Below are 144,179 nucleotides of genomic sequence, written 5' to 3' on the forward strand. Positions count from 1 at the left end.
GTTTATCACAGATCAAAGTTATCAAGAACATTTGTTTTGAAACTATTTTAAATTCTTATACAGTCACATAAAGTAAACACAGAAGTGTATGTGTATGGAGGAAATTATCTGTTGTTATACTTGCTTCTGCTTCTGATACAGCTCACACTACCCTGTATCCCTGAGCTGTGCAATCATCATCTACAAACTTCACTTGGTTCTTTTCAGGAACACAGTCTGCAGGTTTCCCAGCATAAACCTGCATGTTCCAATCATAACTGTTCCAAATTATATGATAGTCGTGATTTACCGGGTGTGAGTGTTTGCTGCTGAGAGTGTGGGAGAAGGGCACAGAGTGGAGGTGGTGCACCTCAACCATATGCTTTTGATAGCCATTAAATCTGAACATTATTTATTGAGATGGAGAAATTTATTTATTTATTTGACCCATCATGGCAGAACAGAATCCGAGTGGTGACAGGATTTAGGACAGGAGATGGGGAGGAGGTGGTCCATCACTGTTACTCAAATTTGTATAAGAGATGAGCTATATATTTAGAACTTGTCATAAAATACAGCTTCATAATTTTCCCACAATCATTTAAACCCAATAATAATTAATGCACAAACAGAGAAAAGCTACAAAGCAATATCAGGAAATCGGTTTTCTCCCTCTTCTTTTATTAAAATGATTACATTACTCATTAATTATTAATTATGGTAACTGTTAGTCCCAAAGCATATCCCCGAAAATGTTGGGCAGTTTGCATCTTTGAAATAAAAAATCTACTTGATTATATCTCAGCCAGTGGGAAAAAAAACAAACAAAACCTTGACTATGGATAGTAACGTTACTGTGGATGATAGTTATAACAAGGTGTAGTAGATTAATCTATCCCAGTTTAAACTAAATAAAGAAACAGAAACACAGAGGGAGCTGTAAATGAAACCAGAGCTTCATGGTTTAACGTCAACGATGCAGGAGCTCTTTATGTCTCTGAAGCTGCTGCAGTCGAAGTCAGCAACCACGGTCTTCAGTCCAGCTCTGTAGGGAGTCGTGGTAATCTTGAGCTTCAGTGTGGCCTTTGGCTCTACCTCACCCAGGTCACTGTAAATAGAAAAACATTATTATTTTTTATTTTACTTCAAGCCCTGTTTGGATGAGAACCTAGGCTAGTTAAGCCAACTTAGCTTGGGGGGGGAATAAAGGAAAACGGTTGCCTAGCTTTAGCTAAACTCTTTACAAAAGCAGTCTGTAAGCAGTAATTAGGATTAGCATACTGTTTCTTTTTATTTTTATCTTTATGCAAAATGGAATTGTGAGCTGGAACTATTTATTGGTGAACAACACTTGGTGGCACTACCAACAACATAGCACTGTAAGTTAGAAATGTTTCTTTTCTTTTGAAGACTGGAGAAAAAAAAGAAAATTTAGATTTGTTTGGAGCACTAAAATATGCAGCATGAATCAAAATCTGAAAGTCTTTTGTGGCCACTTCAATTCTTTGAAAAAACACAACTTTAATCAAAACAAAAGGCTACGTATACAAAAATGAGTAGTTAATGGATTATTTCTCTCGTTATTTCCTTTTTGAAGATTTTTAATTCTTTTTCTGTGGCAACATATCAGACACGTGGCAGACAAATGATGGCTTGAATTAAATAAGTTAAAGTTACAAGAAAATTTCCATGAATTTGTTTCATCTTTACACAAGCATCAATAGTTTATGGTTTAAAAGTGTTGTTTTAAAGATATTTTACATAATGAGGTTACTGCATTAACATCAATATTAAACCAAATGAAAATGAGTGAACTGGCAGAGTACAAGGAAAATAAAGAGTTTTTTTTAACCAGTATTATTGAACCGCTGAGATGATGAAATGAAATCTGACTAGAATCAATATTTGTTTTTGTAACTCTCACATAAAAAGCAAATTACTGTTTCACAAAAAGCATCTGGTTGAAGATGGGAAATATTATCATTAACTCCAGACAATCACATTGTTCCTTATACCCTGTGATTGTAATGAGTTAGATTGTATGTTAAGTCTCAGTACTGACCTTTGTATATAGTCTGATTTAAAAAGGCCACATCCAATGACTGTCAGGGAGCAGTTCCTCAGCCTCTCATTGAGCGGGTTTTTAAATTCCACCCCCAATGTCATTTCATGGTTCACATGGACTGGATACAAAACCTAAAAGAAGCACAGATATAGTACAGCATTAATGTGCAGCAAATTATAGAACAAAGTCCAGAATTTTCAGAATCTCATAGAACCTGTTCATCAACTGAGTTCAGGTGACGCTTTTTTGACTGTCAAATAACCAATCAGCAGTTATCGTTGTAAGGCCATGCCACACAGCCAGTCTACCGTATACCATGAACACATACTTTGTTACCAAGTAATGTCATTAGTTTGAATCTGCTTTCACTTCCTGTGTTATAAAATCACGCACTTCCTTATATTACACACAAAATTTGGATTTTAATGACCTTCATGGAGATGACTGGTTGCTCTAGGGTGATGTTGGTCTCAGTCTGGTAGTATTCATCACTGTCACTGGCCACTGCTGAAACCTTTATGCTGTCGTAGTTCACCATATATTTACTGTAATCTGCAAAGGGGATCTGGATAGGTATGGCCACATCTGTAGGACATACAGTGAGAGGCAGGAATGTGAGAACTGATCCAGAGATTCATGGTATCATCAGGAAACTTTAATTTCTTGTTTCTTTCTAATTTCTTTCATTTCTGAGACTTGGGGTGGAGTTTGAAGTAGCAGCCTCAAATCATAGAAATCTATATCATTTCTTTTTTTTCTTTTCAAATAAATTACAATGCTGACCAAAATTGTAAGATAAGAACTGCAGACCTTGTCCAGACAGAAGTGTCACGTGCTGCACTTTGTTCAGGATGTTGTCCGCTGGATTGCCGTTGTACCTCATGGCCTGAGCGTTGACACGGACAGACAACACCTTATTGGTGTGATCCTTACTGCTCAGCTTGAGCCTCAGTTTAATGTCCTGGCCATTTATCGCCTTGGTCTCCTGGTGTTGAAGTTACATTGAAAGTTATGTTGAAACCAAGCACACCAGTGTTTTTCTTGTGACATTACCAATAAGTTTGATGTGTCACATGACCCTCTTCCTATTGAAAAAAAACAAAAGTTGTATCCAAGATGGCCGACATCTAATTGGCCACCATGGTCACCACCCATCTTGAGGAGTTTGTCCCCTCACATATACTAATGTGCCACAAACAGGACTTTAATATCACCAACCATTCCCACGGTGTATCCATATAAATGGCCCACCCTGTACATCAGTGTGACAGGTTGAAGGACTACTGCATATAAAACTGTTCAGTTAATACTAATTCATATCAGTTCATATAAGGACAAATAATGTAAATATGGTAAGAAAATGGTTAAGAGGTTATTTTTTCATGTTATATTAATGCCTTTCATGTTACTTAAAAGAACTGCAATCTATACATCACTGATCGGCTAGTAAGCCTTTTCTTGGATCGATTTGTAGTGTCTCTATTCTCCACTAGGGGGCTTTCGCGCGTTCTCCTCACTGCAATAAACGACTGCACGAGAGACGCAAGTCATAATCACTCTCGTGATTCTTTCCCCCTGTTTTCAGGGGTGTAACATCAGCCGAGATTCCGCACAACACTCCCCTCCATTCACCTCGTGAATGTACACTCTCCGCTCTCTTCCCAGCGAATCCCAGATACTGTCTTAAAGTAGTGTAACAGTGCTCCAATATAATGTTGTACCTGGTGGGGCAGTCTATATGCTGTCTATATTTAGAAAGTTCATGGTTTAGATTTGCTCTGTTAGAATCCCCAAGGACAATTGTGAAGGAATCCAGGAATTTTCTTTCAAGGGTGGTAATCTGGTCAGCCAGTGCGTTGTTTGCCTGAGGAGGGATGCAAACTCCAACCAGCATGAAGGAACAAAACTCCTGCAGTGAATAAAATGGTTTGCAGTTGATGAAAAAAGTTTCCAGGTTTGAGCAGCAGTATTTCTGTAACACTGCGACATCAGTACACCAACCTTCGTTGATGTAGAAGCAGACTCCACCACCCTTTGTTTTCCCTGAGAGCTCCGCTTCACGGTCCACCCGATGAAGTTGTAAGCCCGGCAGATTTCGCTCTGTCCCCCAGGCAGCCTTGGGATATTCTGATCACTGCCTGGTCCATCTTATTGCAGTTTAAAGGCAACAACTCAAACATGCCAAGCCTGTATTAAAAACTGTGAAGAAGTGGACTAACGCAGCAAAGCAGGAACTGTAGGACTGTTTTGACTGCACTGATTGGACTGTTTTCGAAGCTGCATCTCAGCATCTGGATGAGCTGACGGACACTGTGACATCATACATCAGTTTTTGTGAAGATGTGTGTGTGTGTGTGTGTGTGTGTGTGTGTGTGTGTGTGTGTGTGTGTGTGTGTGTGTGTGTGCCAACTAAGACCTTTTGCACATACAACAATAAACCATGGTTCACTCCTAAACTCCAACATCTTCGTAAGGCCAAGAAGGACTCCTACAGAAGTGGTGACAGGGCCCTGTACAAGCAGGCCAGGAACACACTGACCAGGGAGATCAAAGCAGCCAAAAGGATCTACTCCCAGAAGCTGAAAGAATGGCTCTCAGCCAACAACCCTGCGTCAGTGTAGAGGGGCCTGCAGGAAATCACCGACTACAGACACTCCCCACCCCCTGTGGAAGCAAACAAAGACCTGGCAGATGGGCTGATGGCCATCCGTCGGCTCTTTGTTACTTCGGAAACATGGCTTGAACAATTTCTCTTCAATGACGTAATCCGATATCAACTGATCTCTTTACCTGTCGGCTTCCCGTGGCTGACATGCGACCGGCTATTGCAGATAATAATACAACAGCTTCTTGCTATTTTTTGCTTCTTTTTATCGCTGTGTAACCGATTTCAATTGAAAACCTGCGTGCGCTAGTACCTCTTCCCACGACTTCCCACAATCCTTTGCGGTTTTACCCCAGAATGACGTCACATTTCCAATCTCTATAGAGATTGAAAATGTGACGTCATTCAGGGGTAAAACCGCAAAGGATTGTGGGTACGAGTGGCACACAGGCCGTTTCAATCCTTTGATTTTTTTTTCTCCTCATACTTTTTGTTGCCTTTTCGTCAAGTCTGTCTTTGTACAGAACTGTTTTTGGGGCAAATAAAATGCAAGTAGGGATTAAAACCGCAGAATTAATGATTACCGGTGCTGGAAATACTAGCGTTTGATGCAGTGTTTTGATTTTATTGCCACTGGTACCTGCAATGCGCGACACTGTTTCAGACATTGACCCCCAAGTCCATGAAAGCCCCTGTACCAGACGGAGTTTCACCCTCCTTGCCTCAAACATCCTGCAACATCTCGACCGCCCAGGAACTTATGCCAGGGTCCTGTTTGTTTACTTTAGTTCGGCTTTTAATACCATTGTGCTTGAATTTCTCTCCTCCAAACTCTCCCAGCTCAGCATGTCACCAGCTACCTGTCAGTGGATCACCAGCTTCCTGACAGACAGGAAGCAGCAAGTGAGGCTGGGGGAGATCACCTCTGAAACGCGGTCCTCTCACCACTATTGCTCCTGCTGTACATCAATGACTGCGCCTCCAAGAACTCGGCTGTTAAACTCCTAAAATTTGCAGATGATATCACCGTCATTGGCCTCATTCAGGATGGTGATGAGTCTGCAGCTTTCCAGGCTTCTAGTTGCTATTCTTAGATAATTCTTAGATAATTTCCTTAAAGGCCCCATCCCATTTCACACTGTTTCAACTGTTTGTTTTTTTTTACTTGTCGTGCATTATGAATTTTGACCAAATCAACACATTCTTGTATTTATATCATGTTGTAATGATACAAAGTTTTCCCAGTCTTGTATTTTGAGTTTTACCTCTTTGATTTTCATCTCAACATACTGGGGTGCCTCTTCTATGTCACCTTGACCTTCTTTTGAGTTCATTCTGACTGCACGTTTGAAGATGGCTCTCTCCTCTGCGCTGCCTGTAGGGAAATATGGCATGTGCTGTGTGAAGCGGGCATGATTGGGGGACCCAAAATGCAGACTCTTGGAGGCAAAACTAAACTCAAAAAGCAGCTTTACTGATTAACTATAGAATGTACAAAACTGAACTGGGAGTTACTGGAAACTAGACAAGCAGGCAGAACACACAGCTGAAGAATGAGGGAGATCACCGACGGGGGGATGGAGGGATTTGGGACAGAGAGAAGACACATGGTGAACACGACTGAACACAATCCACCAATGAGACAGGTAAAGCACAGCTGAACATTGAACACACATGATAAGAGAGTGACAAACTGAAACAGGAAGTAGGAGAAACACACACTCTGAGATGCAGACAGATGAAACCCAGGAAACAGAGGGAGGAGAGAGAGGGGCAGAGAGCCAGGGACAAGAGACAGAGTGCCACACAGAGACATGCCACAGAAGAAGAGACTGACCTAACTGGGGAAACAGGGAAGGACAGAGAGACACAAGACAAAATGGCATATATATGCCATAGAAACAAGACAAAAACATGAACAGGATCAAATAAAAACCAAGAAAACCTAAACTAGAAATACTGATAAACTCAAGATCGTAAGCAAACTGAGCTAGGAAACATAAGAAACTTGTTTGTGTTGTCTGGGATCATTTGAACTGAAACTGCCTTTAGCAGTTCTACTAGAATGTTACCAAACAGTTATCCAAATAATAAAGCTATTGATGTCCAGTTGACACGAGCAATGCAAATGAGCATTGTATGTTTGTTTTACCTTCCCTGTGCTTGTAGCTGTCAGTGATATCAACCCTTTTCCAGGAGTCAACAGCCTTGGTAGAGATGCTCTGACCCACTGACATGGAGTCAGTGTACATTTTCTTCTTTGAACCGTTAGTACTGATCTGAGAAAAGTAACATCAAAACAGAAAATTGTCAATACTTTGTGCAGGACTGCATAATTTAATAAGCTAAAGCCACTGGTAAATCTGCACTTATGTTTGTCAGTCAGAATAACTTTTGTGTTGAAGTTATCGCCATTAAATTGTAGACGATGTAAGTGTGATCTCTGTTTGCATTTGGGATGTTGAATGAGTTTGAAGGGGTAGCCAAGAGAAATATAGAGTGAACATTGGGCTCCTTAATGGTCTTACATCTTGTCAATTAACAACAACATCCATCCATTTTCGCAGGGGGCAGCAACCTAACCCGCTGCTTAACACTTGGCTGCGAACCACTCCAGTGTGAGCTGGAGGCAACCACCTGATGAAGCCAACAGAACCACATCATCCTCAAAAAACAGAGATTAAATTTTGAGTCTGCCCAAGTGGAAGCCTTCTGCCACTTCGCTAAGCCTAGAAATTCTGTGCATAAAAATTATGAACAGAATTGGTGACAAAGGGCAACACTGGCTGTCCAACACCCAATGGGAACGAGACAGGGTAAAGAGCTGCTCTAGTGTTCCGTGACAGGGATGAACCTTGTGAGATGCTTTGGGTGGCGCTGTCACTTGGTGTTCGCGCTCTCTGCAGTAGAGTATTGTGTTGTGTTCAAACACACAGTGGTGTTTTTGTGTAGTTTATCTGCGTAGCAATTTAATCAAAGAAATCTTATTTCATAGTGCAATCTTCACATGCTTCATTCGAAGCAATTTAGAGTCCAAGTATTCACTCGCTGTGTCTTTAGGGTTTCACTTGCTTAGCTTGTAGCCGAGTCGCTAGCAGCATGGCCTCTTCACCTGTTCCTCCTGCACTTTCCTGCTCATTGTGTCAGATGTTTAGTTACTGCTTGGCAGTAATGATACTTGTAACAAATGTAGCCAATTTGCAGGTCTGGAGGCCAGGATCACTGAACACCACCAAGCTGTTCATGTGTCTACCTGCTTTTCCCGATTCAGCGACACACCCACGGGTGGTCAAACTCTGGTAATTGGTGATTCTGTTCTGAGGCATGAAGCTAGAGACACCGGCAACCATAGTCATTTTTCTTCCAGGTGCCAGAGCAGGAGACATTGGAGGAAATTTAAAACTGCTGGCTAAGAGTAAACGTAAATTCAGTAAAATTATAATTCACGTCGGCAGTAATGACACCCGGTTACGCCAATCAGAGGTCACTAAAACCAATATTGAACCAATATTGTAGTTTTCTCTGGTCCCCTCCCCAATCAGACCAGGAGTGACATATTTAGCCACATGTTCTCCTTAAATTGCTGGCTGTCTGAGTGGTGTCTCAGAAACGATGTGGGCTTCATAGATAATTGGCAAACCTTCCAGAGGAAACCTGGTCTTGTTAGGAGAGACGGCATCCATCCCACTTTGGATGGAGCAGCTCTCATTTCTAGAAATATGGACAAATTTATTAAACCCTTCAAAATATGACTATCCAGAGTTGGGACCAGGAAGCAGAGTTGCAGTCTTACACGCCTCTCTGCAGCTTCTCTCCTCCATCTCCATAGAGACTGTGTCAGCTCCCAAACAGACAAAAAACAAACTAAAAACCAGCAACAAACAACTTAAACATAAACAATTACAAAGAAAGAACAATACAGTATCCACATCTGAACCAAAGAGTAAAACTGTGAAATGTGGATTATTAAATATTAGGTCTCTCTCCTCCAAGTCTCTGTTAGTACATGACTTAATAATTGAACTGAATAAATGAATTGAATAAATGAATCAACACCCCGAGTCATTCTAACTTCCGGATATCTCAAAGAACAGGCCGAGGGGGCGGTGTGGCAGCAATTTTTCACACCAGCCTATTAATCAACGAAAAACCAAGACAGACTTTTAATTCATTTGAAAGCCTGATGCTTAACATTGTCCACCCCAGCTGTAAAACTCAGAAACCAGTCTTACTTGTTATCATCTATCGTCCACCTGGGCCTTACACAGAGTTTCTCTCTGATTTCTCAGAGTTTTTATCTAATTTAGTTCTCAGCTCAGATAAAATAATTATTGTGGGTGATTTTAACATCCATGTAGATGCTAAAAATGACAGCCTCAACATGGCATTTAATCTGTTATTAGACTCAATTGGTTTCTCTCAAAATGTAAAAGAACCCACCCACCACTTTAATCACATTCTAGATCTTGTTTTAACATATGGCATAAAAACTGAACATTTAACAGTGTTTCCTGAACACTGTTTAAATTTACAATAATTGATTACACAGCAGTGGGGAGTAGACTTCATCACAGTAGATGTCTTTCTGAAAGTGCTGTAACTAAACTTGCTGTATAAATTGAATTGAATTGAATGAAAAACATATTTTTCCTTCTGTATCCGAGATTCAACTAACGGACAGACACTCCTTTCCAGCACCTTGGCATAGACTTTCTAGCAGAGGCTGAGGAGTGTGATCCTTCTACAGTTGTAGCACACCCTCTGCTCCCCTTCTTGATGATGGGAACCACCACACCAGTCTGTTAATCCAGAAGTACTCTGATCTCTATTGTTGAGGCGTGTTGACCAAAACAGCCCTACAACATCCAGAACCTTCGGGAACTCAGGGTGAACCTCATCCACCCCAGGGACCCTGCCACCAGGTTGTTGTTTAACTGCCTCAGTGACCTTACTCCCGGTGATGAACAGGTCATTTCCATCATCCCCTGATTCTGCTTCCTCTGTGGAAGACGTGTCAATAACAATAACATATAATAGGGAAACTTGATAAAAATGGTAGGTACCAGATCTTTTAAGGTTAGGATTAAGGTTAAAACTGAGTTTAAAAGAGCTGAAAGAGTTAATTCTTCAGATAAAAGGTAGAAATACAGATTGTATAGACAGACTGTATAGTATACAGCTGGTTATTTTATAACACTGGTACAGACCATCCATTTGACAATGTCAGCGTTGACCTCAGCGTAGACAAATGGTACATCATACTTGACGTCTGTGTCACCACGTAGGATAGCGTTGACTGGGGCTGGACCACAGCAGAATACACCTGGAGCAGCAAAAGCAAAGCTGGACTTTTACAAATTTAACAAAAACTTTTTTAAAGAACCAACAAAATAATTGTTTGTACTTCTCATTGGAATCATTCATTTGTGCATCTGTCTCAGTGCATTCATTTCTAAATAAAAACTAAATAGTTTTTACCTTCACTTTTTTCCTGTGGAGTGGGATCCAAGACCTGCCAGCCATCATAGATACCACCTTTCATGAGGTCTGGTCGTTTCATCCATCCTTCCACCCACACATGGAAGTTCCTGCACAAGAAAGGTGAGCTTTCCAGTTTATATCTCTGAGGTTTTTAAATTGCATAATATAATAGCTCTGTCAGGCTATTGTTTGAGTCATGAGCAGATTGAAAGTTGGTGACGACACGGCATGGAATACCAAAGAATCGCATCACTGAAATCACAGACAACAAAATGATCAAGTCAAATGACGTCTCGGTCTTGCTTAAAGTTCATGGCAATACTCTGCCACACAAAAACAACACAGTAACCACAGTACCTGTACACATTACAGCAGCGAACACCCAGCACTGTCCGTACTTGACAGGATAGCAGCGGTTTTGAAACCAGCGCTGAAGGATGCTAACACTACTAGTCCAGCAGGTGGGGCTGCATCCATCATTATAGTTTCCATCCCAGCGTCCCACTAGTACACCTTCATCATCATTGGAATTGACCTGCAAATCAGACAAATGCTCCATTCTTGCTCATCCATTGGTTGCATAAGAGTAAATTTGGTTTATATTATTATTATTATTGTTACAACAGGTAGCATTAAAAACTTAACTTGTAAGTTTTTAAATGAAGTGTTAAATGTAAATTGTAATGCACGTGAATTTAGGTCCTACCATGGCACTGATCACACGGCTAACATAGACGGGGTTACAACGAGCAGAGGTGTCACCAGCTGGGTCTTTTCTGTGTTTGAGGTTGGCATCCAATATCTTGAGACAAATGTCAACCATTTCCTCCTCGAACTGGGTAAGAAGCACAAGTTAGAGCTACAATACCAATTGCAGGAAAGAATGTATTATTAATCTGGCTGTAAGCTTAGGGATCTTTGTCATGAATTTGTGACCAGTCAAAAGCTCAAAGGCCACTTTTGTCATGACACGGTGTATCAAATATTCTTCAAATTAAACAGCACACTTTAACGTTCTTAATTCTCTTGTAGAAAAATAAAAGTAATGTGGATTTCTAACAGAATATGCTACTGGTGCGTATTGCTGTATAATTACTATTTTGGACCAACATCAATAATTTTAACTTTTACATCGAAAATTATTGACAATTGCCTTCCAGTGACTGCATCATGGAAACATCAATATTGTTAGTCTGATAAAAGAAGTCACCTGTAATCAGCAGAAAAGTCACAACATCATGTTAGAGTCAAATTATTAAATGTTGTCATTGTGTTATTTAAATTTGTAAGTCTTAGTTCAAACTGTATGATCAAAGACATTCCTTTGTCTCTGACCACCTCTCCAGCCTGTTAAATGGTGGGTGAGGCTGTAGTGTTTTATTATAGGGACATCTATGTGAGGGTTTTGTTTTCTTGGTTAGTAAGCTTCCTGCTTTTATTACCCTTTTGATAAGCAGGAGGTCACACAAACGCACCCCCAAACACAAACACACACACTCACATGCATACACACACATACACACACGTGCTTACACGTGCACACACATAGTGCCTTATCTTTTAGAACCATAGGGGGCTTTTACAATGGGTGGTGCTTGTGTGTACTGTAACTGTTTTCAATGAAAGGCAGCAAGGAAGGCTGTTTATTTGATGCTGGCTAGGAGACAGGTGAGGAGCGTTTAGCTCCAAGAGCCTGGTTCCAACAGCCTCCCTTGCTAGCATGTAAAACCCGGTTCCGTCATTGTCTTGCTTTCTTCATGAGGAATAAGTCTCTAAACCAGCGGGGGCCTGTGGAAGCGCAGACCAGGTTTTTTAGTGTATTTATGTCATATTCAAATTCAAATCAAGTCTTAAAAAATCTAGCGTCAAATCATAACAAAAACTGTCTCAAAGCCCTTTAAATAGGAAGATAAAGAGCCTAAAATGATTTTAAAAAGTGAAAAAACACAAAACAATCAAATTCAATTATTCTACTGATTGTGGCGATTGTGGCTCAAGAGTTGGGAGTTCGCCTTGTAATCGGAAGGTTGCCGGTTTGAGCCCCGGCTTGGACAGTCTCGGTCGTTGTGTCCTTGGGCAAGACACTTCACCCGTAGCCTACTGGTGGTGGTCAGAGGGCCCGGTGGCGCCAGTGTCCGGCAGCCTCGCCTCTGTCAGTGCGCCCCAGGGTGGCTGTGGCTACAATGTAGCTTGCCATCACCAGTGTGTGAATGTGTGTGTGAATGGGTGGATGACTGGATATGTAAAGCGCTTTGGGGTCCTTAGGGACTAGTAAAGCACTATATAAATACAGGCCATTTACTTTCTTCTGGTTTTAATGATTTTGGTTTCTCTAAATAATTATCTGGTTATATTCTTATAACTTTATGTTGCTGAAAATTCACCCTAAGATCAGACCATCCAATACTCAGGATACCTGGAAAAATCCCAGAGGTATTCTACAGGCCTCAGTTAGCATGTTACATCTTGATGTTCTCTACAGTACAATTAGAAAAAGAGTGAACAAGTCTGAGCTGCCAGGAGAAAGCCTCTTTTCTCTCAAAACAACATCGCAGTGCAGCTCAACAAATCACAAGACTTCTGGAAGAAGAAGACAGATGATACCAAAGTGCAAATGTTTGGCCAGAACGATCTTTGGAGAAAAACCAAACAGAACATATTAGCACAAAAACCTCATATCAACTGTCAGTACAGTGGGTTAAGAAAGTCATAAAGCCATGCAGAAAACAAAACTCTGTGTATTGCTGTTAAAGTAGGTTCTAGAAGCTGTCAAATCATTGGATTTACTTAAGTTTTTCATTATGCTGTATACAGTCCTTTGAAGTTTTCACATGACTATGTGCTTCAGCTAATTTCCAAATATATTTTCAGCTTTCTTGCTTCACTCATATTACTAATTGTTACAGGTTTAGGGAAAGTACAAAACTGACAGATAATTGACTAGCTAATCTTCCTGTTTCTCATATAAATCACTTTGTTGTAACTAACATTCAATTTTGCGTAACCTTCAGAATACTGGCCAAATATGGCAGCATAAGCATGGCAGCACTCTGGTGCTGACCTGTCCAAAGATCCAGGGCTGTGAACCTATGTAGTGTGATGTTCCTGTGTAGACGGTTCCCTCTTCATTCATCACATATTCTTGTCTTTCTCTGTCATCGGGAAGATACACCCAGTCATCTGCAGACACATGCAAATATAATGCAAGCATCCTTAGCAAATTTATTAGCAGAATGACTCAGCTTTTATGGTAAGTTCATATATCAAAAACACAACAAAAACCTCTATCTATAGATAATAACTTCTATTAGTTACAGATTGTCTGTCTTTTTTCTTTTTCTTTTGTTTTACTTATCAGGACTAAAACTTTGCTTCTTACCAGAGCACCAGGGGTTGAAGAGCACCACCAAAGTTCCCAGATTTCTTGTTTCACCATGTGTCATTGCAGACAGGGAGTATTTCCCCACAGGAGCGTCAGTTGGTGGGGTCACAGAGAGAGCCACAATGCCCCTCTCCAGGACAGCACTCCTGTCAATCTCATACTTCCATATTGCCTTGGCATCACTGGTATATTTGGCAGACGGGTTACCAAACTGAGAACGTGTTCCATGTCTTTCTGATGGAGCAGAACCTGAAGTAAGGAAGAAGTGGGGAAGAGCACTTGTTACATTTCAGGGATCAATCAGTTTTATTTTGTTGTTTTCTTCAAAAAACTCTACTTAACCTCTTTACTTCCACCAGGTCACTGAGGACTATGATTAGGCAATGGTTGTTAACCAGAGCCTAACCATAATAGACTGCCAATAAGCTGGAGGACATCAACAGGTGATTTTGTAGAGTTACAAATGTGTTATGTTAATTGTTGAGTTCAAATATAATGTTATTTAACTCCTGTATGGACACTTTACCATATTAAGAACTTTTAAACATTATATTGTAAATAGTTATTTATCAGTGGACTATTTTAATGTTTTGAAGCATGTGATGTGATGACAAACAGCGTGGCAGAAAAATTGGCTTTTAAAACCAGTTCAAGTGGCTACCTGTCTCCACAGTGAGCAGGAGTGTGTCTCTGACACTGAAAGGCTGCACCATTTCCAGGGTCAGCAGGAAGGGCTGGCCACGCCTAACAATCAGCTGCTTTCTTGTAATTTCAATGGTGCGATGAGCAGTGTTGTTAGTCACGCAGTGAAAATTCACCTTGTTAATTCCTGCAACAAAAAACACAACATGAGTACAAATGTAATTATCTTAGAGAGCCACAAAAGCAACTATAAGTATGACATGAAAAGCCTTTGTTAACTGGCAAGCTTGAAATTTTACAGGAAGTTATAATTCAGAAATGGTAGTGATGACATTTGAGTCACAGGTTTCCTATCTTACTGTTTTTAACTCTTCTAGGATTCAAAAATATTCAAATTATCTCAAATATCTCAGTTTTGATCATAAATTCCTCTGCAATGACCTCTTTTTAAGTTGTTATTTACTTCCTGTTAGTGCCCCTTTCACATATTAAGGGCTTTTGAAAACTGTGAAAAAATGAAAGTTTATAAAAGAGTTAATAATTTTCAACTATTTTCAAACATCTGTGAGAACAAGATGTTTTTTTTTTTTTTAGAGAATCAATGATGAGCAATCAATATTCACTAATTACTAAATTCCACTTTTAAATCAACCCCGGTGAACTTTCATTTCTCCCGTCACCACCAACTGGTCGGAGCACATAGCTGTCCCTCCCTGATCCTGGTGCTACTGGTGGTTTGACCTTAAGTAGTTGGTGTACGGCTGGTTTGGTGATATGGTTGTTTGTTGTCTGGTATTCATTCACAGAATATCAAACTCATCTGGATTCTTGTCTGACTGCAAACTTTAACTATCGGGAAAAATCTCTGAAAAAGTGAAAATGAAGCAGACACCACACCTATGGCTTTAAGCCTGATGCCCTCCAGATAAACACCTGCTGATGAAAACCAAGCACAAAAGGCTTCAATCAATTTTTTTTTTATCAATGCATCTTTTTCTCTTGGTGGACTAATAATACAGTAGTACTGTGTGAAAGCATTGAGCTACCTGTAGTTTCTTTATGTTTAGCTAGGAAAAAGGGAAATATGTGCATTGAATTGTGTGCAAACGTACATGGAAATAGACGATATACTGCAAAAAGAGTTTGCACAACTCTAATGACCTTGAACATCAACACAGCCTGCAATCTTTTTTATAATGTCTCCAAATAGTGTTCAGGAATATCTCTTCGAGCTTCTTGAAAGACAAGCTCATTTTTGTATGCTGGCTGCCTTTTGTCCTGTTCTTTGTCATCACACTGCATTGGTAGTGCATTATGAATAATTGGGCCTCATTTGCTAACATTCTTACCCTGTGCAAAAAATGAAAATAAATATAAAAAATCCCAGCACACAAAAATACTATCAGATTTATGAAACATGCGTACCCATATATTTTGTTCTCAGCACAGTGCATATGTCAGTAAATTTAAATTGCTTGGAACCAATAGCTTTGTTACATATGTACACTGCCCCACCCCAATTTCTAAACTAAAAATAGGCCACGACATAAGAATACTGTCAGATTTATGAAATTTTTGTTTTCACCCTCGTGTGTATGTCAATAAATCAGAATTGTTTGGAACCAACAGCCTTGTTGAGATAAGATAAGAGATCATGGAATATGTTTCAATTGACAAATGTTTCATGGTCACAGCTGCAGTGATGCAGATGTGACCATGTGACCATGTGCTGGTCTGTTGTGGTGAAGAGAGAGCTCAGTGTAAAAGTAAAGCTGTTGATTTACTGGTCGATCTGACCAGTGGTCACCAGCTTTGCGTAGCGGCTGAAATAAGTCCTCCAAAGGGTGGCTGTGCTTTCTCTAAGTGATAATATTTTGTTTTCTTTATATGCTTTTTATTGTAATTCTGAGCATTTTATGGTTTATAGTGTTTTGGCAATAACAACAATAACTGTAGTTAATATTGTTATTATTATTAAAAATAGTAGTAGTACTTAATTTTAGAGACTCGTGTTTAAATTCCTGAGGCAGCCAGGCTGCCATTTGTTTGTTTTTCATAATTCCAAAAATGCTAACATCAGTGGCTAAAATGCAGCCTCAGACCATGACAGAACCCCCAAGATCTCTCCTCTGTACTGATGAACATTTTAACCAAAAATGTAAAATCTGGACTTTATGTCCACCTTTTATGTAATTTCAGACAAACTGTATCTGTTCTAAATGTACTGTCATTTATATATATTGATAATTCAAACATATAAATATATATTTTATACTCACTGTTCGCCATCGTCTCAGTTATTGGAGGAATCACAGCAGTTGCAGGTTTGGAAAGCAACAGCTCGGCTCTGAAAACAGAGTAGAGAATTCTGTAGCCTCCTGCCTTTTAAAGACCCAAAGATACAGACTCTGACCTACTTAATGAGAAAAAAATTCTTGCTGAAACAGGTTTTTGAAAAGACATCCTTCTTTCAAAAATGTGGTCCAACAATCTGTTTCAGAAGGAATGTTTTCTACAGTTTGTTGGGCAAGTTTTTTTCAAAGAGAGACATTTTCCACTTTCTTTGCTTCACCTGGAGGTGTTGTTTTTTATTTTGCACAGGGTAGGAACATTTCCATGCAAATGTTAGCAAATGAGGCCCAATTATTCCTAAAGAACAAGACAAAAGGCAGCCAGCATACAAAAAACTGCTTTGAAAACTAGACATTATAAGAAAAATTGCAGGCTGCGTTTGCACACAATTCAATGCACATATTTCCCTTTTTCCTAGCTAAACATAAAGAAACTACAGGTAGCTCAATGCTTTCACATAGTACTACTGTATTATTAGTCCACCAAGAGGAAAAAAAGATACATTGATTTAAAAAAAACTGAATTGAAGCCTTTTGTGCTTGGCTTTCATCAGCAGGTGTTTATCTGGAGGGCAAAAGCTTTAAAGCCATAGGTGTGGTGTCTGCTTCATTTTCACTTTTTCAGAGATTTTTCCCGATAGTTAAAGTTTGCAGTCATACAAGAATCCAGGTGAGTTTGATACTCTAAGAATGAATACTAGACGACAAACAACCATATCACCAAACCAGCTCAGCTAGTTCTACTTAAACAGAAAAACTTTAGTTTTAGTTATTAACAAACTGTCAGTGTGATGAGTTGAGAGTTAATACAAATCAATTGAATTCAATTTTTAAAAATTTTATTTCATTTTATTTCCATATTGCCAAAAATAACCTTTTAAGGCACTTTATACTTTACACGCTTTATATTGAAAGGTAAAGAGCCTATAAAACAGAGTGGAGAAAAAACAACAACAAGCAGACAACCCCCTATGAGCAAGCACTTGGTGACAGTAGTAAGTAGGTCAGATCCTGTAATTATATATTTTAAAAAGGCATATAAAGGAAAACAAAATACTATCACTTAGGGAAAGCACAGGGGACGTATCGACCAGTAAATCAACAGCTTTACTTTTACACTGAGCTCTGTCTTCACCACAACAGACCGGTGCGGCATCTGCATCACTGCAGCTGTGACCATGAAGCATTTGTCAATTGAAACATATTCCATGATCTCTTGTCTTATCTTGTCTCTCATTTCACCCCTTTCTTTGCTTCACCTGGAAATAAACGTGTCGGTATACAGAGAAATTGCTGTGGGGCAGTATACAGATTCAACAAGGCTGTTGGTTCCAAACAATTCTGATTTATTGACATACGCACGAGGGTGAAAACAAAAATTTCATAAATCTGACAGTATTTTTATGTCGTGGCCTATTTTTAGTTTTACTCCTTGCACAGGATAAGAACGTTCCCACGCAATTGTTACCAAATGTGGCCCAATTATTCCTAACACACTACCAATGCAGTGTGATGACAAAGAACAGGACAAAAGGCAAAAAAAGAGATTTGAATGTCTTTCAAGAAGCTTGAAGAGATATTCCTGAACGCTACTTGGAGACATTTATATTGCAGGCTGTGTTGATGTTCAAGAGCATTAGAGTTGTGCAAACTCTTTTTGCAGTATATCGTCTATTTCCATGTACGTTTGCACACAATTCAATGCACATATTTCCCTTTTTCCTAGCTAAACATAAAGAAACTACAGGTAGCTCAATGCTTTCACACAGTACTACTGTATTATTAGTCCACCAAGAGAAAAAGATGCATTGATAAAAAAAATTGATTGAAGCCTTTTGTGCTTGGCTTTCATCAGCAGGTGTTTATCTGGAGGGCATCAGGCTTAAAGCCATAGGTGTGGTGTCTGCTTCATTTTCACTTTTTCAGAGATTTTTCCCGATAGTTAAAGTTTGCAGTCATACAAGAATCCAGGTTAGTTTGATATTCTGAGAATGAATACCAGACGACAAACAACCATATCACCAAACCAGCTCAGCTAGTTCTACTTAAACAGACAAACTTTAGTTTTAATTGCTGTCCAACTGTCAATGAAATGAACTGAGAATTAATACAAATTAAGTACAACTGAATTTTATTAAATTTAACAATTTTTAGTTCAGTTTGTATCTATTTCTATATTGCCAATCATAACAACTGTCATCTTAAGGTCAAACCACCAGTAGAACCAGGATCGGGGAGGGGCAGCTATGTGCTCCGACCAGTTGGTGGTGACGGGAGAAATGAAAGTTCACCGGGGTTGATTTAAAAGTGGAATTTAGTAATTTGTGAATATTGATTGCTCAGCAGTGATTGACTTTCCAGACACCTCATTTACCGCTTAGTCTCACTTGCAAGTATGAGATTATCCTCATCTAGAAAGAAAATAAAGCAGAAGTTGCTTTAAGGTGGGTCTAACTTGTGAAGTCACCATGACCGTACACCGTTTTTAGGTCTTGCATTCATTATGATTCAAAAAGTAAGGCAATGACAGTCAAAATGCTCAGGGGCATAAAAGGGGTTAATGTGTGTTTGATAAGGGAGTGCTTTACACCACTATCACTTTCCCATGCTGTCAAACTCAGTACTGACATCATTACTCTAGTCCAGGGGTCAGCAACCTTTAACACCCAAAGAGCCACTTGGACCCGGTTTCCACGCAAAAGAAAACACTGGGAGCCGCAAATACTTTTTGACATTTAAAATGCAGATAACGCTGTATATATTGTTTTTTTTTACCTTTATGCTTTGTATGAACAACTAAAGTAAGTAAAGTTTATTTATTAAGCGCTTTTCACAGACAGGCAGTCACAAAGCGCTGTACACAAATATTAAAATAAACAATACAATCAATAGACATTATACACAATGTAAAAGATCAAATGTAAAGAATGTAAAGAATATAAAATACGTAGATCAACAAAAGGCTTGTTTGAACAGAAAAGTTTTTAACTGCTTTTTAAAAGAATCCACAGAGCAACTAAGGTGTGTTGCTTATGAAATCCATGAAGTGCTACAGAGAAAATTACATTTTATTTATGTAATTAACACATTTTGAACTCTTAAAGAAATATAACAAAAGGAAAGACACCCAGCTGAACTAAAACTATGCTGCTAAAAAAGAAAAATAGATATTTGCAAAATTCTGCCTAAATATGTATTTTACCTGATAAATGTGTGTGGCGGGGCGTGGTCTGCAGCACCGCTGCAGGGGATGCGGACGCACCTGAGCGGCACCTGCAATCACGCCTCACCGGCTTAACGTCTGTGCTATCTGTGCTGTTGTGTTGGTGTGTGTCGAGCTGTGAGCTGCAAAGCTACAGCCGGCTGTATGCGTACAGCAACCATGTGTGAAAAGTGGTCAATAAAGAGATGTATATTTTTATATTTCAATATCACAATAATCTAACAATTTAGAACTACACGTTAAAAAAGAACTAACATAAATAAAATACACTTCAGCTAAATACTTCTAATTTATTTTCCCAAACCACGCCGAGCCGCACTATAAGGACTAAAGAGCCGCAGGTTGCCGACCCCTGCTCTAGTCCAATCATCTTCTCGCCCATCTGCTTTGAGAATCAGCCTTCACTTTGCATGCTTTAAATATCAATGCTCTTTGTCATGCTCCCTTTCAGATTCTTATTCATGCAACCCACCTCTAATTATCAAATAGATTAATTAATTTCTCTACCTCAAGAAATCATGTTGAATACTGATGTCTATCAAAAGCATCTGATGTGCACCATCCAGATGCTTTGTACTTTTGACCTCCTATGGATGGAAAAGCCCCCCCAACAATACTTGCTTTTTAAAGATGTATGCTGCACAATCATTCCTCCCTGGAAAAATAACATTTCAAATAAACCTTTAGTATCCCCAAATTCAGGCCCTTGATAAGTGGATGTAAATGGGCTCACCTGTCTGGCCTCCACTCTGTGCCCTTCCCACACACAACAGTCTTTCACCTACAAATACTCATACCCAGTAAATCAAAAAAGTTGAAACATGGAAATAAACAAACACCTATACAAACACACAGCCACATTTAGCTCTACTTTAAAATCAACAGACAAAAATGAGCATTGCCACACCTCCACTGGATATCATTAGTCTCCTTTATGTTTCCCCCCAATGAACGACAGCTCTTCCTGATTTTTGTGAAGCTCTAATTTAAGCTGGTGTTTTCTTTTTAATACTTGAAATGACTGCTTAATTATTTACTGATTAATAGCTATCCAAAAATACAAGAATATGGACAAGCAAACAACAAAGCCTTTAATATTTTTTGTCATTTCTACATTCCTTTGTTCTATCATAAAGAAATTAAAATTATCCTTTTCATCGATCAAAGACATAACTTCTTAGCCAGGCCTCTTTCTATAAATCTCTACTTAAATAGAAGGTTTGCTAATTTAGGTTATAGATGTTCTGGTCAACAGGGTAAGTGCTGATGTAATAATGTTATCAGGCTCTCAAAGCTTTGCTGTTGCAGAATGGAAAGATTTATAAGCAGAGATAAAAATCGTTCAGTAGTGCTTAATAAAATCACATACAATGTGATTAATGACAACATTTTTATACCATGTAATTACTCAGGAACTATTAATGGTTCATGATATCATTAAGAAAATAAGTAAATAAGTGACTAACAACATATTTAGATGCAAATTTATACATATAATTCATTGAGATATGAGATAATTTAATGTGGGCATGTTGTTTAAGGTTTTATAAATTATATATATATATATATATATATATATATATATATATATATATATATATATTATATACACACACACACACACATAAAGGATTTTAAGATAATCTGAATGTTGGAAGCTACATCATGATGTCACCATTACCATCACTTTCAAGTCGTCTTTGTGTCATCTCTTCTCTGTAAAAACACAAAAGAATAGAAGGAATACAGCTTTTAAACGGCATCAGCACACTTTAAATACTTCCCTGGGTGAGGGCCAATAGTGTCCTTGAGAGTTCACTGTAGAGGCAGGGCCAGATGTATAAAGCATCTCTGCCCTCGTCAATATCTTGTTTTGTAGTTAGCGTTCATTAACTTGAAACAATGTTTTTGTTTGTTTGTTTTTATTTTTATGCTAAAATAATCTTATGTAGTTGTTACAACTAGTTTTTGTCATAGTTAAAATGAAGTTACCTAATGTAAATAAGTAGTTCTTTTAGATTTAATTACTTATGTAGTTCTAAATTACATTTCAGAGATTTCACAGAGTTTTTATGAAACTGAAAAACAGATGGAACGCTCTAGTCTATAACCTATTGCTGCCTCCCTGTGGAGACTCTTTAGGAGATTATTCTCTTTTTCAGAATTAATAAAATTGGTCTGTGGCTGCTGTACAAAAAGAAAAACTTTTATCAGTATAATAGTTCATATTAATATGATATGAACTATTGAAGTGATAGATGAAACCAGGTGTCATTGTAGGAGAAGCAAATGTGGTAACTGAAGAGACAGATGTTGACTTGAGTCAGCCTGTTGCAGAAAGAGAACCTGATGTTAAACTAATGGATAATAATAATGGATACTTTATTGATCCCCATGGGGAAATTACTTGGTGTGTGTGGGAGGTGTGGGAAAGGTGTGGGAAAGCCAGATGGTTATTAAATTTTGGGAAATTCATGTTTATATTAAGTTGCTATGTGTTTTTAGCACAATGACTGAATGTTTGTTAATCCAGCATTAATAAAATAACTAAATACAATACCTTTTGAGCACCAAGCTAGAAAAATACACCATTGCTAAAATTAATGGCTGATTTGATCTGCTTTTTTTGCTGAAAGGATATTTGAAGTTATTGTTGCTGACCATGTCCATGTCTTTATGAAGTGTATCCATCTTCTGATGGTTGCTCCCACACACATCATAAAGCTCAAATAATCTCAAACTGATTTCATGAACATGAAAATGAGTTCCCTGTACTCAAATTACCTCCATATTTAATGTCTTCTTCATCCAATACAGCACCTATGGGATGTGGTGAAACAGGAGATGTTTACACTCAGCCTTGGAGACAGGAGAAGAAGGTCGCCGAGAAGGGGCTTGGAGTAGAGCCACTACTCCTCCACATCAAAATGAGCCAGTTGAGGTGGTTCATCTGACCATGATCCCTCCTGGATGCCTCCAAGAGGAGGTATTTGGGACATGTTCTACTGCAGAGGTTATATTTTTCAGCTGGCTTTGTAGTCCCTCCAGAAGAGTTAGAGGTCGTCACCAGGGACAGGGTCTTGATGTCTGCTGAGACAGCTGTACCCAAGACCTGGACTTGGATAAGTGGAAGGAGACTATGGATGGATGGATGTTGGATGTAGGGGTGATCTACCCCAGCATTTAACATAATGCAAATGACTACAAATTAGAACAGGAGTGTCTTAATCATAACTATAGTCATAAGAAATTCGAATGGTATTTGTTAGGCTCACCAAGTTCTAAGGTAAAATATATTTTTTACACTGTCCCAACTCTCCAGTAGATTTGAAATATGTTATTGTCTTAGCTCTTGGAGCTGCATTAGAATGTGAGTGCGTGCAACTATGCTGGTCGTATCGGATTGTAGAGGTGTGTTTGTGTGTGTGCAGCCGTGCATAAACAGCTTGGCTAATACGGGAGCAGAGGCTAGACGTCATGGATCAGGAGTGAATCCACACACGGAAACACACAGAGAGGTGGATGCAGATCAGCTCAGCTGTAGACACGGAGGGAGCAGGTTTAAAAAAACTTATTTGTATCACAGTTATAGTACCTCTAATAAAAGGTATTGCAGAAGAAGTGGAAGTCACAAAACTGGTAGCAGTGTTATTAATAATAACAGTTTATGTTTTTAGCAGAAAGAGATCCCAGTGATTCCTAAGTAACTGAATTCAAGGTAAGACCATATTCATTCATTCAAATGATATTTTTCAGGGAAGATTGTATGCCTTTCTTAAAAGATCATTCGTGAAAGGCTATCAAGCATTATTTGTTTTACCTTAATCTTATTTTTAGTCTAACCTTAAATGAACATTTTCGAAAACCTTAACTGAAACTGAATCTAATCTTTCCTAACCTCAGGATGAACCTAAACTTTACCTAACCTTATCTGAACAATCCATACGCTTAATCAAACCTAAACATAATCTTTCCTAATGTTAAGCTGAACCTAATTTTGACCTGTCTTCATTTTAGGATTAATTGAACCTCATCCCAGCCTTCATGGCCTTGATTAAACCCAAGCTCTCTCTCTCCTGTGATAAGAATAAACCAATTTTAGATTTACCTTACTCTTACTAGATTTAATTTACTCTTAATTTAAATTAAGCCACATTTATGCATACCATTTATGCAAAGCTTTTATTGGAATTATTTAAAGACATAAAATCTTGACTTTCATCCAGGGTCCCAGTCCCCTGTAGGACTGTTACTTTGGGACTTTTGTTTTGCTTTGTTTTGGGCTTTTCATTTTCAGTAGCTGTTGTATTTAGCCTTGCTCCAACATGAGGTGCCAGTTGAGTGGTTTCCAGCCTGAGAGTTGGGCATACCAAAGAGTCATCATTCTTCTGAAGTGTTGTTCGCTCAAACCAATAAAAACTACACAACCTCAGATTTTGTTTCTTTTTACAAAGAAAATAACTGGAAATTGTTATCTTGTATCTCTCATAATTTTACAATTTTATACAAGGCTATAAAAGTTCTAACTAAGAAACCACTGTGATTTCATCATTGTTATATATTCTTTTTAAATATATGTATGAAAATCAGTGATCGTATGACAATCAGATTCCTGTTTCTAGCTGACAGGAGTGACACCTGGTGTGGTCTTCTATCGCTTTAGCCCATCTGCCTCATGGTTCAAAGTGTTGTGCATTCAGAGATGCTCTTCTGCATACCTTGGTTGTAGCAAGAGGTTGTTTTAGTTACTGCTGCCTTCCTATCAGCTCAAAACAGTCTAACCTCAACTAACCTTTGACATCAACAAGGTATTTTCACTCAGCGAACAGCCATCCAGTGGATATTTTCTCTTTGTCAGACCATTCTCTGTAAACACTGAAGATTGTTGTGTGGTAAAATCCCAGATCAGCCTATCTGGCACCAACAAGTATGGCACGTAAAAAAAGTGGAGTTCAAATAAGTACAAGAAGATTTAAATACTTTAAATCTGCCACTGATAATGTACAATGTTTATTACAGGTACACTTAGTCGAATTGAAATAAAAAAAACAAAACACTTAAACTGTGCTTTGATTTCATTTATTGTAAATTTTATTAAAAAAATTCCCCTTTGATTATCATCTTCTTTTTCCTTTACTATTTCTTTCCTTCTCCTCACTCGACAGTAAGGTGATCTGTCTCAGCCACAGTAAAGGTCAAAGGTCAGGTTAGGGGAGTTTGTAACAACAAGAAGTGTGTGTGTAGCCAATAAATATTTAATAGAGACAAATAAGCTGTCTTGGAGGATGGATATATCACTGTGTGTGTGTGTGTGTGTGTGTGTGTGTGTGTGTGTGTGTGTGTGTGTGTGTGTGTGTGTGTGTGTGTGTGTGTGTGTGTGTGTGTGTGAGTAAATGATTAGGATCATTTATTGAAGAAACTGATTTATTATTGATAAGATTATGAAAGCCATTAATAACAGCAAATTGCATTATTGATTAGAGCCAATAATGCAGCTGCTGAGGTTCTGAAGCTCTTTCCAAAACAAACACATGCAGTCGTTTCTCCATTGATTCAGAAGACATTACAACTGTCTGAAAATTAACAATAGGTTGCTAAATGTTTTTTACCTGAATGGCTTCATATTGTGAGGTTATTATCTTACACTCAATTAGCTTATCTTATTTATTAGTCCTTTATTTATCCAGGTAAAACATCTCATTGAGATTAAAAATCTCATTTCCAAGAGAGACCTGGCATCATGGCAACAAAAGTCAAAATACACATACCACATAAGTATATAACATTTAAAACAAATACAATATCCCATACCAACATGTGTAAAATATACAATAACAGATCAAATTAAGAGTGACATTAAAAACAATCACACTGAGTAAAAGAGTTATTCTCTCGTTCCTTTAAGACAGACTTAAACTCTTCCAAACCAATTCTGATAATTTCAGTTCCTTCTGCAGATTATTCCAGGAAGCAGGGGCAGCGTATTTAAAAGCATTTTTCCCCAATTCTGCTCTGAGTTTTGGGACAATCAGTTGTATGATATTGTGAGAACGAAGGCTGTATTGGTTGTGGTTTTTACACATAAATAAGATGGAACCAGCCCAAGGAGAGATTTATAGATAAAGATCAACCAATGGGAGAGTCTGCGAATATGCAAAGAACAATGATGTACACGATTTCCACAGCCAGTAATAAAACGTAAAGCACAATGGTACACAGTATCCAATCTCTTTAGGTAGTGGGCAGGTGCATTCATAAAAAGCAGGTCACCATAATCCAATAAAGGTAAAAAAGTTGCATGAATCAAATGTTTTCTCACTTGGAGGGAGAAACAGGATTGATTTCTAAAAAAGTAACCTAGTTTTAACTTCGACACAAGCCTTTGAATGTGAGTTTTAAATGACAAATTCTGAGCTATAATGATCCCTAGATACTTGTAAGATGTGACCATTTCAATTTCAGTTCCTTGAATTGTTTTAATCTTAGGAGACGTAGCTAACAACTCTTTGCCATTTGAGAATAACATGAACTTGGATTTCTCTGGATTTAACACCAACTTAAGTTGGAATCCACACACACGCTTCCTCTTCAACGTTAGTTGAACGTTCTTCAACAGAATTCAACGTTAGTTCCACAACAAAATACATACAAGGGATTCTTTTGATAATGCCGAGAGCACAAACTCAGGAGGTTCAACATTCCAGTGGTGAGCTGCTCTGTGCCACTGCCTTAAATAGCAGCTGGGGAAATCAGCCAGAGCAACAGCAGGTGGAGACAATCACACAGGTGCGTGGGCCAAGAACGAGAGCCCGTAACGAGCTCCACCCAGGCAGAGAGGAGGAGGAGAGACAAAGAAAACAAAAACAAAAAAGAACAACAACAAAACCTGTAGCCAGCGTGAGCCAACCAGAGAGACACGGGGACCGTGACACTCAGCCTATATCTAAACCAACTAAGCCTTCGCTTAGGTTCATCTTAAGTTTTCGCTTGACCCAAAATTAGCCTGTATTTATCCTAACCTTAAACATTATCCTAACTTCCCCTAACTTTAATCTAGTCAAGGATTAATCCTTCAATGATTAACATTAATCTAACATACCCCATTAGATTTCCCCCCATTTTCTGATTTCTTGATATAAATCTGCACCAAAACTTAAACTCCTCTAAGCTTGATACTACTGTACTCTTGTCCACCAGATGTCATGGCGATCATCCTTTCGCTGCTCAAAGTTTCGTCACATTTTTGGAAAGTCTGCCACCAAGGAGCACAGCTACGACGGGGTGCCAATCACACGTAGTGTCCACGACAACCACTACTGCTCAGCCAATCCCTGCTTCATCGCTGTGGTGACTGAGTGCGCGGGAGGCGGGTCCTTTTTAGTCCTGCCCATCCATCATGTACATAGGCCTTTTTAATTTAATTTCCTCTGAATTAACATAATAAAGGATAAAAAAAATGGGGAAACCTAAAGTTTTAAAATAGTTTCATGTTCTCTCTCTCAGACAGGCAGAGTAGACCCTCAGCATCCGAGGGTTTGTGGCCACAGCGGCAGAGTCCTGGACGTCAAGTGGAATCCATTCGATGATTACTGCATCGCCTCATGCTCAGAGGACTGCACTGTATGGCAGTTAGTTAACGACTAACTAGGATTAACTTTGGAATTAGGTTTAGGATAAGGATGGGGTTAAATTATTGGGAATTATATAGCGTTTAGTCTACAGCACATACACTTTGGTCCTGTGCATGTATTCAGGTGAAGATCTGGGATATCCCAGTCTGTGGAGTCCAACAGAACCTCACCAAGGCCAGGAAAACCCTGATTGGCCACTCCAGAAGAGTGGGGCTAATTGAGTGGCATCCAACTGCTGAGAACCTTCTGCTAAGTGCTGCCTATGACTACAAGGTCAGTGCCAATCATATAACATTCTGGCTTAAATGAGTACCGTATTTTTGTTAAAAGAAACCGTCTTTGCTTTTGTGTTGTATTCAACTTCCTTCAATATATCTTATGAACATAATGCACAGAAATCTTAGAGAAAAAGCCAATGGTTGGCATAAGACGTTTTCTATAATAGACACCTTACAGGATTGAACCAGTAAAGAAAGTATCAACACAAGAGAACCAAATGTTAAAGAGCTACACTCTACAATCAGTAATTCCAGTGCATTTAGGCTTCAAAACAGACGTGAATTTGTCTCACTTACTGCTCCAGGTCCTTCTCTGGGATGTATCCCAGGCTGGTGCAGTTATCAGGTATCCAGTTCGGGTGGTGCTGATGCCCATCCACCACCGCTACCCATCTGAGGCACTGCTGCTTTCAGTCAGCTTCAACAGTGATGGCAGCAGGCTGGCAGTCACATCCAAAGACAGACACGTTCGAGTCCTGGACCCTCGGACAGGAAAGATTTTACAGGTATGATTATTGTATCTGAATGCGAGTCCTGACAGAAAATTGCCAGGAAGGTAACTGATACTTCTGCAGGTATCAAGCAGTAACTCACACAAGGCCAACAAAGTTTTATACATCGGGGGGTTGAAGTTGCTTCTGTCCACTGGCAGCTCATCTTGGAACCACCGGCAGATCGTCCTGTGGGACCCTGTAAGATAGTTTTTTTCCTTTCAACTGTAATCTGAAACTTAATCTAAGCTGTGCTTGTTCTTAAACCTGAATCCAATTACCAGCATTTTCTAGGAGTAAGAATACTTGGGTCGTAAGACATGATTAAAAAAGAGATTGCTGAAAATGAGGCACATAGACAAAAACAAATAAATATATAATAAACATATAAAATTAAACAGCTGATAATAAAAACTGCTTTCTTGTGAAATGATTTAAGAGAATCTCACTGGAGAATTAATTATATAACTGTATATCTCAATTGAGCAACTTTTGCATATTTTAACTTGATTTTTTTTTCCCTTTACAATTTGCTCTACATTCATTCCCATATGTGTTTTCATGCAGGATGACTTATCTGAACCCTTATATGAAGAAGATCTGGATGGGTCAGCTGGAGTACTCTTCCCGTTTTATGACCCAGACACACACATGTTGTATCTGGCTGGAAAGGTCAAAAAACATAAACTGCTTGTGGCAAAATGTGCCGTTAAATTTGAGTAACCATCATCAAGGAGGTTTAGCACCACTGTATATGTTGTATTTATGCTTGTAGGGTGATGGAAACATCCGGTACTATGAGCTAAGTGCTGAAAAACCTTACATCAGCTACCTGACTGAGTACAGGTCCCTGCTGCCACAAAAAGGACTTGGTGAGACCAACACACACACACAAGTGTGTTAGCTAGTAAATGACATAATTTATACAGCTGCCAGTCCAGCTTTGTTCCAGCTCTCACCTACAGTCATGAAATCTGGGTAATGACCAAAAGAGGAAAGTCATAAAATGCCGTCCTACAGAGGAAAGTCATAAAATGTCACAAAATAAAAGAGTAGGTCGACTCTCCCTAAGAGCTAAGGTGAGGAGCTCAAACATAAAGAGTAGAACAGCTGCTCCTCCATGTTGAACTCTGGGCATGCCCAACTGGGTGGAGACCCCGGAGTAAGACCTGCTCATCAGGTAGAACCAGAACAAGATGGGGCCAGCGACCCCACTCAGATAAGTGGAAGAAAATCAGCGAATCGATAGATATTCCTCCTTTTCCAACTTATCATGAAGTCATGCAAATTCTGGCTTCATACTATGACAATTGGGAATCAGGTGAGCCTGGTATCAAAATGTAGGTAAATAAGAGAGTTTTGAGTTTCCATGACTTCTTCTGACCAGACATCTAATCACATGGTGACATGACCCTTTGGATTTTTACCCAAAATGCTGTTTGAGTCAAACTTGGGTAAATCATCAAAGCAGATCAAACATGCTTGTCTCTTTTACTCTCTCACAAACATTAAATTGGTTCCATGTTGTTATTATAACTATCAGATATTCAAGGATATTGGTTCTTTGATTGGATATGAAAAAAATCATAGAGCATTGTGATCCTCTTGAAGTGAATGTAACAGTGATTTGGTTGCAGTTTTTAACAAACCTAAAACTTTGTATCCAACTCATCATCTATACCTATACTCATTTCAAGGTACCGACACAATTTTAAGAAAGCTTGTCTAAGTTCATTCACAGGCACTTTGATGCTGATCTAACAAACTTGACTTAAATGTCGACTTTGATGGATAATTTCCTTCACTGTTTCAATGCTACATCCTGCGGTCATGTTAACAGATGGAAGACACCAAGAACCAAGCTTCTGCCCCAACAACTCAACAAATGTTGGTCAATCGTCGTCTTTTCATGCCTGTTGGTCATCCTACATTTCTGAAACTGTCTTATGTCTGGTTGCAAGACTGTTAAGGCATTCTATACAGGACCAGTCTTCTGCCTGAAAAACCCATGCCTTGCTCCACCACCCTCTCACCAACCTTTAAATATTGATGTTGTCGTTTTTTAAAGTCTAGACTTTCATGTTGTAATAATAGAAAAAGGCAAAGAGTTTAGTGTCACTTTTAGAATATCCACAATACTTTATGACACAGGACTAAAATGTGTTTTGACGTCTGACTCACTCCAGGGGTGATGCCAAAGCGTGGCCTAGATGTGACCGCCTGTGAGATTTTCCGGTTTTATCGCCTGATTGCCATCAAAGACCTGGTGGAACCACTGTCCATGATCATACCACGCAAAGAGGTTGGGATGATGTACTTATCTTGAGTATAATCAGAGTACAAGAAGTATTGGTCCAGTTTTTTTCTTGTTCCTTCCAGTCAGGAATTTTTCAAGAGGATCTGTACCCAATGACAGCTGGAAACCAGGCAGCCATGACCGCTCAGGAGTGGCTGTTGGGGGTCAACAGAGGTCTGTAACCTAGCTGGGCCATCAGGTACACTAAAGATATTTACTCTCTATAGATCATTCAGTTTATCACTGATCTCTTACATTTCCTCACCAGGCCCAGTGCTGATGTCCCTGAAGCCAGACCCTCGAGTACCCAACCCTTACCCAGAAACCCCAGCTGAGAAGGGGCTGGTGAGGCAGCTTAGCTCCCTCAGGTTTCAGAGCAGCCCGGCTGCAGTGACAGAGATAGGCCAAGACTTTATAGAGGAGGTAAAGTGTGATCTGGTTATTTTACCTGACATTGCAGGGTAAAATATACCAATCTGGGGTGCCTTTTCTTGATTTTAAAGTGGTACACAGTTGTGTGAAAAAGTGCTTGGTCCCTATCTTGTTTCCTGTTTTTTAGTATGTTTTTTCACACTTAAATTTGTAACAGTAAAAGGCTGTAAAAATATCTGTAAAGATCACCAGTTATTGTAAATACTTGATTGGTGTTGTTGCTGCTAAGTATGGCCCAACAGGTTATTAGGTTTAGGGGGCAATCACCTTTTCACACAGGGCCATGTAGGTTTGGATTTTTTCCCTTTAATAATAAACACCTTCATATAGAAACGGCATTTTGTGTTTACTTGTGTTATGTTTGCCTAATATTTAAATTTGTTTGATGATCTGAAACATTTAAATGTGACAAACCTACAAAAAACAGGAAACTGGGAAAGAGGGGAAATGCTTTTTCATGCCACCGTACTCTTTTTAGAAACTTCTGTTTCCTTTAGACAAACTAGGAAATATGTTTTGCTACAGTAACCGTCACATCCTTCGAAACTGACCTGAGACCTGAGCCTTTTTTGGAGAGTAGTTCTCTGATACTTTTGTTGCTGTTCTCTGTTGAGGTTTTTCTGGAGGAGCAGCTGTCCTATCAGGATGCCAAATATCCCAAAGATCTGAGCGATCTGTCGGGGTGGCAGCCAGACGAGACCCAGGTCCCACTGTGGACATACTGCTGCACCCCGCACTGCTGCGAGCCTGCTGAGAGACCGCCACCAATGACCGAGTGTGAGGTTGGATAAATAATAAAACACTTCAGAAGAGTGTCTCCTTCTCTTGCACACAAACTCAGTCCTAGTTTTTTCTGTTTCAGCTACTCCAGGCATTTTACAAGCAGCAGGATGAGATCAGAGGCATGAAGGAGGAGCTCCATCAGAAAGACGTGAGTTCACAAACAGTACGTTATCAGAATTTCTTGTCAGATACTTTTTTATATTTTTGTGTTTTTACGTTCTGCAGATGAAAATTGCTCAGCTGGAGCAGGATATCAAAAACACCAGAAAGAACATGAGAGCGACCTTCTGATTCAGACCCTGCTGTGTAGGAGGGGCTTACAGAGACAGCGTGACCCACAGACAGCGGAGTTATCCTCCACAGACTGGACTTTGTAGTTGAAGCCACAACTCTTGTTTTCCTAAAATTCCTGAAAATGGTTTATTTGGGAGCAGAGACTATTTTCCTTCATACTTCACAAACTACCTGAAACACAATGGTCACCATCGAATATAAGAAACCCTGCGTCTGGGATGATGGGATGCAAAAATGCTAATTTCTTAAAACTCTTGAATTAAAGCTGTCCAAATACTTATGGAGCTAAGTGTAATTATGACCACATGCAAGGTGCAGTGATGTCAGGCAGCAGACACACACCACCTGCTCTAGTGACTTTTACTGGTGCAAGCAGGTTGGAAACAATGGAAGGGGCAGAAGGACACAGATCTTCTTGTTAGCAGTTTGCAAACTAATTTCAAGGGTAAGATACATGACCTTGCTGTTTTGGTAGGCCAAAAGAGCTAAAATGCATAAATCGCAAAACTCATGAAAAACACAGTGTGAGTGTGCAAAAAATGTTGAATGAAGTTTGGAACTGGACTGCATGAAAATGTTTGATGTAGTCACCCAGGGTTTCTGGACTCTTTGAAGCCTCAGTCCTGTGGTTTCATTGAATACTCATTAAAATGAATGTAAGACCAATAAAATATGAGTGTTTCCCTCAACAAAACTGAAGCACTATTTGTTTTGGGTGGTCTGCAACACACATAGAGCCATATCATTAGTCAGGTAATTACATTATGTAATATTATGTTCCAGATCAGCACACACACAGCTCCCGTGTGCCGGAAATTTAGCTATGAAGACCAAAAATGTGTTTCGCACCAGGCTGTAAATGTTCTTGTTTCTGCTTTAAAGTTTGTGATGAGTGACTCACTCCAGTGGCCATTAGAGGAACTGCAGTTTTCTGACTTAATCGTGTTTCATATTTAAAGTTGATTGATCTGTGACGTCACATCAGCTTGCGGAAATAAATGTTTTAAAATCCAGCACAGACCTGACACAGAACGTCAAAGATGAGAAAAGGCTGAGGGACAAAAATCAGAACTGGACTGAACAATCAGTGAAAACAGATCTGATGGAGTCATGAATCTGATCTATAGAAGAACATGGGGCGGCTCTGTTATGGTTTTGCTCTGCATTTCAGCCTGTGGGGTTCTTGTCACAGAACCATTTGGTCCACTGTGTATATGTCCGCACAACTGCAATTGTGCTAAAAAATTGGCCAAAAAATTCAGTCAGCTACATCAGTGTCTACTGTTTACTATCATAGCCAAGTGGCTAACAAACATAAACAGAAGTTTTCACTATCCGTACTAATTAATGTTATCTTGTTGTATCAGGTCAGTGCTATCCTCTATACTGTTGCATGCTGGCAGCAGGTTGAGGGTCACAGATGCCAACAGACTAAACTGACCCACAAGGCCAGTAATGTTGTGGGGATGGAGCTGGACTCCGTTAGGGTGGTGTCTGAGAGGCAGATGTTGTCCAAGATAAGGACAATTATGGATAATACCTCCCACCCACTCCATGACATGCTGGCTAGTCACAGGAGCACGTTCAGTGAGACTGAGATTCCCAACAAGCACCTAACCTCTGTTAATCCTTGATATGTATAATTGAGTGATCTGTATATATTAGTGCGGGTTGGTTATTAGATGCTGCTCCAACCAGCCAGTGAATAACCCGCTGCCCCGCCCTCTCCTCCCTGTGCCCCAAGCAGCAGGTGCACCTCGCATACAGAGGGCGCCCTTCCAGTAAGTGGCCGATAGAAAATAGAGCGGTGTCTATGCCATTCCCAATATGCGCTCATGATGTCGGGGCAGCATGAGAACGAGCAACTTTTTTTGCCGATGCCCGTGATGCCGCCCTGGGCAACTGCCCATGTCACCCATGTCAAAAACCGCTACTGACTGTGAGCAGCGCTGGCTTTAAAAGACTAAACGAGACGGGGGGAGACGAGGACACAAGAGAGCCAGGAGCAAAATGTTAAGATTTTATTTACAAAGTCCTTTTTGTATGTATTTTTTGTTTGCTTTCATTTAACTTACAGAAAGTAAAACACAAAAAAACCAAATCAAAAAGAAAACAACCTCGACTAGTCAGTGTAAGCTTGAAGGAACATCTGGAGCTCTCTACTGAGGAGACAGAAACTAAAGGAGGCAGAAAGAGGGAGAGGGGGGAGGAAAGAGGCAGAGCGTTTCCCCAGACAACCATACAAAAATTAAACAAAAACAAATTCCTCTGAAAAAATATTTCTTTTAAAAAGCTCTGTTGGCAAAAAAAGACAACACGGTTTGCCCTGAGCAGGTTTGGCCTTGGCAACAGGAAGAGGGAGGAGGGTGGGTAGCTTTTGTTTTTTTAAGATTGGCTTTAACACAATGATGTCATCAGAGCGACGAGCTACATCACAGACCGATGACATCAGGGGAAGAATAAGGAAATGGAGTTGGGTTCAGATTTCATTAATTCATTTATTAACTCCTCATGTTTTTATTGTCTTGTAAAAAAATAAAAGAAACCACGCCCACATACAATGGAAAAAAAAGTTAAGGAGAGACATTTATTCTCAGGAGGAAGAGGAAAACTGACGTAAAGTCTGCAACGTTTTGTTTTTTTGAGCTTTTCCAGACTGGTGATGCATTTACTGCCCACAAACAAGAGTTGGAATTTAGAGTTCAGATGGTTTCTTTCCTGTTAGCACAAGTTTAGGTTGTTTCCCCCCCCCATTTTAAATGTAAACTGTGATGAAACAAACAAATAAAAAACTGTCTAGCTGTATATTCTGATGGAAGATTTGCAGGTTTCCAAAGAAGGCGAAACATCCTCTGGTTCCAGCTTCTAAAAATGTGAGAATCTCTCTGCAGCTTCTTATTTTAATAGCTAAACAAACTCTTTTATACAGTTGATGGTGGGACGAGAAAACAGATACTTTTCTGTTAAAGTGTTTTCTTCTTTCCTGAGTTCACAAAAAATAAACGTGCTGCCATTAAACCAAAAGAATAACACTGCGGCAAAAACAGAGGACTAAATGGAGGCTGTAAGTTGTTGATGACAATGGGAAAAAAAATTTGGCTCAACTTGTGGAAATGAAAGTATTTAAAAAAAAAAATAAAAAAATAATTAATGAGGCGTTTTAGACAATAACGGATGTCAATTTGGCAGGCGACAAGCGAGGAGACCAGAGTCAGAAATGGGACGTGGCCCAGAGTGAAAGTGGGAGGAGGCAGAGGGGGAAGAATTGGCAGCAGGGATGAGACATTTAGACTGAGTGGATAAGAGGTCAGCAGGGTTTGCGGGGGTCAGGGAGGGGTCTCTGCAGGCCCTCATTCATCATCGTCATCATCATCCTCGTCCTCGGGGTCCCTCTTCCTCTTTTCTCCTTTGGCTGGAGACGAGTCCTCATCTGCAGGAAGAACAATGGGAGTCTTTTATTTGGCTGATTAGTTACTACTTGGCTACACCTGACTGAACCAACTCAACAGACACCATCAGATATAAATGAGTGTTCGAGTGTTCCTCAAAACAAAGAGAAGTAATAGTGAGGAAAAATACAGGTTTACTCACCATCCTCCTCCTCATCTTCATCATCGTCTTCTTCCTCGCTGTCCACATCTCCGTTCACCTCTCCATCCTGCAGGGACAAAGACTGCTGATGCAAACTCACAGTGCCTCTTCCGAATCAGTCGGAAAGTCCGAGTTCCCAGTTGGAAATGTGTTGTGGAACGCTCCCTCAATTCGGGATTACCCCGCTCGGAAAGTCAGAGCAGACTAATGTACCACAAGCTACAATCAAAGTTTTACTACTGTTTACTGAACGTAAACTGTGAACATTTAAACTGTGCTGCAAAAGCTGTGTATTTTTGACCGACTCAGCCACGCACAGAACACTGACCAGCCTCTACTCATGAACATGAGAAAAAGCATGATGATGTTTTACTAGTGACGCCTGAATGGTTTTACTTTGCTAAGAACCAAACAAATCCTGCCTTTCGTTGCTTTTACTGGAACCACCTATAGTGGTGTGGGGTTGTTATAGCAAACTGTGCTTGGCATACAGCTTTTCGTCAGACTTTGTGTACGTGTTTTCTCGCCGTATTGTTTTTAAGTGTAGCCAGTTTCCTTTCTTGTTATCAAACATGACGATTTTTAATTTTCGTGAACAAGAATTAAGGAGACCCTCTCCTGACTCATCAAGGGCACCACAAGCTTCCCTGTTCCTTTCCAAGCAATCTGTGTTTAACCTACAGACGCCTGTCGGGTTTTGGAGGACTACATGAAAGCACATGTGTGTACCTATAAACAAACAGAGCTGTTGTATTATAAATTATCCATATGGGTGTTTAACTGCACGGGTCTCCTGGTGGGAGCCAACCTGCCTCCAACCAATCCCAGCGTGCCTGCAGTCACTTTGTCGAGGAGTTTAGAATTAATTATTTATATATGCAGACAGATTCCCAACATGCTGCAAATACTGAGCAACTCTTGTGTCCCTGAATGCAACCTGTCTGCAACACGTCTCTGTGCAGTATGGCACTTAACTGGTTGCATTCTGGTTACATTTCTGAGGTTCTGCCTGGACTTTTCAGAGATTCATCACGAACTGTAACATGTAAACGACGCCAACTTAACCTCATTAAATTGCAGACTGACTCCATCTTATTGTAGTCTTAATGCACCAAATTCACAGGACAGAGGGCATTTGACTGTGATGCTGTGATGAAAGTGGTTTTAGACAGCATGTGGAGGACAGACGAGCAAATACGTCACAGATAAACAGAAGACACTTCGCATCTCATTTCCCCTCCATCGTTCTTCAGCATTTCTATGTAAATGTTACTGATTTAACTCCAAACTCACCTCATCACCGCTGTCGTCGTCTTCGTCGTCCTCCTCAGCCACTACGTCTTCTTCATCCTCCTCTTCCTCAAAGTCCTCTGACTCGCCCTCTGCAAAATAAAAAAAAACTATCTTAATATTACTGTCGCTTTAATTTTCTCTCAGTTTTCTAGAAATCAAACCTTCACCTTCTTCGTCCTCATCGTCGACGCCGTCTCCCTCGCCCTCGGAGTCGGAGGCCTCGCAGTCGTCGATGTCGTAGCCGTCCAGGTAGGTGAGCTGGGGGAGCAGCTTGAAGATGGACTCCCTGTAGTCGGCCAGGTTTGTCACCTCGCAGTTAAACAGGTCGAGACTCTTCAGCTGGGGCAGCTTTTTCTGGAGGGACAAAGACGGACATCCGATCAGTTTTCTGAAAACATTTTCAAAGAACTAATGAAGAAGTACAAAGTGCTGCCCTCGTTTGGCTACAGCACACTGTGTGCAAGTTTGCTTTGGACATAATACTGACGACCCACAGCTCGTGCACTATTATGTCACTACAAGCTGAAACTGCATTATGGACACCTGAGACCAGCACATATATTGTATACCTACATGTCAGTATAAGGATAACAGAGCTGCTGACTGTCGTCCATGTTGGCTGTTACTATAGAAACTGTTTGTTTATATATACATATATAAATGTGTTTGTGTTTCATGCTGTTATATGATTTACTGATGGTTACAACCTATTCACATACAAAAGCACACAGCAGTGATCTGTCACTTCTTTTTTAAATAACGATGTAGACTCCACCCACCAGCGGCTCCAGGGTGCTGATGTCTTTGAACTTGTTCCCACTGAGGTTAAGGTGCGTTAGGTTCACCAGCCGCTCTGCCAGGACCTCCAGACCACCTGATATCCTGTTGTCACTGAGCTCCAACTGCAGAGACACAAAGAAAAGCTGTGAATCAAAAAAATCAAACAGAAATATATATATATATATTTTTAAAAACCTGGTGATATCGCAGCTTTATATTATTACATCATTAGTGTCTTTTACTTTTAGAGCGCTGACAGGACAAAAAGAAAGACACAAAAAGCCATCAAACTGTGTGACAGTTGAAGCCAAACACAAAGCTTCTCAACCCTCTGCTGCACCAAAAAGCAAGCAAAGTATACCAGAGGCAGCTGTCCACAGGCTACGTAACTGAGAAATTCACCAATAACAAACCAAACAATCAAATTTGAATCACCTTTCAGAAACTACAAAGAGAAAACATGCTGGAAAAGGAACTGAAAGCTCTGCAAAGCTGAACATCTGCACCTTCTTCAAACATTTACATGAACATCTGGTTTCCTGACGCTCTGCAGGCCCTCTCACCTTTTTGAGTTTGGCCAGCTTTGGGATGTCTGCGACGCTGGTCAGGCCGACGTTGATGAGGCTGAGCAGTTCCAGATTCGAGAACTCTTCTGTGATTCCCTCGATCTTTCCTTCGCTCGAGCGACAGTTATCCAGGACCAGCTCCTGGACCTGAGGGGAGAGAAGGGACAGCGCGCCGTTAATCCAGCATGGCTCAAAGTCGCCAACCGGGTGAAAGAGTGGATAACTGTAAACACTATTTCTATTTTAAGCAGCATGTGAGAAGAGTGACACATTAAACTGGTTACAGTTTGACTCTGTGACTCTTCGCCACTTTTAACCCTGAATGTTTCATGTTTAGCCTCCAGATTTCAACATATCATTTTCGATTTTTGCGTGATGGTTGATACAGTAACAGCATGTTGTAATAAAAAAATAATAAAACATCAACGTTTTTTTGAATACACTGTGTGCTCTTGTATGTTTAATCTAGTTGAGCTTTTCCTCTCTGCTTACTTTGTTTATGCAAAAATAAAAACTTCCTTATAATAATCTGCAGTTGTGCTTCCACACATACGCAGGTATTCATAGGGTTTATGTTAGGGGTGGGCGGTATAAACGGTATACGGTAGAAACTATATAAATTTGGCCAGTGTTAGAGATTTTGACTATTCCGCTCTACCGTGCATGTTGATGGTGTCATCAAGCTGCGCCTGTTTTGGTCGAAAGCATGGCAGTGGCTGCAAACAACATCATCTGCAAATTATGGCGGGCGACAGTAAAATCAAAGAGACGAAGCACTTTTGGAATATGGGCAAAAACTGTGCTTCCTCCACTTCCCTACCATCTATTCATTAATGCTGCATTCCATCACAGCTGCTCTATTCTCATGTTGTTGCAGTATATTAATGACTAACCTCGTATTGTTGATGAATAATCTCAGTTGTTCTCCTGACTGAAGTTTGGTCTGTTTACAGCATCCTGCCATGCGACTGCATTTGTCCCCAACCACTAGAAACCCTCATGTTAACTTTTATCGAGTGGAAAAGAAGTTGGCGTTCATCCTTCAGCTTTACTGTGCTAATCTTAAACTAACGTGGCTGTTTTGCTAGTGATCACGTAGCACATCATTATATACCAGCTAGCCCAACTTCAGTAACCCTACAAAAGTGACTGCTGTTTAGTTTTCTGTCTTCATTTATGTTGGAAGTGATAGCAGAGCTGTACTTTTTAAATTTGTTTAGAAATCTCTCAGTCAGAACATGCTATATCGTGTTTAGGTGGAAAACTAGCGAGCTAACTTCTGGATGCCTGGATGTTAAACTTAATTGTTACACCTGATAGAGCAGAACGCTGATCATTTTATTACAGATGAAAGAATTTAGACAGTTTTTCAACTCTCAGTGATGCTGCAGTGATCGTTTGATTTTGGGACCTGAACCAGATGGAGTTTAGGACCCAGATTACTCCGCGAGGCTCCTGACTACAGCAGCCGTAATGCTCCAACAATCCATCAAGCGGTGCAGCTTCGTAGCTTACCAAAGTCGTACTAAAACATTTTTGACAGATTTCTGAGTGCCATGTACCACATAAAATCAGTTCGAGGTCAGTGAGCACAACCAGAATTCATACACAATCCACACTGTTGATTTTTGAGAAAATGAAAGGATTTTAAGCGTGCCTTATAGTGTGTAAAATACGTTATACAGAAGAAAAGAACGTATTGCGATATATATCGTTACCGCACATGCTTTAAATCAGCTGTCTCCAACCAGAGCGGTTTATGCCCGACAATATTTTCACGGACCGGCCTTTAAGGTGTCGCGGATAAATACAACAAAATAAAACTAGCACCGTTACCGAAAAAAAAGAAAATTTATTCATAACACACGTGAAAAGACCCAGGAATACAGAGTTAACGATAAAAACGATAACAAAATAACGCTGAAAACCGATAAAAACCCTGAAAACCATACATTTCACACCGAGCCTCAACTCTTGCGGCCCGGTACCAAACGACTCACGGACCGGTCCGAGGCCCGGGGGTTGGAGACCGCTGCTTTAAATTATATCTTGATATGGATTTTAGGCCATATTGCCCAGCCCTAGTTTATGTTTTGTTTTTTTCCCCTGTGTGTTTTGATCCTTCGTTCACATGTAAACAACTTTTTAGATCACCGAAACTCTCCCAAGTTTAAGTTCTTCAGAAACTCCACTTCTGCGTTTACATGTGGATGAAGAATCTGCAAAAATCAGTCGAGCTGCCGCTGTAATCTCGTTGTCAGCTGGTGACATGAAACAAATCTGTAACCTCAAATGACTCACTTGATGGTTTGATTAAATAGCGAGGTCAATGTGACTAATTCATTTTCCTTGTACTGAGCACTGCCTAACGGGTAAGGTGACTTCAAATAGAAAGCGTGGTTACCCACAGAAGCAGCGCGAGAACACGGGAGTTTCCACGGCGTTTTCGTTGAAACATGTCAGTGTTTCATTGTATGATCACAGCGCCTCCCTTGTAATAAAACCCAATCATCCCCTACGTATAAACAGGAGGACTTTTGCAGAATGTTAAGCTGACACAAGTTACCCATTTACTGGCTTGCAGTACTTGGGGTCATGTGGAAAACAAGCAAAAAAAAAAACAAAAAAAAAAAAAGACGTCCCTTCACCTCAAACTGATGATTCATTCAATCAGTTTTTCAGTCTATATGTACCTAAAACAGAGTTAGAAAAACACTGCATACCCACAGACACCATAAAAGATGGATGAAGTTCCGGTCTATAAGATGCAGTATTTTTAGTCACCACCAGAGGGCAATAACATACGGCAGCTTTTTAGTATTAAATAGTGGTCTGTATTAAAAATATGCAATGGCTTAATTAATTAATGTGCTAGTATTCCGGTCGTAGTAGTGACATTTATTTTCAGCCAGATTTAAAATGTACAAAAAGCATAATCAGTTAATAATTTTCACTCATTTGAATAATGTGGACAAAACTTCAACATTTTTTTTCCTTTCTCTGAGTGCTGCCTTTAGTGGGCGCCACAGCAAAACCTTAAAGTGTCCACCTCATACCTGAATTTTGCTTCAGCTGGAAATCTGGAATAACTTGATAACTGATCACCCTATACTTTGCATCCTCCTCTGTGGTCTTCCTCCTTTCCTCCTGCCTGCCAGCTCCATGTTTATCACCCTTTGTCCAGTATATCCACCATTGCTCCTCCTCACATGACCAAACCATCTCAGCCTCCAACTGGCTTTCCAACTTTGTCTTCCAAACCGAACTGTCCCTCTTGTGTTCTCATTTCTAATTTTGTCCTAACCTGCTCACTCAAAACAGAAACCTTAACATCTTCAGCTCTGCCTACTGTCTTTTTGACCGTGCCACCATCTTTAAACCATACATTGCAGCAGTTCTCACGACAATCTAGTAAACATTCCCTTTCACTCTTGAACCTATCACTCCAACCACATTAGCCCAATTAAACATTACACCAACTCCAAGAGTAGCTTTCCATGATTTTTATTGGTTCAAAAACTTCTGAAATGGCCACAGTAGGGAGATTGGGGACAGCCAAAAGGAGAGAAAAAAGTAAGAGAGAGAGACACTGCCTAATACCTGAGCATTGAGCTCAGAGATTACCTGTACATACATTGCCCTCAGTATTTAAACCTTTTGTAATGTTTGAAATACAACAGCATTACATACAATATGTTATTTTCAAAAACCACCAAAACACTTTAGGTGTATATCAGTTTATTTGTTGTAAATCTCGTCATTTTCAGTTGTTTTCAAAAGAAAAACAAACTAGGATCCTACAGAGGACGCCTGTGCGGTTTCATGTTGGAACGGGGCCCGACCGAGGCTCTGTTTGTAAACTCGTAGCAACACGTGACGCTGCTAGTTAGCTCTGTTGCTAGCTGCGTGTTATTACCAGCCCCTCCGCTCTGCGGAGCCCTCACTTATCGACCCAAAATGATAAGGTACTGCGGCGGAAAATGTCTCTCATTACGGTGGTTCTATGAGAAATGATATGAGTAAACGAGTGTCGTAAATTCGGGCCACAACGACTCAGCCACTTTATAAAAGTAGCGCTAGCACGCCGCTGGCTACGCGCCCTTAGCGCGTTTATGCTCGCTGGATCCGACTAATCTCTGGAAACGCGTTTTCGTAAACAGTTATTTTTAAAAAGTGACTCGGTGAGTTGCAGAAAAATATTTTTAACAAAATATTAACAAGTAAATAAAATGTTAATACGCAATGGGGGGTTTTAGAATTAAAATGCCATCTATCGACTTCGAAATAAATGAAATTCTAGAATTAGCCAGGCCCGAAAGACGTCGATTATATTTTTATTTCCCGATAAGCAGGCGGTTTTAAGTTAATTTTCATGCGTGGGGATTTTCATTTAAATTTTAATAACTTTCAAGAGCATCAGTAATATGAATAAAACGAGAAATGCGTGGGCATAAAATGAAAACAACGTGGTAAACAACTGCGTGACTGCGCTGTTTGCGAGCGGCGATAACAGCTACTTAGTTGAAGGGAAGCAGCTAATTCAAGAATTTCGCAGACTTTGTGTTAGCTTAGATCTAAACTTGCTTTTTTAAGATATGCTGTTTTTTAATCACTTTTTCCCCCTCAAGCTGCAGACACGCTGCCATGTGCTCGCCACCCCTCCTCCTGCCGGTCTACAGCAGATCAATTCCAATAAAGAAGCACACAACCCGAGAGACTCACCTCCGAGGGCGACCGGTGCCTCAACTCTAAGGAGACCCTCTTCTTCATGTCCATTTTCCTCCGGTTTTTCCTGGCTTTGGTTCTTTACGTTATGGAAAGCTTGTTTTCTCTCTCGTCCTCTGTTCAGCATCAACACGCGGAACCGGAGTGAAGCTAGCCACAATAGATACTCGTCATTTCCGGGAACGGCTTTCAAAATAAAGTTGTGGTTACGTGGTATAGCGGAAGTAGAAACATGGCTTATTCCGCCCAGAGGTTCGCACACTTTACCTTCAGGCCATGCACTCTATAATTCATCCACGTATATGCACTTATTTCGTCTTGAGATTATCCAGCGCGTGTGAGAGTTCTACGTTTCATCTCATTTTAGCGGGAACACACGAAACCTCCTTTAGGTTCTAGTGTACTCGCTTTAGCTTGACGCATGCTCGGAACGCTCCAGTGGCGCATGTGGAAAAGTGGGTCAAGCCGTATGGTGCATTGAATGCCTGAGTTATAAATCAGATATTTAGCCTTCGCACAGAAAATGACTAAAAATTAATACAAATAGGCCAAAACATTTAATTGCGGACAGTATTTTTAAACAGTGATAATAAAACTGATTCAAGACTGCTGGATTCCTTAAACCTTACTAGATGCTATATAAATTCACCAATTTTCCTGTGATATAGACAGTTTGAGTTTTTTCAGCTTGAGTATGTAAATTTCGAGTTTCTGAGGTGATCTTGAACATATCAGATATTGATTTGTAAATGGAGGGAAACGGCAGCAGTAGGGAAACAATACTCTACAGCGCCACTATACTGTCATTTGGAATCATTACACAGATATAAAAAGTCGACCACGTGCAGTAACTTAACTCTAAAAGAAAAATCATATCTCATTTATTTCCACATTAATATAAACGATAATGAAGAATTGCTTATCACTAGCAAAAAATGTCTGGCATGTGAGATAATTCACTTTCACTATGACTTTATGACATTTTCACTACACACTATAGCCTTCACTTATTTATATTTATTGTTATTATTATTGTTATTATTATTATTATTATTATTATTATTATTATCGTTGTTGTAGCTTAATGTATCATTGTGGTTATCATTTTTAACTTACAACATAATATATTAACAGTAATTTTGAGAAAATGTGATTAAAATGCAGATTAAAACTGTTTGCTCATGAATTCATTTTTTTCTTTGACCTGCAAATTATGTGCTATAGACTCAAACCGAAACATTTCCAATATGAAATTACAGGAAGGATTTTAAAACTAGCAATCATTGCTGGTTGTTGATGCAGTTCCACTTTTGTGCAGTCAGTGGTGCTGTAGCTCTTTGTCTGATCCCTCCGTTTATCGACTCATTGTGAAGAACAGATTGGAGCCTTGTTTGCGCCGTGTCATCATAGTGTTAATCTTTATTGTCATTACATTGTAGTTCATCTTCACGACAAGCAGTTATACATACAGTGGTCTTAGATTATATCATTGTCCAATACAAGGAGAGCAACAGTTAGAGTTAGTATCACAGCTAGATTTTTTCCATTGACCAACCCCACCCCCAACCCCCCCAAAATACCCCTTCATCCTCCCCCCAATCACTACCCCTCCCATACTCTACACCATACACCAATGTATTGACGACCGTCAAATATGTCACAGGTGCCTAACCATTAAATAGGACACAGGAATAAATAAATTAATAAATAACCAAATCAATACATACAATACATATATAAATAAATAAATACCAACAAGGTGTGTATATATTAACATACACACAAGTAGCTCACCAGAGGACAGCAGGTTCCAAAGTCATAGGGCCATTTCATACAGCCACAAGGCATAAAGTATGATTATGTAACACAGCCACAGTTCAGACCCCGGCCACATTATTACACCCCAAAAATCATGGTGCAGAGATTAGATTTAGTTTTGCAAATGTTTCTTTGAAGCAGGTCAGCTCTCAGAGGCAGACCCGCTCCCTTGGGAGAAATCCTTCTGCTTGAGTTAAACCTCACAGGTGGAGCCTCAAAAAAGCAAAAAACAGCTTGAGTTAAAAATAAAACACCAATTTTTATTTAAATATACTGTCATCCTTGGTGCACAAAGGAAAGTAGCTTACATTATTTTATTTTTTTTGCAAGTGGACACTCTACACCTCAAATCCTAATCTGTTGATCAATCAAGTATAGATCAATCAAGCCCAGTTTATTGGTGTATGCTGCCGTCTTTGAGCCAAGCAAGACAATCAATTCTTTATTTCTCCGAGATAACTGGCTGTAGCTTCAGGGGTTTCACATCACTCCAACACTAATTCTGAAGCACAGAGAGTATATTTGCTCACTGGTCACTTTATTAAGTACACTTTGCTACTACCGTACTGGGTTGGACCCACCTTTGCCTTGAGAGCTGCATTAATTCTTCATGGCATAGATTCAACGAGGTTCTGTGAACATTCCTCATTTATTTGGGTGCATATAAAAAGAAAGCATTGCACAGTTGCTGCAGATTTGTCAGTTACGCCCCCATGATGTGACTCTCGTCTTCCACCCAAGATGCTCTATTAAATTGAGATCTGGTAACTGTGGGGAACCATTTGAATACAATGAACTCTGATCACCCATCAGAAGACAGTCAGCATCAATACTCAGGTAAGCAGTCACATTAAATGATGCTCACCTAGTAGAAAGAGCTCAAACTTTGCCAAAAAAATATCCCACACTATATCACTCTATCACCAGCCTAAACTGTTAATACAAGGCAAGATGCTTTGTTTATGTCAAATTCTGATCCTATTGTCTAAATATCACAGCGGATATTGAGACTGATCAGATCAGGAAATGTTTTTCCCCTCTTCTATTGTCCAATTTTGGTGAGCTTATGTGAATTGCTATCTCGGTCTCCCACTCTTAGCTGAAAGGAATGGCACAGTGTTACTGTTACTGTTGCGTTCCTATCAGCTCCAACCTTTGACCTTAACGAGACATTTTCACTCAGGGAACTGCCACTGACTGGATATTTTGTCTTTTTTTGGACCATTTTTAAAAACCCTGGAGATCCCTGTGTGGCAACAATGCCACATTCAAAGCCATGTGAATATTGTTTCTTCCCTCAGCATTATCTAAGTATTCATAGTCATAGTGCATAAAGGCACTGATTTGCTGTCATGTGATTGGTTGATTTTATATATGGGTAACAAGAGGTTAAACAGATGTCCATAATGAAGTGGGAGGTGATATTAACTATTGTATCTTACTGTTAAATTATACAACATATTTTTTTAGTTCATTGTTGCTGTACACTGGTGGAAACCATCAGCTATGAGAAGCCCCTAAATCTTCTAAAGCTACTGTTAGCAAGAAAATAATTAAGCCTGTAATTTCTCCAACCAGTTATCACAAGACACCAATAATACTTATACAATTTTGCAAATGCTTTCTTTTAGGTTATTAACCTGCTTATTAATACATAATTAATGTAAAATGACTTTTTTTTAGCAGAAGTCCAAATGTAAAGTATATTAGAATCTGCCAGCTGGTGCTTCTCAAGTTTAGCCCCAGACAATGACGGTGTTTCTCCTTTCAGAACAGCTGTACCTCTGAGGAAAGACTGGAGACCTGCAGCTTTTGTTTGGAGTGTCATGACTGATCTCTCAACTGGAGAGGTAAAACTGACTTTAGGTAGGTAATGTGGCCTAGGTCTGACTCTTACCAAGGTGAACAGGGGAAATGGAGGGTAACACTGTACAAGTCCCTCATTGAGGTTAGAATACATGTCGCCATAGAGGGCAAATCGCAGTGGAAGTGAAACAAAAAAAGCAAAAATAAAAACATCATTCAAAGAAATACAAAAAGTCTTAAAGCACTTTGTAAGTTGAAGAAGAGTGCCATATGAATTTTCAACAGGTCAAAGAGTACAATAACTGAACAACAAAAAACAGAAGAGTAGCAGAGTTAACCTAGGTTCACTGCACTGCAAGACAAAAGCCAGCAGGACGAACATCTCCCCCTTCTCTTTTTCCCTTTTTGAATGTTTTGACTTTTAAAAAATCCATCTCAAAAAGCAGACGTGAAGCGGTCCAGTTGCATGCAGCTCACACACATTCGACAGGCAGACTCAGAAAAATCAGGTTTTCAGACACAGAACTTACCGACAGAATAAAGTAAAAAGAAAACACTGAACATATGTTTGCACCAACCAAACCTCCGTCTTTTACAAAAACCTGTAACATTTATGCAAAAGCAGGTATATGGCAGAAAAAAAATTGAAGACTGGAAAGAGATTATTATAAAGTTTTATTTGATGATTGTATTGTTGTTTTCACGCATGTGCTTTGGCAATGGAAGAGATGTCTTAGCTCTTTCACAGATAGATAGATAGACAGACAGATGGGTAGATACCTCTTCCTTTGATGAAACCTTAAATTTTATTGTTCCATCAGAACTTATTGCCTTTATATTCAGTATTATTGACAGTTTATAGAAGATACTGTTTAGTCTGAACCAGTACTTTTCCTTTTTTATTATTATTATTACTATTCAAAAGGATTGTATAGTAGCTTTAGGTTTTCCCGTCCTTCAATCAAACTTCTATCAAATATTTTATCTTGACAAATATCTCAACTAAAGCATTTTGTTTTTGTTGTTTTCTGTCTTGCCTCTGTCACACTTCTTAAGTATCTGTGCCATTTTAGGTGGCATAGCCTTTCTCTGGTATGTGTTATGCACTGATTAATCATTAGACTTTAGCAAGAGAAGGCAATAAGATTGTAAATATAATTATAATGGTCATGATTTTTTATATCTGCTTTTTAAGCCTAACCTCATCAGCCATCTCCAGGTCCAAATGTCCTTTCTGAACACTATTCATTTTTGTTTTTGTTTTTTTAAGGTCCAGATTCCGATAAAATTATCAGTGTGGTGTTTTCCAGGTGTTATAATTTATTATCCAGGCACCCATTAAAACAGTGATCTATGGGGTTTGGCAGAGTTAGCAGTAAGCTGACTTTAGTCACTGAGATAGTTGTCATTTAAAGACTGTATACCATGTTCTTACTGATGTCTTTCTGAAAAACTATAAACATACAGCACTTCTAGATGCAAATGAAGACTGCTATGGAAACTAGCAGTAACATATAGAGGGTCACTGAAGTTGGGTTAGTTGACATAATGATCTACTCCTTTGTAGCTGGCTACAGAGCAATAGGTAGGCTAATATCAACACATCAGCACAGGGATGAGGATGTAGGATGTGGCTTAAATTGTTCTCAATAAAAATGTAAGAGGATGCGCTGCTGGCAGATATAAACTTCATATGGAAGACAGAAAACACTGGACACAGATAAAACATCAGCCTAGAAGTCAGAGATGACACCATCCACTACACATGAATAATAATCAGTGTGTTACTGCATGTTTTGGATTGCTTAGTATGAAAAACTGTGGTCCTAAGTTCAATGTCTTGAGCTTTGATACCTGGAAACAGGGTTTAATACCTGATTACTTAACAAGCAGACAATCAAACCCGTCATTTTGCCTAAAGTTTGGTAGAAACCGTAAAGATTTTATATATTTTAATATGGTCCACGTTATACATGTAAACCATTAACCTGCTAATAGATCTTAGTATGTTGATTTTAGTAGTATAAAATGATCATATATGTTAATGGTCTGTAAGTAATAGGAAAAAAGATTGTAGTATAACCTGTTTAACATGAAAGCCGCTCTTCTGGCGGAGTATTCTAGAAAAATTCGGAATATGTTATATTTCTCTGTTGTTTTCAATAGCCTATATGTTACATTTAAGATGAGGTATTCAGTAATCAGGCACTAAATACTCTAACGTATTCTGCTCAACACTGCATCAACAAAGCAAGAGTACAGGAATGTTAAGCTAAAGGCTAGCTGGTTAGCCACTTCTGGCACATTAGCATCAGCCATGCTAACACAGATTCCTGCTGGTTCATAAATAATGCTCAGATAGAAAACCCTAGAACCCTAAGATTTTTTTTTAAATTATTCTTAAACTCTGTACAATAAGTATCAAACAGTCCGTGTTAAAAAATGTGTGACTGGTAAATTACAACTAGAATTCAAAGCAGAGATGACCAAGGTGTTGTCGTTTTCCTTTATCAGTTGATTTGACATAAACCCAGAACTATACTTAGATGCCTATTTCAACAAGTAGCACATGTAATTATAGGTTTGTAGTTCTGTCCTCTATTTCGAAGAGAGCTCTTAATATTACTGGAATGTTTCAGTTATTTAAACTGAGTCATCTCTCTAATTGTGAGTCCAGATCTTTAAAAGTTGCTTTATCAGAGAACCTTTAACAGTAAATAATATCAACCTTTTTCATATGGTCGTTGTCAAAGTAGACTCCTTTACACTGCTTTTAACAATACTGCAGATCTGTCCAGAAACTGAGAATAATGAGAAGCATTTTGGCATTGTAGCCATCCTGCTAGATGCTACACATCGCGTTTGCAGCAGGGAGCTACCACCAACACAGAGTTCTTACTAACATTTAACTATTCCAGTAACTGTTTAAGAGAAAACTAGAATGAGATATCTGAAGCATTTGGCTAAAGAATGGTATAATTATGCCTGAGATTATGACAACAGGTTCAGAAGCAAAAAAGATGTCACGATCGTAGGGTTAAAATAAATAAATGAGTAAATCTTGAATTTAGTGAGATGTTTAAGGGCATTAACAACATTCTGATATAACAAAATGTATCATTCTATGAACAAGAAGGCAGACAAAATTCTAAAACTTGAGTGCAACCTAAAAAAAAGTTTGGTCATCAAACAGCAATTTTGGTCATCACGCATTACTTTGAAGCTGACAGCTGGTTGCTGGTGAGTGTTCCGGCCACTGGTTGCCTAGGTTACCTTCTATTGTTATTCACTATCAGGTCATATGACAATACAGATATTCTTCACTATTCATTGTCTGTTGGCTCTCAGTCATCCAGGTCACTGCAGTCTAAGGAGCTTATAAAGAAAAGCGTCTGAACTTCTTTAAGTTTGTTGATGATGTTTCACCTCTCATCCAAGAAGCTCCTTCAGTTCTTAGAGTTGAAGAAGCTTCTTAGATGAAAGTCCAGAAGCTTTTCTTTCCAAACTCAATAGACTTCACTCTTCATTGTTATATACTTCAGTTGCTCACCTGGAAGATGAGAAAAGTTTATCTTGGATCCCATCCATTTCCCATTGCCAGTGGTTACTTTGGCCATAGTCGCTTGAAGTCACTGAATGTCACAGACTTCTTATGGCCTCTGGTTGCCACATTGCTATGAATCAATTCCATTGTGTGCAACTTTACATTATAGATATTATTCAATGCAGATGGTTTAGCGAATGACTTCCATTGTGAATATGGCACATCTGAGCTGCACTGACCTTTGTCGGCCCAGTTAGTTGCCATTAAACACAGCTATAACAGGCAACTGGTATCATGACCAGGCAAAAATATAGTATATTCTCCCTGGTAAGCTATCGGGATTTTGACATAAACAATGTGAATCTGGAATTTAGTATTAGCATTACAACAGGTTTCATGACAGCAAAATGTTTTGATCTTGCTTTACTGTTTCAACATAAAGCTTAGCAACTAGTGTTAGAGAGTTTTAGTGTTTGAGACCAAAATACTATTAGTTTTTCATTGCCAAATAACAATAAAGTTGGAAAGATTCTGAAATATTCACCACGGAATTTCAGATACTTTGTTTAGTGGGAACTATGATCATGTAAAATAGTCGGGCCCCTAACAGCACTCTAAAGATTAAAGCGTAGATGTGGCGTTGCCTGCGGTGCCGTGCACGGAAGGCGAATACACCCGCCGACTTAAGCATAGCGCTGGATCATGCGATGGTTGGTTGCTGTGGTAATTTTGAGCTGGCAGCGGGAGAGCTGCAGCTCTGTGTGTTTGTGTGTAAATAAAGGGTGCAAAGCATGTTCATGTTACCTGGTCTGCTGTGGTCATTCACAGTGGTGCCGAAACCCAGGACGGGAGGCTCGGCAGACTCAGGACTGGGCAAGCAGAGAGAGGAGATGGTGCAAATGGTGGCTGAGCTGGCAGCCATGCAGCGGGAGCAGGCGGCGGTGTGTCGCCGGCAGCAGAAAGAGCTGAAGGACCAGACAGAGCAGAACCTGCAGAGAATGAAGGATCTGGCGGTGGTAATCCGGTCCTGCCCGACACCGCCGCCACCCCCACAGGTGCTCCCCGACACCTCTGGGGTGGCCGGTCCGCAGCCTGTCACCGCACCCTTCCCCACTCCTCGGGTGGGAGTAGCTTGTGCCCAGCAGGGGCCGGCTCCCATTCCTGCTCTCCGGAGGAGGGACAAGGAGCAACTGCTGAGCCCACCACTAGCTCACCCACCTGCCCAGCCCGAGCTGGAGGTCAGCGTGGGAGGAACTTGCTACACCATCGCTGGTGGTGGAGGAGGCATGTGAGGGTCCCCGCCAGCTGGAAGCAGGGGTGGTGACGGAGGGGCCGCGCGAGGGGCTGCTCCAGCCTGGAGCTGCGGTGGTGGTGGTGATGGAGGGGCCGCGCGAGGAGATGGAGGTCCCTGTGCCAGGGGAGCATGCTCAATTGGACGTGCACGCCAGACCGGCCTCACCCCAACCAGTGGCCGGTGTACACCGAACATCTGCCCAGCCGCCTGTTAGCTGGGGCTCACGACCGTGCCAGCCGCGCCGTGTCCACCTGCCACGCGGCTGACCTCCGGACAAGCTTCGCCGGCGCCGCTGGGTTCGTGGGCGGCCACCTGAACTGACACCCCTTGGCCAGGGGCCAGGGGCACCGACGATCCGGGCTGATCCCCTCTCCCACTCGTGGTGGTGGAGTAGGTTCGGCCGGATGTCTGCCCGGCCTCAGTCGGGCGATGGGGGTATGTGGCGGGGTGGGGCCTGCGGTGCCATGCAAGGAAGGCAGATGCACCTGCACAGCATCTGCAATCATGCCCCGCTGACGGGTCCTGTGATGGTTAGTTGTTGTGATATTGTTGAGCTGGCAGCAGGAGAGCTAAATCTCTATGTGTTTGTATGTAAATAAAGGATGCAAAGCACGTTCATGTCATCGGGTCTGCCATGGTCATTCACAGTAGACTTTACTGATACTTCTCAGACAGATTGTTGGGTAGATATTAATTGTTGTAACTAGTGCTCCCAGCGTTAATCTCGTTAAAATGGCATTAATGTCATTTTAATGAGATTAACGCTGGGAGCACTAGTTGTAACTGTTCATCAGCTACTACATGTCCTACTGACGTGCCTTTTGGCAAGGGAGTATCACCTCCCAAACTTAATTATGTTTCTGAGCATGAGTTATTGAAAATCTGAAGAAATCTAAAATTGCTGTTTTTTAAGCCATCTAGCCACACACAGTCATGCATGCAAAAGCCACATATTTAGACAAATCAGCAAGCTCCTACTCCACAGAGTACAAGGAAACCACAGTATATAGAAAGGAAAAAACAAACAAACTTCTTTCTCACTATGCATACTGGAATGCTCAAATGTGTATCAAATAAAAAACAAAAACAAACAAGGCTCTGTTCAATAACATTCATCTGTGGCTGTGATGGCAAATCAGTGCTGCTTGGTAAAAAGAGTAACCCAAACTTCTCCTTTTCATCACTTGAACTCCTGCTTAGTGATGTGTTGAATGAGTTTCTTGATCCTCAAGCCTCAAAACCCTCCTAAAAGTTCCATTTTACAAGATAAATGGGTTTAAAAACAAGTGGATAAATGTTCTCTTTTCCATTCTAGCAAGACCAAGCTTACTTCAACACAGTCAATCTTTTTTTGGCTGGATCATGCATTCAGCCACTGAATTGAAATGCTATGCAGTGTCAGCAAAGGCAGAGGGTGTTACAAAAAGAGCTAGAAAGAGGTTGAAATATACCTAAATCGTAAACTCTATGGATCTGTGGCTCTGGGTTGTTATTTTGATGGTCTACAATCTGGACTATGGAGCCTTTCTAAAAGGTAGTGCTACCCAATGAAAGAAAATAACAAGACAAGAGAAAGTAACAAAGATAGACAGCTGGTAAAACTGTGACAGTTTCTGAAAAATTTAGGTATGAAAAAGAGCACAAGAAGGCAAGTTAAGGTAGAAAGAACAGTTACTTTTAGAGAAATACAGCAAGAAAAGAAGAAAGAAGACAGTCTCACAAAAAAGCTGTCAGGCAGCTAAACCGACAAGCAGGAATTTGTGCTGGCTTGATCATAAATACAGTAAGAACAGGTCAAAACGCACATACAGACACATACATGCACGTACATATACACCGTGCCTTATTCGCAAGTCTCCATAACCTCACAGTATTCTGTGCTGCCCGGCCAAGCACTGCGCTATAAAAGAACATCATCTCTTTGTCTTTTCATCTCTTTCAGTCCCTTGCTTATGCAGCTCTCACGCTATAATCCTCCTCTCCCTTTCTTCTTCTACTCTAATCGCTGTTCTACTGCCGCATCTTATGTATCCCATCTCGGGCTTCTCTCTCGTTTCAGTCCATTTTGTGAAAGCAGAATCGCACAGAAGCACAGAAGAAGAAGAAGAAGAAGTAGAAGGAGGGCGTGGTTTGTTGTTTATGCAAATACAGGCTGTTTTCTGGGTGTCTGGATTGGTCGAGGGGAAGCGGAAGGTTGGTAACAGGACCTAATGAGGGAGCGGCACCAGAATATCCACATAATTGATGGGGAAGAAGCCCGACTGGCCGTTGATCATACCCTCGTACCAGTTGTCATCGATCTGATTGGTCAGGGTGATGACATCCCCCTCTTTGAAGCCCAGCTCACCTTCATTCTCTGGTTCAAAGTCGTAGAGCGCTCGACAACATGGCTGGTCCATAGGGGCTGTGAATGGACAGAAGCAAAACATAGCGAGTCAGTTTCACTCTCTATGCGGCATTTTTGGTTATCTGGTTTGTTTTGGTTTAGCTTAATGACACTGTTACATACGGGGCCTATTTTGTTTTACTTAAGAATTTCTTGCTGTGCATTGAACGGGGCTAATTTGCTGGATATCAACATAATGGTTTGACAAGGCTCACCTGTTAACTGAAAACCATTCTAACTAACTTTGAAATCCTGCACAACTAAAATCCAGAGAAAGTCAGGAATCTTTTAAATAACTTTGTATATTTCATAATTAAACTTAAAATAAAATCATGCAAGTCCATACAAGTAAATTGTCTCGAATATGAAACAAGTTTAACAGACTCTAATACTACTCTAGAAGGTAGAAAGAAACTTTCAGCTGCTAAATAATTTCCCAAGGGGATGCCACAGTGGATGGATGCGCATGCTAATTTGGAACTCATCTTTACACCAGATGCCGAGCACTGGGAGTACACTAGCTTGCGACCCCCAAGGCTTGGTTTGTGTCTCCTTTCTGACATGCTTTAATTAATTAATTTTTTTTTGGGGGGGGGGCTGGCAGGCAGATAGAGCAATGAGCCACTGTGATGGCCTTTTTTTGATGGTGAAGACTCATTGTGAAACCTTGAGATAAGCATTTCTGATGTCGTTCCTGTGTTTTTCCAATTGAGGTGTTGAACATGGAGTCTGACTGAAAATTAGACATACAGATAGACAGATAGATAACGACTTATCAATCACAAGTTTGCAATGCCAATCAGTCCGATTTGCCTCACAGTTATGAATTTACAAGGCTTCACAACAGGACTTCACAAACCAGTGGGTATGTGGCCAATAAGTCTGTTTATAGGCCTTTCAGAAATAATTTTTGACAATTTTGACCCAGATCAGGAATATATATTAAAAAATAAACACAAAACTCTCTTAAAGATGACTTTGAAATAGCGACTAAGATTAAAAACATCAAGCAATTGAGAACTGGGGCAATTTTCTTATACGCTTAAATACAACCAGACTTATTTTAACCGGTGGAGTTATTCCCTGCTGATTGCTTAAAATAGGGTTAATGCACTGCTGGACTGATTTCACTCCTCAAGGCTTTTATGTAGAGTCTGTAGTATCTACCGCTTTTACAGGATGCATCGTATGTTAAGGTTCAGTGCCTTGCACTTGGCAACATGGGCAGGAAGGGCTAGGAATTGAACTGCCAACCCTGCAGTTAGTAGGCCAAACCGTTCTTCTAAATCTCATCTGAACTCCCACGGCTTCTTCTATCTGGTAGATGTGCTTGTCTTTTTGCTCAGACTACATGAGGCATCCCAGATCCTGACTTACCAAGACACTACTGCAGATACCTCATCTCTACTGGACATTATTTGACAGATACCACTGAGCTGGATACTGGTAGTCATCTAACTGCACATCGAAGATTGACATCCTCTCTCTACCTGGTGATCTTCCTGGGGATTTGGCAGAGTGTATCCCTCCATTGTGGCTTTCGCTGGGTGGCAGCAGCTCCAGTGTCATTCTGGGTTTTGGAGTGTACTCCTTCCTCGGTTTACTGGACACTTCTTTTATCCTGGAAGGAAGCCACACAGTTAAGTTCTATCTAACCACACAGTCTATTTTTATAGCTTTATTTCTATCCTGAGTAGGAGGCTGGATCGATACCTGTCCTCCATCTTCCTGGAGAGCTGTTGGAGGATTTCAGAGGCACGACTGTGGTATTCAAACTGAGCTTGGACCAATGCTGAGAGCTGGCTCACCTGCTCTATCTGCAACACACACATAAACGTGTTTTTTGTTGTTTTTATTCTTCCAAACCCATCCTCCATACCCACGCTGGGCTGGCACTGGTTTGGCACAGCAAGGCACAAGATTGCTTGTCTTTTCCATGTTTGTATATAACATAAAATTTTTTACTTGGAACATGTCAGTAACAAGAATAGACCTTAATATTTGATTTCATATGTTCCCCCCTTTTTTTAAAAAACAAACAAACATTGAACATGTTTTTGTGGCTGTAATATAAAATCTTCTTTTAATTTGCTGAGGGCACAATATGATTAGATTTTCTTCTTCTGATTGGTCTTCAAAACTCTGTTTTGGTATTAATGATCTGAGATTATTTAACACTTTTCTCTGTAGAGCTAAGGAACATATTTACCTTCAACTCTGATAATAATAAGTTATGGTGGAATTGGAATACGTATATTACATTATCCTTACGTCGCTCTCCAGTAGGTTAAACATGCTCTGCTCTGCGATCTCTTTGCTCTCATCAAACTTCTCCAGTGCCTGTTTGATTTCGTCATCCTGGACTTTCCCCTGACGCTTCTTCTTGTAGTCGAAGTCCAGACGTCGGCCTTCCATCTTCTTCAAATGATGCTGGAATAGATGAGAAAGGAACATGTGATATAAACAATTTAAGATTCATGTTGAAGAAGAATTCAACAACATGTCACCATTATAAATTCAATTTCCCACATATCTAATGTTACTTGTTTACCGACCTGTATCTCTTTGAGGTCTTTATCATGAAGATTCTGCAGTGGATCAATAAAGTTCTGTTTGACCTCCATGTCCAGAGCATCTTTCACCTCCCCGAGTTCCTTCATCGCCTCACCAGCATCCATGAGGGCCAAGCCTGGAAGTAAAGTGAGAAATTAGCAAAAAGCCAATTTTTCTGAGCTGCCAAGGTTGCTACCTGCTTATGACCTATTTTCCTCTATTATCTAATCTTGAATTGGAAAAAATAATTAAAAATGGTTAACTTTCTGATACATCTTACGTCATTTAACAGGTATACATTTACCAAAGCTGGACTCCTCTCCTAACTCCCGTCCAAACTTCAACATGGCGTCTCCTAGGACGGTCTCAGCCTGCGGATAACCAGGTCCTTTTTCCTGCCCACGGATCTTTGACATGGTGTTGATCATACTCAGCTTGGCTCTTGATGCTTTAAAAAGCAGAAATAACATCAGTAACATCAGGAGTCACAATTTGAATTACAATATAATAGTTTTGCAATTTTTTTTAGTATTCTGCAACCTTTGTATATTTAATACCTGGGTTAGGCTGAAGGTACTCTGTAGTTTTGGTCATGATGTCCAACACTGCTCTGCTGGTGACGTCTACCTTCTGCAGGGGAAACACCAGATTATCAGCATGTCAACTGATACTCACTCGTATAAACAGAGTAGAAAGTCCAGGAACAACTTCAACTACTTCCAAACTGCATAGAGCAGCTCCAGCAACGTTTTCAGTATGCAGTATAACAATTTTTCTTCCTGTGTATTTAGGCTTGTGGCCTTCATTAAGGTAATTATGAAACATATAACATGTTTGGAAGGATATTTCATAAAGCAGAAAAAATAAATCAAAACAACAACATGGGACCAACACTCATACAGAGTGATTATCTCTGGCAATAGAAAACTTGGGTGGTACCTTATATAGCCATAACCTGGAAAGGTGCAACTTCACCCTCAGTGACATAGGCCTATAGATAGGTCTGCCATCCCCTCTACCAAATATTACTAGGGGAAAAATGTGTATTCCCCAACCCTACAAACTAGAAACTTAGAATGTTCACCTTCAAATTGGAAGCTGTACCTTAATGTCGAAACCAATGCATTTTAAAAAGTGCACTTTTACTTTGAAGGTGAACGCTCTGTTTCTGTTAATGACCACGATGAAGGCCAACAGCTCATCAGTTATTAATCAAGTAATAAAGTTGCTCTATATACTACATGGAATACAGCTTTGCAATATTTTCTAGATATATTTAGATATACATTAAAAAATCTGCTGGTGTAATACAGGTTTACAAGTTAGTCATATGTGGTCAAAGTGAAGCAACACATAGCAGCCAGTTAGGCTGTAGTTAGAGCACCAAACTTTACCTTTACGTATGTCTTGTTTAATTAAAAAAAACAAAAAACAAAACAAACAAAAGTATGCTAGTCTATCTCTGCTGTGCCCACTTACTTTGTGGATTAGATCCAAGAAGAATTCTGGCACCAAACCTTCTCTCAGAAAATTGTCATTGAAGCTTCCAGGTTATTTTAGCGATTATAACAAGTATAACTTTTAAATTAGCTAACCTCTACCAGCAGAGGTAAGAGAGATCCAGTTTCTCTCTGCTTCTACGCTTAACACTAAGCTAAGATTAAATCTGGTATCAGATCACAGACAAACAGGTAATTACCTTCTCCATTTCTTTAAAGTCATCATCTAGCTTGGTTCCTTCCGCCCCTCCAACCTTCTCGCTGACTTTCTGTAATAAGAAATCAGGGGAAAGAGACAGAAAGGGGAAGAAATATGGTTAATACTTTCATATTTGAGTAGCTTTGATTACTCAAACCCACCCTCAGAGGAAGAAACACCAAATTGCGTTTAAAGTGGTAATGAAGAAAGTTAGAAAGTCTGGCTGTGTGATAAGAGCAAAGGCAGAAAAAAAAAGTGTTGTACAAAATAATTTATGCAGGAAAAAAGAGACGAGAAGGAAAGTCGGTGCAGTGACAACAGCTTTCACTCAACCTTTGATTCCTCGATTTTTTTGTCTTCTACTTTAATACCATTAGAATACAGTGTTTCAGAGTGAGTCAATAACAGTTTATTTTCATCTGTGTCCTTGGCCTGTGCAGGCAGAAATTGAGCAGTTTAAATTCTCAGACAGTCTCTTCATCCTAAATAAAACCTCTTTCAGATGGCCAAGCATCTCTCGACTGATGAGCCGGCTTTCTGCTTTCACTGCAATGCTTCAATATTTTTCTCAGAAACACGTTCAAGCCAGTGGCACCACTGAGTTCATAGACAGCAGACAATCTGAATCTGCGTTCACCTGGTATTATGTTCACCCTCATTAGATGTCTCAATGAACCGTAACACTGAACCTCCAGCGCTAAAATTTATTTTATTAAGGCTTATTAACTGAGGAATGTATCAAGAAAACATAATAATGTGATTTTTCTTTCCCGCGGTCTTCTTTTTAGACAGACATGGATATTTCCTGTAAGTCAGCTGCAGCGCACCACAAGAAAGCAATTCAGATGTTTTTACAATTGTTTTGAAACCTGCAGCTTTCTCGCTATTATTGCAGCTGAATTCATTTCTTTGTAAGAGCCCTGTCAGATACCAAAGTAACTCCAGCTGGGAATATTCAGCTGACTATATTACATTATTCAATAAAATAATAAAAGGTTAAAACTTGTAATCACTTGTTCTGAGAATAAATCACTTTTTTTGCTTACACCTGCAGTCTTGGTGTGGATATTATCAAAATGTGGACATTTAAAATGTTAAAATACGGGTTAGGACAACAGAAGATTGCTCAATTATGCCCTGGGGGACGGGGCTATGGCTCGCTACATCCTCTTGCAGACCATTACATGTGGAAACCATTTGAATACAAGCGCGCTGATCCACACAGGTGTGCACACGGGTGTTCACTGTTTGTAGACTTAAATTACACCTTTCTTGGCTGCTACTTCAAAGCACATTGTGCGCTGTCTGTCCTGCGTGCTGCACAACAACATTGAATATTTAGTATTTACTGCTGTTTACACTTAGCTAGATTAATGCGATGGTGTTGTGTTTAGTATGTTGCTTTGGGTTTTTTTTTGCTTGTTTTCTATTCTTCTTCTCTCTCAACAGGTGATCCAGGAGATTTTTTTTCTCCCCCCCTTTCTCACTGTCCCTCTCCCCTTCTGTTTTTCTTTTCCTTCCTCTTTCTTTCTCCCTTTCCTATCCCTCACTCATGTCTGTCCCATCTGTAACATCTGAAAATAAAATATAATAAATAATAAAAACTAAGATCGATCAAATGGACCAATACGGCAATGCCACGATGATCCATTTGGCAAAGTAAATCCACTGGGTATCCTTGTTGGTCTTCAGACAACAATTCTGACGACTAAAGAACCAAATGGGACAGGGCAAAAAAAAAAAAAGAAAAAAAAAGATTGCTCAATTATGAGTGGTACTCTTCACGAATGTGATGGATGATAATGGATTCATTTACAATCCCACCATCACAGTTCTGGGAGTTTGAACACCAAAAAGCCTCCTGGCTTCTCTATGAAGTCACTTCAGTATGTGATCTTCAAAATGAGAACCAGAGCTCAGTTAAACAGTGTAAAATAATAACAAAGAACCCAAATCACCACAAACTCACCAAAGAGACCCCAAATTACCAAATAGCTCCAATCTAACATAACAATAAACACCCACAGAATGACCTTAAAGATACACAAAAGACCCACAAACACCCAAAAATTAACTACAAAGAGACCCAAAAAATGAGCGAGAAAAACACCCTTAGTAATCTAAATGACACCAAAATGATGAGGAAACAATCATAAAGAGACAAAAAAGAACAACAGGCCACAAAAAGACAAAAGCTTACAGAGACCCAAAGCAGCCACAAAGTGACCACAAAGACACAAAATTACAGAAATAAACCAAACGAGAAGGAAAACAGCCACAAAGAGACACAAACTTAAAAAAAATAGGGGGTGGGGGGGGGGGGGGGGGGGGGGAGACAGCCTCATAGAAACACAAAGTTACCAGAACGGCCCTAAAGACAAGCAAAATAATCAGAGACAAGAGATACAAACAACCAGAAACCAACCATTCAAAGACAACGCAAACCACTCAAAACAATCAAAAAGGATCAAAAGCCACCAGTAAATGGCCACAAAGACGACTGAAATTACCAAAATAATCCCCACCACAAGCAGAACAACCCTGAAGAGACACAGAAGAAAAAAGAAATGAGTAACAAGGAAAGGGAAATATCCATATATCAGACACCCCTGTGAAGTAAGGAAATTAAACACTTAAGAGACAAAACAAACACAAAGACACAATTACTGAAATGATCCTAAAGACAAGCATAATTAACCACAAAGAGTCCACAGACCACCAACAAACGACACAAAGTAACCTCAAGTAATTCATCTCTTTCAAAACAAGCAGTACCAGTTTTTCTTCACTTAACCAAAATGTGATTATTTCCTCTAAAAATCTCCTCTTGTAGAGTTCAGACTGAACAAAAAAAGCAGGACTTAACGTTACACAACTACAGCCCTGTCTGTAATAACAAAGACATAGTGGAGCGAATGAAGTCTGCACAGCAAAGACAGCAGACTCATCACAAATGCTGTGACCTCCATCTGACTGCAATCACACTGATGCTCAGTGAGTTATAGATATTGCCTTGCTTATATATAGATCTTTGTTCTGCTCTGCTTGTCACTGTAGGAGAGGGACTTGCTGCAGAGTGACACTGCTTGCTTGCTAATCGCCTCAGGTTGCAGGGAAGGAGGAGAGAGGGATTTTCCACAATCGTGACTCATATCAGACACCCACAGCTTAGTGAACCCATGTGCACCTTTCCACTTATCTATACAGTAGATACCAGTAAACAAATGCATAAAAACAACATATGGCAACAACAGCAGACAGCTGCACTTATGTATGCTCATGCGTGACGGGTGAAAATGAATATCTGAACTGCTGTTGCCACTATTGCAGTACTATAAGAAACCGTGAAATGATCATCCGAAACAGTTGCCAAACATTTCTCTTAAGTTTCATACACGATTCAACCGATTCAAATGTGCTGCATGATTAAAGTATGATGTTAGAATGACAAAAAATAAAGTTCCATCAAATAAAGTAAAAACTAATTAAATATACATATTGTAAACATTAACAGTCTGCAATTTGGATTTTTGTTTTTTTTTTTACAAAACAGAATAATGTAATTTCATTGTTTATGTAATACAAATAAGACTAATTAAGAAAACTAAGCAACATACCCCATTGCTCTAGCTACCAAATTCAGCTAACATGAATCCTGTGTGAATGTTGTTTAGCATTATGGCACGAGCAACCCCGACTACCATCTCTTCTACCTAAAAAGGCAAAAGACATCCAGAAACAAAACACTCGAGCAAGGCCAGAGAAGAAAAAAACAAAAACCCAACAACAAATACAAACAGGCAGTATAGTGGTTCACTCAGTGAGGAAACTCCTACACCCATCAACCACCCAAATTAGAGCCCAAACACCAACACATAGATGTGACAGAACCCAGATATCCCTACCCACTGCAACCCACAGTGAAGATCGGGAGGCAAGAATGAATAAACATTTGGTTCTTCTGACTCCTTTTCCAACAGGAAATCATCAACATTTGTTTTTTTGTTCGTGTAAATATGCTTTCAGTGATTTATGTTTATTTATTTTTTGTTTTTGGTTTGGTTTTATGGTTACTAAGACCTGTTGCTTATATGTTCGAAATAAACATTTGATTGACTGATTGAATTTCATAACCTCTAAAAATGATCACTTGGATAGGAGCCAATGAACTGGATATGCAGTAGTCAAAAGTAACTCCACTTTAGCAGCAACAGTAACATATGTAGTCATGCCAAAGGTAAAAATTAAAGTGGACTTTTCTGGTAAGACTTGTTTCTCCATTTCTGCACACATGGAGGCAAATTATGAAAACATGCAATTCGTGGAATGAGCAGCTAAATATGTGTCTGGTACAGCAGATGTCACACATCTTCATCAAAGCAACAAGCCATGCAAGCATAAAGATAAATATGTGCTTGTTTATGTAACGGCTTGTGCACCTGAGCACCTGTGTGTGCTTGTTATGACACAAGGCTGAGTGGGTCTCTCAGACAGGCAGAGAGAGCGAGGCGACATAATAATGAAAAAATAGAAATGATGAAAATGTAAAAATAATGAAAAACAATAGCGGGGAAAGAAAGTGAGCAGTACAGACAGATGAGGAGGAAGATGCAGTTACCATGGAGACAGGGAGCTGACTGCATCCTTTCATATTTCTGAGAACCAAACACACACATTGGCAGCCCTCCTGTCGTCTGCAAGGCGGCTGCGGAGCGGCGCGCTGACACGCTGTTACGTAACTGCTTCTCTCTCAGCAGTGTTGCTTTCTTGTAATATTTCCCTCTTACTGTCCTTCCATGCTGTATGTGACGACCCACGTTTACACCTCGCTGATGTTTATTTTTCCATCTTTTAGAGTGGAAACACTGCAAGCTGTACATCATCTAGAAAGGTGCAAAGTCAGGTTTTCTTCACAGAGTTTCACACCATGTTAGCAAAAGATGTAAGTTTGGTTTGAGGGAAAATTCACATTTCTGGAGCTCTCGAGGTCTCACTGTACCTCCATAATGTTTTTAACCTTTTTCCTATTTCAATACAGGGCTTTAGGCATCTGCTGATACTGGTTACTGATCTGACACCAGTGTTAATTTAATAAGCTGTATCCCTCAGCCTGAGGAAGAGGCTAATAAGGTAACATGAGGCTAAACTTCAGCGCTTTAAACCTACAGCTCGATGACTGGCTGTCCCATTGGTTGGCTTTGCAAAATGTGAAAACTCAAAGTCTTCAACACTCTGAGAAACTTCCATCAATTCACCACAGCTTATCCACTCCAGTGTCGCAGGAGCTCTAGGTCAATCTCAGTTGCTACTAGGTGGACAGGTCACCATTCTACCTAACCTTTAGCCAATAAAGAATCACTAGATAACCCAACATTCAGGTGTATGGACTGTGCGAGGAAACTGGAGGAGGGAACCCACACAGGCACAGGGGAAACATGCAAACACCCCAGCTAGCTTACAGCCTCGAACCATCTTGCTGTGAGGCAACAGTGTTGCCAGCTCAGGGCCTAACTTCAGTGAACATCCTTCAAAAGTCCAAGATCACATGATTCTAGGGATTAGGGTTCTTAGATCTCCAACCTGTTGACACTGTTAGCTTTCGCCATCCATGCACGCAATGCTAGCTTTTCCTGTTACCCAGCAGCCCAACCTTTTTTTGTGCCACGGACCGGTTTATGTCCGACAATATTTTCAGGGACCGGCCTTTAAGGTGTCGTGGATAAATACAACAAAATAAAACCAGTACCAGTACCAAAAAAAAAGAAGATTTATTCATAACACACATGTAATGTTTGTGCTATATGTGTAAGGTCGGGGGGATTCCCATTTCACTGCAGGGCAACCTGCATGTGACGAATAAAGCTTTGATTGATTGATTGAAAAGATCCAGGGAAACCAAGTTAACGATAAAAACAATTAAAAAAATAATGCAAAAATTGATAAAAACCCTGAAAACCAAAAGATTTCACACCCAAGCCTCAACTCTCGCAGCCCGGTACCAAACGACTCCAGTCCATGGCACAGGGGTTGGGGACCGCTGCTGTTACCGACCCCTTTGGTATACTGAACACAGATCTGACCGACCCTTTGTTAGACTTGTATGAAGCGAAAACCAAATCACTACATTTTTGTTTAACCCAGAAAGGCCAAGCATATAAAAGGAAAAAAAACATAAACAAATATGGCTTTTGTCACAATCTATTATAAAAGAATTATACCTTTGTGTGTGGATGCCTCTGCAATTTACAAGGCATCTCACTATAAATTCCACAGCAGTAAACACACCAATTAAACTTCATCACCAGACGATTAGGCTGTTTTTAAACACAGAAAACAACCTACACCTACAAGTGCTACTGGCACTAGAAAAATAATTTTTTGGGGGAGTGTTTCGTTGATTTGACAGCACACATTTAAAGCACCTTCCTACACTCCTTCATTACAGCATGGTAATAACAGTGTGCAGCTGCAGTTGTTGAGGAGTGGCGACTTTCACAAACACACAGTGTTTTACTGTAAAATACCTCAACCAACTGTGGAAAACAGCACCGTGTACATCTCAATAACAGCATGATTTTGTTTAGATACAGTTTATTTTTGTACTTGATAATGCAAAGAGTGAATCACAGCACAGATAGAAGAGAGATTTGCTTAACACCACAATTACATATAACTGATGAGCTGATTTACTCTACCGGGAACACCGGAGCAACAGGCGCTAATCAAATTATCACTCCTTCACCGATTCCAGGCTGTCACATCTAATTTTAAAAACATGACATTAGTCTGTTTTTGAGTCAAAGCTGCCTTCACGGAGATACCAGATACTAAACAAAACCCTGATAAAGTGATGACAACACATTTAACCTCGAGCACAGTGTAAACATGACAGATTACAGCAGAAATACAATCTGATTAACACGAACAATATTTCTGTGCCATTCAGTCTTTGTCAGGTCACAAAAAGCATACGCACTACCGACGATCATGAACACATGAGCAGCTCTATGCTTTAGGCGTCAGATTTTGAAAAACAAAAACACATGCCTTCAAGAGGACCGATACTGCTTTTTCTTATTTCCTGTTGCATAAACATGAGTGTTTATGGTAAACTGACTGCACTGTTACTCATGTATTGCTTTCTGAGTACTTATAATGCTTTTAATTACAGGCTACACCCTCTTTATTTTAACATTTACGCACTTTCTGTATTTCACACATACAGACTTGCACTCTGATGAATGCATACAGGGGAATTCTGGGGGCTTTACCTAAAGAGACTGGGGATTGAACCACTGATCGTCTAATTGGTAGACAAGTCTACTGAGCTAGGTTTCGTTTAACAAGGTTTAATAATGCCGCTCCCTTATTTACAAGGGGTCACCACTAGGGTAGCTTGCTTCCTCCAATGAACTTTACAAGGAGCAGGCATCATAGGAAAGTTGTCTTAAAGAAGCAGGAGCTAAACTGCTGAACTGAAACTGCTTCTCAGTTTTCAGCCCAGGAGGTTACTGCTTAGCCTCCAAGGCTTCAGAGCTGAAAAATGAAGCCATTGCAGAAAGTGTCATAAACTGCCGCTGACACTGACACTTGAGGCCTGGAGTTGGACACTGCTGCCATAGAGGTTCAAGGCCAACTTCAAATAAAAAATAAACATGTTAATGGTGCAAGGTTGGGGAGGTTTTCAGTCATCCAGGTCTTGGTAATCTAAGGAGCTTGGAAAGAAAAGCAACTGGACTGAACCTCTCATCCGAGAATCTTCTCCAGTTCTAAGAACAATGGCGGAGAGTCCTTTTCCTTCCAAGCTCCTTCCAAGTAAATAATGGTTTAGTCCTTATGGATACACTTTCCCCACTAGGTGATTTTTCTTTTTTAAAGGACCTCTTGTTTATGTTGTTGGTGCCTTTATGACTATTTTCCATGATATTATTTGTACTTGTACTAAAATACCATCCAACAAATCCTCCAGCTGTAGTTTTGGTGAGTGATATTCTAATTACTGTACGGATACAGCTTGCTAACCATGTTTGCTAGCAGTAGCTGACAACTTAGGACTCTACCTTCTCATGTGAATATGCCCACTTTTGACTTCAAGAAAGTCAAAGTGGCAGCAACCATTTGCTAATGTTAAGGCTTCAAAATTTAGACTCCAAAAAAGTTAGAAAAAGGTGCCATCCTGGTAGTTGTGTCTATCCCTTATTTACCCTTGGAGGATTAGTGGATTTGGATTTTTTTTACTCGACAAATCACAGAAAAAGTTACTTTTTTGGCTTTAAACACATAAAAACTCAAAAATGGACCCAGTGGGTGCTTCTAGAGAAAGTCATTTCACACCCACAACCTCCCACACACAAACAGAAACACAGACAGTAAAAGCTAACCACCTTTTAGACCACTGAGGCATTAACAAACCCCATCTGTTCTACATCTCTCCACCTCCACAGTTGCTCGTTATCATTTTCTCTCCTTTCCATCCTCTCTCTGTCCTTGATTTCCCCCTCACCCCTCTCTTTTTTTTGCTGACTCACTCCAACTGATGCCACAAAAAAATAAACCTAATTACAAGACTGCCATAACAGGAACGACAGCGAAGAGGTCAAAGGTCAAAGGTTGTGGCACCTTGCCAGCAGAGAGAGAAGATAGCTTTTCCTCCAGCTGACATAAATCTTGTTTGGAAGGGAATTGGGCAATCAGGGAGAGTAAAGGTTGGCAGCCGGAGTCAGCTCATCTATCAGTCTGAACGGCTGCCAAAACACTCAAACGCCATCTTGAACTGTAGATGGATAAAAGGCTGGATTGATGGCAGGCTGTTATGCCAAAATGTAATAAGGTTGATTTATAGAAAAACAAACATTTATATCTCCATCAATATTTTGAAATTTCTGGTGATTCTGGCCTTTGAAATGTTTTATTTGGTAATAAAAGATAATTAAGCATTTTTAATGACCCTCAACCCAGCACGCTGTATCACTAGTTTTCATTTTACTGCATTTAGGAAAGAACAGCTGAACTTGTAGTTAGGGGTGGACGATATTAGATTAGATTAGATTAGATAGAACTTTATTAATCCCTCGGGTGGGTTCCTGTGGGAAATTCGATTTCCAAAAAAGCACAGCACTGACAGAAGTTACAGAGTTACAGAATATTATATATACATAAAAAAAACACCCAGCACGCCCCTGCGGGCGGTTTATCCTTCAAGCTCGGGTCCTCTACCAGAGGCCTGGGAGCTTGAGGGTTCTGCGCAGTATCTTAGCTGTTCCCAGGACTGCGCTCTTCTGGACAGAGATCTCCGATGTTATTCCCGGGATCTGCTGGAGCCACTCGCCTAGCTTGGGAGTCACCGCACCTAGTGCTCCGATTACCACGGGGACCACCTTCACCCTCCACATCCTCTCGAGCTCTTCTCTGAGCCCTTGGTATTTCTCCAGCTTCTCGTGTTCCTTCTTCCTGATATTGCTGTCATTCGGAACCGCTACATCGATCACTACGGCCGCCTTCTTCTGTTTGTCTACCACCACTATGTCCGGTTGGTTAGCCACCACCATTTTGTCCGTCTGTATCTGGAAGTCCCACAGGATCTTAGCTCGGTCATTCTCCACCACCCTTGGGGGCATCTCCCATTTTGACCTCGGGACTTCCAGGTTATACTCGGCACAGATGTTCCTGTACACTATGCCGGCCACTTGGTTATGGCGTTCCATGTATGCCTTGCCTGCTAGCATCTTGCACCCTGCTGTTATGTGCTGGATTGTCTCTGGGGCATCTTTACACAGCCTGCACCTGGGGTCTTGCCTGGTGTGATAGACCCCAGCCTCTATGGATCTTGTACTCAGAGCTTGTTCTTGTGCTGCCATGATTAGTGCCTCTGTGCTGTCTTTCAGTCCAGCTTTGTCCAGCCACTGGTAGGATTTCTGGATATCAGCCACCTCCTCTATCTGCCGGTGGTACATACCGTGCAGGGGCCTGTGCTTCCATGATGGTTCCTCGTCTCCCTCCTCTTTCTTGGGTTTCTGCTGCCTGAGGTATTCACTGAGCACTCGGTCAGTTGGGGCCATCTTCCCAATGTATTCTTGGATGTTCGTTGTCTCATCCTGGACTGTGGTGCTGACACTCACCAGTCCCCGGCCCCCTTCCTTCCGCTTAGCGTACAGCCTCAGGGTGCTGGACTTGGGGTGAAACCCTCCATGCATGTGGCATATATATATATATATATATATATATATATTAGGGGTGCAACGATACACAAAATTCACGGTTCGGTTCGGTTCGATACTTTGGTGTCACGGTTCGATATTTTTTCGATACAAAAAAAAATGTTCATGCCTTTTTAATTTGTCATTTATTAAAATTATAAATATATATTTTAACACAAAAGTACAGTTTTTAAATTTAACCCTAACCCTTGTGCGTGTTGTTTTTTAGCTCGTCATATTGCAGCCACAGAAATTCTTTTGTCCATGAAACCATAAAGCTGCACTTTCTTTTTGCCTTATAGTCTGATTTGTCATAACTTCTCCGTTTTGTGGTAAGCTTTTCTTTGGCTGTCACTTCTTCACCCTGACCTGTCTTATTTGGCTCAGCAGAACTAAAATATATATCTGTCTGTGAAGGTTCTCAGTCATCCAGGTCATCGTAGTGAAATATATATCCTGCCGCACTCACATAAGCTCAGCGATTCTCTGCGCGATCAACCTCTCACATGTTTAAGCTGCGGGAGATTTCACTTGTCATGTTTGCATAGTAAGCTAACGATTAATAAGACGATGTCAGAGGAATTGGTGCACAAATTATCATCACTCACAGATCAGTGCTGTCGCTCTCTATACACAGTTCGCGCGATTGCAAAGTGAAAGCAAAAAAACAAGCGCAAATTCAAACACGATTTCAATATGTCACATATTCACAGTGGCTCACCGATGCCAATGACATAATTACCCAGCTACATTTCTGAAAGAATGCAAAAGCATTGACATATATTTTTCCTTCCTACAATAGCCCGACAGGCAGGGCAGAGATAGCCCCGGGACGTCGGGCTAGCGATATTGCGAGCCCTGTATCTGATTGAGGAATCACTCATCTTTGGAAAAGAGAGTTTATTACAGAGAAATGTCTCTTTCCAAAATAAAAGCTATACTATCCGCTTCTTCTGGGCTATATTCTCAGCAGCATATTAAACATATCAGGTCTCCATAAGGAGAATCCTGTGCTAACAGCTGTCTAAATGACTCGGCTAAAGTTTGTAGCATGCATGCTTGTTGTTTTTGTCTTTGCACTAGGATGATGTCGGTGTAAATGTGCAGTCATATTCGTTGTGTTCCCACTAGTGCTTTCAGGTTAATCTCGTTGAAATAACCTTAACGCCACAACACGGCAAATCTCTGTTAACGAGCTACCCTATACAGAGGGGCTAGACGGCCAACACGTTAACGAGCTAACTGCGCTAACACACTAGCTCCCACCCATGTAATTGAGCATTGCATGGCACATCCAACATACTGTTTTACTTTAGTCCATGACTCGCTTACCTTCAGGGTCATACGTCACATGAAAACCAAAATAATTCCAAACGCCAGATCTGAATGAGGGTGGGGAGGTCCACTTCTGTCTCGCTAGCTTGCCCTGCGCTCTTCCTCCTGACCATGCTGTCTGTGTTGAGTGCTCAGTGAATCTGCGTTCGACTACTCCGCCTAGGCTGCACTCTCGAGCCTAGGCGGAGTAGTCAAATGCAGATTCACTGAGCGCTCAACACAGACAGCATCGTCAGAAGGAAAGTTGATAAAATAAATTACAAATTTTGTATTGTTCTTTTTTTTTCTCCCCTTTGGTTTTCTTTCTTTCTCTCCCCCTCTTTCTTTCATTCTTTCCCCCTGTCCTATCCCACAGTCATGTCTGTCCCGTTTGCAACTGAAAATAAAATAAATTCATAATTATAATAAAGGTCAATCAAATGGACCAATATGATGATCCACTTAAAATAAATCCTCTTGGCATCTTTCTTGGCCTCAAGACAACAATTCTGATGGCTATAGATCCAAACGGGACACAAAAAAAAAAAAAAAAAAAAATTGAAAAAAATTGTATTGTTCGATACATATGCGTACCGAACCGAAAGCACTGTATCGAACGGTTCAATATCGATACGAATATCGTTGCACCCCTAATATATATATATATATATATATATATATATATACACACACACACACACACACACACACACATATATATATACACACACACATATATATAATATATATATATAAATACAGAGACAATATAAATAAAATATACAAAGGGGATAAATAGAATAAATAGGAATAAAAATAAAAATACAAGTGAATTGCACATTTCAAGTATTGAGTCTATTGCACCGTTGACTATTTACAAAAGTATTGCACAAAAGGTATTGCACAGTGAGGTGAAGAGGCACTACAGCTTAGTTGTTCCCCCCTCCTTTGTCCTCCTGTTTCCCCTCCCTCTCCCCTCCAGAGAGGAGTTAAACAGTCTGATGGCGTGTGGGACAAAGGAGTTTTTAAGTCTGTTAGTTCTTGTCTTTGGGAGAAGCAACCTGTCACTGAACAGACTCTTCTGGTTGTTAATGGCCGTGTGCAGAGGATGCCTGGCATTGTCCATAATGTCCATCAGTTTCTTTAATGTCCTTTTCTCTGCCACTGTCACCAGAGTGTCCAGCTTCATGCCGACCACAGAGCTAGCCCTCCTGATCAGTTTCTCCAGCCTGGATGAGTCCTTCTTTGCTGTGCTGCTCCCCCAGCACACCACAGCATAGAAAAGTACTCCAGCAACCACCGACTGGTAAAACATCCTCAGGAGCTTCCTGCAGATGTTAAAAGACCTCAGCCTCCTGAGGAAGTACAGTCGGCTTTGGGCTTTTTTATACAGGTGCTCTGTGTTGCATGACCAGTCCAGTTTATTGTCCACCCACAGCCCGAGGTACTTGTACTTGTTGACCACCTCCACCTCCTCCCCCTCTATCTGAACCGGCAGTGGACCTGCTCTAGACCTCCCGAAGTCCACAACCAGTTCCTTAGTCTTTGAGGTGTTGAGTTGCAGGTGGTTTGTGTGACTCCATGCGACAAAGTTCCTCACCAGACTTCTGTACTCCTCTTCCTGATCATCCCAGATACACCCCATGATGGCTGTGTCGTCTGCAAACTTCTGAATGTGGCATAATTCAGAGTTGTAGCCGAAGTCAGAGGTGTACAGGGTGAAGAGAAGAGGGGACAGCACAGTTCCCTGTGGTGCTCCTGTGCTGCTGACCACTGTGTCAGACGTGATGTCCTTCAGCCTGACGTACTGTGGTCTGTCGGTGAGGTAGTCGGAGATCCAAGCCACCAGGCAGGGGTCCACCTCCATCCTGTTCAGTTTTTCTTGAAGCATACAGGGCCGGATGGTATTAAAGGCACTGGAAAAGTCAAGAAACAGGATCCTGACCGTGCCTTTTCCCCCATCCAGGTGTGAGTGGGCTCTGTGTAGGAGGTACAGGATGGCATCCTCCACTCCAACACCCGCCTTGTATGCAAACTGTAGTGGGTCCTGGGCATGTTGTACCTGTGGTCGGAGGAGGTTGAGGAAGAGCCGCTCTAGAGTCTTCATAAGATGTGATGTCAGTGCCACCGGTCGGAAGTCATTCAGCTCATTGGGCCGGTTCTTTTTGGGGACCGGGACGATGCAGGATGTCTTCCATAGTGCGGGCACTCTCCCCAGTCGCAGACTGAGGTTGAAGACTCGTTGTAGCGGCTCCCCAAGTTCAGCAGCACACGCCTTTAGCATCCTAGGACACACCTTGTCTGGGCCTGCTGCCTTTCTGGGGCGAAGCTTCCTCAGTTGTCTCCTGACCTGATCCACTGTGACACTGGGAGATGTTTGGGAAGAGGGGAGGGGGGGAGATGTCTTGCTGCTGAGAGAGGGATTGGAGGAGGGGGGTGTCATGGTGTCAGGAAGGGGGGGAAGCGAGGGAGGTAGGAGAGTGGGGATTGGACTCTGTAGTGAAGGTGAGGGTGGGGGGGTTGTGGGCTGGTCAAACCTGTTGAAGAAGTTGTTAAGTTCGTTTGCCTTCTCCACAGTCCCCCCCACTGTGCTTTTCTTGGTGTTGTGGCCTGTGATGGTTTTCACACCATTCCAGACCTCCCTCATATTGTTCCTCTCCAACTTCTGCTCCACCTTCCTCCTGTAGGTGTCCTTTGCTTCCCTCAGGCAGCGTTTCACCTCCCGCTGTGCTGCCTTCATCTCCTCCTTCACTTTGCTCCTGAAAGCCTTCTTCTTCATGTTGAGGACAGCTTTGACTTCCTGTGTTACCCACGGTTTGTTATTAGGATAACACCGTACCGTCTTAGCAGGGGCGACCGTGTCCACACAAAAGTTGAGGTAGTCTGTAAGACAGTGTGTCGCCCCCTCTATGTCCTCACCATGTGGGCTCAGGAGCACATCCCAGTCTGTGGTGTCATAACAGTCCCTCAGAGCATCCTCCTTTTCTGGGGTCCATCTCCGGATGGAGCGCGTTGTGACCGGCTGCCTTTGGACGAGGGGTGTGTATTGTGGCTGTAGGTAAACCAGGTTGTGGTCTGACTTCCCTAGTGGGGGGAGGGGGGTGGCTCTGTATGCATCTCTCACATTAGCATACAGTAGGTCAATTGTCCTGTTGCTCCTTGTGGGACAATTCACAAACTGGTGAAAAGCAGCCAGAGTAGAGTCCAGTGTGGCATGGTTAAAGTCTCCAGATATAATAATGAAAGCCTCGGGGTTTTGTGTCTGAAGTCTTGCTGTGACTGTGTGTATTTTCTCACAGGCAGCTGTTGCGTCGGCCCGCGGAGGGATGTAAACACACACACAGATCACATGACTGAACTCCCGAGGTAGATAATATGGCCGCAAGCTAACAGCTAGCAGCTCCAGGTCCGGACGGCATACCGAAACTTTAACGGAGACGTGTCCAGGGTTACAGTATCTGTTGTTAACGTAGACAATGAGTCCCCCACCTCTGCTTTTTCCGCTGGCCTGCGTGTCCCTATCGGCTCTCACGGATGTGAAACCGCATAGGTCTACGTTAGCCTGCGGCGTTAGCTCGGTTAGCCACGTCTCCGTGAAGATAAACAAGCTGCACTCACGGTATAGTCTGTGGCTGTTCAGAGCGCACAGTTCATCAATCTTATTCTGTAACGAGTTCACGTTGCCCATGATCACTGTCGGGATTGACAGTGAATCGCCTCCGGTGATCCGCTCTCCTCGCTCCAGCTTTGCAGCCTCTGTAGCTCCTCTTTAGCTCGGCCGGGATGTTGTGTCGCATGCCGGTCTGTCCCTTTGTTTTTAGTGCCAGCAGCTCCGCTCTCGAATAGATGAAGGAACTGGTTCCAGAAGTTTTAAAAAGTGCATTATCCATCTTGTATTGCTATATCTAAGAGGTATAAGTAGAGGAAGGTGAAAAAAAAGTTTGAAAAGCCTAGTCTAAAAAGTTAAAGTTAACAAAAAAGGTGCGGTGTTGCAGAGCTATTTGGAAAGGCTGCCGTCACTCCAGCGCCATCTTGATGTTTTTTTTAATTTTATATAAACGATATACGACAGAAACTATATAAATTTGGCCAACGATAGAGATTTTGACTATACCGCTCTATCGCGATAGCGCATGTTGATGATGTCATCAAGCTGCGCCTGTATTGGTCGAAAGCATCGCAGCGGCTACAACAATTATCATCTGCAAATTATGGCAGGCAACAGTCATAGCAAAGAGATGCACTTTTGAAATATGGGGAAAGCCAAAAACTGTGCTTCCTCCACTTCCGTAACATTGATTCATTAATGTTGAATTCTCTCGCAGCTGTTCTATTCCCATGTTGTTGCAGTATATTAATAACTAACCTCGTATTGTGGATGAATAATCTCAGTTGTTCTCCTGACTGAAGTTTGGCCCGTGTATAGTATCCTGCTATGCGATTGCATTTGTCCCTGACCACCAGAATCCCTCACGTTAACTTTTATCGAGTGGAAAAAAAGTTGGCGTTCATCCTCCAGCTTCACTGTGCTAATGTTATGCTAACATATCTGTGTCGCTAGCATCATCATCATTATATACCAGGTAGTCCAACTTCAGTAACCCTGCAAACGCCACTGCTGTTTAGTTTTCTGTCTTCATTTATGTTGGAAGTGGTAGCAGAGCTGTATGTTTTAATTAGTTTCAAAAATCTCTCAGTCAGAACATGGTATGTCATGTTTAGGTGGAAACTAGCGAGCTAACTTCCTGTTAACTTCTAACTCCGTTAAATTTAATAACTTCTGTTTTCATGGATGCATGGATGTAAAACTTAATTGTTACACCTGCTAAAGCAGCAACGCTGATGATTTTATTAAAGATGAAAGAATTTAGACCGTTTTTAACTCTCAGTGTTCGTTTGACTTTGGGACCTAGAGTGGACGGAGTTTTGGACCCAGATTACTCCACAAAGCTCCTCACTACGGCAGCCGTAATGCTCTGACAATCCATCACGCAGTGCGGCTTACCAAAGTTGTACTAAAACATATTTTTTAACAGATTTCTGCACGCCAAAAATCGGTTCGAGGTCAGTAAGCACAACCAGAATTCATACATAAGGCACAATCTCGATTTTTGAGAAAATTAAAGGATTTTAAGTGTGCCTTATAGTGTGGAAAATACGTTATACAGAAGAAAAGAATATATTGTGATATATATCGTTACCGCACGTGCTTCAAATTATATCGCGATATGAATTTTAGGCCATATCACCCAGCCCTACTTGTAGTCCATAATTATTATGGAAAAATAATTTACCATAATTATTAGTGTGATACATTCAAGTACACAAGGACAAAGCACCACTTTAAACCATTAAAGCTGCTTCATTTACTGCCACTGTGAAGGAGCTCTGCACTCACAAGTTAATGTTTTTTTCATCGGGGGGGTCAGGAGTATTTCACTGTAGGGCGTTTCATTTAAATGAAGTAATAATGCTTCAGAGTAAGCACGCCATCCTCAGCCATCTGCATACGAGGTTCATCTTTGTTTGATTCATCAGCTGCAGTTGGCCCTTTCATTCAGTACGTTTACAATTTAAGTGTGAATCTGGCAGGAAGCTGATGCTGCGACACAAATGTACAGATTCAAATGAGTGTGGAGCCACTGCAGTTTCAGGAGGCTTATGAAAGGACATCTGATGAGAAAGACCCCTTTAGCACGCAGAAATATCAATTCAAACCTATCCAGTTTCAGATGAATCATTGGTTTCTAGGACAGACAGGAATCTGAAACAAAGCCAAAAATAGCTAATAAATCTACATTAACCATTACCGTATTTTTCGGGCTATAAGGCGCACTTAAACTCCTTTAATTTTCTCAAAAATCGACAGTGTGCCTTATAATCCGGTGCACCTTATGTATGAATTCTGGTTGTGCTTACTGACCTCGAACCGATTTTATGTGGTACACGGCGCTCATGCCGCACCACTTGATGGATTGTCAGAGCATTACGGCTACTGTAGTCAGGAGCCTCGCAGAGTAATCTGGGTCCAAACTCCGCTTCAGGTCCCAAAGTCAAATGAACACTGCGGAAGTTGAGGAAGCAAGAAGAATTCTTTTCATTATATTCCTCTTTTAGATGTGCTATATAAATAAAGATGACTTGACTGGACTCAAAGATGACTTAACTTGAATTAGTTGAGTAAAGTTTGGCTTATCTGACTGTTTTGTTAAGCTTAATGCGCCTTATGCGCCTCCGAAAAATACAGTACTCAGTCACTGGTTATTAAAATGCTTTCTGGTTTTATTTGTTCAGTTACAAACCATGCCAAAAGCCAAGAAACTAAACTATGAAGTAGTCTGTTTACATGAAAAGATTTTAGTTTTGTGAGATGTAAACAGTTTAATCTCAATGTTAAGATTTACCCTTTTAATTGATTATAACAAATACTAATATAGTATTAAAATAAAACATTACAGAAATTTGACTTGTTTTGTAACTGTAAAAAGCAGGATTAGGGTTAGGACTCAAGGACAGCATTTGCAACACTAATCAAGGCTAACAGCTGACCTGATTAATTACCCCCTTGGATTTTTGGGGGGGCAATAATGCGCACTGAATATTGATTCTTTAATTTATTATTCATACCTTTTTTGCACTTTTTATCCACGTTAAAGTTTATTGTGTTGCGTTTAGTGTCAACGTGGGACAGTTTTCCAATTTGGTTGTACTATTGTGCTAAGTATGACTGTGCAATGACAATAAAGAGTTATGTTAACTTATTTGTAGGTCTGAGATTGGAAAGTTTGTATATTTTGGGGAATTTTTAAGGAAACTTAAAAAAACTTTGGAAATCCCTCATATTCAATATTCACGATGGTGAAACAGCTCAGGTGTCACTTTAATTACCTCCTGGTGTCATGTTGAATCCAGTTTGGACAAACATGATCATTAGTCAGCTACAGTTTCACTTAAAACAATGTCCAGTGCTGCTTTTATATGATTCATTAGGTGTTACGGTATAATCTCCTGTTCTGTGCACTGCTGCCAGGCAGAGGTGATTTTATTACACAAAGTGCCGAGAGCCTTTTGTCTCGGAGCCAGGTTCCTACACACGGTCCATTTATTTTACCAGCAGCAGCCATGGTTATATCATCTGATGTAGAAAGCTGGTGAATGTTCAGGAAAATTACGCAAGCTTTCGCCATCAGCTTCACAATGAGAAACCTAAACACCAACCGCTCCTTGCAGCTTTATTTAGCTGAGGAATTATGAGTCGTCTCCTCGCAATTTACTCCTCAGAGAGAAAATGTGAGGCGCAGCAGGCTTTCAATTACCACACTGAGGGAGAGGGAGGTGTAGTTACTAGACCTGCAGTAAATCAGGATGAAAGACTGAGAGAGGGGAGTGATAGCTTTTTGATATTTTATGACACGCAGGGCTGAAAATCAGCGTGAGGGGATAAAAGTACATCTACAGAGACAGAGGGGCAATGAGTGAGAAGGGAAGAGGTCAGAGAAGTAAGAAGGCTAGAGAAATAAAGAGAAATTACACAATCTCGGAAAACAAACCAAGAAAAGATGTGATTTACCCTTCTGTGTAAGAAATCTATATAACAGTTTCATCAGCATGGGATTTCTCAGTTATCCAATGAAAAATATTAATTCTAGGACAGTAAAAGCCATTGTCAGTTATGGGTTATGTGCTGTATTTAATAGTTTTTTTTAAATCCAAAAAAGTCTGTAAGTTTCTGCTGAGCAGGTGGAAATCGCAGGCAGTTCCTTTTGTGCAGTTTGGAGAGCTGCAGATGTAACACGTTACAATGTAAACATTATGTTTCTTTATTTCTTTAGCTTAATTACATATATTGCCAGCCTAAACTAAAACTTTGATGCTAAAGTAAACCCACCAGAGCCAGTTGTCTCTTTAAACCAAACGTTAAGCCTTTGAAAAATTACATTTTTGGCTTCTTGGGAGCAGAACAACATTGTCCTTCTTGATGAATATGTTACATTTGGGACAAACCAAGAAGAAATAGTCCAGCAAACCACCAATCACTGCACACAAATTTAACACGTCCCTGAGCATCAGGAATACAATAAAAAGACATCCACTGCCAGCCGTTCATTAATAAATGGAGTATTTTGGCTTTATGCTTTGAACGAGGATTTGAAAACTGACAAGTGAGTCTGAGTGGAAGTAAATGACCATAATTTATCATCTTAATCAATAAATAATAACATTTACAGTAAATTTCAACAAATATTTTGGCTGTAAAACTAAAGAAAAGTGCTGAAAGAAGCTAAAACACAGTGTCATAATTATCTATGGGTTTGCTCTTCAAAAACTTTTATTTTTGGCCTCTGAGCTCCTGTTCATTAAAAATATTGACTTTAGCACTTTTTTTGGATCAATTTAGCTTCTTACACGTGTCCAGGAGGAGACGAAAATCCCACTATAGTTGTGTCATGAAAGGCAACCCCTGGTGGCTACCCCTAGTGAATGAGCCAAAAGTAGCTTTATGTGTGAAAAACAGTATTCATGGGGTGAAATTAATATTTATATTTTGCAGGAAAGATCATATTTTTCATCCAGGTGTTTTAAACTGATTTTAAATAAGTTCTTTAACCTGATAATATTAACTAAGACACTGCAGTTCTCAGGATATGAAGCTTATTAATTTATTTGGTTCCTCTCAGAGGAATAACACTTTTTAAGAATCATATTTCCTTTATAGCTGTATTTTATCTCTTCTGATAGGCCTTCGACTTCAAGAAAATGAACATTATGGCTGATTTTTATTTTTTATTATTCTGTACTACTGACCCCACCCTCTCTACAGACCCCAAACAGGAAGGCAGAATGAGACACACATAGAATGCATGAAAAGGATGTTGGAAAAAACACCAGAAGCATGAATCAATCCGCTTTGAAAACCACAAAGCTTTGAAGAAGTGTGTGTTTTGGATGAATACCCCCTAAAAAAAATTCAACCCAAGGGCAGGAAAACCCTCGGAAAGACGGAGATCACACACCCTGCAAGGTCTTTGGAGGACTGTTTATTCCCGTTATCTGAATCTAAACTCTTCCTCAGAACCTCTCTAAATGATTCTAAAGAGATTGTAATCTAGACAGGACAGGAAAAGATCGGATCAGGGGCCTCATGGTGAATTAGAAGAGATAGAAAGAATAGGGAGATGAAAAAATTGAAGACTGGAGGACATGAAGGGGCAAAGAAAAACAAAGCAGGAGCAGAGGATCATTGCCTCACGTGTTGCATTATAATTCTTGCAGGTTGCACTGCTCTGCAGACACATATTTAATTCTCAAGAGGCGACATTCAGATTCCAGCAGAAAGCCCTTGACCAGCTGCACTGCAGCAGCTCACAGACAACACAAGCACCTCACCAACCAACACTCATGCATTATTAACAGCAGTGGTAGAGGGAAAAGGAGAAGAGCAAGGAAATGCAGCAGGGCCACAAATCACCTCATAAACTCAATCCTTTCATTAATAAAGATTTGATGATGTCAAACACAACCTAATTTATTAACACAGAAGAAAACATGCTGTTTGCCCTGTTAAGTTACTGCAAGCTCTTCATATAAGGGACAAACAGAGACTGCAGCGTGTTGTGCGCTCTGCTGAGAAGGTGATTGGCTGCAGACTCCCATCTCTGCAGGACCTGTACACCTCCAGGACACTGCGGCGTGCAGCTCGGATCTCAGCTGACCCTTCTCACCCTGGACACAGTCTGTTTGACCTGCTCCCCTCAGGCAGGAGGCTCCGGTCCATTCGCACCAGAACCTCTCGCCATAAGAACAGTTTCTTCCCCTCTGCTGTCGGACACATGAACAATAACCATATGACTGTTCCCACCACTAACACATGACCCTACGCTGTGTTCACTGCATCATTCCATGTTTGGCACTGATCACCACCTGCACTCATGTATATATCATGTATATATCTATCCACTTAGCACTTTTAATTCTTATTCTTATTTTTATATTTTTATGACAGTATGTTTGCACTGAAGCACCGCAGCAATTTCCTAATGTTGTAAACCTGCTCAACATTTGGCAATAAAACCCTTTCTGATTCTGATTCTAAATGCAACACTTCATTTAAGAGTTTGGAAGCCCTTTTTTTTTTTTTAATCAGTAGGGCCGCTATTGTGAGATATTTGCAGCCATAAAGAGAGCAGCAGCAGTCAGGGCTGAAAGGTGAAGCCAACGCTCAAGTATTAAAAGCTGCAGTTCCAGGAGGATTGTGTTTTGCTTTTAGGTTTTGAGTTTTTAAAACCAAATATAGCTGTAATTTGTGAAGTGAGTCTAAGTGATGTGAGCTCCTGCTTAAAATTAACATTAGGGACTCTGCTGCTCTAGTTGACGTGTCCGAGTGCTGTTGGGTGGCTTCATTTACTCTAATGTACGTGGACCTCTGTGTTTGTGCTGTTGGTGCTTTGTGAACCATTTTGAATGGCGTTATCAGAGTAATAATATGCCTTGGTTTGAGTTACAGCCTGTTTTATTAATCTGCTGCAGAGCATCAAGTAAGATAAGATAAGATAACCAATATTAGTCTCACACATGAGAAATTTGTTTTGTCACAGCAGAAAGCGGACAGTGCAAAGTTACATAGCAAAAATGAGAAAAAACACTGGAATAGGATAAGAATAAGATACTGTACAAAATTGTACACAATAGAATAGAATAAAATAAAATACAAATGCTATATACAACTGAGTATAATACAACAATGTCAGAAAAGAGTATTGCACTTAGTGTTATTGCTTAGTGTTATTGCTGCTACACATGTGTGGATTTGTGTGTGTTTGGTCAGTTGAAGTCTTTGTTGTGGAGTCTGACAGCAGTGGGGAGGAAAGACCTGCGAAATCTCTCCGTCCCACATCATGGGTGCCGCAGCCACTGAAATAGCTGCTCAGTGCTGTCAGAGTCTCCTGCATGGGGTGGGAGATGTTGTCCAACAGGGACGACAGCTTAGCCACCATTCTCCTCTCACTCACCACCTTCACTGGGTCCAAATGGCATCCTAGAACAATGCTGGCCCTCCGGATCAGCCTGTTTAGTTTCTTCCTGTCCCCAGCAGAGATGCTGCCACCCCAGTAGACCACACTGTAAACAATGGCTGAGGCCACCACAGAGTCATAGAAGGTTTCAGGAGTGGGCCTTTCACTCCAAAAGACCTGAGTCTCCGCAGCAGGTACAGCCTGCTCTGTCCTTTTCTGTAGAGGGCGTCTGAATTATGAGCCCAGGTAGCAGGTGTGGCATCGGCATTATGGATGAGCTCCGGGGGTCGGTGACCCCTAAGCTGAGTTCTACTTACATATCACTATAAACCAAATATGATTTATACATTTGTTTTTTTTGTTATTGTTTTTTTTAAAAAGCTATCGTAGTAACAATCAAGCCCATGTAAATTTTTTAGCTAATAGTAGAGGTGTTACAAATAAGGACACTGATTTTAGAGACCATGGGTCTGTGCTCTTGGGTCATCAGCTACTCCTTATAGGCTACAATAGGTCTCTTTGGGACTACAAAAAGGTCATCATCAGCTCATGAGGCATTTTATTTTAAAAGAATGATCTCACCTTTAATTTCCAAAATAAATTATTCTGAGTGTACCGAGTGTTTATGGTTATTATGCATACTGTGGTTCCAGATAGGTTGTTTATGTTTGAATTTGTCGAGTAGGCTATAAAAGTGGCACCATTAATCTGTCCTCGTTTTGTTTATTTGCTTTTTTCCTGTGTGTGTTGCTCGTGTGCACTTTATAAATGCAGCTGATAATGCAGCACTGCATACATGTATGGTCACTACTGGCTCCAAAAACAAACACAATCGACCAGCCAAAATACAAATGCCGAAGCTCTGACGTGTTAGCCAACGTTTGATGTGATGGTGGCTGTATTCATTTTTTTATATAAAGCCTGCAGTCGGGACTTGATTATATTTACAGTAGAAGCAACCTTTTATTAACTGTTAAATAATGAAATGCAGATATCAACTTCTAGGAGGAGGTTGGGGTGGATGGTGGGTATATAAAGCACAAAAAATGGATTCCAGAAAACTGTTTCATAAAGTGCATAAAATAAAATGTTTGGATAAAGTCCACACCATGGAGATGAAGATGTTGAGGTGGCGCCTGGGTCTCGGGGCCACCTCAGCTTGACATCTTCGATCATCACTCTGTTACCTCTCGACCGATTTCTCAGGAAATGATGAAGAGTGGCGCAGATCACTGACAAGATACAAGAGTCGCGTGTCTGATGGTACAGCCATGTTGGCCGTTGTGATGAGAACTCTGTCTCGGACACAGCCCGACGATTAGACCCAGGTGGCAAAAGGCCATGAGGAAGACCACAAAAAGTGCTGGATGGACCAAATCAAAGATGATATGACTGTGACACTGTAAGATGCTCTGGATAGGAAGAAGTGGAGGAAGGCATGCAAAACAGTGGACCCTCTATTAAGCGGACATGAACCACTAGGAAAGAAGAATTGTTCTGCAATCTGGTTGTAAACATATGAAACAACTGCAAACAAGCATTTTATTCAGTGTTTTTATTTTAGACTTTTCCAGTGATTACAAAGGCTGCTTGACAGCTGAAGAGCACATAAAATGAATGCGGTTAAAAATATATTTCCCCTACATTCACTCTAACGTTATGACTTTAGTCATATAGAAATATTAAAACAAGGGATCATTCATAGCTACTATAGAGCTCATAAAAATGATGTCACATTACACCCACAGCCTCAGTTGTGGTGGAAAGTGCGAAAGAAAAAAGGTGAGAAACCAGATGAAACAGCGAGAACTGAGACATTCAGGCGGACAAAGAGACATCAAAGATCCGCCAGACTTATTAAAAGAAATCGAATTTGAAAGAACAACCAGAGATAAACTTCAAGGAAAGACAAGTATCTTAGACCTACTGAACCCAATACCACATTCATTTATACTAACACCAGACAGCGGCTTCTTCATCCTGTCAGCATGCACAAGTCACGATTCACAGGCTGTACAATGAATACTAAATCCTTTCACACCAATCACACTAACAGATGTCTTCCAATAAGCAACACAGCCCTGGGCTAAATAAATACAGCAGGTTTTGGTCATCTGTGGTGTTTCAAAGCAAAGTATTTTATGATCCTAAAGTACTTCTTTTACACAATTTTATATTTTCTTCCAAATCTACAGCTACTTTAATGCCACTGTTGTACAAATATTTAGGTCAGACAGGTAGACGCACACAGTAAAACCTTCCATGAAACTTTCAATAAGCCACCAACCAAATTCTGTGCAAATTTCTGGGGACCTCCGATTGAGAAAGCCTTCATCAGTGGCAACAGATCAGTCGGGAGTAAGGGAAAGGGATGGCTTGCGAAGCAGCTTGCACCACACGGCAAATCCTAAACGTTATGTAATTGTTCAAAAGCTGTCATATTTTCCAAAATAATTACTCCTAAATTATGAGGACAGAGTGGAAACGGAGATTGACAGATAGATTGATGTAACAGTGGCAGTGCTGCGGATTCTGTATTGATCCTGTGGCAAAGAGATGGTTGAGTGTGAAAGGGAAGCTGTCCATTTACAGGTCGATCTACTTTCTGACCCTCACCTGTGTCAACAAACTGTGGGCAGTGACAGAAAGAATGAGAGTGTGGAAACCAGCAGCAGAAACGAGCTTCCTCTGAGGCATGCCTGGACTCAGCCTTACAGATATGGCGAGGAGCTCGGCAGTAGTTCCAAGCCCCATCCCTTTTAAATTAAAAGGATGACTAAGACAAAATGCCCTCCATAATGTTGGAACAGATAAAACCATGGAAACAATTTCGTCATCATGCACTTGAGTTGTTTTTTGTTGAATTTAATAAGATGTTTTTTCAGCCCGATGACGTCCTGCTTCTCTTCCACTGATGCCTCTTTGGGCCTCATATTTAAAAATGACATTAAAATTACAGTGAAAAGCTGTTAAACACAAAAATTCAACAGTGAACCAACTTTGGATGTTATGTCTGCTTCATTTGTCATTAAACAACAAAGGAGCGAGCCTCACCTGACCGTGAAACTGCTTTCAGTTTATCGTCTTTTTTTTTTTTTTTTCTTTTTTTTTTCTTTTCCTTTTAATGACATCAGAAACAGCAGTATGCGACATTACGTGATGGCAGAGCTTCAGTTCATCCTTTGTCATTTTTTTTTTATTTTTTTTTATTTTTATTTTTTATAATAAATAGGACAGGGGGAATGAATGAGAGAAAGAGGGGGAGAGAAAGAAAGAAAACCAAAGGGGAGAAGAGACGGTGAGAAGGGGGGGGAAGAGAGAGAAAAAAAAAAGAACTCCTGGGTCACCTGTATGGAGAAAAAAAAAACAAACAAACAAAAAAAACAAACAGAGGAGACAGCAAACAACAAAGAGCAACATAATAATAGAGAAAACAAAGCACCATCACAATAAACTAGCTAGTCATAGATATCAATATTTACTAAATAATAAACGATATTGTGCAGCACGCAAGATAGACAGCGCACAGTGTGCTTTGAGGCAGCAGCCAAGAAAGCTTTAGTCCGCGTCTGTGAATACCCATGTGTGCATACCTGTGTGGATCAGCATGCTTGCATTCCAAAGGTTTCTCCATGTAATGATCTGCTAGGGAGTGTAGGGGGGCCACAGCCCCGTCCTCCAGGGTGTGAAGCGGGTATGGAGGAGATCAAAACTCCAGACATCCAGAGGCCCCCAGAACACAAGAGACCATGGAAGACCAACAGAGGGGCAGCCGCGCCACTGTTCCAGTAAGAGCTGAGGAGAGTCCCAGATGAGGGCTCGCCCAGCAGCCGCGGAGCAGAAGTCAGGGGGAGTTGCAGTGACGCGCCCGTGAGCTCCGCCGGCCCCCAGCTGTGCCTGAGTGACCGAGCCCCAGGCCGAGAGGCCGGGGGCACCCCACCTCCAAAGGGGCCCGAGCGAGCCCCAGGCCCCAGGCCCCGACAAGCGGCCGCCAAGGAGTGAGCCGGTGTGTACCCGGACGCCCACCCCCAGACACAAAGAACCACCAACACACCGACACCTGAGGGAGTCCGCCACCGGCAGGGGAAGTGGTGGTGGGTGGAGATAGGCCTCCAAACCTTGGAGTAGGGCTGGGCCATATTATACCGTTCACGGTAATACCGGTATAATGTTAGGCAACGATAGGAAAATGAAATATCGCGATAGAATGGGAGTAAAACGCGCATGCGCAGTGCCTTTGTTTTCATACGCACATGGCCGATTGTTGAGTGAAACAGATGAACCAGAATTGGTTTGTAAAAATGGTGCAACTTCCGTGATGTGGAACTGGTTTGGTGTTTGTCCGTCAGATACACAACAAAGCACATTTTTTTGCAGAACATGCAAGCGGCCGTCGTTATTGTCATATTTGTCGGACTAAGATGCTCTTAAATCTGGGAGTAATCTGGGTCCTAAACTCCATATGCTTCAGGTCAAACAACACTGCAGCATCACTTAGAGTTAAAAACTGTCTAAATTATTTCATCTTTAATAAAACGATCAGCATTGCTGCTTTACCAGGTGTAACTATAAAGTTTAACTTCCAGGCATCCATGAAAACAAAAGTTATTACATTTAACGGAGTTAGAAGTTAGCAGGAAGCTAGTGGAAGTTAGCTCGCTAGTTTCGCTAGTTACCTAAGCATGATATTGCATGTTCTGACTGAGAGATTTCTGAAAAAAATCAAACGTACAGCTCTGCTATCACTTCCAACATAAATGAAGACAGGAAACTAAACAGCAGTGACGTTTGTAGGGTTACTGAAGTTGGGCTAGCTGGTATATAATGATGTGCTACGTGATCGCTAGCGACACAGCTATGTTAGCATAACATAAACAGTGAAGCTGGAGGACGAACACTAACACTTTTCCACTTATAAAAGTTAACGTGAAGGTTCTTCATGGTTAGAGACAAATGCAATCGCATGGCAGGATGCTGTAAACGGACCAAACTTCAGTCAGGAGAACAACTGAGATAATCCATCCACAATACGAGGTTAGTCATTAATATACTGCAACAACATGGGAATAGAGCAGCTGCCAGAGAATTCAACATTAATGAATCAATGGTACAGAAGTGGAGGAAGCAAGAAGAATGAGTTTAATAAAGTTTGATTTATCTGACTGCTTTGTTTCGCTTAATGTGCCTTATAATCCCGTGCACCTTATGGTCCGAAAAATGCGTACTGCACCTCTTTTTAACTTCAGTGGATATTATACATGGTTATGCTCAGGATATGTCAGCCCATTTCTACTGGAAATGCCTTTTGGTTAAACTTTCAGCAAGGAATTTGCATTTGCACTGTTACATTTTTATAAAGCTTTAATGTACATAAAAACCAGCTTCTTGTTTAAGTGAAAATAAATGGAAGGTTGTCTTTTTGCGCTAGTAATGTTGTGGAGTTGTATTTTGTCTCGCATCAATTATATCGTCGGTTATATCGTTATCGCAAATTTTCAAATATATATCGTGATAAATATTTTTAGCCATATCGCCCTGCTCTACCTTGGAGGGCCTGAGGTGTCCCCAGAGAGGTGGCGTCTGATACCCAACCTGACATATAGACACAGACATACAGGCACACACAGACACAAACATCCATTCCCACCCTCATGCTCTCATATGCACTCACTCCACATTCAACCAACGTGGAGACAGACATAAAGAGACGCTGTACACACGATCACACTCCCCAAGCGTACTCTACAAACCGGGTCTAGGTACCCTTGCCCCTGGAGGGGGGAATTGCACCCAGACCCAGGTGGTGTTACCCTTTTCCCTGCGGTGGGGAGAGGCAGACCACCCCGACTCCGCAGCAGCAGGGAGGCCCCACACCCCAGACCGCAGTCGGACGGCCAACTCCTCCTACTAGCCCTCCCGCTCCAGCAGGCCGCAGAGAATGGGGGTGGGAGAAGACTCCAAACCTCCCTCCACCCGCTCATTGTAGTGTTGATGCATATGTGTTCTAAGGTGCAATTAAAACCCAGGAGGGCATGGAGCTACCTGCCAAGGAGCAGCAGGTAAGCGCATAGTCCCTCCTGCTAGCCCTCAATGACTAAGTGTATTTAAAATTGAGAGGTGGGCAACGACGTCAGGGGTGAGGTATACACCCTGATGGTAATTTGGACTCCGTGATTGTGCCCACCCCCAAGATCCTATATGTATGTGTAATGAGAGTGTGAATAATGTGAATGTCTAAGTTGTGGGATAAAATTGAGGCAGAGGCAGCCAGAAGGGGACGGGGGGGGGGGGGGGGGGGGGGGGGGGGGACGGGGGGGGGGTAGCCTCCTCTGCACCCTGGTGACATACCCCCACTCCAAGGCCCTGCATGTGTGGGTGGTTGTGGAGGAGCGGGAAGAGGGAGGCAGCTGGAGATGGGGAGGGAAGGAAGGGAGGGGCAGGTAACCCCTCCCTGGGGCCAGCTCCCCCGCTGACCCCAGTAGGCACTCCCACCCTCCGCGACCCGCCAGGGAAGGGGGGCCCAGGCCCATCAGACCGGGGCCCAGTGCAGTAGCGCCCTCCGGCTCCACAGAGCCCTGGACAGTCCACCCAACCCCACCACAGAGAAAACTGCACCCACCCCACCATCCACACATCTTCCAGACTACATAAGACGGTAAACGCCCAGGCTGAGATCTTCCTCCACCTCTCCTGTATCTCCCCCTCCTGCAGAGAGTTCCTGAAGAGAAGAAAGCTCCTGCAAGATGTGACCATCCCCCCCACCAGTTGAAGAGCCCCCCAGGCGGCTCGACGCACCGGCGGCACCCTGCTCCAGGGCCGGGCCCCCATGCACCCACCCGCCCACAACCCCGGCAACACACCAACCAGGACCCAAGCCCCCGAGGCCCGGCCCGGGCCCCAGCCCAGAGACGGAGCGCCCCCAGAACCTCACGCCCATCCCGGACCCACCCAGGGGCAGCCAGGTTGCCAGGTCAGTAACCCACGTCCGTCAGCACAGACCCTCCCCTAGCCCCGCTGCACGCAGCCGCGAGGAAACAGTCACCTGAGAGCCAACAGAGCCCCCAACCGGACGTGACCGCTACCCCGGGTTGAGCCGCCCAAGGAAGATGCCTCCGGGGAACCCCCCGACGCCCTAAGCCTGTCCCTACCCCCTCACCAATCACAACAGTGAAGGCGGGACCAAACTATGACCCCCCACCCCCACTAGGTGATGGAGCTGATAAAAGGGGCCCAGAGCAATTGATCTAATGTGGTGGCAGAGGCTGTGTCAAGACTAATGTAATCTAATAGATAATTTCTATATTGGTTAGTATTAAGATTATTTTTATTTTTCCAGTTCATGAGGACTGTTTTCTTGGCTATGCATAGGGCAGTGAAGATCATATGGGCTATATTCTTTTCTGAAGTGACATTATCTAAGCTGCCCAGTAGACACACTAAGGGGGAAGTTGGAATGTTACATTTCAGACACTTTGATAAGTCTTCACATATCTCGCGCCAAAACTTTTGCACTGGTGGACAGAACCAAAGAGCGTGGATGTAATTGTCTGGTGTATTGCCTTGACAGTGTGAGCAGTTGTTGGAAGATGTAAAGCCCATCTTGAACATCCGATGACCTGTATAGTGCACTCTATGAAGTATTTTGTATTGTATTAATTGCAGACTGGGATTTTTAATTAATTTAAAAGTTTTTAAGCAAATCTGAGACCAGAAGTTTTGGTCTAGGTTGACTGATAAATCTGCTTCCCACTTTGCAGTAGGAAGGGATATTGATTCATCTAATTTAGAAAGTGTTCTGTATATTTTAGATAATAATTTGGGGGATTTAAGAGTAAGAAAATGTGCCGCACTTACTGGTGTTTGTAATTCAACTTGACTGAGGTTAAATTTCTTTTTTACTATGGATTTAATTTGTTGATATTCTAAAAACCTTGTCTTGTTGATCCCATATTGTTCAACTAGTCTGTCAAATGGAATAAATTCTGTTCCCTCTAATATATGTTCTAAGTATTTAATTCCTTTACAACTCCATTCTGGGAAATTAATCATATTATTGTTTTGTAATATGTCAGGGTTATTCCAGATAGGTGTACGTTTGCATGGGATTAATGAAGACTCCGTTATTTTTAGAAACTCCCACCATGCTGTTAGAGAAAAGCTGATGTTGATACTTTTAAAGCATTCATGTCTTTTGATGTTTGAGCTAATAAATGGTAGGTCTGAAATCTCTAGATCCTTGCATAGTGCCTGTTCAACATCTAGCCAGGGCTCAACTAAGAAGGTATGTTTTAACCATTCTGAGATGAACTGAAGCCTGTTGGCTAAGAAGTATTGGTGAAAATTAGGCAGATCTAATCCTCCTCTATCCTTGGTTCTTTGTAGCGTTTTTAAGCTAATACGCGGGGGTTTATCTTTCCAAAGGAATTTGGAAATATATGAATCCAGAGATCTGAACCAATCTTGTGATGGTTTGTTAGGGATCATCAAAAATAAGTAATTTATTTTTGGCAAGATCATCATTTTTATAGTGGCGACCCTTCCCATTAGTGATATGGGTAAAGATTTCCATCTAGTCAGATCGCCTTCTACTTTCTTTAGAAGTGGGATGTGGTATTTTAGTTTATCGTCTGATTAAAAAAAATGAAACGTGTATAAAATGGCTGGTTTATTCAAAATTTTAAATCCTTGGAATTAAAGAAATTATTTAATTTTTTGGGAAATACACTGAAGTCAGGAACGCTATAGCGAAAAGAAGGCTGTTATTTCTATATGCACTAATTTATATTTAAGTTGAAAATGGCATGAAAGGAGACGCTGGAGTGGAGTGGTGATATATACATACATATACATATATTCCAAAGGCCAGATCTGAATGAGGGTGGGGGAGGTTCAATTTGCCATGTTGCAACGAGCTTAGCTTCTGTCTTGCTAGCTTGTGCTGTGCTCAGTGGATCTGCGCTCGACAGTGCGGAGTAGTCGAACGCAGATCCACTGAGCTCTCAAGACAGACAGCATCGTCAGAAGAAAAGTTGATATAATAAATTAAAAATTTTGCATTGTTTGATACATATGCGTACCGAACCGAAATCACTGTATCGAACAGTTCAATATCGATACGAGTATTGTTGCACCCCTAATATATTTATATGTATGTATATATCACTGTTGTTGATTCTCTGCCATTCTATCCATTTCCATGTATTTCCCCTCTGACGTTTTGTGTTTACCAGAAATTATATTTCAGGAAATATCTGCACGGCTCAGCCTGCATTTGACCAGCCAGCCGTCCAGTACACGGCTCTGACTCGACTTTATTCAGAATATGAGAGGGCTTTTTGTGCTCGAGCCCTGCAGGGCTGCCCTGTTGTTGCCCGTATGCATGAGCGCTCAGGAGGACGCGGAGTATGACTTTGTAATGTGACAGCAAACAATAGGGATGAACAAGAAGCATCCAAAGGAAAAAGAATGTGCGATCGGATATAATCGGTTCATCCACTGCACTTAACTGCAAAACGGTGTCTTCAAACCTTTGATGTATATAAAATGGTCTTTGTCCAATTTTGAGTTTGACCAATCAAACTTTTTATAAGATGATGGATGATAATGACAGTTGGCAGTAACTTTAACCTTTTTCTGATGATGGCAGTGTTATCTATGTCACAGTGCTAAAACTCAAACACAGTGATAAAGAAACGTGTCGAACTGTCACAGCAATATGGCGGCGAAGCACCTGGGCAAAAGGTTTAGTGAAGTGCAGCATTTTCTTTGATAAGTGGACCTGTCCACCTCAGCAAACCAGCTTTATACAGCAGGAGAGAGACGGGTGGGGTATGCTACAAAAATGAGCATTTGTAGGCCAAAAGCAAAAACCACAGAAGTAAAACACACAAGCCGGCAAAGACAAGAATGAAGACAGAGAGCTAACTTCACCTGTACATCTGTACCTCTTCAAAGCCAACTAACCTGTCAGCTGGACACAGCTAGAAGCAACTGCGAGACCCACAGAGATCGAGTGCACTCAGTTCAAAATGATTAATCTACAGAAACACGTCAGAATTTTTACCTTTTTTAAGGTGTCAAACATGTGGCCTGAAGGGTTAGGCCCAGCAGAGGGTTTGCAATGCGTGAAAAACCGCAGTGAAGTCAGTGAATTATTCCAGTTTTATATAAAATATAATGATGCCAGGAATGATGTCGTGCCTGTACAACAGGGGGGTGCAAATGGTTTGTTACAAGGACTCTGAAGGCTTCCCTTCCCATCTCTGCCCTTTCTCTCATTTTTATAGCAGAAAGACTTTGCAGAAATGTGAACCTGGACCTTTTGCTGTAAGCACAAATGCAGTTTTCAAGCACTAAAGCAGAAAGATCTGATAAATCCGTTCTGGAAAATCAGCAACTGTGTCACAGCTTCCAAAAGGACAACTGGCCTCATGTATTTATTATTTATCACACTGGACTGTAACGAGCAGAGCAGTGGAGTATTGTGCAATAACCACAATCACAGGACTGTGGTTATTGATTACCGGGGACTGAACTTTTTAGCAGCAGTTTCCTGAAATGTGTTACTCAGGAAAATTTCCAACCCCTCTAAATGATTGTTAATGTTAGTGCTGCTCTCTGAAGAGGTTAAAAGCTGAAGCAGCCTTATATAAGTGGGAAAAAAATAAACTGGCAAGGTTGTAACTCTTCTGCTGAGCATCGATTTTCCTGCTTGAGAGGATGAATAGTCTGCAATCACTGCGACCAGTTGTTTTTGCAGCTGCACACAAACGCACACACAGAAGCACAGATGCACGCTTCGATCACTCTGATATATTTAGAGCCGAGCGCGCCGTCCCTGTCAGAATTGCTAGTGTGTCATCATGTCAGCGGGGCTGGCAAGCAGGGCGTTTATTTTGAAAGAGGGAACCTTGGATCAGAGCACCGGGAGAAAAATAAAAAAAATCAACATGCACACCTAACTTCTTGTTTTTTGTTTTTTTTTTAATTAGTTTGGTGGCAGAAGGCTGACCTTGAACAAAAGTTGGTAAACATTTCAAAATGCAGCACAAAAAATAAATATCTATGACATGAATTTAAAGGCTTTTAATTTGAGTAAACACGGCAGCTTGAACAAAATCCACCCATCCACTTAGTCAGTCATGTAACTGATGCTACTCAGTGGAAATTTAACACTGGATTATGGGACTGAACCATCTTCAGTCATGCTTGGTGAGACTGGTAGTGTTTGCACATTAGATTAAACGGACAGTTTAAGGCTATAATTTATAACAAATCAATGATTTTTACATTATATTTTACATTAAATGACAGTTTTTAAGAAAATACATTCACACTCCATTTGTATTATGTTTAAATGAGCAATTGAGCAGGCTCTAATGGTCCTCCTACTCTCAGTTATTAGGCTAATCCTGGCCCTAATTACCAGACTTCACCTCAGTGCTTAAAATAGAAACACAAGTTTTTTGCTTCATCATAGCTAAGTAATTGCTACTTGTACAATGTGGTGGCCATACCACAATGCCAGTATTCCCCTGTAACCCACTGGGCACAAAAAAAGACTGTATAAAAAAGGTGGACACGACTTTAGCATCAAACCTGCATTTTTCCTAACAGTCAGCAGGAAGCAACTTCTCTGGTTGCAAAGGGGCGTTTGATTGTTTATAAAAACATAATATCGGTGGCCATTACTTTAAAAAGTTAATTCACAAATCCACCCCTTTTCATGGTCCTGATGAAGAGGAGTCTGCATATCATACAGCACATAGCTAACCTCCAACAATGATGAGGTGACTAGGGCACGTGAGGAGGTGATGCTAGCAGCTGGTAATGTGTCACCCAAACAAAAACAAATGGCTCAAATGAGCATCGCTGGAGCACAAAGGGTGGATGGAAACTATGATCTGCCGCCCCTCCCTGAGTCTGGTTCTGCCGAAGGTTTTTTCCTGTTAAAAGGGAGTTTTTCCTTCCCACTGTCGCCAAAGTGCTTGCTTGGGTTTTTCTCTGTGTGTTGTACAGTCTACATTACAATATAAAGTGCCTTGAGATGATCGTTGTTGCGATTTGGCGTGTATAAATAAAATTGAATTGAATTGATACATAATGGAACTATAAGCAGCTGGAAATACATAAAACAACACTGTAACACTTTTGTGCAGCACCTCATCAGTTCAAAGGTTAAGTTACTTCAGCTATTGTTAAAATATTACTCAGTAATTTTATACTTTAACATTTCCAGAGAAAAGCACCAGTGAGGTGACTTTTATGCTTAGGTTAGACTTATGCTGTGTCACTACTATTGCACTGTAATGGCGCTGCAGCCGGCGCCTTGTTTCAATTGATTCACAATTTTGTGAAAAAAAACCACTAACTTTGTCCAAAAACTTCTCATGTTTAACTGTTTTCCACTTTTTCTTTGGTCTTTTTAGCCTTTTTGGCCAGGGTGATGGGAGTATCTGCCATCAAACAAGAAGACAGCCGCATGTAACTACGACTGTGTTTGCTAGTTCACCTTACATGCATTAATGTAATAACGTGGTTAGCCTACTCAACGTAAATTACACACGAACAACATTAAGCTACTCACGCAGAGAAGAACGGCTGCTGCTGCCATCATCATCCGTCATCATTTCTGCTACACTGGCAGGACTAGGGGCCAGGACTCTACTCTTCGGGTTCTTGGGGGATGTTGCAAACTCCTGGTCCGATAACAGGCACCACACCCGGAGTAGATGTGCTCAGTGTGAGGTCTCACAGCAAGCTATCAAATACGGCGCATTTCTCGGCTTTTAAAGAAAACGCTATGCGTCGCCAGGTGTTTCATCAGATTCGAGGAGTTACCTCCTTTGCACAGTATCACCTTAAAGCACTTGTTGCAGGCTGCTGAGTTTGCATCTTTTGCTGTGAAGTACAGCCAGACTTTGACCGCTTCACCTTGGGCATTTTTAATCTGTAGCTCTGCTCTAAAAGAACGTACGTACCTGGGCCCGCCTACTACACTTGCAAAGGTAAAATGATTGGCTGGAATCCAAAGTGTATGACATCTCAGGAAAAAAAAAAAAAGCACAGAAATAAAGCACCGAAATGTGCGCTGCTTTCCGGTCTGGTTGCCATCATGGCACCGGATACCCATCCCTTGTCGTTAATAGCAGTGGCTCACTGAAAGAGGAGAATGGAAACTGTCCATTTTATTTGCACTAATAAATTCAGCTCAGTCGCAGCTGCGAGCATTGTTCATTGTTTTCTTCCACATCAATATCAGTGTTTCCTAGAAATATTGTGATATAATTTCAAGGCCAGATTGCCCACTCCTATTGTAGATAATGGACTTTATAGTGATACTTTTTCAAAATAAAACCCTCCAGTTCATCTTTGGATGTTTTAAGATTCTGTAAAGTGATTAGATTTTCAAAATAAGATGCCCCAAACCAAGTTGGTCCATTTTAAGTTACTCTGCAACTGTTATCGGCTATCTACCTTAGCCAACTGGCTACATATGTTTAAATTAATAAATATACTACATATACAGCATTTATATTGATACATATATAGAGATTGACAGACCACGTGACTTTCGCGCATTGCATGCGGTGAACTCGTGGCAAAACAATCCAAGTACCGCATCAAATGCAAGCATTTGCAGCACCGCAAAACGTTCATTCTTCGGTTCCAATAAATTCTTGCTTTTTCTTTTCCCCCAAAAAAGGTATGTACAAAACGAAGGAGAACAATGCCGGTCCGTACAAAGACAGACTTGATGAAAAGTCAAAGAAAAGATACGAGGAAAAAAATCAAACCAGTGAAAGGGTCAGACCCTTACGAGCACACAGAGGGACAAAATACGTTAGCGTGCTGCCCAACTTTCACCACGCTCATATTTATAATCATACGTTTCTTGGAGTGAGTGCACACACTCGTGAAGTTTAGTAACTTCAGGTCACTGCAACAAGCCCAGGTACAGTTTACCGACAGATGGGTGCAGGACCTTGAAATGCACCATGTAGAACGAAAGACTATTGTACGTATCATAAGTTTACCTCACAAATTGTCGTCATAAATACACATTCTTTAACCATTTATTAATAGGACCTTTGAGCTCAACGGTAATTAATTAGTAGTGGAAATAATTTCTGGTACGCATTACAGAAATGTAGCAGTGACAATAATATTGTATGCTGTAATCGCACTGGACAATTAGTGATACAAAAAAACTGTTTTACCCTGTGAATAAAAGTATATGTTTTTGTCAATGTACCATGGTAATAACAGAAGCGAAACGCAATATTGTGTCAGGACAATTTACTATTTATGCACAATAAATAAAGGAGCATAGCGCGACAATTTCTGTTCAGCGCCAGACTTGCTTGTAACCTATATCACCAATTATGTTATGAAAAATGACGCATTAACTACAACAGCAGACTGACCTCTGTGGAAATGCTTGGAGCAGACTAACCTGTGAGCTGGAGTGTTCTGGGACGTTATATTTTGTCTTTGAATGGCTGCAATCCAGGCCACCCGTTGCCTCTTTGTTGCTTCGGAAACATGGCTCGAACAATTTCTCTTCAACGACGTAATCCGATAACAACCGATCTCTTTACCCGTCGGCTTTCCGTGGCTGTCATGCGACCGGCTATTGCAGTTAATAATACAACAGCTTCTTGCCATTTTTTGTGTTTCTTTTTATCGCTGTGTGACTGATTTCAATTGAAAACCTGCGTGCGCTAGTACCTCTTGCCACGAGTTCCCAGAATTCTTTGCGGTTTTACCCCTGAGTGACGTCACATTTTCAATCTCTATCCGGTTGTTCAGTGATGACGTGACGAATCCTACTTCCGGGTCTAAAGTAGTCTGCGTTTAATATGGCTTTTGTGTTGTTAACATGTTTAATGTTATGTATTTTCTTCTATTTGATCTCAAAAAGCTCCTAAAACAGTCAGTGATCACTATTGACCTCCCTCGGCTTTTATTACCACTAATCATTTATTTAAGCTCAGTTTTTAAAACCTTAGGATGTAACTGCAGCCCAGCCCATGCAGCAGTATATGAATGACTAACCTCGTATTATGGATGGATTATCTCAGTTGTTCTCCTGGCTGAAGTTTGGTCCTTTTACAGCATCCTGCCATGCGATTACATTTGTTCCTGACCACCGAGAACACTCACGTTAACTTTTATCGAGTGGAAAAAAAGTTAGCTTGTTTATATTATGCTAACATAGCTGTGTCGCTAGCAATCACGTAGCACATCATTATATACCAGCTAGCCAAACTAAAGTAACCCTACAAACGTCACTGCTGTTTAGTTTTCTGTCTTCATTTATGCTGGAAGTGATAGCAGAGCTGTACGTTTTAATTTGTTTCCAAAACCCCGCAGTCAGGACATGCTATATTGTATTTAGATAGAAGCTAGCGAGCTAACTCCCTGCTAACTTCTAACTCCGTTAAATGTCATAAATTCTGTTTTCATGGATGCCTGGAAACTCAATTGTTACACCTGGTAGAGCAGAACGCTGATCATTTTATTAAAGATTAAAGACTTTAGATAGTTTTTCAACTCTCAGTAATGCCATAGTGATCGTTTGATATATGGACCTGCAGCGGAGTTTAGACCCAGACACGGCTAGTGACGTCAGACTGAACAACCGGATAGCAGGCCAGCAATGATCTCACCAGTTTCTGAAGAAAGAGTTAAAAGTGCGTTCCTTAAGCTGTTGTAGATAACTGTGAGGTGCATATTTAAAATGTGGACTGTGACCTGTTCAGCCTGCTCTTTTATTTCCTTATTTTAGTGTAGCTAAAGCAACATGTTAGTTCTACTTCTAGTAATTAGATTATTCAGATGTGTTAGTTTTTGTCCTATTTGTGCTTTTTAAAAATATGTCTTACTTTCCCAATCTGTAATTAAATGGTCAATGCTATTCTTAAAATGTATGCTAGGTGGAAAAAGACAACAACTATGAAATAGATAAATCAGAGTGATGGTATTTCAAATGAACTGTTATTTTTAATTCATTTAACCTATACTTGACCTGATGGTTAAATTGCAGGCATCAGATCAAGTAAATGTGTTGGTGAGAAAAAGTGGTGTGATTGCTGTCAGCTGGTAACAATAAAAATAATAAACAAAGAAAACCTCACGATTAGATACAAAAACGGATACAAAAACAAGGACGTGCTGATTTTTTGTGGATTCTGGAAGATTTTCACGTTTCAGTTTAGAAGTTTTTGTCATCATCTGTTAAACAGATGTTTAATCTGTAAGACTCTTAATCTGGATCTTAAATTGGTTTTTTTTGTCAAATCTGATGAGTAATTTTAAAAAATTAAATACAAATGAGCAATTTAAAATCATGGAGGTCAAAATGACAGCACTCGTCTGTTTTCCACACTGTAATATACAGCATATTGATTACACCCACACAGCCTAAGGTTCATCTCAGCCAATGGGATTCATTCTGCCCCCAGCTGGAGCTTTGCCTCGGGCAGCAGAGCTTCTGTCTTCGTCCAGCTTTCATTGATTTTAGGCTGAATTCCCTTACAGTGGCTGATGGCTGCAGCCACATCATCAGCACGCAGTGAGGAGGTCAAAGGTCAAATTGATGAAGTGACTTGAAAACAAAAGGAAAGGACACGGAGACACGCGGGTCCTCTGCTCACGTGTGAAGCCCTCAGGGACAATCAATTATTGAGCGAGCCAACCAGAGCTCAGCCTGGCCTGTGTGTGTATGTGTGTTTGCATCAAGCCTGCCTTCACTTCACACGTGTGTGGTTGCCAGGACAACACGTCCCTCGAAGGGAGAGAGAAGCATGTTTGATCAGGAAGCAACAGAGAAGCAGAGACAGACTGATTAACATCCTTTTTATCCTCAATCTTTGTTCAAATTCACATCTTTATGTCTTATTAAATCTGATTATTGACACATTATTTTCTATTTCCTCATTTTTTTGAGTGTCCTGTCACCATAATTTGAATTTAAGAGAGACAAACTGTGCTCCCATCTGCTCCCACTTAATAGCAGCTTCTTCAGTCTGCTCCATCAATCCTCTTCACCTCTTTCTCTCTAATTATCTTCAGGGTGCTTCCTGTGTCTTTCTCTTCTTCTATCATTCATCGTCAAATACAAGTCTAGGGTCAACACAAACAGAGACTGCAAGCTGAAAGAAAAATGTGGAAAGAGAACTACCACGCAGTGAAATACAAGATGAATTCACTATGTTTCCACAGAAAATAAATACCTCATTGTGAACTTTTATCAACATAACCTGGACGATCAGAGATCATTCTGAACCTCAGCCTTTAAGGAAACCGAAAATCCTCAAAGAAACTTGAAGCACCCATTCATTTCCTTTACTCTTGATGCAGAGCAGGGCTGTGGGTTCAGAATATAGTGAATATAAGTGTAATAGCCTGCAAACATAATCTCAGGACCATTATTTCTGAATTAGCTCATTGAGTGTTTCATTCATAACAATCTCACAAAAGACTTACTTTGCCACATTAACAGTTCAAATCTCTCAAATATTGCATTTAGATTTATGTAGAACAAGGAAAACGCAGAACTTACTCAATCTTTAGTATTACTACTACTAACAATAATAATATAGTAACATAACTGCAAGGTACACGCAGGCACACACACAAGAAATATTTCAATACTTCCTTAGGTAGAGCAAACTATGAAAGATGACTATTTTTAGGCTCTTTGAGGAAATGCTTTGCTTCTGGTGCTGATCAAATACGGTTGCTAAGGAAGGCAGCCACTGTTTCCAACTGCTGAGATACTTTCTCTGGTACAACCAGACAGACAAACTTGACACTTTGTAGGCACATTAAACTGTGTTATCTTGTTCATTTAACACTGTCTATTACTGTTACAGATGGGCAGGACTGATAACATTTACTACACCTGATATCTTTTGATATGAAAATTTGGAAAACAACACTGAGGGCAGCATATAGACATAATGACTCTAAACCGTAACACTTAGTTGGATACTCAGCAGTATTGATACTAGGAGTGCCGTATTCACCTCATTCAGCTGATGCACAACTGGCAGGTGCACAGCCCCTCACCTCACTAGCAGCTGAACACATTCAACATTTTCATTTTACACAGCTATCATCGACATTAACCTGACCCATGATCACATGTTAATGTTAGCCACTTAAAATGATCAGAAAACAGAATTTTATTTATGTAGCCCATTTAATTTCATGTAAACTCAGTGTGCTGAACATGAAAGATAAAAACAACTGATGTGGGTCTACAACATGTAAATTGACTGATTCTTGTATAGTGCTTTTCTACTCTCTTGGAGTACTCAAAGAGGTCTATACAACATGCCACATTCACCTTATCACACAAGCACTTTCTTTCTAGTTAGTGCTTCCTAACTACATACACACATTCATACTCATACACACATTCATACTCATACACACATTCATACTCATACACACATTCATACTCATACACACATTCATACTCGGAGAGCAACTTGGCGTTAGTATTTCCAAGGATACTTGACATGCAGACTGGAGGAGCCAGGAATCAAACCACTAACCTTCCGATAAGTAGGGGACCTGCTCTACCCCCACATAGCTTATAACAGTAAAAAAAAAAAAAAAAAATCCACAAATCAATGAAAAGCACATGTGCACACACACTGTTATTAAGTGTGCAACTGTGAGAATAAAAAATGTTCTGAGTCTGTCAGTGGGCAGCTTGTTCCCAAAAACAGGACCACAGTAATTGAAAGCACTTTGAACACACTTAGATCCAACTCTAATAAAACAGTTCACAGACCTGCACCTGATGACCTGCAAAATCTAATCAGGTTATAGAAACTGAAGAAGTCAGAAATGTACTGAGGGACCAAACCACAGAGCTTTAGAATACAATAGCATATAAAAGAATAACTTCACATAAATAGTTAGACAACAGGAATGAATAACAAAAAAGAGGAATATATACAAAATAAGAGGAAGACACACATTAAAAGGACAAGTTACAAAGTGCCTAAATGTAGTGCAAAGGACTTGGTCCAAGTATAGAGTCTGTGTGGTAGTGGTCTGAGTGACTGTGGGTGGGCAGGAGTGGGGTGTGGGGGGATAGTGTTTGTTTACAGTCCAAATGGCCCAGAGGAAGAAGCTGTTTGTGAGTCTGGAGGTGTGGGACCTGACTGACCTGAGGCACTGTCCGGAGGGCAGTGAGTCAAATATGCAGTGGGCAGAGGGCAGGGGTCACCTGTGATGGTGCTGGTTTTCCTGAGACAGGAGGATCTGGTGATGGCCTCCAGGGTTGGTATAGGGCAGCCAGTGATTCTTTGGACAGTGTTTATTACCCTCTGCACAGCCTTCCTTTTCTCAGCTGTGGCCCCTGCGTACCAAACACAAGGCAGTAGGAGAGCATGCTCTCCACTGTGGAGTGGTAGAAGGCCAGCAGCAGCTTCCAGTCCAGGTTATTCTTCCTCAGGACATGAAGGAAGCGCTGCTGCTGGACCTTCTTTACCAGGACATTGGTGTTGTGGGTCCAGGTGAGATCAGTGAAGATGAGGCAGAGAATCTATTATGAAATACTAAATGGATTTAAAGGTAGTACTGAACTGAAGGTCAAACTGAAGGTCAAATTTCCATGTATGCGTAAGGACGACTGCATTCTGAATTACCTGTATGTAGCAATACTGCTGCTAATAAGGATGTAATATGATAGTAGTTTATTATCAAGCCTATGCGGAACATGTTTCAACTGAAGAGCTCAAGGAAAGAAACAGTGGCTAAACCAAAGAAACATGGCAGAAAACAAAAAGGGGAGATGAAAAGATTACCTTTGAAGAAGCAGGTGGATTCATTGCAAATGAGTCTACTGCCACAAAAGAGTGAGGGAGCCTTTCATTACCTTTGATTACCTTCGTATTTTCATTTATATAAATTCCTGCCAAATTAAAGTCAACAAAGCCTATAACATTCTGTGGTCATGTTTCATATCGAAGGTTTACCTGTTGTAATTTTCATTAATCATCAACTATCAATCCCCGTGTCCCTTCCCATTAAAAAGTCTTCCAGAAATGACATCTCGGCAAGATTAAAGGGAAATAAAGCTGTCGATTCACAGGTTGATCTATGTTCCATCACTTATGGTCACGAGCTCTGGCTAATCACTGAAAGGGTGAGAGTGCAGATGCAAGAGGCAGAAATGAGTTTCCTCTGAAGAGTGGCTGGGCTCTCCCTTTGATAAGATTGTAGTTTGGCTATCAGGAGGCCACTTGTTTTGCGAATCATTGTAACTAGCAAAGATAAACAAATGAAGATAAGTGCAAAATTTTTCTACAATTGGAGCTAATGCAATGAAATCTCAATCTTATGTGTACTGTAATGGGTAAATTTGAATAACAATTAAGTATGCTTGTATCTAAAACATGCAAAATTACAACTAAAATGGGAATTTGTGCATCACTGAGTGGCTTATAATGGCTATAACCATCAAAATCTGAAAAGTAGAAATAACTGGAGACACCTGTTAAATAAAACAACAAAATATTACTTTAAAATGCCACATTTCAAACAATTGGGAATACTAAATGAATGAAGGCAAATTCAGTGAAGGATAAGTTAAAAATCAGGGATGAAGATTTAAAACGTATGAAATTATTAAATGAAAGGCCTGTTTATGATCTACTTCCTCTTTGATCTTTTGTTTATTGTTCTTCCTCTTTCTTTGACGTTTGTACAGTTGGATATCGATCTCTGTCTTCTCTCCCTCTCTCATGTTTTATTCAACCGTTTAGACCGAGGTGTCCCATTTCCTGCTTGGCGGCCATCTTGGTTGGTGGCACTGCGACTTGGCAGTTGGCTTCACACTGCCACTGCTTGCTTAGCTCAGCTCTGATTGTTCTTTTCCCATCTGTTAAAGCACACACACACACACACACACACACACATGCTGGGATGTGTCCCAGATTCACGTCTCAGCAGGCAAAAAGTTCAAATCAAGTTTTAATGTTCCCAATTCTCGCGTGTGATTGGCTCACACACCCCATGAGCAAGAAGTGGAAAACACGAAGGTTTTTTTATGCTCTCCATTTGAAAAATTTTCTGCTTGCAAGGTTTCTGTCACAGATAAGATGACCCTGGTCAAATGAGGTGAACAGATTGTTGTTAAAGCTGTCGCAACATATGACTCATCTGTTGAGCTCTGCCTAATTCATTTTGCTCTACAATCTCACCTCAATTATAGCTAAAATTTATATGTTAACCTTTTAATCTAATTTTTGCCTGGAGCCTATCCCATCCATTGTAATCTGCTATACACAGATTTAAAATCACAAGCTAGCCTCACGTGCATGGACTGTGGTTGGAAGCTGGAGTATCAGACAAGAATCCATGCAGGCACAGGGAGAACCTAAAAACTCCATCCTGGATTTGAACCCTTGACCTACTTGTTGTGAGGCAACAAGATCCACAACACCAACGCTGGAGTACCAAAACCTGCAGTTTCTTCTAACAGCTTCTTGACAATGGCTCCAAAAGTGAGTCAATACCAGTTGACTCCTGTTAGAGCAGAAATAAATGTGTTTACAACCTCATACAGTTTTACTCTCTTAAGCTAGTTTTGCTCTCTGTCTGACATAAACCATGGCTGTGAACTAGATCATGGTTAATAACAAATGAATGGAGGACGTGGTTTTTTTTTGAAGGATTTTCACCACTATATCAACCCCTGCAGTTAATTATGCTAATCAGTTTCAGTGAGTTAAATTCTGGCATTTTATTAGTATTTTTTTTTTTTAGATATCTGTGTCTATGGCGAATAACTAATATTTCTGGGTGTGCCTCTAGTGGCCAGTGGATGAATTTTGTCCTTTATTTTTCTTACACAACATTAACTTGACATTCCTGAAATGAGACAGAAGCTGAAAATAAACAAACACATAAGTCCTAATTTCATAATAATGTGCTATGTCTTTTAATTTTCTGAGTTCAGACTTTCCTCAATGTGTTATTTCTCCTATTGAATTAGATTTTTCCAACCTGCTATTACTTAGTAAAGCAGCACACTGTATTGCCGCGCTGCTGCATGTAATCACGGGTTATTATCTCTCACCTCTGCAGCTCAGCATCTACCCTGTCGCTCAGACTCGGTTCTCTCTGCTTTGTGCTTGTGTGTTTGCACTCTGCCTGGTACAGCCATGAATAAACCACAGCAGTCAGAGTGTCGATGGTTAATCAGCACCAGAGAGATGACAAATCGGGTTTATATTTCAGTTTACACACAGAGAGAAACTCATAGATACAGGCAGACAGACAGTCCCTCTTTTCTGGTTTCCAGAGTTACGGGTCTCTGACGTCTCGTGCTGCCTGCTGCCCCCTCACTTTCCAATAACGCCTACTGGTGATTCACAGATCTATTTCAGGCCTCGCTACCTGCCTGCTAGCCGTCGACATCTCACCTCAAAGATCCGTCACCACCTCCAATCAAATGGGAAATTCATATGTGACAAGTCAAAGGTGTTTTTAAAGAAACACCTGTAGAACCTGGATTTATAACTGAGACAATACCTCATTCATACACTTAGCTTGTGATCCACCATACACAGCAACACAACATGACAAGTTCATTCATGATTTTAGTTTATTTTGACTCAGCCTGCTTCTGAAAATAGTCACTACGGCACCAAATGTCAATAATCTGCCACTGAAATAGTCCCGAACAAGGATAATACTCAGCTTTATTCCAGAAATAAAACTGTATATTTACAAGTCATTTTAAAAGATTTCCATGTTGAATAGAACAGAGAGTCCAATCTGAAATTACTGGGGGCTAAACTCAACACATACTGATGCTTCTGCTCTTTTTCTATGTAGCAACACCAGATTTATCTTTTAAGTTTCCCTTTAATCCTCTGCTTCCATTTTTAATTGTTTGCCTCCTTTAAAATGTTTTAGGTTCATAGAATTGTTCTCCATCCAGAGTTTCATCAGCATTGTTCTTATTTAGCAGTTACTATCTCTGAGTTGTAACATCTGTACACTACACTAATATTAAAGTACTAGCTTACACAGTCTCTTAATCTTGAATTTAGGTATTTTCCAGTCCCACTGCCACAAATGCCAGATGCCTTTCAACATTTATGAAAGAACAGGTTGTTCTTAAGCGCTCACCGAATTCAACTCTGGTACTGTAACAGGATGCCACAGTTGCAACCAGTCAGTCTGTGAAATTTCTTCCCTTAGATATACCACGCTCAACTCTAAATGGTGTTACAGTGGTCCTTCGCTATAATACAATTCACATTTCGCAGCCTTGCTGTTTCGCATTTTTGGAAGTTTTTGTGTGTGTGTGTGTGTGTGTGTGTGTGTGTGTGTGTGTGTGTGTGTGTGTGTGTGTGTGTGTGTGTTTATAGCCCACTGTGTTCTGCATCCTAATTGGTTGTAGACCACTGTTAATCCATCTCGTGCCTTGTCTCCTGTACAGGACAGAATGCATTTAGCTTGTCAAATTTACAAATTTGACAAGCTAAATTACAAAATCTTTGATCACTATCAGTGTGACTTTGAAGTGCTGTACTGTATGTTTGTAAGTTTTCTCAAAAAGACACAACAATGTCGATGAAACATTTTGCACCATCAAAGACAACCGCCGGTGCCTTTGGGTTCATTCTATCTCTGGACTTATTTTTCTACGAAGGTTTGAACTTTGAGAGTGTTTAAACAAGAGTGAAAAGTGTGAAAATGTTCGTGCCTGTCGGAGAAAAGTGTATAAAGTGTGTAGTGAGGGGTTTTACAGCCTTGAAACATCTATAATAATTGTAAAAAATAAAGTTGGCTACTTCGCGGATTTTACCCATCGCGGGTTATAGAACGTAACTCCAGTGATAAATGAGGGACAACTGAACTGCAAAACAGAAGTGTTTAGGAGCCACAGCAGCTCATTCACAAAGTGGCAGGTCATGTAAAGTTATAGAGCACAGTTGCTGAGTGCTGAGGAGCATTATGTATAAAAGTCAACAACACTCTGCTGAGTCAGTGACTCTGGACTTCCAAACTTTCTTTGGCATTAAAATCAGCACAGAAGCTGTGCTCTGGGAGCTTCACTGTGCTGGTTTCTATGGCTGGAAGCCTGACATCGCCACATACAATGCCAAGCCCTGGATGGAGTTGTGGAAAGCATGCCACTGCTGTTCTCTGCAGCAGTGGAAATGAGGAGTCATGTTTCTTTATAGAGCAATCATCTGACGAGTCTGATGAATGTGTTTGGCGAATGCCAGGAGAACGTGCCTTAAGGTTTAGTTCCAGTCAAAGGAAATCTTAATTCTTTAGCGTACCAAGATAAGATGGCCAATTCTAAGCTTCCAACTTTGTGGGAACAGTTTGGGGAAAACCCCTTTTCTGTTTCAGAGTGACTGTGACCAAGTGACACAGCAAGGTCCATAAAAGCATGGTTGGATGAGTTTGACGTGGAAGAACTTAAATGGCCCTCACAGAGTCCTGACCTTAACCCCATTGAACACCTCGGGGGGGCTGTGGCTCAGGAGGTAGAGCAGCTCATTTAGTAATTGGAAGGTTGATGGTTTGCTGGCTGCACCATTCTGCTGGCCAGAGCATCCTTGGGCAAGATACTGAACCCAGACTCACTTCTGCTGTGTTCATTGGACTGTGAATGTTAGATAGTAAGCACTTTGACATAGAAAAAAGTGCTTGTATGAATGTGTATGTGAATTGAAGAATAAAGTATGTTGAATGCTCAAGTAGAGTAGAAAAGAACTATGCCAGAACCAGCCCTTTCAGTTTTGGATGAACTAGAACGAACAATGAATGCTTTGGGAGATTGAGATCCAGGCGCTCGTATCCAACATCAGTGTCTGACCTTACAAATGCTCTTCTGGATAAGTGGGCACACTCCAAAATATTGTGGAAAGCTTGATGGGATGCCATAAGAGCTACTGTAAGTGTAATGGGTAGAAAGGTTTTGTCCATACAGTGTATTTATACCCTCATATATGATGAGGGATATATGGTGGATGATCAGAGAATCATGTATAAGAAGATCACTTTTTACTTTGCACACATCTTTACAGCCTGCTTAGATATCTGAAAGGTGAAAAACAGCCTTCGATAAATGAGTATGACACGAGTACCAATCCAGAACCAGCCAAGCCAGCTGGTCGTCTCTTTTGGATAGACTGTGCTACAAAGAAACAGAGACTGCCTTTGGTGCACCAGTTTCAGAGTTAACGCTGTCCTCTGGAGCTGTCTGAACATGCAGGACGCCCTCCGTCTCTGTTGCTGTACTTTTTATTTTTGCTTTTTGCTCTGCTCTGCTGCAGTGACCCAGTTTCCCCCTCAGGGATCAATAAACATCATCTTCTCTCTTTATCAGCACCCGCAAACGCAACGAATGTGTAGGAATTTGTCCCGATGACAGACGAGACGGAAAGCAAACATGGACAACATCGATCGGCTGTTTTTGTTCCTCTCTCTCTTCCTCCTATTTTATTTTTTACACTTTTTAATGACATTAGTGAAGCCCTCGGGGTCAGATTACTGCATGAAAATGTCATATTAATAACATTTTCATTGATTTCGACTCTCTTTAAGAACAGTGGGAGGCCCAGACAAGCACAGACACACATTAATTTACCAAAGAAGAGCAAAGATAAGAGTAATTTGTGTGTCACAATTTTATTTCCTCTTCTTTCCTCTCTGGTAATCGTCTGTGATGTCTCCAATTTATGAACCTTAACAGCGCGTGACTATCCAAGTGTTTATAGCACCACTACCAGCTACAGCAGTAAAAGTGTCTTACAGTGACTCTCTGCAGACACTTAGCTGTTAATATTTCTTGCAAAATAATCTGAATAAGAGCTGTTTTAATAAGTATAGGAGCAGCAGGGGCATCAGCTGCATTAGTAAGAGCGGTAAAAGCAGCAGTAAGAGAGGAAGTCCTTTTAATTTATAGACAAGTTAGAAGTTGTTTGACCACTTTGAGTAAGACTAGAAATGCACTGTGCAACTGTGGTCTTTCCCCAATCACATATAAAAAAAATACTAATTGGTACTATGCATAGAAATTCTGCAACATTTTTCACAAAGTCCATTTTTGTAGTGTGCAACACTGTCAGTGGAGGTTAAAGACTGGCCTCTGAAAGGTACAAACCACAAGCATTCAATGAAAAGGGGAAGCGCTCCAGTGACAAGCACACGCTAAGCAATTTGTTGTTCAGCTTGTTTCCCGATGACACTTTGACTAGAGGAGCTGGGTTATTATAACTCCGACCTTCCAGCTTCACCTCCTGAGCCTCAATCGACCCGTACAACTGAAGGTACAACTGGATACTCGGGTTTGTTGACCTGCTCCTGCCGTCATCCTGCTGCGAGATCGCCAATAATCAATAACCAACCACTGTCCCTGAGGAGGGCTGTGGAGAAGGGTTAAGTGTACTTGTTAATTAAACTGTAATTTAAAGTCAAACCAGATTAAAAAACAAACCACACTTCCTTCTGTTTTCTCTAACTCTGGATCAATGAAGACACTCTACACAGATTCATTAATGTCAAAGAGGAAACAGTACGAGCCCAGGTCTGCAGGGATTGTTTAAATGGACAGGTGTTGACATGAATGGTATCAAGGCACATTGAATCTGGAATCTTGAACTAAAATAATTAATCTAACAATTCTGAGAACAGGAAATGAATGCATTCATAATAACAAGCTGAAACAAACCCCCACAGTTACTTGAGAGCTAATGGCAAATCAATCTGACCATCTTTGCTCCCCAAGATCTTTATCCCGCAACACAACCTTATAATTTGCTTTACTTTCACAGGGTCAAACACTTTATTGCAAGGATTCTACAATAATACCGAGAAAACAGAGAAAAACCCAAACAATCACATCGGCCCCTTTGACCAAATGATGTGGTGACAGTAGGGAAGAAAAACTCCCTTTTAACAGGAAGAACCCTCCAGCTGAACCAGGTGCAGGGAGGAACAGCGGTGACTAGTTGGAGGTGAAGGGAAGAAGATTGGGCCCCAACCTTAAAGCGTGGTGTAGTTATCAGCAAGCTTGGTGAGCTTATGAGCAAGCCCCACCAATAAATGAACACTAATAATAACTACAGATTAATAAAATACTAGAACTGATGGTGTGAACCACACAGTGGAGGAAATTTGTTATGTAATTCCATTAAAATGGCACCACAGATGTAGTGGAGAGGTCCACTTCCACGATTTAATTAGTTCAGGTGAGCTAGCTGTCAATTAAGAGCCCCGCCCTGTTCTTCAGTTTCCAAATGTAGGAGCTATGGAAGCACAGTTATTATGAAAGTGAAACCATCCACAGGGGCTAACACGGTTTTTGTAACCAGGCTCTAAACATAGACACAGCCTCAAGTGGAGGCTTGTTGCTTGGGCTCTAGGGCTGCAGCTATCGTTTATTTTAGCAATCGAGTAATCTATTGATTATTCCACCAATTAATCAAGCAATCAGATGAAAACTATTTTTTGTCTTATTAATGAGCAATAGTAAATATTCAAGAGAGAAAAAACTAGTCTTTCAAAATGAACTGCTTATTGGTTTCCATTTTAGAAATTGCAATTTTTAAACGTTTAACTGCAACCAACATCTCAAAAAACAAAATAACTAAACCCTTTGACTGTATAAACGCACCATATTAAATTTTTTTTTTTTTAAAGAAAACATTTTCTTAAATGGAAAAATATATAAAAAAAATCTCAAGTACAGTCAAAGGTCAAATCAAATATAATAAGATAAATAAACAATCTGAACTAAGGCATAAATATTTACCTTTACTGTCAATTTTTAAGGTTTTCTGACATTAATTGAATTTTATTTCAGTTTTATTTAGCGGCAAATCACAACAACAGTCACCTTAAGGCGACTTATATTGTAAGGTAGACCCTACAATAATACATACAGAAAAAACAACAACAATCGTATTAGCAAGCACTTTGGCGAAAGTGGGAAGGTAAAACTCCCTTTTAATGGGAGGCAACTTTTTTGTGCTGCTGAAAAAATGGTGTAGATGTTAATAATTAATAATAATTCAGTGTCCAACAGACAGTGTCCAATTTGATATTGTTTCACTTTCAATCTGAAAAATGTTACGAAAGCTTTGCAATACACCCTATGCCCTTCTTAGACTCAGCTCTGTTCGCTTCCATGTAAAACAGGACAGCTGCTGTCAGCCTTCAGGAAGCTGTCTAATTAAACCAGTGTGACTAAGTTAACAGTTTTGTATATTTTAATACAACTTCTGGAGGCTTACTGCTGATTTTTCTCAGCATAAAACAAACGGTGGTGGATGGAGGAGTAAAAAGTTTGCTTTTCTTCATGTTGGAGTTTGTTGATCAGGTGATTTAATGAAGGACTGAAAATGTAAAAGGTGAGTGCAGGAACACCGCTGATGTTTTGGATGTTTTCCTTCACTCGGCCTGAAATTTGGGGCACTGTGGCCTTGATGTTGTTCAACTTTTTAATCATACGCTACTCCTAAATACATATCTATTGCAGGTCTGTTTTTAGTCTCAAATGTAGGTGAAACACTCTAGTTTACATAGTTTATTACATCAGGGTGCAACAGAGCCATGCGTTAAACTAAGCACTGAAGCAAAGAATTTGGGTCAAGAATTTATTTAATCAAATTACTTGATGAATAATTGCAGTCCTAACAAACTTCAATATAAGGAACCCGAGTCCCCCCCTCCTCCTGTCCCTTACTATTTTTCACACACATGACCATTCAGCTCAAAGTCCTGCCACTTTTCCATCTGCAGCCTCACAGAGCTGCCAGCACGACCGACATCACTCCACAGCCGACATGATGAGCGAGGAACCCTGTGGGGAGGAGGCCGGACGGACAGACGCCGGGTCATACAGGTTCTGTCTGTCTGTCTGTTTGTGCTTCACTCTTTGTATTCATCTCACATTCAGATTCAACCACCAGAAAACAGGCTGAAAGGTTAAAGCGGTTCCCCCAAAAGCCTCCAAACAAAAACATGTCAGCAAGTGTTAAAAATAAATCCTAATCATTAATGAAACTGAAATCTGAGCCCGAGTTATGATTACGCTGTAATGATGGACAGATGATGGAGGGCGGTAGGAGGTGGATGTGAAGTGGAAAATGAAAAATGGAGGCATGATGATCAGAAAAAAAGAAAAAAAAGATTAAACAGAAGGATCGATGGTGAAAAAATCTAGGAGCAGAGGATGAGTGTAGGAGGAAGAAAGAATAAAGGAAACATGGATTAAAATGATGATCAGAGGGTGGATGAGGGGATGTTAAAAGACAGAAAAATAGCACAAGGAGGGGGAGAAGTGAGAAGAGGTGGAGGAACGTCTCAAAGAACAGGAGGATGAGGAAGAGTGGAGGAAAAGATGAAGGGAGGACTGAAAAACAGATTTAAAAGTAAAAAGAGAAAGAAGAAAAAGAAGCAGAGGGGATGTTCAGGTGTCTAAAGCTAAAAGATGTTGGGTTGGTAATGGATGGATAAAAAGAAAAAGAAGCGTGTGGAGAAGGAGACAGGATGGGAAAGATGGAGTGATAGAGGGATTGGAGCAAGAAGAAAAAGATGGAGGGATAGGAAGGAAAACAGAATGTGGATGGAGGGATGGATAAGAAAGAAGCAGAGGATGGAAGGAAACAGAGGAGAGATCAGGAGAAGGAGGTGATGCAAGAGGCACAGAGAGAAAAGGAGGGATGGGTGAAAGATGGAAAAGATGATAGAAGGAGGACAAGAAGGAGAAAGATGAAGCAGCGTTATAGAGGAGGGATGAATAACAATAACACGAAGAGGCGAAGAAAGTGTGGAGGAAGAATGGAAGGATGAAGGAGAAGGAAGAGGATGATGAAGGAAGTTTGTATTTTAGAGGTATGTAGATTTTTTAAAAAGGATGAAGGAAGATGAAGAGGATGGAGAGATGGCGGAAGAAGAAGAAGATGGAGGGATGTGAAGGAGGAAGGAGGGAATTCCCTGTTGCGTGGATCAACAGCCAATCAGCTGCACACACACACTTTCAGCTCACACAGTGTTACATAACATTACATGCAAACCTCTCAGTGTGTGTGTTTGAGGGGGGCATACCCCGCTTTTAATTCACACAAAACATCGCGAGCAATCTGAATAGTTTACACACAAATCTCGTTTTTATCTGAGGAAAATAATCAGACAGTTCTTTACACAAAAACAAATTTAAAAACATCTGAATGAGGTAAAATGTAGATTTTTAATACTAACTCGCAGCTTTTAACGGCATAAACGTGATTTCATTAAAGACTAAACGTGTTTTTGTTGATATCAGTGGATTTATGTGCGTCCACAGGTTTGTTTGTTTTTTCCCGCAGAGAAATGTACAGACACATGAAGGGAAACAGGAAGCGGGTCTCTCGCTTCTTCTTACCTGGGTGGCTTTATGGAACTGCTTCTTCAACCCCGCGACAGACATCACTTCAGCGGCGGAGGCAGCAACCACAGAGAAACGGTGTGTGAAATATTTATGTGAAAGCTGCACGGACAGCACGGAGCCTGGGACGGGAGCGAGGTGGAGCCCGAAGAGACGGCGGTAAATCCTCCGGTTCGCTTTAAAGTCGGTACTGTCCGCTTATTGTGGAGGAAAATGTGGTGGAAACGCGAGCCGCTGATCGCCAAACCAAACCCAGCTGGATCTATTTTCAGTCAGAGAGAGAGAGAGAGGAGGAGAGGAGGAAGAGGAAGGGCAAAGATCCTCTAATGAGAAAATGGATCACACCAGCCTCTTCATGCTGGCACTAAAAACTCATTTCATATTTATGATCTTATTCTTTTGCCCTTTTGTCCACCAGTGATGTGATGTGCTTATAAACCAGGATGTCCAGCTCTCAGTTTATGGCTCATGGAAAACTTTCTCTATTCAATCACATGCTTGATGAGACCAAAACTAAAAGCTGGACTTCAATGGGAAAACAAGCTTGTTTAGTCTCAACATAAAGTTCAGCCAGAGCCCAGCATACAGCTCATGTGTTTGATTTGGCAGATGTGCACAGATGTGTCAGTGTGACATCATGAAGAGGTTTAGCAGTGAAGCAGACTAACGGAAGCTGGAGTTTTATGTTCATTAAATCCCCGCAGCTTCACAGGACCCAGAGGTGCCTCTCCAAAGTGAGACATTTACATAAGTTCACACTGTGGCGCAGCAGCTGCAGCTACAGTTACTACTGCATTATTCAGAGAGGATCACTGTAAGTCAGTATATCTGTTTCTCTACACCTAAGACAGGTGAGCTGTCACTCACAGTCACAGTTTGAATAAGAAATTATTTCTTACACATCGACTGACTTGATGTTTTTTTATTTTAACAGTTTTTTGTTTTGTTTTGGGTTTTTTTTTAGCATTCACAGTAGTGGTTATTATTAATATTGTGTGGATCTTAAATATTGTGACCTCTCTAGTCACTTAAATTTTGTGGTATTTATGTGAAACCTTCAACTTTTAGAGCTTTTTCTGGGCACACCAAACCTCCAAGAAGATATGGGGATGCTTCTCAAGATCTCCCACAAGAACATCAGGAATAATTAAAATCGTCAAAATCGGAATATTTTATTAATCCTTAAAGAAATTATTTCCCTATCCCTTCTATCTATCTATCTATCTATCTATCTATCTATCTATCTATCTATCTATCTATCTATCTATCTATCTATCTATCTATCTATCTATCTATCTATCTATCTTATTCAGCAACTAATAAACATTTTTTCTGAGCCCCACAGGCAGCAGATTTTAAGATGATCTGAGGTGTTTTATTCTGTTTTGTTTTGTTTTTTCTCCTCTGGATTATTTAAAGGGCCAGTTCACCCAAATGTTTACACTGTCTGACAGCCCTATCAATTTCTTTTAAATTAACCTGACTTGGCTGTGGGCATGGTGGGTAATTAATGCAGCCTCTCTACTATATTTGAGCATTAGCACTGACGATTTAAGGTCCAGTGTGTCCTCTACCAAAGGAGGTAACAAAGGGAGTTTGTCTCCTGAGTATTTAGAGAATATACTGCCACAGAGGTGCTTTGGGGACAGTTTAATGGGTTAGGAACCTTTCTAAGAAGAAATGAGTGTTTGACTGCAGCCAGAAACAAAGAAACACAGAACACATGGGGAAGACATAAAGACCTAGCAATACAAGAAAGAAGAAATACCATCAAACAGTGACCAGAACTCAAATATCAGACAGGAAACAAAACCACAGAAGTAATATTTGCTCTGAAGTTTTAATTATCTCTCCTGACAAACAACACTAATATCTGAGCAACAAAACAAAACAAAACAAAACAAAACACCATGGAGACTTACTGAACTCAGGGGAAAACCAAAAGGAAGCAGTTGTAAGAACTCAGAAAATGTTGCTGTGATCAAAAAGAGCTTTTGCAGATATTTGATGAAGTTTCTGGAATCCCTGCACAAGTTAATTTCGCGTTCATTGTTTTGATTTCTGTCCTCGGAGCCTCCATCTTTCATACGAAAACGATCTTCGGCGGGGAGGGGAGCCTCACGTTATTTGAGTGACGTCAGCACGTCGGCCCTCGCCACCTACGAGCGATCCCCGCGACGCCCCCCTGAGCACGAGACACCCGCGCGGGCTCGTGCTGCTTGTTGGAGACGAATAATAATGATGTCACGATGCTCGCGCGACCTCAGTGCGCTGGCAGGATACGAAACTACATCTGGATGAGAATAGAGAAGAGGAGGAGGAGAGTTTGGGGTGTTTGCGTTTCAGCACCAAGGACAGCGCTTTAGGGGGTCCAATGGCGCGTTCAAACACTACTGGGAAATATCAGATTTCATCAAAACAGGAGGGAAAAATGATTTGAAAGCTGAAAGCTTGTGTTAAATGAGCTTTTAGCAGATAAACGCAGATTAAGGACAGCAATATGAAAACTTTTCGTGTGAAAAAAACGGTGATGTCTCACACATCTTTTCTTTTTAATTTCTGAAGCGACAGTGCACATTAGAATAGAAGGCATTTATTGTCACTATGCAGATGTACGATGAGATACAGAGCATGTTGGAGAAGAAGGGGCTCGCACCTCTATGTGTGTGTGTTTGTGTACAGATATACAAATCTAGAAAAAAAAGAGGAAATAAATATGTGATGGATAAATAATGTTGTTTATTTACAGTTTGGGTTATTTCACAGTGGTGGTGGTATATAGAGGGAAGTCTTTGGAATGGGGGTGGAACCGTGTTATTGGTGCTTGTGTGAGTTCAGGGTGGTTATGGCTTTTGGGAAGAAACTGTTCCTGAGTTTGTCAGTCTTTGTGCTGATGCACCTGTAGCACTTCCCTGAGGGAAGCAGGTTGAACAACGCAGCATTAACACATCCATGTAAACATGTAAGATGTAACTTCCAAAATTTAGCACACATACAGCTAATATAAAGCCACAGTCCGTCAGAGAGTTACATTAAACCATAAAATATATAAAATACTTTCAGATATAAAAGAGAAAAATAAAAAATATAATACACCAGACTAAAATGATCACAGTGTTGGTTTGTTTGAGGTGTGCTTTCAAAATTCCGGTATGTACCTGCCTGTGGTGACCGCACAGTTTGTCTAAATGAGACACTCATGGTGCCCTCTAGTGGTGGCCGTGGCATATACATCACAGCCAGCCCATCAGTTAATAAATTCATTTAAAGCTCAAAAGATTCAGTTTTTCCAAAATGTTACACTGATGTCTAAGTTCTTCTTGAAAAGTGATTCACTTGAAGAAAGTGTTGTTCCACCAGCAATGGTAAATAAAAAAAACAAAACAAAACCAAAAAAAACCCCCAACAGGTTCACTTAAAATTATACAAAACAAATGTTACATTAATGGATACTATTTTAACACCTTTTAATGTGCAGTGTGAAACTAACTGAACAGGATCACATTAAAGTGAATCCCCTCGACTGACCATTCTTTAATTATCTCAAATTTAGTCTCCAGTTTTTAATAAAAACAGCAGCAAACCTATATAAACAGCAGTGAGAGAATCTGAGCATTTGTTTATATGTAAGAATAAAATGTGTGTAATTAAAATGTTCTATACTAAATATATGTCTACATACACTCACCAGCCACTTTATTCCTTAAAGATTTTGGTTTGCATGGCACCAACAACCATGACATGTTCAAAGTCACTTACATCACCTTTTGTCTCCATTCTGATACTCAGTTTGAACTTCAGCAGGTCATCTTGATCAATCTTTACATCCCCAAATGCACCGAGTTGCTGTCATGTGATTATCTGAATAGATATTTGCTCTATTGCGGGTTTAACACGTGTACCTAATGAAGTGGCTACTTCCTGCATATGTGTTTTCTTGTAATCATAGTTTTCCCCCTCTGCTTTTCACTGTGCACACTGAATTTACAGCTATAAAACAATTTCATCTTCAAATCTTGACTTCTGTGGGACATAAGATGCATATAACAAATACGGTTCTAAAAACAGCGCTTTGCTGCTTTAAAGCCGTTCCCCTCCTTTATTTGTTCTGACAGCGAGCGCTCTGAATCCACACACAATTTTAGTTCTTCTTCTGTTGTAAATGAAGGAAAAATGAGCTGATGAAACAAGCTCCGTCATTATAAACTTCCTGCTGACGTTTCCATGTGAAGCCGTCTTAGCCGTTCCTCCGATTTGAAACAAAATAAAGCTCGGATATTTTTCTCTACATGCCTCTACACTAGTTTATCTCATAACTTTGAATCCCCCCGAAGATACTGACAATGAAGCACATACATAATAATTCAACCTTTCAACTCTGATCTTATTTAGTTTTATTAATGTACTGAAATCTAATTTCTGTCATGAAGAAAGTCTTTAATCAAATATCAGAAACATTTCATATATGGAGTTAAACATGAATCATTGCTTCAGCTTCACAGCTTCAATTCACTGACAGGAAACAACATTAGAAATATAATCATCCTCAAGTCATCTGCTCCACTAACACTGTACTTTCAACAACAGCACATTGGCTTTATTGTTAAGTGTTAATATATGGAAACATATTGTGAGTGAAAGTGTGTGTGAAGGTGTGTATGTGTGTGTTAGTATCAGGATCAGAGAACGACAGCTGTCCTCTGTTCACTCTGATCCTCTGGAGCAGTGAGAGGAGCTGATGGTGAGCGTGCATAGTATTTACTTTCATAGAACCTTATTCTTGATAATCCAGACAGTATGATTCCCTTCCTCTGCACAGACTCTGCAAACACACCCAGTCCCCACCGTATACTGTCTCCAACCTCGACATCCCAGCTGTGATTCCCTGAGTTAAAGCCCTCAGAGCCCACGACAGAGCAGGAATCATTAAACCTCTCTGGATTATCAGGAAGCTGTTGTCTTTCTCCTCCTATCACACTGGTCAGATTTTCAGACATGATGAGGTTTGGATGAGCAGTGTTTGGGATCCAGAATGAGAGGAGTGTAGGAGACCACACTGAAAAAATGGGAATTGGCAGGCTTTTGAATTTGCACAAATGAATTTAGTTAATGCTACACAAGCCTTTCATGTTTCTCTTATTTACATGATTAAATAAAGTACTATTTACTTGATTATAAACAATACAATACTACTCATTTTTCTTGCATTGATTTAAAGTTACTAAATTAGAATACTAAAACCATTGTAATCATGTTTGACCACAACCGGAAATGATGCAATATATTCAAAGACAACAACTAAATATGATTGGATAATAAGACCTAGAGTCTTATCCAATAAGACAACAACATAATTTAAGGAGAGCGCAATTGACCGCCAGATTCTGGAAGACTGTTCAGCCACATGCAACCTTTGGCACTGAGTCAGGCATACTGAGAAGGTGAGTAATTTAAATACATTTGTTTTAGTTGGGTACGTTTTCACAGAATTGTTGTAGTGCATGCTATATAAATAGTAGTCTGTAATGCATCTACATGTTGTTTTTACAGTGCTAGCTAAAGTTGGTATTAGCTTTGTGGCTAAAGCTGAAAAATATTAACAAATTGCACATAGTCGGGAGAAAGCAGCTGTTGTCGGTCAGATATGGAATTTATGCATGTGACAGAGAGCACTGACGTTTTTGATGGCTTAGCAAGTTAAAACGTCACTGAGAGAGCGCAATAGTGTTTGTGTTACTCGTGCTAGTTATGGCTACAGTGGGTAATTAGTCTGGCTGTAACCGTCAGAGTTTAAGAAGCTGGGAGCACAGTGCCATACCTTAATTCTTGCTGAGGACACACACTCAAGTTATAATAAGGATCCTGCCACCTTAGACGTGGGTTTAAGAACCTGTGCCCATAAATGCCAAATCATTTTTCCATTTAGTCATTGTTTTAGGTGAAGTGTCACTTACTTGACTATTCTATTGGTTAAGCCCAAATAATACAGCAGATATCTACAAGGAGATAAGTTTGTTCAACAGAGTATGTCTTATTAAGTGATGTATTGTGAATTTTCCAACATTGTCCTAACAAAAATTAGGACCCTTTCCCCCACTTTTTTTCTACTTTGTGTAGAACATATGTGAGCTGCTTCTCAAAACATTATGTATAAATGAGAGAAAGATTGGTACTTTAAAGAAACCATTGATGCTCTTCTGGACTGGAATATCTTTTTTCAATTAAAATTAATGTTTTTTGTGATGGTGGAATTTTTACCTTTATGATTACAGTAGTCAAAACATCAGATGATGATAGCTTACCATCTAAACTCCCCATCTCTTGGCAAGTCTGAATTAGAGGTCTCAGCTGTATCTGCCTTTCTAGTGGATTTGCTTAAAGAGGAGATAGCTTATTATTATTAGGTACATATTCCCTGACATTCTAGAGGTCAACCTTGCACAGTGTGTGACATTAAAGGGCATAACGTATAGAAATGGAATGGTACTGGCCCAAAGGGCAGCAGGTGGATTGCCAGAATACTGAAAAACCATATCTGCATTGTACCACAGCATATTCTACATTGTCAGAGAGCTTGGTGGCTGGTACAGAGAGCACCACAGAGCTTTTGAGCTCAGCCCAGTATCCACAAGAATATACACTCTGTGAACTCCTTGATACTTATCCATTGGTTGACTATGAGATTGGATCAATCCACATTGTGACTTTAAAAAGGCATATAGAAATAAAAGGTGTTCATATAAGTGTAATAGCTTCAGTAGCATGTATTTCATTAAATAAATTCTTCTTTTTTTATGTCTGATCTTTATAACTTTGAGTATTGGGTATGGATAGCTTTATGAAAACTAAACTGAAAGGATTCTTTCTGAATGTCTGATATGTAATTCTTTTTTTCCTACAGAGTCCTATGGGGAGTCCTATGGTCCTAAAGACTGTTTTGGCTGACGGAACCTGTCGAAGGCTCACTCTCTAATGGAGCGCCTGAATCAACTGAGGATCTCATCGTTGAAGTCAAGAGACAGTGTTGTCTTCAGGGCAGTTTCAGACTTCAGTTTATGGATTCCTTGCTTGGGAATGAGTTTCTTAACCTCACCTCAGTTTCAGAAGTAGCAGACAAAGGGACTCTTAAAGCTATTGACATGTCAAAGCCCACCACATGGACATAAAAAAAGAGTAACAGAGTTGGTGAAACTCAAGATGGAAAAGACTTTTTCATACAGAAGACATGAAGTTGTTCGTGATGCACCAATGGTGGAGGCTTTCATGGCAAGATGGCCTGCTCTAATTGATTTCCATGAGGTAAGGTTTGCCTCATACACGGTGTTCTTGTGGTATTAGCCTAAAATGGTTAAGGCACAGTTGTTATTTGACAGCCCATTTCTTCAGCATGAGTGATTGCGGCCTTCTTCCAGGTATTAAACCTTTGAAGCTCATTCCTCTGTGCTCATTTTTTTCAGATCAACGCTGAGTTTAAGAGAATTGCCACCATCCCCCCTCAGACAAAGTTCCTGGCTCAGCTGGCTCTCCACTTGGACAACCTGGTGAAGTTGGTCAACAGAAGAGGAGAGCTTGGACTAATACTGAAAAGAATTGTGGCATAAATGGATAATGTAAGTGATAAAGCCTCAACATTCACTTAACATGATCCTCTTTGGATGAAACTTTACAATTGTGGAAGATTTCAAATGTTTTCCTGTGATAAATTCTCTCATTTTGTATTTTTACATCTGCTTGTTTTTTTAACCTTCACTTTGTCAACTTATTATTAATTGCCAGTAAACCTATTATTAATTTGTGTGCCTTTACTTTAAAAACATTCATGTAAAGTACACTAGTAAAACTTAAATGAAGGACAAGGGCTGAATGAAGATGCTAATTACATACATTTCATTTCAGTGTGAAGATGTTGATGCTGAGTGTGTATCTACATGGGTGAAGACCCTGGCATGCTTATCCAGGAGTATGTGGTATGTACTTGTCTTTTTTTTTCTTTTTTTTCGGACTTTCCACAGTGTGTCATATTACTTACTTGGCATGAAATGACTAACATGGCTTCTTTTTTACAGGGCATGGAAGAACGTGCCATCAGTGAGACTGTTGAAGACACCACTGTTTGAATTTATCTTCTTAAAGAGCAAGCTTCAGCAGATGAACAAGAGTTGTCCTTGCAGGCATCAGGGTGGCGAAGAATTTGGATAATGTAGCATTTGCTGTGATAATGCTATTTGGACTCATGTATGCATTAAACCTTGCCTACCCTGCGGACCTTCGCTACAACTTTGATGTTTTCCAGAAGGTTTTCATGGAACTGGATGGAGCTAAACTCTCTAAAGTTCTTGCTTTAAAAAAACCATCTGTTTCATTGAGAAGTCAAAGACTGCACTTCTGCAATTCTTTGCAGTTTTTCATTTTGTGTTCAGTAACGTTATACTGCTTATGTTTTTATTGCTTTCCCCTCATGTGACTGCAATGCAGGATGATTTTTCCTTTTGGTATCGTGTTGTAAGAAATTTTTACTGACGATTTTTAGCAATATGTTCTAAATCAACCTTAATGTCCTGCTTACATGTTTAAAATGAATATTAAAATTCATGTAGGTGTTTGGTATTAGTTATGTAACAATGTCATTTAAGGCTCAACTTAGTTGAAATCTTGTACAGGTAAATACTTGTACAGAAGCTGAAACTGTTGTCAAATAACACACAAGTTATATTTGTGTAAATCTGTTTATTCATAAAAGCGTGTTGCTTTTTTTCAGGTAGTCTTAATTTAGTTTACATTTTCAATTGTGTAATTAATACAAATGTTATATGTAAGAGATGACAGGATCATCTATAAGCACTTTCTTTTATTTGCTGCTAAGGTCAGTTTTTTGTGAAACATTTGCAAATATATTCTCAAACTAACTTTTTCTTTTAGTTAGTTCTGCGGGCTATCTTTAAAAATGTGTTAACAAGTTTATATGGATGCGATTTTGGACTTGTTCATGGCAGAATTGCTGCTTTCACTGCTGTTACAGTTTAATAAAGGTGTATTGGTCAGTAGCACTCAGTCTTTGCCTTTTTTTGTCAATAATGATCAGTTAATATTTCAATTGAAAAAATTAAGTAGGATTTAAAGCCATAATTTGTCTTGCAAGAACATAATTGCAATGTGTTTACATTACATAATATCATTGCGTACCACTGGCAAATAAAAATAAGTTGGTGTTAAATATTAAAATATATTGACATTATGCAATACATTGATATTATGATAATAGATTAATATTAGTACATCAAACATGATTTTTTTTAAAGTAATCTGATGTAAATAAAATACTTTGATGTGACAAGCATTAATTACTTGAGGGAAAGTGGAAAATTAAGTCAGTCATACTTATTCATATTATGTGGGACCGATGTACACAATAAAATCAAGTAAATTGAAAGAAATTTTTTTTCAGTGCATGTCCTTCATATTGTTCCAGATGTTGAAGGTCAGATTGCCCAGGTGTTTGGCCTGGTCTATCAGAGCTCCTGAGGGCAGCTGTGGATCATCCAGCAGGGGGCAGTATTGTACTCTTTCCAATGCATTCTTGTAGTTGTGCAGAAATGAGACGTCTTCAGCTCTCAGCTCCTCCTCTGTGGCTCTGACTGTGTCTGAAAGAGTTGCTATCTCTCTGCTCAGAGCCTCCATCTTCTCCATCATCATCCCACTCTTCTGCTCCTCTTCCTCCCTCAGTTCAGCCAGCCTGGGCTCCTCTTCCTCTGCTAGAAACTGGTGAAGCACCGTAAACTGCTCCTTAATCTGCCTCTCTGTGTGTCGGGCCTGGACCTTAATGTGTTCTGCTGTTTGATCAAACTTCACTTGGACTTCTTCACAAACCTTCAACTTCTTCTTTAATATCTCCGAAATTTCCTGAAGTTCCTTCTTGTGTTGTTGTGCAGCTTCATCAATGGGTCTGAAACTGTGGTTGGTGTGTTTTTCTGAGTCTCTGCAAATGACACACACTGGCTGCTGATGATCCAGACAGAATAGTTTGAGTTTTCTCCGAGTGCAGACTGCAGAGAACCTCTGAAGCTCTCTGATCTCGCTCCTGTAAGAATGACTCACACGGGTTCTTTAAAGCTCGGTTTAAAGGTGGCTGATACTTCCTTTGAGGCGTGTTTTTGCTCAAACTCACATTCAGTGTGTGGAGCGTCAGCAGCTTGAAGCAGCAGTGTTGGGGTTTTTCACTTTTCTCTCCTGTAGCTTGACTCATTCAGGCCATCTTGCATTCCAATACTCAGACGTCAAACTATCATTGTGATGGATTGATTAGTAGTCAAAATATAGGACAAAGTGGTCACAAGTGAATCTATTCATTTGAAATATGGGATTAGATAAAGGTTAAAAAAGGTTGCTTTAAAACTGATGTAATGCAGAAGAGAGTGATAAAACTAAAAGAGTTAACCGTGGTCAGAAGGAGAACAGTACCAAAGAAACACCCCGGCTGTTCTGTCATTACCATCGAGCAGAGAACTCAAAATATCTGGCCAGATTGGTGAGATGGGCCAAAACCAGTGGTTAGCATCACAATGCCAGTGTCATGTCCCTGGATGGAGCATCAGCAAGAAAATGCATTGGCTAACAGCAAATTGGAACTGAATATTCCACCCATTACTATTAATGTGATATAAGTAAAAAGTTTAAGATTGCAGGGTGAAACTAACCAGACAAGACAAAGATTGACCTTTAAACAGAAGAGGGTTAATCCCACAGGAGAGGCAGTAACTGTCCCAGCAGCATTACTCCCAGTGTGGTGATCCTTGGAAACTGGAAAGACTCAGTGGGTGTGTGTCTGTCAAAGTGAACACTGGCCAAAACACAGAAAGCAATACAAAAACCATTCTCAGCCTCAGGTAAACCAGCACACTCACCACAGTCACTCCTGTCTTGTTGCTCTTGTAAGGAAATGTTGTATTGAACAGAGCTGGGATTAGTGAAGACTATTAGGCTGTTGTGTGCCTCCCACCCACACCAGCTGTGAACCTTCCTCACAGTTTCCCCAGTTTGTACTCAGGGGCTGGTGCGAAGCTCCTCGGCTGGTTGCAGTGTTGGCAATGTAGTGACTGAGCGACAGTTTCCTGCAGGTAGGGCGAAGTCTGAACAGCTCTGCTCCCTCTCACCAATACGCACACACACTTTCTGTCTAGTAACACCAGATGTGTGTGTGTGTTTGTGTGTGTGTGTAAGGAAAACACACAAAAGGCCACATTAATTATTGACATGGTTTTATGACAGTGTTATCACCAGGTAGGAAAAAGAGTCAGCTGGACTTTTATCCCCCCACCCCCTAAAACGTGCACGCACGTGCACATGCGCACACACGCACACCCACACGCACTGTGTAAAAAGTCATGCATGGATAATTTATAGGTATGTAGTAACATTGTATAAAATGTTAAAGAGCTTAAAAATCATCTTTTACAAGCATGATTAAAGATAAGATTAGTCTGAAAGACTAAAAACATGAAATGTACCCAAAATGTAAATATTAGTCAAGAAAAAGCTGAGAGATGATGCAGCTACACCTGGAGATGAATAAAAGTAACAAATTCAGTGTGTTACAGGTTAGCAGATTTGACAAATACCTATCATAATTTACCTTCTTAAAACAATCATAAAATAATTTAGTAGCTATTTTGATGCACTTTGTCAAATTAGCAACACTAGCAAAGTGAAAATGTATTATATTGTGCATTTGAAATCATGGTACATATAATACTGTAATTTTTTTTGACCATTCCATTTTTCCTTCTGTTTTTTTCCTTTAATTATACAAATAACCAGTGTTGGGACTAACGCGTTATTAAGTAACGCGTTACAGTAACTACGTTATTATTGTGGTAACGAGCACGGTAACTAGTTATTATGCCAAAATCAGGAACGCGTTAGTCGTTACTGGGATTTAGATAGGGTCGTTACTCGTTACTTCGTGTGGTGGCTATCGTGGAGGTTCCACAGATTCAGTAACATTAGCAAGTGGTGGAGGCCAGCAGGTGGATGAGGGAAAGGGAGGAAAAGAGACCCGAGGCGGCCACCGGTCCAAGTGTGAACTGAACTTCAGGTAAGAAGTTATGACCTGCAGTCTATCTGGGTCAGATATGAACCAAGTTTAGGTGGAGTTTATTTTCGTTATTCTGACTTTTTCCATACTGCGTGCTAGCTAGCTTGACGGAGTTTCTATACAGCTGGGTGGGTGCTATGATGTTACTGATGTTGAACTTTATTTTGTTTATAAGTTATTAGAGTTGCCAACCGTCCCGCCTGGTATTCAGAGAAAATATTACGCGTTTCTTATTGAGGTGAAAAGGAACAGTTTGTCCCGTAATTCAGCTACAATGAAAAAGGCACAAAGCTGGAGTTATTCTGTGTCTTTGCTGCACAGCTGCCTCTTCTTCTCTCATCCTCTCACCCTCCCTCTCCCATTTCTACTTCAATCATGAAAACTGATCAATGATCAGCTGATCGGCTCTCTTGTTTGTTTATCGCCCACTTTGCGCCGAAAGAGGAAACCAGCGGATGTCGCGCTAAACAACAGCAGCACGTTAAAGCTTGATCAGCTGTTGTTAGAATTTATTTAATATTAATTTCTAGTATCAGCTGATGTTTGCTGGAGCCACAGCTGTAAACCTGCTGGTCATGATATGGTTTGGTTATCTGGTGAGAGGGAAACATGAGGATGAAATCAGGAGATGTCCTTACTGAATCAGAGCTGAACAGGTGATGGAGAAACAGGTTTACCTTTTAGGTGACATGAATGAGTTGAAGGGAAGTTATGAACTGTTTCTGAGAGACAAATAACACCAGGATCCTTTTTTACATAGCTGACAGCTGGTAACTGTGCAGGGGCGGGTCTAGCAAAGTTTTGCCAGGGGGGCAGGTAGGGCATTAACAGGGAGAGGGGGGCACAAAGAAATACTTTTCTTTCTTATTCTCATTTAAAATGTCTCGCTTTTAAAAAATAATTATCTGAATCTTACAACGAACGATTGATAGATTGATGCATATATACCATCAAAACAGTGTACATCACTGTCACAACAGTGTTTATTTTCATTCAAAGGCTTTATGATTTTTCCTATAATGGTGGGCTGGTCTCTAGTCAAAATGCCCGGGACGATTTTTTTGTCCCAGTCCAGCTCTGTATGCAGCTCATCTGCAGTCTGGTGTTACCTACATCTTCCTATTCAGAAGGCAGAATTTCCGAGTTCTGAGTACAATCGAAAGCACCACGACTGCAGTTTTTGTGTTGGATGTAAAAGGCGCACATGACGCTGTGACGTAGGCTAGAATCATGGCAGCAGTCAATGACGGTCCAGGTGTGGGATTTCTCTTGTGGAAATATGCACATTATCTTTTCCTTTCTATTGGTAGGTGGCACAGTGCACTTGTGGCAAGTAAGCAAGCTAGAAGACTGGCAAAGTTATGGAAGCAACACATTAACAAGAGAATTCTGAGTAAAACCAAAGTTACTTTCCCTAGTAACTAGGTACTTTGAAAGTAACGAGTAACTTGAAGTAATGGAGTTACTTTTGAGAGAAGTAACTAGTAATGTAACTAAGTTACTATTTTAAAGTAACTTACCCAACACTGCAAATAACAAAGTAATTAACACGTAATACAAATAATTTAAGAGGCAGACCACAGAGTAGAGAACTGTCGTGATCTAAACGAGATGTGCCAAGAACAATGACAACTATGGAGGTTAGATTACACTGAGTTAAATGTGTTTTTCCAAATATTTACTTAAAGTTTCTGTGTGTTTTGGATCTCTGTATCAAACATTTACAACTCATGTAAATGAATTATTTTTCATATTTTAATACACAAAAGAACGATTAGTTTTATTCTCAAAACTGTCCTTTGATTGTCTTAAAATATACAACAAGTGAGAACAGATAATTAACTCAACAGTAATATCAGCTTCATTTGACTTGACATGTTTTTTTACTCCTGTCTTAATGAAATGGCGAACCCTACTGTTGGTACAGTTTATAGCCAAGTAAAAAAGAATGGGATTAATCATTAGTTAATTATTAAAAAATGTTAAATTCACTAACTTGCTTTTGTTTAACAATAAAAAAGTCTAACAAATGAAAATACACATCTTTGTCCTTTCTTATCAGTGTTTCTTATCGGCGTTCGCACACTGACAGCTGGAGCTGTTGGAATATTGAGAGAAATATGAAAGTACCGACTTACAATTGTAAATACTTTGATTAAATATTTACTATTTGCTGTTCCATCCTACATCCACTTGAGATGTGTGTGTGGCACATCTTTTAAAAGATCTTTATTGGCCGAATATGAATTTGACCCCTTTGTAACATCTCTGATTGACTGACTTATTTTAAACGTTGCTGTTATTAAAACAGTTTCCCAGTGAACATACCTGGTGAGGCTGCGTAAGTAAGAAAGAAAATGAGTAAAACCACTGAAGTCTTCATTGTGCTGAGTGAAATCAGGGAGCTGACAAATGGTTAATGACTAGATTTAGTGCTGTGTGTGCCTATGTTCTCCTTTGGTTGTGAAAACTAGTGTCTCTCTTTCACAATGCTCCATACTTTCTTCCTCCTTTATAGTGTGTCTGTGGAAACAGAATTCAATGGTGTGGATTTTTTTTTTTAGAAACCTCTTTTTCCTAATTTTTTTAATAGCAGAATGGAAAATAAATCCATTTATCAAATTATATGTGCAAACATAAATGAAAGTGCAGTACAGGAAGTCCTTCATTAGTCTGTGAGTGTGTGTATGAATGGATGAATGCAGGTTATTGTGTAAAAGCACTTTCAGGGCTCACTAATGAACTTCTTGGATGAGAGTTGAAGCATCTTCGAAAAACGCATGTGGGAAGCTCTTTTGTAAGTCACACTTTTTGTCAGTTTTGATTGCAACACAAAGCTTTGCCCTCTTCAAAGAACTGACTTGAAAATTGAGAATTTCATAACAATTTTGCTCCTCCAACTAATAATTAACTAACTAACTAATGCAAATAAGAGTTAGAAGGTGAACAGGAATCCACGGGATCCACAAAAACCATAAATTCTTTTTGCTTTTCTAAACTCATGATTATTAATGCGTATGAAAATAATGAGTGAGATATATGTAACTCACCTAAAGCTTCTTTGGTGTTTTATTGTAGGTTTATTTGTATTTATCTAGTTTTACAAGTGTGTATTTTTAGCTGAGGAAGGAAAAAGTGGATGAATGAAGACAGGACCTGGTGTGCGGAGATGTGAGGAGCACAAGAGGTCCCCCCCCCCCAAAAAAATGTCTGCTGTTAATGCAGATACAAAAAGAGTATACTCTTACCAAAATATCTTTTGAAGGATACAGGAGTTTGATTAGATGAGAGTGGTTAGGAAGGAAAACAGAAACTAAACCAGGGGCGGATCTAGAAGGGTGGCATGGGGTGGCAAGTGCCACCCTAAAATGATCCATTGCCATCCCAAGTGCCACCCCAGTTTTGCATATTACAGTGTTGTTTATTAAAATAAGATAGCATTAACAGTTTGAGCATAGTTACAGTCAACAGTGAATATAAATGAATAATAATAATAATAATAAATATAAAATGTACAACTGCACCACCTGCTGTTTAGTTGTTCAGCTCTAGCCAACAAAGGGAGCCAAAAGTAAAGTTGTTTTGAATATGAATGTAGTTTTGCAATCAAAATGCAGCATTAATGTAAAATGCAACATCAAAAATATAATAACTGATTACAGTGGAGGATTATTTCAATACAAGACATGGAAAAAAATAAGGACAGAAATAGAAACACATGAGGGTGACAAGGATATATTTAGACTCAACAGACCCGAAAGCTTGCTGAGGTTTTGCTTGGCCAAGTATCTGCTGCTGCTCTCATATTTGAATGTGTGACATGATTGCGGTTCATGGAGTATTTCACGGAAAATGTCATGAAAATTCAAGGAAACTCTCTTCAAGAGTGATTGTTCAAAAGTGCTGTATGCATGTGTGGATCTGTGTGAATGTTGCTTGTAGTAACCACACAGCAGTGTCCACTAATTGTAGAAAACCACAACATAAATGCCACTTAGTTTCATTAACTTCTTAAACATCTGTAGGTGAAACATAAGAAGAAATGGCAGTTCTTCAACTTTTGAGGTCTTTTCTTTGACAGAAATAGAAATGATGTTGGATTAGAACATGCAAGAATAAACATGTGTAGCACAACAGATGTAAAAGAAAGATTCAATAAAAACAGTATGATGGAAAAATCTTCAATATCTAAAAGAGCAAAGAGCAAACTCTTTTACTCAGTATCTTCCATTATGACAACCACAAACTCAAAGCACGCCAGACAACAGCGCAAACAAGAGCAAAGTATGTCGCAAAATGTTGTGATTTCGCTGTCTGTTGCACCTATAAAAACACACACAAACACAGTCAGTGTTAGTGACCTCAAACAGAATTTACGAGTGACTGTGCGAGCATATGCACTTGTTATTTTGGATAAATAGAAAGCTTAAACACAATCATTTATAGCACAGTAAACATGAAAGATAGAGCAGAAAGAGTAAAAACATCAAATTAAGCCAAAAGATGAATATTAGTTTAAAACAAACTCAGAGATAATGATACATTTTCTTTTGAACGCACTGCAATAAAAGTAGCACAAGTTGACAATTTTAAAAAAATAATTTACCTGCTTATAATAATCATAAAAAAATTAAGTGTCTCTTTGATGTATATTCCCTCTTTTCCCTTTTCTTTTTTTTCTTTTTGGTTTGTTTAATAAGTATGGAAGCCCGTTCCTGCCACTAAAAAAAAGAAAAAAAAAAAGGATCCATAACTTGAAATTTCAAGTTATTTTCTCGAAGTTTCGACTTATTAACCTGAAATTTTGAGAAAAGTAAGTCGAAATTTTGAGAAAATAACTTGAAATTTCGAGTTATGGATCCTGTCTTTTTTTAGTGGCCGAAATGGGCTTCCATAAATAACAACGTAGTTGATATGTACACAAGATGAGCTATAATAAAAAACAAACAAACTCCCAAATGCAAAAAATAAACTTACCACACTTCCGGGCTATTACATAAAAGGCTATTACGACTGTTGCAATAACAGCAGAAATGCCAATTGCAATGGCAGCGATGATGCCACCATTAAGCTGTATGCCAGGTTGAGGACCTAAAATATACACAAGAACGGGTTCAAAAAACAAACAAAACCCCCCCCCCCCCAACTTTTTACTTAGGTCTTACTTAGGTTACTTAATGAAATTAATGCACTCAGATAAAAAAAAAAACATGCCCAAAATGCTGACTTTAGTAATCTTATTACAAATAAATTTGTATATTATTTCTGTTTTAGTTTTTTTGTAACAGAAGTACAATGTCAAACATTATATTTCATTGTGTCAGATCAAATTAAACACAAACTTTCCGGTCAGTTTCTGTTTAAATGTTCAATTCAATGTATACTGAGCATATTTTAAACCGAGTTTCACAGCAAACTTTGTATAATGCAGGTCTATGTGCCCTTTTGTGAAATGGATATTTCATTTCAAGACAACATTATACAATATATACAACATTATATAATAGTCATTTTTTAAAAGTAAAGAAATCCCAAACTTTAAAAACTGTTAATTGATTTTTGTCTAAAGATAAAGAACAAAATCATTTTCAAGTAAATTAATTTGACACATTTGACATTTTTTCTCACGTGCACTTGTTTGTGTCCGAGTAGTTTCCATCAGAGCTGTTGGAATATTGTGACAAAGGTTAGGATGGTCTTAATCACATTTGGGTCAAATATTCTTCATTTGCTGTTGTTGAACAACATTTAGTGTAACATTCACCTAATTATCTGATTTGGCTGGACTAGATGCAATTATTATTTTTCATTTTCATTTCATTTATCATTTTCTCCCCTCTAAACATTAAAGCAGGAGTACGTTAAATAAAATTACTCATGAAATAAGTTTTAATGTGGTTTCATGACATATTTACTTAAACTTTCTGTGGGTTTTGGATTGCTATCTTTAGAAATGAATTCTTTTTAATCTCAGCTGGCACTACACTTAAAGCATAATTATTTATCACACAAAACGAAATATTTTTTTTATCTTCTCAAAGCTCTTCTTTGATTTTCTAAAAATAAAATTACAACAACTGTAAGTTCATAAATTAAAATTGAACATTTACAAGTAAGAGTAAATTCATTTTCATTTGACTCTGACTCGTTTCTTACTTGTTGGTGTCCAATCAGTGTCCACTGGGGCTGTTGGGAAATTGTGACAAATGTTAATACTCAAACACTTTTTACAATCTTCTCTGTTGTTGAACTTCTACTAATCCGAAATAACAATTTGGTTAGATGTATTTGCTGCTTTTTAAAATTGTATTATTTATTGCAGAAAATGAAAACATTAAATATTAAAGTAAGGGTAAATTCAGTTTGATGTTATTTTCTTATATTTTATGTTGGTTTTGAAGCACTGCCTTAGCATTTCCTGATTGCATTTTTACAAATTTTTGCCATTTTGTTTCAGGTAGTGGCATAAACCCCAAGCATATCAAATCACATTATGTTTACTGAATTCTGATCATAACCTCTGAATGGAAAGAATGGATGGGCAGAATTTTTAGCCATGAAAAGATTAAGGGTTTCTGGATTGGATCTATCTATAATTAAGCTTTAAAGGCTGTGGAGCTCAGTAATTTGTGATGTGCTCAGAATAGAAGCAAAAGCATCAAATACCAGCCATTTAAGGTAATTCAGGCATCTGACAAGTATGTCTTCTGGGTGCCTAGGTTTTGGGATAACTGGAGAAATTACTTCTCTTGGCCAGCTTGGGAAAGCCTTGATGCTCCCCTGAAAGACCTGAAGGCTGTGGCAAGGGAACGTGAGATATGTCTCTGCCTGCATGTTCTTGTTAGAACAGCAAGCAGAGAGAGCTTTTCATCCACCGCAGATGGGTTCCTGTGCACTCCAAAATCCCAAATATATGTCTGCTGATAGGAAGGGAATAGGGAACCAGAATCCACAGCAACAGGAGAACAATGAAAAAAAATCAAAGATCAAAAAGTTCAGCATGAGAATGAAAGACATTGGCTGAACACTTCGTTGTTTTTAAAAACTTAGTTTCACTTCAGTTCTTTGCATGTTAGAACTTCGTTCTTCTCCATGGCTGGCTGACAGACCAACAACAGCATAAGTTTATCACAGACCAGCTGGACCACATATTGTTTTACATCAGAGCTCTCTGCAGGTGGACTACAGGCTATCCCTGATGAACCCTGATTGGACTGCTGCCCCTGTGACTTTGGTACAGATAAGTGGCAAAACATGGATGGATGTTATCAGAATGTTATTTTAAGTCTATTCATTTAAAAAAAAGTGGATGTTACATTTAATTGCTTTCTTTTGTCTAACAACACAAAATACAATAAAAATGAAAAGATAGATTTTCATCATTGACATTTCCTTACTTGTATTTCTTGTTGTTGCTGGAGTGCTGACAGCTGGAGCTGTTGGAATATTTTGAGAAATATGAAAGTGTTGATCCACAGCCCTAAATGTTTTGATTAAATATCCACTATATTTGCGGTTACAGACCTACATCCATTTAAACACTAACTTTAACTTTGAAAAAGGGATTTGTGTCAAAGGCTTTCTATTCAATAAATATTGCATGTGCACATTTGGCACATATTTTAAAGATCTATAATCGATGAATATGAATTAAATATATTGGAAATGCAATACACTAGAATTAACCTACATCATTCAGATATTTGAAGTGTTGCAGCTGTCATAATTGTTGGCTAGTAAACATACATACCTGCTGAGGCTGCATAAGTGAGAAGCAAAAGCAATAATCCCACTGAAGACGTCATTGTGCTGAGTAAAATCAGGATACTCACAAATGTTTAAATGCTAGATTCAGTGAAGTTTTAAATGAGCTGCTGTTTGGGTTATGAACTGTAAATGAAAGTAGACATGTTTATTTTCTCTTTTACTTGTCCAACTGTTGCATAGCTTTCATAATGCTTTGTATCTTCTTCCTCATTTTATATCTGTATCTGTGGAAAATAGGTGCATTTATTACATCAAATATGCAAACATATATGAAAATGCAACAAGCCCTTTATGAATTTGTAAGTGCCTGTGAATGGATGATGGCAGCTTATTGAGTCAAAGTGCTTCCAGTTCTCACTAGATTGACTTCCTGACACACACCCAAAGGGATTTGTGTCTCCTCATTGTAATCAACCATTCACTTGTTAGGCAAATGTGTCCTAAACTACAGAGTTGTGATTTATTTAAAAATCTATAACTGTAACATAACAAAAATGATAAAGGTTAAGCTTTATTCAGCAGTGATGTTGTGGATTATTAATATAACATTATTAAAAATAAATCTTCTCCCAATCAAAACAGGCTTGTTTAACCTTGTCTACTGTATAAAATATGCAATGTACAGTACTGTGTGAGAAGAACTACAGTGAGTGAGGTAAAGATCAGAGGTGAAACTGAAAGATAAAAAAAAAAAAAGGTCAGGAAATTACAAAATGAGAAGTGGTGATACACAGATGCTTTCATTTGTTAAATGTCTTGATGTCTGTACTTTGATTCTTCCAGATAAAAAAATCTAACCATGGCAGCATTTCTTCAGTCCTTCCCATTGTTGTGTTTCGTTTTATATTCAGTTACTTTTGATCAAATTACACTTATTAAGTTCTTGAAGAAGTAAACAGTATTTTATTATGAGGAAGGAGCTTTTGCAATCCATGCTGCTTACAGGAATCTGTTTGCCACAGAACACACAGATTGCCACACGGTTTTTTGAAGATAGATTGCACAAAGAAAACCTCAGCAATCATATGACCATATGAAAACTTTCTGTTTGATGGGAAGAAACTTCCAGCAGAACCAGGTTCAGGGAGGGGCGGCCATCTGCTAGAACCAGCTGGGGTGTGGGGACAAAGACATGATGTGGAAGAGAGCCAGAAATTAATAATAACTAATGGTGAAATGCAGAGAGGTGTATAAACACATAGTGAGTGAGAAAGGGGACTGGAAAGGAAAAACTCAATGCATCATGGGAATCCCCCAGCAGCCTACATCTATTGCAGCACAACTAAGGGAGGATTCAGGGTCACCTGGTCCAGCCCTATTTGCTTTAGCAAATAGGAAAGTTTTAAGACTAATCTTAAAAGTAGAGAGTCTGTCTCCCGAATCCAAACTAGAAGCTGGTTTCACAGAAGATTGGCCTGAAAACTGAAGGCTCTCCCTCCCATTCTACTCCCATCGGGGCGATCGTGGCTCAAGAGCTGGGAGTTTGTCTGGCAGCCTCGCCTCTGTCAGTGCGCCCCAGGGTGGCTGTGGCTGGCCGTTGTTGGTCCATTTGATTGACCTTTGTTATTATTATTTATTTATTTTAAGTTATTACATACAGGACAGACATGACTGGGGGATAGGAAAGGGAGAAAGAAAAAAGAGAGGGAAGAGGGACAGGGAGTGAAGACACTAAAGGATCACCTGGATCACCTGTTGAAAGAAAAAAAAAGAGAAAACAAGCAAAAAAAAAAAAAGTTCAATGACCACTTCAGTGTATTGCAATTATTTCACAGTTCATGTATCACAGAGTTAGAGAGCTGACTTATTCAATCTATCAAAGTGACATGTTTCTGACACATCACAGGATATGTTTTTATTTAATGATACAGTTACAATAATTAGAATTTATGTAATGTAAAAAGATCAATAGTGTAAAAAATATATCTTGCATTTTATGTGTGGATATGAAATGGGATCAGAAGAAATCCACAGAGCTAAGTAGCACCGGCTTTTTCATTGTTCTTTTCCACCGATTTCAGTACCTGCTGTTTCCAAATCTTTTTGTCTATACCTGCTTTTATTCATTTTCCATAGTGTCCTTACTTTAACTGAAATCAGTTGGTAACAATTTTTGTAAATAATGTAAAACAGAATTCAGAGTTTGAATCAATTCAAACCCTGGTACATGACACAGCATTTAAGAAGAACAGCGCAAACTGCTAAAGCAGGGGTGTCAAACTCCAGGCCTAACAAACCTGGGCCTCAAACCAGAGCTGACCACTTGAGGGAGCCACACATCACACTGTTCTGCTGCCTGCTGCTCAGCATAAAAGAGACACTGTCTGACTGCTGCCAGTAGACAGTTGAAGATAGTTGTTTTCAAGATAAGTCAATTGCATTGATTGTATGAGCACATCTGCAGAAGGCTCAGTAGAAAAACGTGGCACATTATAAATGATAGAGGAGAGTGATGCAGAATGAGTCTTAAAATCTAGAAATCATTTGGCATCAGTTATCATTTAAGTGTTCCCTCAGTTCAAAGTCAGAGGAATTGTTAAATAGATTTTTTGTAGATGATAAATAAGACTGTCCCCCCTGGTAATACACAGATAAACTCCATATTCAGGGACAGCTGGTATGGGCTCCTGATAATAAAAGAAAAAAAGTTTTTTCACACCAAAGTCATAAAAAGTCAACACAATACAAGATGGATTTTAAAATCAAATCAAAAAGAGAAATTAAGTTCAGAGGTAAAATCCAAATACAGAAAACAACATTCGCAAAATGAAGGTTTTGTGTCTATATTCTCTGATATACACAGATTGTTCTATTCAGTCTTTGTGAAATGTTTCTTTGGTTTCTATTTTTAGTTAAAAAAAATATAGTTTGTATCTCTGTCAACATTAAAGACAGTGAAGATATGTCTGGCCTCAACTGGGAAAATATTCAACAAGTGGAAGAAATACTTCTCAGTCTTTTGGACATCCTTTCCCCAGAAGCAGTCAGTCTGACTTCTCACCCATTAATGGGTCTGTGAGTAATATTTTGACCCCCCTTGGTCATGACATCTTGATACTTTTTAAAGACATTCCCGCCAGCCCGGTCACTACCCACAGCTTATGTATAATACATAGAGTTCTCCAGCCTGCAGTGCTCGGTTCCCATCTGGTGTATGGCCCATGCTCATGCAGGTTTACAGGGCCAGCAAGACCTGGTGGTGGCTAATAAGTAGCTCTGTGAGCTAACGCTTGCTGGCCTCTAAAGTGAGGCTGGCCTGTTTTCACGTCTTGAGTTTCACTCTTGGACTCCCGCAGTATACATAAGCATCCATTCACACTGAGCCTCCACTGGGTTCAGACCAAGGAGTTGATGCTGATCCTGGTGGGCACTCTCTGGGCCCACATGTCTTGGTTTTCAGCAATCCTTCAACTTCTGGACAGGATATCCTAGGAGCTTCTGGTTTGAACCTCCTGTCCCAGGCAAGAGGATTACTGTTCCACCCCTGCCCTGCAAGGCTCCGGCTGACGGCAGAGGTTCCCCTCCACTCTGGAGTGCAGGCCCACTTGATCCGCAGGGTGGCCACTTTATGTGTCTTGTTGAGGGGCGCCTCTCTTTGCCATTTGTGCAGAGGCAACGTGGTCATCCAATTCGGCCTTTACTAGGTTCTACCACCTGAATGTGGCAGCCTGCCCCATTATTGGGGAGTGGGTGATGGCCACCCCTCAGCGGCAGCCTTCATCTCCCCAGTGGCCTGCTCTGTTGTGGTCTTCGCATCTGCAAGACTTGCTCTGGCCAGCTTTGTGTCTTGCAGACTGATGCCACTTGTTTGTGTCCGAGCAGTTTCCATCAGAGCTACTGGAATATGTGACAAATGTTAGAATTGTCTTAATCACATTCGGGTCAAATATTCTTAATTTGCTGTGGATGAACATCTTTTAGTATAACAGTCACTTAATTATCTGTTGATGAACTGTGTTTTCCCCTCTAAACATTACATTACAAGCATTACATTTTTATTAATACACATTAATTAAAAATACTTACAAAATAAGTTTAATGTGGTTTCCCAACATGTAAACTTTCTGTGGGTTATGGATTGCTGTCAACTTGTTTAAATGAATTCTGTTTAATCTCAGTTTAATCTCAGACATCGCACCTAAAGTATAATTAGATTTATTACAAAAAAGGACTTATCATATTCTCAAAACTGCTGTTTGATTTCTAAAAAAGGAAAATACAGTGAAGAAAAACAGGCATTTACAAGTAAGAGTGAATTCAGCTTCATTTGACTAAGTGTGAAGGCGACTTGTTTCTTACTTGTATTAGTTGGTGTAGAGAAAATACCCAGCAGAGGAACAAAGTGCTGTACAGAGTACAGAAAAATAAGTTAAAAACAATAGAATAACAGAAAACAGCAAAAATAAATAAATAAAACACATAATGCATAAAATTAAAACAGCCCTAAACAAAAACAAAAACATTATAAAACATCATCGAATCAAATAAGAACAACTAAAATAAAAATAAAAACCAACATCTCACATGGTGTCAAAGGCCAGGGTAAAGAGGGACAGGAGGTTTTCAAGAGTGACTTAAAAGCAGGTAAAGAAGTGGCCTCCTCTAAGTTTACGCCCAGTCCTGGGTACATTCAGGAGCAGCTGATCAGCTGACCTGAGAGAGCGGGTGGGTGTATAAGGCTGTAGCAGCTCAGAGAGATAAGATGGGGCTAGGCCATGGAGAGCTTTGAAAGCAAATAAAAGAATGGTGTCAAACATGTCGCCTGGGTTAACATGGTCCACATCAGGTTTTGAGGAACCAGGGAACCATGATGAGAAGTGGGCTACTGGAACAAGAGATGAGAGCAGGCCACTGTTGTATGCTACTACACAAATAACCACAGCAGAAGAGGTTACACAAATAGGATGTGGAATGGAATCTTGGAACTAGTAGCTTAGTGTTCCAGCATTTTTAAGAAGGAAATGCTCGTATGCCTAGAGATTGACGAGGTACAACAAAGCAGGTCAGGTTGGAGATATCATCATCACCCTTACCCAAGATTGTATTATGGAAGGAGTGCTGAGTGCGAGAGGAACTGACCTGAAAGAAACAGGAACGGACTGAAAGATAGGATCATACTGAAGGCTTGAAATCTGGTCTCTCCACAGCCACTTACTGAGATTATGTGAAGTATCCTGTGAAGGTCTACTAGATGTTGAGAATCTTAGCTACAAAAACAGAGACTCGAGGCCATGATCAAGGTAGCACGGAGGAAAGTTAACCAACTATTGGAGTTGCAAGAAGGTTTGATGAAAAAGGTGCCCAAGAGGTATCCTGTCCATACCTGAGGCCTTGGAAACTGCCAAGCTAAGATTCACAGCCTTGGCCAGGGAACAATATGAGAACAGCGCCGTGACTAGCTAGTGGGTCTAAGAGCAGACATCCCTGAACAAGATCCAGTAACCATCACAGTGGCATCCAGGAAAAGGTCTCTAGTATGAAGAGTTTTCAGCACCAGGCCCTAATATGATTCATGCCTACTGGCTGTAGGAGCTGACTGCACTCTAATGTTGTGGTGAACAAAACTAGAGGCCAACTTCAAGCCTGTAGCAAAAGTCACCATCAAGTTACCTACCAAGGAGATGCTCTGTCCCCACTGCTGCTCTGCATAGGCCTGATCACCCTCAGTGACATCATTGTCAAGACTGACTAAGGGAATAGATCACACTGCCAGAAGGCAACATTGCAGACAGAGACGACAGTTACAAGGACCTGGGAATCCCACAGGCAAATAAGAACCACAAAAAGGGCACTAGCAAAGCTGCACCCACTTGCAGAGAGTAAGGCAAGTCCTGAGGAGTCAGCTGAATGGGAAGAACAAGATCCGGGCCATCAACACCTACGCTCTGCTGGTAATCAGATAATAAACTGACCAAAGTAGGAGACAGGAGCGTCCTTGTCTGTCAGTACGCCCCAGGGTGGCTGTGGCTACAATGTAGCTTGCCATCACCAGTGTGTGAATGTGTGTGTTAATGGGTGGATGACTGACTGTGTAAAGCGCTTTGGGATCCTTAGGGACTAGTAAAGCGCTATATAAATACAGGCTATTTACCATTTACCAATTTGTCTTGATGTCAGTCTCTTCTGAACTATGCATGGAGGACCCCAAGTCCAGCACCTTGAGGCTGTACACTAAGCGGAAGAAAGCAGGCCAGAGAATAGTAAGTGTCAGAACCATGGTCTAGAGTGAGACAACGAATATCCATTGGTACATCAGGAAGACACCCACAACTGACTGTGTGCTTAGGGAATACCACAGGCAGCAGAAATCCAAGAAAGAAGAGGAGCCATCATGGGAGCACCACTGGCAGTTAGAGGAAGTGCCCAGAAATCCTACAAGTGGCTGGACAAAGCTGGACTGAAAGAGCACAGATGCGCACTAATCATGGCAGCACAGGAAAAAGCTCTAAGTACAAGATCCATACATCTTTTTATAGACATCACTAATAGTGTTACAGTGTTTTCTGACTTACATGTTATTTGAAATATTTGAAATTGAAAAATGAGACGAGTCAATCCAGAAGGGGTCAAGATACAACGGTTATCTATTAAGACTGCAAGTAGTCTTCAGTAGAGTGTACCAGCAGCAAATCACCTTTGGCATATAGATGGAAATCAGCATTGAGCGCATGTGGAGGGATGTGTATAAAAACGTCCTTGAACCTTTCTACACAATCTTCACCCAGCTGGAGATTCAAGGACTGCTCAACCCTGGTGAAGAAATTCACTTGTTTGCATTGCACAGATGCTTTTTGCATCACATTCAACATCATCTTCAGTCATTCCAGGAAGCATGGAATCAGCATGGACTCAGAACAGCAAACAACCATTAACCCCTGCACCTCTGATTGCTGCACAGAAAGAAGGGACAAGATTTGTCACAGGTACATGACTATTTGATTCATATTTGTTTTTGTATGTAAAACTCTGCTATCTGTAGTGGAGATGAGTTTATTTCTACTGTACAAGTTGGTGTACCAAATGTTTCTCCTGTAAGTGGAAATGTCTCCCAAGCCATTCTCTCCTTTTATCCCATCTACCAGGTATAGATGACAATACTTTAAACAAAGTTAAATTTGTTATACCTGAAGAACCAATCCTGATCTAGAATGGGTAAATGAATAATTAGTTGGTAGCCAATGCCTAAGCAACTCACATAGGCCCTGACAGACTCAATAACTCCATCTAGGAACAGCTGCAGGAAACTCCTCCTCAGTTTAGATTTAAGACATGTGCATGCTCTTCCAGCTAACTTGAAGCACCAAGTGCACCAAGTCAATTTTAGAAAAAATTGAGGTCCTGGCAAGATAGGTTGATGTGAGGAATAGGGTAACGATCATTCGCCGTGACATTTAAACAGTGAAAATCTCCGCCATCCAATTTGAGCATTGTGTGTAGTGGAGAAGGCCAGGCTGTCACGGCGACGGATGGCCGGTACTGAATAGGACTCAGGTGCAGAAACCCAGAGCGGAGACAGTAGATGATTTAACAGTTTATTACGGTTAAGTGCAAAGGGGAAAAAAAGAAACGTGGCAAAGACAGAAAATGACGAGACGTGGAGCCTTGGTGTGGCGTGCCCAGGGGAACGTGGCTAGGGCGAGGGAACGAGGCCTGAGAAGCGGAACGGAGCTGAGTGGGGAACAGTCACACTGAGGGAAGAGGATATAGGAGTTAGGCAGGTAGTGAAGGCAGCTCAGGAGTGGCCAGTATAAGAGCAGCGATTCTTACTTGCAGTTAGGGACCTGGAGTGTTTGAGAGGGGGGTGATGAAGATCCAGGGGAGGCTGAGTGGCGTGGAAAGGCTGACCTGAGATCCGGGGCTCCAGATGGAGTGTGATGGCAGGAGGGCAGGCAGGTGCGGCACAGAGGGATTTCCAGAATGATCACTAGGTATCCCGAGTCCGGAGGTGGAGTGTGAGCCAGGGTGGGTACAGCAACTGTAGTACAAAAGAGTCTTTGTTAGTAAGATAAATCACAGCGAGAATTTGAAGCACAAGACCTGTTACCAACATGGGTTGATGACGAACTGGCAGTGAGTGAACATCGATGTGTGGTTTAAATCCCTCTGGCTTGATTGCCTGCAATAGGCTCCAGGTGTGCAGGAGCTGGAGTTGGCCCTGCCCAGGGGCGGATCCCAGGTCAGTTCAGGAGCCTAATGGAAACTCCAGCCACCCACCGTAGACCATGACACAGGCACTATTCGAGTGCCTTACAACGCCAAGGCGCTCCATGGCTGCACACTCCTCCCAAGCGATGGAGAGTTTTGTGGGGTCGAGGAGGCGCACCCGCATGAACACTTTGGGCCTGACCGCAGGCACATAATGTTCAAACTCGTGCTTTGCTGACCTATTAGAGAAGGGACAGACAGTGATGGGAACTCCAAAAGCAAATGCTGAAAAGCATCACCGGAAGTCACTACATTAGCCCATACCAGGACCTCGGCGGCCCGAGTAAAACAGGGTATTGAAGAAAGTTTTGAAGAAGTTAGCAACATCGACTAGAAGTCCATGGGCACAAAGAAAATCAGCACCTAATATAGCAACAGAGCTAGCAGCAACAACAAAATTTCCCTGGTTGTGATTGTGTTACGACCCCATCTGCTAGGCGACAGGAGGGGAGTAACATGCACAAGCCCCCACAAGAAAACTGAGTAAAATAAAAGTTTTTATTGCATGCTTTAAACAGAAAAATGACAGGGCTGTTCAACAGACCAATGGGCAACCAATTAATACATGAAGAAAAAAAAGTCAGGAGCAAAAGCTAAGGGTTAACTAATGCAAACTAGCGCCACAAAACAAAAGCTAAGGGTTAACTAAGCCAAGCCAGCGTCACGTACTTGAAGGACTGCACCCTCTCCACTGGAGTTCCATTTATGATAATGGGCTTGTAGTGCCTGTGCTTACTCCTTCTGAAGTCCACCACCAGCTCCTCTGTCTTGCCGATGTTCAGCTGGAGGTGGTTATCCTGGCAGCACAATGCCAGATTCTTCACTTCATCCAAGTAGGCCACCTCATCATTGTTGGAGATGGCGTCCAACACCACTGTGTCGTCAGCAAACTTCACAATGGTATTGGAGCCATGGGTGGCCACACAGTCTGTCCAGTCCAATACCCGTGCACACATACAGCTGTTGAGTCCTAGATCCCTCAGCTTTGTGAACAGTCTACCAGGCACTAATGTGTTAAACGCTGAACTGTAATAAGCAAACAGCTGTCTCACATAGTTACCCTGTTTCTTGTCCATGTGGCTAAGGGTGCTGGGCAGGACATGGGCGATAGCTTCCTCAGTGGATCTGTTGGGTAAGTAGGTGAACTGGAGTGGATCTTTGGTGTTTGGGATGGAGGAGGAGATGATGTTTTTCAACAGCCTCTCGGACACCTTCATTAGCACCAAAGTCAGTGCAACTGGCCGGTAGTCATTCAGGCATGAGGGCTTGTTGTTCTTGGGCACAGGGATGATGGTGGATCTTTTGTGGGGACCACAGACTTAGCCAGGGACTCGTTGAAAGTTCATGAACACACCTGCTAGCTGGTCAGCACAGCAACGCAGCAGATGGCCGGTGATGCCGTCTGGTCCTGCTGCTTTCCTTGTGCTCACTCAGCGCCGCCCAGATGTCGTGCTCTGCGATGATGATCGCCGGTCCCTCTCTGATGATGTCACCATCCTCAGTTTTCAGGCGGTTGTTAGCATTAGCTGCCTGGCTAATCTCGAAGTGGGCGTAGAACTCGTTCAGCTCGTCAGACATGTGACATGTTGATAAAGTTTGCCATGACTTGTCCGAGTTTTGCTTTATTCAAATCTCCTGCTACAATGAGGGCTGAGCCAGAGTCCTAATGTCCCCGTTGCTATTCAGCAACATCATGTAGTTTAGGGGTGGGATGTAGACTACCTTGGCGATTACCGTGGTGAATTTGCAGGGAAGGTAAAAAAAAGGCGGAACGTAATGCTCAGGTATTCCAGATGTGGCGAGCAGTTGCTGGAGAGAGTAGAAATGCTTCTGGCCTGCAGTGCGCTTGCTGCCTCAGTCTGTTCCAAACACGAGCATGTTTACCCCGGCGCTTCTTTGTTCTTTGCCTCAGGTGTGCATCCTGTCCATTGTTGCTGTCCGCACTGCGTAGTATCTCAGTCAGCAAGGACAGGTCGGGTTTAACAGTGTCCAAGGTTACATGTGCAAACTTATTACCGATGTTGAGAAGTGATCTGCTGTCGTAAACTTTAAAAATAGAAGATGTGAATGTATTGTACTGACAAGGAGAGTACGGTGTTACTCCAACAACAAGCTATTGCTGACTCCAGATCTGAGGACCCTGCTGGAGAAGAAAAGGAGGGCTTTCAGATCTGGAAACAGAGAGGAAATGACTAGAGTCAAGAATGAGCTAAGGAGAGAGATAAGGAGGGGAAAGGCATGAAGTCAGGACAACTACAGGAGGACGCTGGAGGAGCAGCTCCAGCAGAGCAACACCAGAGATGTGTGGAGAGGACTGAACACAATCACCTGACGAAGCACAACGAGCAGAGGGGGTCCAGAGTCTGGCGACCAGGTTTGGCCTAATAGACTGAGCCAGTTTCTTAACAGGTTCGATTCAGAAGCCCCATCCACCAGAGCTCTTCACACCTCTCTGCAACCCCCCATAGCAACGGGGACATTAGATTCACCACACCTGCCCCCTTTTTCCTTCAACGACTCTACTGCCTCCTACCCCCATGGCAGTCATCAGGAGCCACCCACCCACACCCTACACAGCAGCCTCTCCATCACAACTGACCAGGTGCGAAGTCAGCTGAGGAAGATGAAAATCAGGAAGGCCACGGGTCCGGATGGAATCAGCTCCAGAATTTTGAGGGACTGAGCAGATCAACTCTGTGAGGTTATCACATACATCTTTAACCTCAGTCTCAGCCTGGAGAGAGTCCCCATTCTGCGGAAGACCTCCTGCGTGGTCCCAGTCCCAAAGACAATGCACCCCAAGGAGCAGAACCACTTCAGACCTATTGCCCCGACTTCACACCTGATGAAGACTATGGAGAGAATCATACTTCACCACCTTCACCCACTAGTCAGGAGAGACCTAGACCCGCTGCAGTTTTCCTACCAGCCGAACATTGGGGTGGATCACGCTGTCATCTACCTGCTGCATCGGGCCTTCTCTCATCTGGAGAGCGCCAGGTGCACTGTGAGAGTCATGTTTTTTTATTTCTCCAGTGCCTTCAACACAATACAACCCTCGCTGCTACAGGAGAAGATGCAGGGAGCACGAGTGGACTATCAGATGTCCTTGTGGATTATTGACTACCTCACTACCTGATACTAGCTAAAATGTGATTACTTCTTTTGGCAGCTGTCCTGGCAGGCTGCTTTTGATTGTGTGTTTTGTGTTTCAGGTGCCCAGCAGGTTTGGTCACTGACTGTAAAAACCTCAAAGTACCTGGACCCAGTCTTCCCAGCAAAGGGAACACTAATTATAAACTCTGGTCATGATTTTTTTCTGTGAAGTCCTTGCATAGTTGCATAGTTCAGCAAGACAGACATGATGAAGAACGAAACTACGCAAAATAAACTAGTTGTTGGAGATGTTATCACTTTTGCACTGTCCATCTGTGGAACCAGGACCCAAATAGAGGAAGTCTGGATTAGCTCTCTGTTTGATAAGTGATGCTATGTATTGAGGGGTGGCTGTAGCTCAGGTGGCAGAGTAGGTCAGCCACTAATCAGAAGGTCGGTGGTTCGATCCCAGGCTGCATCCTGGCTGCATGCCAAATATCCTTGGGCAAGATACTAACCCCATGTTTGCCTACTGGTGGTCAGAGGGCCCGGTGGCGTCTGTGTCCGGCAAGTAGACTGCTTGGTCAAGTTAACCTCCTAAACTATCTACAACACACGGTGAAAACCTGAAATTAAGACAGAGAAGACTAGAGGTGAGACATGATCATTACTGATTACTGATGACAGATTTAGATATATTTTCATAAACCATTCATTTGCCACATCAATAAGCAGCATGGCAGGGCAAAATATTTTTTCTAACATGGCAATCTTTAATAAGTGAAAGGAGACAGAAAGACAGGTGAGAAAGAATAAAACTTAATTGACTTTTTGATGGCATTTTACACACAGTACTGGTACAGAATCTAGAAAATGTGGGAAAATACTGGCATCATATACAGTACTTAGCTACTTCTGAAGAAATTATGATGGGACCCTAAAAAAATTACTATGTACAATAATGGATTTCTATACATTTTACATCAGATGAAAACGTTTGTTGTAAGATTCAGATAATTATTTGTTAAAAGCAAGACATTTTAAATGAGAATAAGAAAGTATTTCTTTGTGCCCCCCTTTCCCTGTTAATGTCCTACCTGCCCCCCTGGCAAAACTTTGCTAGACCCGTCCCTGCACAGTTACCAGCTGTCAACTACTTAGAAAAGGATCCTGGTGTTATTTGTCTCTCAGAAACAGTTCATAAATTCCCTTCAACTCATTCATGTCACCTAAAAGGTAAACCTGTTTCTCCATCACCTGTTCAGCTCTGATGATTCAGTAAGGACATCTCCTGGTTTCATCTTCATGTTTCCCTCTCACCAGATAACCAAACCATATCATGACCAGCAGCTTTTACAGCTGTGGCTCCAGCAAACATCAGCTGATACTAGAAATTAATATTAAATACATTCTAACAACAGCTGATCAAGCTTAAATGTGCTGCTGTTGTTTAGCAAAGTGGGCGATAAACAAACAAGAGAGAAAAGCCGATCAGCTGATCATTGATCAGTTTCATAATTGAAGTAGAAACAGGAGAGCGGGGGGGGGGGGGGGGGGAGAGAATGAGAGGAGAAGAGGCAGCTGTGCAGCAAAGACACAGAATAACTCCAGCTTTGTGTCTTTTTCATTGTAGCTGAAGTCCGGGACAAACTGTATTCGTTTTCACCTCAATACCAAACGCGCAATATTTTCTTTTCGATTGCGCTTTTAATTTTAACTAACCTTATAAATAAAGTAAAACAAGTTCAACATCAATAATATCATAGCACCCGCCCAGCAGTATATAAACTCCGTCATGCTAGCTAGTACGCAGTACGAGTTATTGTAACTGACTGTAAAAAGTCAGCATAACGAAAATAAACTCCACCTAAACTTGGTTTATATCTGACCCAGATAGACTGCAGGTCATAACTTCTTACCTGAAGTTCAGTTCACAACCTCAGGTCTCTGCTCCTCCTGCCTTTCCGTCATCCACCTGCCAGCGTGTTGCATCTGCTGGCCTCCACCACTTGCTAATGTTACTGAATCTGTGGAAGCTCTGCAATAGCCACCACCAAACAATTGAGTTATTTTTACACATCTCCCAG

At 40.6% G+C, this 144,179-nt stretch overlaps 4 protein-coding genes and 1 pseudogene across 5 annotated transcripts; 2 read left to right on the forward strand and 3 right to left on the reverse strand.

Moving 5' to 3' along the window:
- Positions 1-387: 387 nt before the first annotated feature.
- On the reverse strand, positions 388-28,075 carry LOC308392176 (protein-glutamine gamma-glutamyltransferase 2-like; annotated as a pseudogene). The gene is made up of 15 exons (XR_013974748.1): positions 27,935-28,075; positions 16,434-16,501; positions 14,174-14,341; positions 13,510-13,761; positions 13,192-13,310; positions 10,837-10,965; positions 10,488-10,665; positions 10,128-10,382; positions 9,857-9,972; positions 6,802-6,928; positions 5,915-6,024; positions 2,855-3,029; positions 2,475-2,629; positions 2,042-2,175; positions 388-1,087 (listed from the first exon to the last, which is right to left on the reverse strand). The product of XR_013974748.1 is annotated as a protein-glutamine gamma-glutamyltransferase 2-like (transcript).
- coro2ab (coronin 2Ab) lies at positions 26,668-35,286 on the forward strand. Its single transcript, XM_080875155.1, has 13 exons — positions 26,668-27,126; positions 27,232-27,348; positions 27,483-27,632; positions 27,943-28,143; positions 28,213-28,329; positions 28,696-28,800; positions 28,904-29,000; positions 30,315-30,430; positions 30,508-30,598; positions 30,693-30,847; positions 31,471-31,638; positions 31,719-31,787; positions 31,865-35,286. Exons 1-13 carry the CDS (start codon positions 26,926-26,928, stop codon positions 31,928-31,930), a joined length of 1,653 nt encoding a protein of 550 aa, XP_080731281.1. The 5' UTR covers positions 26,668-26,925; the 3' UTR covers positions 31,931-35,286.
- On the reverse strand, positions 33,940-43,230 carry LOC308392193 (acidic leucine-rich nuclear phosphoprotein 32 family member D-like). Its single transcript, XM_080875117.1, has 7 exons — positions 42,886-43,230; positions 38,161-38,310; positions 37,597-37,719; positions 36,985-37,171; positions 36,818-36,906; positions 35,525-35,591; positions 33,940-35,363 (listed from the first exon to the last, which is right to left on the reverse strand). Exons 1-7 carry the CDS (start codon positions 42,937-42,939, stop codon positions 35,284-35,286), a joined length of 750 nt encoding a protein of 249 aa, XP_080731243.1. The 5' UTR covers positions 42,940-43,230; the 3' UTR covers positions 33,940-35,283.
- Positions 43,231-46,459: 3,229 nt separating this feature from the next.
- On the forward strand, positions 46,460-51,348 carry LOC308392199 (uncharacterized protein; the record flags this gene model as incomplete). Its single annotated transcript, XM_080875129.1, has 2 exons — positions 46,460-46,572; positions 50,885-51,348. Exons 1-2 carry the CDS (start codon positions 46,533-46,535, stop codon positions 51,346-51,348), a joined length of 504 nt encoding a protein of 167 aa, XP_080731255.1. The 5' UTR covers positions 46,460-46,532.
- On the reverse strand, positions 46,508-111,388 carry LOC308392184 (endophilin-A1-like). The gene is made up of 9 exons (XM_080875104.1): positions 110,931-111,388; positions 57,989-58,057; positions 56,847-56,919; positions 56,594-56,737; positions 56,292-56,425; positions 56,008-56,166; positions 55,450-55,553; positions 55,227-55,357; positions 46,508-53,754 (listed from the first exon to the last, which is right to left on the reverse strand). The coding sequence occupies exons 1-9, from the start codon at positions 110,973-110,975 to the stop codon at positions 53,558-53,560; spliced, it is 1,056 nt and encodes a 351-aa protein (XP_080731230.1). The 5' UTR covers positions 110,976-111,388; the 3' UTR covers positions 46,508-53,557.
- Between the last annotated feature and the right edge of the window lie 32,791 nt (positions 111,389-144,179).

Source organism: Rhamphochromis sp. 'chilingali' (assembly GCF_963969265.1).
Source record: "Rhamphochromis sp. 'chilingali' genome assembly, chromosome: 1".
Lineage (NCBI taxonomy): Eukaryota > Metazoa > Chordata > Actinopteri > Cichliformes > Cichlidae > Rhamphochromis > Rhamphochromis sp. 'chilingali'.

Excerpts from the sequence above, each read along its gene's own strand:
- LOC308392184 (XM_080875104.1), bottom strand. The coding sequence starts at position 110,975 with ATGTCTGTCGCGGGGTTGAAGAAGCAGTTCCATAAAGCCACCCAG. Across the intron at positions 56,738-56,846 it reads GTACCTTCAGCCTAACCCAG|CATCAAGAGCCAAGCTGAGT; the intron begins GTATTAAATATA and ends TGCTTTTTAAAG. Across the intron at positions 53,755-55,226 it reads ATCCCCAGGAAGATCACCAG|CCCCTATGGACCAGCCATGT; the intron begins GTAGAGAGAGGA and ends GTCCATTCACAG.
- LOC308392193 (XM_080875117.1), bottom strand. The coding sequence starts at position 42,939 with ATGGACATGAAGAAGAGGGTCTCCTTAGAGTTGAGGCACCGGTCGCCC. Across the intron at positions 37,172-37,596 it reads TCAGCACCCTGGAGCCGCTG|AAAAAGCTGCCCCAGCTGAA; the intron begins GTGGGTGGAGTC and ends TTGTCCCTCCAG. Across the intron at positions 35,592-36,817 it reads ACGACGACAGCGGTGATGAG|GATGGAGAGGTGAACGGAGA; the intron begins GTGAGTTTGGAG and ends TTGTCCCTGCAG.
- coro2ab (XM_080875155.1), top strand. The coding sequence starts at position 26,926 with ATGTCATGGCGATCATCCTTTCGCTGCTCAAAGTTTCGTCACATTTTT. Across the intron at positions 27,633-27,942 it reads GTGCTGCCTATGACTACAAG|GTCCTTCTCTGGGATGTATC; the intron begins GTCAGTGCCAAT and ends TTACTGCTCCAG. Across the intron at positions 28,330-28,695 it reads AGATCGTCCTGTGGGACCCT|GATGACTTATCTGAACCCTT; the intron begins GTAAGATAGTTT and ends GTTTTCATGCAG.